The 143,456-nt window shown below is 45.4% G+C and overlaps 1 protein-coding gene and 1 pseudogene across 3 annotated transcripts; both read left to right on the top strand.

The window, feature by feature from the left end:
• The first annotated feature begins 39,888 nt into the window (after window positions 1-39,888).
• Window positions 39,889-47,319, top strand: LOC148120570 (EKC/KEOPS complex subunit Tp53rkb-like; annotated as a pseudogene).
• A 9,594-nt stretch (window positions 47,320-56,913) lies between these two features.
• On the top strand, window positions 56,914-138,462 carry Arfgef2 (ARF guanine nucleotide exchange factor 2). Of its 3 annotated transcripts, none has more exons than XM_048441110.3 (39): window positions 56,914-57,178; window positions 72,545-72,575; window positions 73,161-73,284; window positions 79,202-79,348; window positions 81,343-81,522; window positions 81,900-82,155; window positions 86,018-86,086; window positions 88,382-88,530; window positions 91,055-91,185; window positions 96,209-96,443; window positions 97,116-97,215; window positions 98,593-98,732; window positions 100,387-100,495; window positions 101,542-101,725; window positions 104,342-104,453; window positions 104,921-105,126; window positions 107,311-107,395; window positions 107,498-107,669; window positions 108,536-108,687; window positions 110,579-110,707; window positions 111,725-111,883; window positions 112,854-113,001; window positions 114,067-114,166; window positions 114,321-114,361; window positions 114,455-114,624; window positions 115,330-115,481; window positions 116,205-116,377; window positions 117,252-117,412; window positions 118,187-118,317; window positions 118,449-118,578; window positions 119,113-119,248; window positions 120,473-120,611; window positions 120,714-120,768; window positions 123,558-123,672; window positions 126,840-126,970; window positions 130,297-130,465; window positions 132,589-132,727; window positions 134,040-134,157; window positions 134,950-138,462. In XM_048441110.3, the coding sequence occupies exons 1-39, from the start codon at window positions 57,058-57,060 to the stop codon at window positions 135,124-135,126; spliced, it is 5,376 nt and encodes a 1,791-aa protein (XP_048297067.3). In that variant the 5' UTR covers window positions 56,914-57,057; the 3' UTR covers window positions 135,127-138,462. The 3 variants fall into 3 exon arrangements, with proteins under 3 accessions (XP_048297067.3, XP_048297066.3, XP_048297068.3); XM_048441109.3 differs by having other exon boundaries at window positions 88,379-88,530; XM_048441111.3 differs by lacking the exon at window positions 86,018-86,086 and having other exon boundaries at window positions 88,379-88,530.
• Window positions 138,463-143,456: the final 4,994 nt, after the last annotated feature.

Genomic DNA, 143,456 nt, shown 5'->3' with positions numbered 1-143,456 from the left:
AAAACATTACATCTATGCTAAGGGATCAGTGCAAAATCAGAATGAGAAAAAGCAGGTGAATGGTTGCCAGGCAATTTTTCAGCTGTGTTTTCTGAACTGATGGCGACTTGGTCCCTGAGTTCAAGGTTGCCCTGTTCATGACCATCACACATGGGGGGGGGGGGGGGCTAGGTGACTCCTTAAGTCCACAGAGCCAGAACCCTCACTAACAGCACATCCAGGTGCACCCAAGGCAAGAGCATGCCCAGGTGTGTGGGTGCAGTCCTCATAGGCGCCAAAGGTGGCCAGAACCAGAGATCTGAACTCTGCCCCTGTGTCATGCGAGGGATGGATGGAGTGGTGACCTCTCCCTGCGGTGGGGGCAGAGCAAAACGCAAGATTTCAGAATTGCTTGCTCTCTCTGCAACTGGTGTAACACGTGAGGCCCGAGGCGGGTGGCTTTTAGCAGCTCCCCACTTAGGGTTTAAAATAACTTCAGGTTCCAAAAAAAAAAGAAGAAGAAGAAAGGAAAAAGGAAAGTTAAGACGAAAGAAAAGGGAACTCCCACTGCCACCCACACAGTCCACCAAGAATGCAGGGCTCTGCTCTCTGCCCACCCCCGCCCACTGTAGCTCTCTCCAAATAATGATGGGAGAGACACTCTGAGAGTAAGGAAGAAGTGGTTCCCAGAGCGGAAGGACCCTGGAGATCTTCCTCTTTAAACTGTTCCCTTAAACAAGGCTCAGAGAGGGCAAGAAGCTAGTCCAATGCAACCCAGCCACTTAGGGGCAAAAGCAGTTCAGGAATGGTGGAGGCAAAAGAGTCGCAGACTTCAGCCTACTCCAGCTTCAAACCTGAACACACAGAAGATGGTTCGCAGAGACACACTAGGACCCCTGGGCTTAGTTAGTCTCTACCCATGGAACAGAGCCCAACTTTTTCATGCAAAGCTATGGCGCCTATGTGCACACCTGGTGTGCACACCTGAGTTACAGAGCTTCACACTGCTGCACAGAAAGCCACCACCTGGCTAGGGGCATGTGTGACTGTGTAAGCATCCTGGTAGGACTGAAGAGTCCCTTTATGCTACAGGACAAGTGCCTCCCGTGGGTTATGGAGACAATGGGCCCCAAGAAATTGGAACTCCCCCAAGTATCTCATGCAGGAGAAGGTGCCAGCTGGTGGGGGAGGGGCTGTCTCCTGGAAAGAGAATTCACAAGTCTGAAAACTTGCCAGACCACCTGGCAGGACAGACTAGAACCAACAGTGCTGTGTCCGTGGTGGGTGGAGCCAGATCTTGACCAGCGCAATGAACTCTGCAGATTCTTGCTCACTGCTTAAACCTGAACATCAACAGACCCCAAGGATGGACTTGTGGCAGGGGGGAAGGTCACCGGACTTCTTTATCTTTTCCGTTGTCCAGTGAGCCACACTGAATAAACCTCCTTTCCCTGCCTTTCACTCTAAGCTGTCTCTTTGACTGGTTTGTTGAGGGCGGGCAGTAGCCCTGACCCTGCAACTGTGGTGACCACAGTGTGTCCCTCTTCTCTTAGTCCAGCTCCCAGGAAAAAATATGGCAGGCAAAATAATCACGGCAACCAACAGTGGTTGTCAGGAGACAAGGGACATCAAGGAATGCTGGGAACTGGGGACACTAAGGCATATAGGAACTATGAGAAACTGTAGGACCTAAACCCTCCCACACAGCAGTGTAGAAGGCCGCAACCACACTCTCCACTATAGATGGTGCTGCACCGCCAGGTGAGCTAGAAAGCTCACACGTGTTGGTAACTTTCCACTACTCCCAAGGTATCACCTGGGACTGGGAGCAGTTGACCAATCCAAGAGTGACACGTCCGAAGCTAGGACTGTTTCCTATATAAGGGATGGCTTCCTTCATATCAGGGTCTCCGCCATGTGGCTTATGCTCTAGCTCCCAAGAGACATAAAGCTTTTCTGCAGAAGAATCCTGTGTCCCGCGTGGTTCTTGCAGGCGAGACGGTAGCGCGGGGCACAGCAGCCCCCAGCCAGCCCCGTCCCAGGGCCTGTTCCCCACACACCGAGGCTGTTACCTGGTGAGCTCCAATCACACAGCCTGACTGGCAGGCATTGCTGCCCATTCACTTAGTGCTGTTCCTCAGACAAGAGGGGTCTGGGGTGAAAACAGTTGTCTGCCTCGTTAGTAGCTGAACAGGATTCAAACCCAGGCCTTTCAAAAAATGCCTCCAGTTGTAGCAAGGCTGCCTGGACCACAGAGCTTATCCCTGAGCTTTTATTCATCAATCTCTTTAGTGTGACCAAAGCCTTCCAAAGATCTCACAGAAGCAGCTTGAGGTTGGAGAGGACACAGTTCATCACAGCCAAAAGGAAGCTGGCCAGGAAGTACTGAAGGGCCTGGAAACACACCTGGCTTTTGACCTCTAACTCCTACCGCTATGGCCACACATCTGCCTGTCAGGTCTCACCACCCCTCTCCCCAAACAGTCCTACTCAAAGGGACAAACAGGAACCATGGGGACATTCCAATTCAAATCATAATATGGCCCCCTACCCATTCTTTAGGATGTCAGAAAGAGTGTGTGTGTGTGTATACATGTGTGTGCATATGTGTGTGTGCACACACATGCAGGAGGACAGGGTAGTGTGTGTCTGGGGTGAAGGAGCATGTTCATTATGCCAGACTTTTGTTAGGTGCTCTGGGAGACCTGACTGGGAGGGAAAGACCCTCTTCTCACTCTGCCACTATAGTTTAGCCAAAGAAATCAGGAGCTCCCTTGAGGCTGTCAGAGGACAAAGCAGGCTGTGATGGTTAAAGTGCAGCCAGTGGCAGGAAGTGTCATTGTCTGTTCTTCTAAACTGGGGACCCAAGACAAGTTCAGGCATCACTGTGTCTCTGCACAGGCTCTGGGGAGCCACAGTCTTAGAAAGTGGGTGGATACGGGAAAGATGCCTAATGCCATGCTCACCAGAGACATGGGGAGAGTTAGTACACAATTGGGGTTTCATCTAGACTGAGGGGTCAAGGAGGGCCTTGTGATCAGGGGACAAAACCTGAGGCTGAGTGTGAAGTAGATGAGAAACGAGGAAATCTAGGTCAACAAAAAAGGGACAACCAATGAGAGACCTTTGGGGCTGGGATGGAGAACTGAGCATCCCAGGAAGGGACAGCGGAGAGCTGAGCATCCCAGGAAGGGACAGCGGAGAGCTGAGCATCCCAGGAAGGGACAGCGGAGAGCTGAGCATCCCAGGAAGGGACAGCGGAGAGCTGAGCATCCCAGGAAGGGACAGCGGAGAGCTGAGCATCCCAGGAAGGGACAGCGGAGAGCTGAGCATCCCAGGAAGGGACAGCGGAGAGCTGAGCATCCCAGGAAGGGACAGCGGAGAGCTGAGCATCCCAGGAAGGGACAGCGGAGAGCTGAGCATCCCAGGAAGGGACAGCGGAGAGCTGAGCATCCCAGGAAGGGACAGCGGAGAGCTGAGCATCCCAGGAAGGGACAGCGGAGAGCTGAGCATCCCAGGAAGGGACAGCAGAGAGCTGAGCATCCCAGGAACGGACAGCGGAGAGCTGAGCATCCCAGGAAGACAACGGAGAGCTGATCATCCCAGGAAGACAACGGAGAGCTGAGCATCCCAGGAAGACAACGGAGAGCTGAGCATCCCAGGAAGACAGCGGAGAGCTGAGCATCCCAGGACGATAGCGGAGAGCTGAGCATCCCAGGAAGGGACAGCGGAGAGCTGAGCATCCCAGGAAGGGACAGCGGAGAGCTGAGCATCCCAGGAAGACAACGGAGAGCTGATCATCCCAGTAAGACAACAGAGAGCTGAGCATCCCAGAAAGACAATGGAGAGCTGAGCATCCCAGGAAGACAACGGAGAGCTGAGCATCCCAGGAAGACAGTGGAGAGCTGAGCATCCCAGGAAGGGACAGCGGAGAGCTGAGCATCCCAGGATGGGACAGTGGAGAGCTGAGCATCCCAGGAAGGGACCAGGAGGAAGCCAGGCAGCAGGCCGGGGCTTGAACTTCAGAGTTGATAGAAAGTTGGTAAGAGGGCAAAGGCAGAATGCTGACCACAGCTAGTGGCCAGGGGCATGGCACATTTATGTGACCACAGGAAGGCAGTTTCATTCCAATACAGAAGGGTGACATCACTGGGTTTAGTTACAGTTGTACACCTGCAATCCCAGCGTTTGAGAGGTGGGTGCTAAAGGATTAGGAAATTGAAGTCACCCTGGGTTACACAGCATATTTGAGGCTAGCCTGAGCTATGTGAAACTCTAAAACACAAAAAGAAAAAGTGAAAGGCCACATCCCCAGACAGGACAGAAGCTGTCCTAGTGAGAGAGACTTGTGCTATGGAACATAATGGACCCCAAAGAATTAAAATTGTCCCTGGAACCCATGCCTGGGGAGGGGAGCTGACAGGCTCATGTCACCTAAAGAGGACAGGGCACTTGTCTCCCTCCCAGGAAGAGATTCCACACAGTTCTGACAGCTTAAACTACCTTGCAGTGATGAGAGGGACCAACCTTGGTTATGGAGCCTTCCACCTTCTGCTTAAACCTAAACTTGATGCCAAACCAGAAGACGGTCTTGGGGTGGGGCGAGTTCCTGGACCTCTTTATTTGCTGCTCTTCCAAACACGGCCTCACTAAACACAGCTGTTTCATTTGTTTTTTGTTTTGATTTTGATTTTTACTCATTTGTCTCTTTAAATGATGAGTTGAGCATGGTGGTTGAACCTAGCTTGTTGAATCTGCCAGGGCCCAAGATTGGAGAGCAACCAAGAGTCAGGGCAGTAATCCGCTCTGGGGCAGGACGAGGGCAGCCCCAGTGTCAGTCATATGAAGACTCTAGAGCCACTAAGTCTGCTCAGGTGTGCAACTGGGAATTCCAAGTCTGACAGCTGGGTATGCATGGGGATTCACTTCTGCCATTCCAGCTCCTGAAAGGTGTGAAGAATGGTGTGTGGGGACACATGCGGCGGCCCCTCCCTCCCACAGATGCCCTGCTGAGACACTAGGAGTCCCCAGCTAATTGATTTTCCTGAGCCAGGGCCTCTCACCTAGGAAGTGACTTACATCAAAGGGGTATTGGTGGCCACACATGTGACTCCCACCCCCTCCCCTGCCTCCTTCCTGGGAATCAGAGAGCCTGGCAACAGCTTGTGCTGTGACCATGTGACCAGCCCCCAAAGGTACTTCTGCCACAGTGTCTGATTCCGCTCTTCAGAGTCCTCCATGTCTCTGGTGCTGGGGACTTAAACGCTTCTCCTTGGAGCCCCCCCATGTTGTTGCCTCTCAGTCTGTGTGTCCAGGGCATTCTACTGCTAATGAACCCCTTACACCCCACCAATTCACCTGTAAGAAGAAAGAGACAGAGAGTCAGACAGACTCTGTCTCAACAGGCTGAGACTGCTTTATTGGAGTGGCGAGGGGCCCCAACCTTTCGGTAGAATGGCGGTTGAGACATTTAATGGGGCCTAGGGACATGTATGTATACATAGGGAGCTACCAGAACATTACAGCTACTTTTTTGCAATTTGCCTGGAAGCAGGATGAGTTGTTTTGATACCAGGGCGAGCATATTGTTTCTGTAGGTAAAACAGACCTGTAAGCCTGGGGGCCCAGCAATTCTTCATGTCTGGGAACTATTGCCCAGCTCAGCCTGACTCAATCCCAGCACATGTCAGTGTCCCTCTTGAATGCCCACCCAAAACCTTCCAGAAGGCTGAGGCAGGAAGATTGCTGAAAGCTCCAGGACTGGTGGTGGAGTCCGGTGCGAGAGCATTTGCTTTTCCAGAATCCTCCGCGGGATCTGTAATCATGCAGCCCGAGAGCCCCTAACCACATAGCAGAGTTCCATGTCAGGATGCAAGGCAGCAGAAGGAGGGGAGGGTGGGCATCACAGGCCACAGATAAACTAGAACTTTAAGGGTGATGAAGCCTGGGGCCCTGGAGGACAGGGGCACTGGGGAAGTGCTCCTCCTTCAGACAAGGAGCTGAGGAACAGCAAAGATGGCCGATGCCCTAGTCCTTCTGTGCCTTCTCACCTCAAGGGACTACAGTGAGTGATTTGGGACTCCTTTCTACACACACTCACGCACACACACACGTTTGGGGAGGAAGAACTGGCAGATGGAGGCGACAGATTCAGTAATCTTATCCCTTCCCCCGAGGAAGGACACCCCTAACTGGGCAAAACGTCCGCTGGTTGCTATAGAGACTAAGGTTGGAACCTGTGTCCTCAGGTGGGCAGGATGGCCTCTGGAGAACGTGAGTCAGACTGTGGGATCCATCCTGCAGAGGACAGACTGGAACTCAAGGCAGCTTGAGAGACGGTTGTGACTGCCAGGGGCTTCTCACTAAGCCAGCTTCCCCCAGGCACCCAGAGGAATAGGGTCTGCCTTGTTTTCTTCTTTCTCCCCTCCTGGCTGATTGTCAGTGGGGGTCTGCTCGGTGGGAGTGGTGGGTGAGCTGCAGCCTGGGAGGAAGCAGGTCTCCCACCAGACCTGAGTCTTTAACTTTTTGTTGGAAATTGTGTCCTCAGGCTAAGTGCTGAGCACTGCTTAGGGAGCACTCATTAAACGGCTCCACAGTGGACTAAGTACCCCTAGGAGGTCTAGAAAGGAAGGTACTGTCTTTTCTAGAAAGAATCTATATGAAAGGCATGCCCCCGCCCCGCCCCACCATCTCTGTGAGTTCAAGGCCAGCCTGGTCTCTACAGAGCGAGTTCCAGGACAGACTCCAAAGCTACAGAGAAACCTTGTATCAAAAAAACCAAAAAAAAAAAAAAAAAAAAAAGGACCTGTATTCTGCCCAGCAGTGCTGGTGCATGCCTTTAATCCCAGCACTAGGGAAGCAAAGGCAGGCAGATCTCTGTGAATTTGAGACCAGCTCAGTCTACAAAGTTACAAGACAACCAGAACTATTACACAAAGAAACACTGTCTCACAAAAATAAATGAAGGAAGAAAGAAAGAAAAGAAAAGAAACAAAAAACGAAAAAAAAATTGAAGAATCTACTCCAAAGCTGGAGCTTGCTCCTCTCCCACCCACAGAGCTCACAGATATGGACAGACGGTCCTGCTAGGCAGATTGCTGGGGAATCCTTGTCTCTGCTTTCTATTTCTGATACTGGAATTACAGGGAAGCCACCATGCCCATCGGTGTAATGGGTTTTGGGGTGTGAAGTCCAGTCCTCTGCTTGAGTGGCAAGTGATCTGCTAGGCCGTCTCCTCAGACCTTGTGCCTCGCAACAGTCTTGTGCAGTCTAGCCTGCCTCGCACCTGACCCTTTCTGAAGCGCACATCTAACCACTTCACTCTTCTGCTCTGCACCCTGACTCCCTCCCTGAGCCAAAGTCTTCCCTGAGGCTTTGAGGGTCCTACCCCAGTGGGTCCTGTCTGGCCAGGCCTCCCACAGTCTCCCCCTCATCACTCTCTTACAGCCTGGGGTTCTCCTAGATTCACAGCCTGGCATAGCCAGAGCCTTGAGTTGTTTCCTAATAAAATGGGAATATCTCAGTTCTTGTCTGCCCACATACCCCGCATTCCCAAGTTGTCTAACAACTGAGCAACACCTTCCTGTCCACCTTGTCTTCTGGGAAGTGTTAACCCACTTCAGATCTACAGGTAGACATGTGACCAAGCCTGGCCAATGAGAACACAGAGCAAGAAACATTCTGAATGGCTTGGCATTTGGTTCAAGGAAGGCCTGAGCTGTCACTGGGATTATTAGGAGAAAAAGATTATCTGGAGCCAGGGATATGGTTCAGTGGGTAGAGTGCCTGGGTTCAATCCACAGCACCACATAGAATGGACCTGGTACACACTTGTAATCTCAGCAGGGAGATGGTAAAGAAGTACAAGGTTGCTGGGCGGTAGAGGAGCAGGATTTTAATCCAGCACTCAGGAGGCAGAGGCAGGCAGATCTCTATGAGTTCGAGGCCACCCTGGTCTACAAGAGCTAGTTCCAGGACAGGCTCCAAAGCTGTCTCAAAAAATCTAAAAAAAGGAGAAGAAGAAGAGGAGGAGGAGGAGGAAGAAGAAGAAGAAGAAGAAGAAGAAGGAGAAGAAGAAGAGGAGGAGGAGGAAGAGGAGGAGGAGGAGGAGGAGGAGGAAGAAGAAGAAGAAGAAGAAGAAGAAGAAGAAGAAGAAGAAGAAGAAGAAGAAGAAGAAGAAGAAGAAGAAGAAGAAGAAAAGTTGTCCAAGGTCACCCTTGGCTATATATTGAGTTTGAGGCTAGCTTGGGCTACATGAGACCCTATCTCAAAATAATAACAATAAACAATAAATAAAAGACTCTAAGCTGGGAGTACTGAAGAGTAATGAAAGCCTTGAGCCACATTGGAAACACCTTGGGTGAAGCCAGAGCCAGGGATGAAGAAATGGAACCTTCACAACAGCTTTGAGGCCCTTGATTCAGCTGTGCCTGAATCCCACCGGACTTTTCTGTTGCCTGCCTATTATTTATGTGTGTGCATACATACACATGAGCACACACACACAGGACACAGTGCACATATTGGGGTCTGAAGACAACTTGTGGGAGTCAATCCTCTCCTTTCACCCTTTAGGTCCCAGGGATCACACTCAGGTCGTTGGGCTTGGTAGCAAACACCTTCACCTCCAAGGTTCTGGGTTCAGTCTTTTGAAACCAGAAGAACCCTGTCCAGGGCTTCCCAGCAAGGGTTACATTAGACCATGAACTGAGAAGTATTTAGTAGGAAGCACTCCCCCCAAATGGAAGTCATTATTATTAATATTTTATGATTTCATCTTTCACACGCAGATTCAAATCTGTTTCCACTTTTAAAATGTTTACTTATGGAAAAAAGAGAGTGGGACATTCATGTGACCGGGGTTGATGCTCACTTGATGACAGCGTGACCACGCAGGTTATTTAAATACTGAAGTGCTTCTGTGAAGGTTGATTCTGATGCTCAACTCAGCTCTGTTCTAACCCTGTCTGCCTCTCTGCTCTCCAAGATGTGCTCATCCAATGAGAAAATGACTAAAGGGTTTTACCACAGGGCCCCACAGAGTCTCCTGGACTCCCTATTCATGCGGCTTGTGTGTGTGTGTGTGTGTGTGTGTGTGTGTATGTACACCATCACATGTGCATGCAGACCTATGTGTTTAAAAGTGCACAATGCACATAGAAACCAGAGTTTGATCTCTTTCTCAGCTGCTCTCCACCTTATTTTTTGAGGCAGGATCTCTTACTGAACCTGGAGCTCCTGAGTCAGCTAGACTTCTTGTCTGTTGTGGAATACTAGTTTAACTAGGCAAAAAAAAATTGTTACATATTTATTAATATTCCATAATTTGTTGTAGAATATTATCTTAAGTTGTGTTACTTTTGTTTATGCCGTGGAACATTTGTTTAATGATGTAATGATGTATTGCTGCAGAGGCCCTAAAATGTGAGCCTATTGCCCCCTTGTCTGATGATCAGAGAGTTTGGAAGTTGCTCAAATGGTTGACAAGTGTAACTATACGTCTTGACACAGGATGTGATTACTTGGTTTTTTGACACTAAAATGGTTCATACAAGTCCGTCCTGACAGATGATCAGGATATGCAAACATACTTCTGTTCCTCCTTTTGTAATATGAGATTACCTGGGAATGTCTGCCTTCAGGATACTTGGTCTGGGGTGGCTTCACTGCCTAAACAACAGAATGCTAATGACTTGATGTCTCAAAGTGTTAAAGCAATTAACTGTTCAAGCTGTCCTAGAGGGCGATTTTCAGTATTCACTTAAACTCCCTCCCATACTATTCTTTATTTTCTGTTTTGTTAATTTTAAACTCGTCTTTGTATTTTTACTTATATTTCTGATTCCCACATTCCTACTTTGGCAAGAGGTGTTTTTGTTGAGGCTGGTCCCTGATATATTGCTTTTGTTTATGCTGCATTTGTTTAACTCTGCAAAGCTGTGATTCTTTGCCTGTCTAAAACACCTGATGGTCTAATAAAAAACCTGAATGACCAGGGAGGCAGAGGCAGGCAGATCTCTGTGAGTTCAAGGCTAGCCTGGTCTACAGAGTGAGTTCCAAGACAGCCAGAGACACACAGAGAAACCCTGTCTTGAAAAACAAACAAACTAAACAAAAGCTGAATGGCCAATAGAAAGAATAGGTGGAGCCAGCAGGCAGAGAGTATGAATAGAAGGACAACCTGGAGAAAGAGGAGCAAGAGAACAAGGAGAGGAGGACTTCGGGCTCCAGCCACCCAGCTACACAAGACCTGGAATAAGAGTGAAAGTAAGATATACAGAAGTAAGAGAAAGATAAAAGCCCAGAGACAAAAGGTAATTTAAGATAAGAAAAGCTGGCTAAAAACTAGTCAAGCTAGGGCCGGGTGTTCATAAGAAAGAATGAACCTCCATGTCATGATTTGAGACCTGGGTGACAGGCTCCTCCAAAAGACAAAAGACCAAGGAATCAAAGAGTAAAAAACACTAACAGCATTTGCTTATGCTGTGGAATATTACTTTAGCTGTGTCAAGGTGTGTTACATTTGTTTATGCTGTATTTGGAGTTAACAGTTTAAGAATGTGTGTCTAAATATGTAAAGATACTTTGGATTTGTTTCACCTTGCCTGCCTAAGGCCCCTGATTGGTTTAATAGAAAGCTGAACAGCCAATAGCTAGGCAGAGGATGGACAGGTGGGGCTGGAAGGCTGAGAGAATAAGTAGGAGGAGAAATCTTGGCTCAAGAAGAACAAGAGAAGGAGAGAGAACAGAACCAGGGAGACGCCCAGGGCTAGAAGTCAGGCAGCCGCCAGACAGACAGACACAGAGACAGCAAGAAAGCAAGAAAAAGTTAAAAACCCCAAGGCAAAACGTAGACAAAGAGAAACAGGTTAATTTAAGTTAAAAGAGCTAACCAGCTAGAAACAAGCTGATTTGTGGCTGAACAATCAAAACTAATCAGTCTCTGTGTCATGATTTGGGAGCTGGTTGGCGCCACAAAAGAAAAGGCCTGGTATACCTGCCCAGTGAGCTCCAGGGACCCCCCTGTCTCCACCTCTCAAGTATTGGAATTACAGGCTGATGTCACATTCTGCTCTTCTATATGGATTCTAGGGTAGAAACCCCAGTCCTTGTGCTGTGTGGCAAGGGTTTTGCTGACTGGTCTGTCTCCCTAGCCCCGGAGGAGTGTTCTGGGCTCTTGACTCCTCTGCCTGAGTGCATTTATATAGAAACCCTGGACTATCATCTCCTGCCTGACACAGACCCCTGTCATCTACTGTGTGACTCTCCTCAGCCCCTGCCTGCCACAGACCCCTGTCTACTGTGGGACTCTCTCTCCCTTGCTGACCTTTGAAGATACCAGGGGTGATGGTGTACAGTGGGGACAGAGCCACGTCCTCACCATGTCCAGCCCCAAGGCCCTCGTGTCTAAGTCATGATCACCGAGTCATTCAGAGTCGTGATCTGATACTCTGTTTTGCTGCCCACTGGCTGGCTGCCCTCGTCATGATGGGACATGTGGTCTGCCTTTGTTCAGCTTTCTGAATTTTAGAAACTCACTCTGTTGCAAATTGAATTCCCATGTGGTGCCCATCTTGGGGTAATAAGGGACGGATTTCCTCTCTCCTTCGAACTTTGGTTTTGTGCTTCCCAGGCAAAGTGACCCTCAGTCTGGAAGGGTTTTCTTCCGTCAGTCTTTGAAATGAGAAGCTAAGGGCTTGATTGTATAATGTAATTGTTCAATAAATTATTTATTTTAACTCTAAGTCTATAAAGGGCTTAAATGGGTTATAAAATATATATACAAGGAAAAATCGATGTGTGGGAGAAGTTAAAATGTGGAGGAGGAGAGCTGGGAGGTATTGTGTTGGGCGGAAGCTAAGAGAGTCCAGAAAGAATAGTAGCCACAACATCACAGATGTGTGTTTTCCTCTTGCATGTGTTAAATCTGGAGGGAAAAAGCCCAGCAGTGCCACAAAATCGAGGACCAAATCAAGTCCTTCTATACCCTGTTCCATTTTTCTCAGAAAGTGACATCCACTGTTACATCTTCCTCGTACACCAACAAGACTGCAGCTGCTCCAGCAATTGCAGCTACTTTTCAGGCAGCAAGGGGAAGAAAAAGAAAAACCCTTACCACCCATTTTTTTATTTTATTTGCTTCATTTTGTTTTTTGTTTTTAAGGAGCATCTTGAATGTGTCAGCCACAAACCTCAATGTATGTGTATACATATAATTGCTCAGAATTTGTCTTAATTGCAAAGGGGGGATAGATACTGAGATGGAGCCAGGGTCTCTAAGCAGGTTCACAAAACTGTCTACCCTAGGGACCTTTAAGGTGTCTGGCTGCCAGTGATCGAATGCTAACAAGAAAAGCAAATCCATTCTCATTTCCCCAAGGCAGGTGCTGGGAAGGAAACTGCCCCTGAGGTTGAGTGAGGAAGCCCTGGCACCAGTGGATGACATTCACTCAGCATGTCTGCAATTATGGGTGACGTTATACTGGGATTTCCTTCAAAAATTCAGCTCAAGGGAGTGGTGGGATTGTAGCTAAAAGCAGATGGGCAGTGGCGGCCGCTAGACTGAGTGAGGGAGACAGGGTCTGCCTGGCCCTTGCCTTCATTTTGCTGTATGTTTAATTTTTTTCTACAATAAAGAAGTTCAATTATGCAGTAATTTCTTTGCTTTTAAAATGTTCCTTTCCATAAACTTGCAGTTTCTGTTGTAATTATGCCCTCATATTTTAAGCCTTTTAAAAATCTGCTTTCCTTATTTATTGATGGATGTTTAACTTGTACCCTGAGATGCCACATACACCTTAAGTCCGCTCTTTCAAAGAGCATCGCCTGATGGTTTGCTGTTGCGTGACCATCCCCACATCCAATTTTAGAGCCTGTCCAAATGCCCTGTAGGCCCACCCCCTGCGGCTCTCTGTCCACTCCCACTTCCCCATCCATACTCATCTGGAACCTCTTTGTCTCTGTGTGTCTGTGTACATGTCTCTCTCTCCCTATGTCTCTCTGTCTCTTTGTGTGTCTGTCTGTTTCTCTCGTTGTCTCTCTCTCTCTCTCCCCCACCTCACTGAGCATTATTCTCTTGGTAGAGTTCTAGAAACCCTGCCTTTTGCTACAGCCTCATTCCTTCCTTAACCTAATGCCTTTAAGGTTCAATGCATTGCCTAGTAAGTCAGCTTCTTGCCTCTCACACGGTATCCATATTTTTACTGTTTTGCCACTAAGTGATGGATGTGTGGGTGGCTTTTAACTGGGGGCTATAGTATGTAAGACCACAAACCTCCATGGATGGGCAAGTGCCCATCCATGTGTACATGGATGCACATGTGTAGAGACAGAGATTAATGGTATGTGTATTCTTTTGAGATAGTCTCTCTATGATATAGCTCTGGCTGTCCTGGAACTCACTATGTAGACTGGGCTGGCCTTGAACTCACAGAGCTCCATCTGCCTCCTGAGAGCTGGGATTAAAAGTTAGTAAATGTCTGCTGTTGTTGTCACTGGTTTTGTTTTTTTGTTTGTTTGGTTGGTTTTGGTTTTGAATTTTTTGAGGCAGGGTTTCTCTGTGTAGCCCTGGCCATCATGGAATTCATTGTGTAGAACAAACTGACTTGAACTCACAAAGATCTGCCTGCCTCAGCCTCCAAAGTGCTGGGATTAAAGTCATGCACTACCACCAAACAGCCTAGTAACTGTTTTTTATACTGCACAGCTTCTCTGAACATTTGCTGTGTTTATAAATCCCATAGGTCTCTGAAGCCAGGCGGTAGTGGCGCATGCCTTTAATCCCAGCACTCAGGAGGCAGAGGCAGGTGGAGCTCTGTGAGTTCAAAGCCAGCCTAGTCTACAAAGTGAGTTCTAGGATAGGCTCCAAAGTCACACAAAGAAATCCTATCTGGGAAAAAACAAACAAACAAACAAACAAAAACAACAAAACAAAACAAAACAAAAAGAATGGATGAAAAAGAAAAAAGAGAAAGAAAGAAAGAAAGAAAGAAAGAAAGAAAGAAAGAAAGAAAGAAAGAAAGAAAGAAAGAAAGAAAGAACTCACTGGGTTTTTGTTTGTTGGTTATGAAGTCCCGTTAGATGCTGGCAGTTCCTATAAGCCAGCTGTGAAACCTTCTTATGCAAAAAGATTTCAAGTCGCCAGATGCAGAATGACCACATCATTTACCACCCAAAGTAGGAGGGATGAGCTCTGTGGGCGTTGCCATTGGTAACTGTGCTGGAGTAGCATTCATGAGGCCCAGCTGCCCCGATTGTGGACCTGGACCAAAGGCCTCTGCGTGTGTTCTCAGTCCAGCTGTGTTTTACTCTCAGGTCCGTTTTCACCAGTTGGTCTATCTCAGGCAAATCACTCGACTCTCCCTGTGCCTTTGTTACCTCATCTATAAAATGGAGACAGGGCAGGAGAGATGGCTCAGTAGCTTAAGAGCGCTCACTGCTCTCCCAGAGGACCTGGGTTCTGGTCCCAGCACCAACACAGGGCAGCTTGCAACTGCCTGTAAATGCAGCTCTAGGGGATCCAACGTCCTCTTTTGGCCTCCACAGGTACACGTACTCATGTGACACAAAGACAACACACATAAACAAAAATAAATACGATGGAGTTAACTATAATAATACTTCCTATTAGAATTTGAGTCTGGACCACACACAGAGACACACACAGAGAGACACAGAGGCTCGTGTGTTTGAATACCTAGTAACCAACTGGTGGCACTGTTTTGGGAGGTTGCAGGACCTTTTTGACAGCCTCTGGTCTAGCTCTCTCTGCTTCCAGATCCCCTAGCATGTAAAAACCACACACAGCATGGTCCTACAACGGTGAATGGCCAGTGGGGGTCAAAGTAAGCCTCTCCTTCTCCAGGCTGCTCAGGTCAGGTATTCATTCTGCCGCAGTGACAAGGGATGCTGGTGTGGCTCCCTTAGGGTTTCAGGAGAGTAAATGACCTGCAAGATGATGGGTGGGGGTGAGCAGCTCCATGGTGATGCTCTTGTCTAGTGTGCACAAGGCCTGGCGTTGGCTCCCTGAAAACGTAACGGAATCAAACCCAGACATCATAGTCAGGAACCTGTCTGTATTCATTTTCATCGTGACTGCCATAGCCCATCTGCACCCTGTGGATACAACCCTCGGAGGGGCATGGTGCGTCTCCTCACCCGTGCATGGTAAATATTTCTACAATAAATACTTGGTACTTAAGGAATGTGTGAGCAGAGAGAAAGCCATGAGTGTGGGAAGGCTTTTGCTTAGGAACGCAGGCTAAGGACACTGAATGCTGCTGAGACCATCGAGCTGCTGGAATGCTCTTCCCTGCTGGGGGGATACAGAGCCCTAAGCACACTGAAGAAGCCTGTTTGGAAGCCTCTTACAAAATGAAGCATACCTGCACCACCCCACTCAGCCAGCATCATACTCTTTGGTTTGATATTTGCTTCCAAAATGAAAGAGGCAAGTCCATACGATGACCTGGACTGCAGATCAATCTTTTTAGCAACTTCATTCTTCATTGCCCAAAACGTATACACAACCAAGATGTCCTTCCATAGATGAGTGGAAATAGATACCAGCATCCGCTCAGAGGGCTATTATTCAGCAGGAAGATAAGAAAAAGCAAAAGAGCCTGGTGGTGGTGGCGCATGCCTTTAATCCCAGCACTCAGGAGGCAAAGGCAAGCGAATCTCTGGGGGTTTGAAGCCAGCCTGGTCTACAAGAGTTAGTTCCAGGACAGGCTCCAAAGCTACAGAGAAACTCTGTCTTGAAAAACCAAGAAGAAGAAGGAGGAGAAGGAGGAGGAGGAGGAGGAGGAGGAGGAGGAGGAGGAGGAGGAGGAGGAGGAGGAGGAGAAGAAGAAGAAGAAGAAGAAGAAGAAGAAGAAGAAGAAGAAGAAGAAGAAGAAGAAGAAGAAGAAGAAGAAGAAGAAGAAGGCAAAAGCTATTGGCCCATGCACCCATGCAGAGACCTAGATGCCTGTTGCCAAGTGGAAGCCTTTTGCTGAAAAGCGGCAAGCTGTACAGCCCCAAGCATGTGACAGTCTGGAAACAGCATGGAGGCCGGTGAGATGGCTCAGGAGGTAAACAGCACTTGGCATGCAAGCCTGATGACCTGGCTCAGATCCCTGGAGCCTCTGTAAAAAGCCAGAGATGGTGGCACGCAGCTGTAATTCTAGTTTCCAGAGAGATGGGAGACAGATGGGAACTAGCTGAAGGGAGAGGGCCTGCTAGCCTGGAGCACCCTGCACAGTGGCAGAAGCAAGAAGGACCCTAACTCTCCAGAGAGCAGTCCTATGGCCCTCATGAACTCTTGGATTGATCTGCATACATCCACACACACATGCACACATAAATACATGCATGCAAACCCACACACTAATGCACACATGAGCCACAGTTTTCTGAAAATACCAAACGCTATGACAAATGGACAGATCAAGCCGGGGTGTGGTGGAGCAGGTGGATCTCTGAGTTTGAGGCCAACCCGGTCTACAGGGCAAGTTCCAGGACAGCCAGAGCTACACAGAGAAACCCTGTCTCAAAAAAACCAAAGCAAACAAAAGCAATAACAAAAAAAGAATAAACAAGCCGGGTGGTGGTGGTACATGCCTTTAGTACAACACTTGGGGAGCAGAGACAGGTGGATCTTTGAGTTCGAGGTCAGCCAGGTCTACAGAGTGAGTTCCAGGACAGCTAAGACTACACAAGGAAACCCTGCCTTGGGAAAAACACTCCCCCCACCAAAAAAAGAACAAACAGATCAGCAGTTGCCAGGGTTGAAGGAGAACCCTAGGGGTGTGGAGGGCTCTGAAGCAGAAAGATAAATGTGTGTGACCACTCACACTCCCAGTGGTGGCTTGGCATTAGGCATTTTCTGGAACCCGTCAAAGCCACTGCCCACTTGGGCAGCAGGCACACTAAAACTGGGACAATTCAGAGGAGATTCGCAAAGATGGTATGCACATCTAGAAAGCCGCTCACATCTTAAAACATTATTCATTTATTTATTTTATGTGTCTGGGTGTTTTGCCTTCATGCATGTCTGTGCGCCACATGCATTCAGTGCCTGAGGAGGCCAGAAGACAGCATTCGATGGCCTGGAACTGAAATTACAGAAGGTTGTGAGCCACCGTTTGGGTGCTGAGAGTTGAACCTGGGTCCTCTGGAAGAGCTGTCAGTGCTCTTAAAGACTAAGCCATCTCTCCACCCCTGGTTGCCCACATTTTAACAAAAGCATACAGCACACAGAGTGGACCTGCTCTTACACATGGACCTTCAGTGACACTGTGTCATTGTAGGAGCCTTGTGGTGTCATAGGGACCACTAAGGTTCAGGGTTCAGCAGTAGAGGGGCCATGCACGTGTGACTTTCTGCTCTGACTGCTCAATCTACAAGCCTAAAGGAAATTGGCTGCTGCCGGGAAGTGGTGGTGTACGCCTTTAATCCCAGCACGCGAAAGGCAGGGTCAGGAGGGAGCTCTGTGAGTTTGAGGCCAGCCTGGTCTATAGAGCGAGTTCCAGTACAGTCAGGACTGCTACGCAGAGAAACCCTGTCTCGAAAAATAGATAGAGAGAGAGAGATAGATAGGTAGGTAGGTGGGTAGGTAGATAGATAGATAGATAGATAGATAGATAGATAGATAGATAGATAGATAGGAAAGAAGGAAAGAGCATGTGGATGTTGGAAGAGATTCTGGAAGCCTCCAGCATCTGACCAGGTGCCTGGCAGTGTTTCTGCTTAGCTCTGCCTCCAGACACTGGTCGTCCTGAGACAGGGCCTCTCACTTCCTTCCGCTGTACCCAAGCCACTTGCTCAATCCAGTGAAAGAGAAGCCTGGTCCTGTGCAGGCTCAAGACCCGTCTTCTGTGAGTCAATGGCCTCCATCTGGTCACTGTTCAGCCAGATCTGACCCCCAGAAGCAATGGCTGTGTGACCCGCAGCCTGTTTCCCAGGAAGCACCAGAAGCTAGGCTCAGATGAGATGAATCCTCAGAGAGATAGACTTTGGGTCAGGATTGCCAAGGCAACCGGGTGCCGACCTACTGACTTTGCCCCAGGCTTTGCTGGGCTACACAGTGGAGAGTGGACATTTAGATATGTAAAGGCTAGAGATGAGAGCCACACCTTTTTTGTTTTGTTATGTTTGGTTTTTCGAGACAAGTTTTCTCTGTGTAACTTTGGAGCCTGTCCTGCAACTCGCTCTGTAGACCAGGCTGGCCTTGAACTCACAGAGATCCTCCTGCCTCTGCCTCCCCACGTGCTGGGATTAAATGCAGGTGCATGCCTGAAAAGCCTGGGTTCAATCCCTGACACCCCATAACACCAGGTCTGGTGGCGTACACCGGCAATCTCAACACGTGGGAGTAGAAGCTGGAGGATCAGGAGGTCAAGGCCAATCTTAGCTACTTAGTGATTTTTAGCCCAGGCTAGGCTTTATCAGATAATGTCTTTAAAAGCAGCTGGGGGGAGGGGCTTTATAAATAAGACGGGGGAAGTGGCTCAATGGCAGAGTACCAAGTTCCCTCCATAGCTGCTTCCCCAAAAATGTTTTATAAGTATGCCTCATATAGCAACTGCAGACATCTTTGGAGGGGGAGGATGGTGGGAAGCAGGGGTCGCACAAAGAGCCTGATGCATTCTGGGCAAATGTTCCACTCCTGGGTTGAGAGCCAATGTTGCAGCTTTGTATCATGAGAGACAAACTGCCGGATACTGCAGGAGGTGCAGGAGGGTGCCAGGCAGCACCAGAGGGGAGAAGCAGATGGCAGAGAGTTCATGAGATGCCTCAGCCTCGAAGGTTGTGAAATCCACACTGTGGAAGTTCACGTTGTCACGCGCTGGTGACAACCAGAAAACACGATCATAAGTTCCGGTAAGCTGACACCATCTTTTGGAGGGAAATTTTCGGTTTTATGAAATTAAAATTGCATCGCCCTCAGCTGTGCTATTTCCTCCCCCACCAACCCCTGTTTCTCTTTCTCTCTCTCTCTCCTTCTTTTTAAATTTTTTGAAGTTTACTTTATGCGTCTGGGTGTTTTGCCTGCATACAGGTCTTTGAGTGTCTGGTGCATGTGGCCGTCAGAAGAGGCTGTCAGATCCCTTGGGACTGAAGTTACGAACCGTTGTAAGCTGCCATGTGGGTGCTGGGAACCGAATCGTGGAAGAGCAGCCAGTGCTTTTAACTACCACTGAGCCCTTTCTCCAGTCTCATCTCTTTCTCTTTTAAAGGCAAAGTCTCAGTCAGGCATGGTAGACTACATTTTTAATCCTAGCACTCAAGGGGGTAGAGGCAGGTAGAACTCTGTAAGACCTGATCTGTGTATTGAGTTCCAGGTCAGCCAAGGCTACATGGTCAGAACCTGTCTCTCTCTCTCTCTCTCTCTCTCTCTCTCTCTCTCTCTCACACACACACACACACACACACACACACACAAAATCAAAACAAACAAACAAATAAACCTACCAAACAGACAAACAAACAGGGTCTAATATAGCTCAGATCGGTCTCAAATTTGCAGTGTAGCCCAGAACAGAGTCCTGGTGAGGCTGTTTCAGCTCCTGTCATCTCCGGTCACTCATGGAAACATGTGCTTATGCCCTGCTTATAGTGGCTTTGTAATAGCAAAAAGCCAAAGACAGATGAGCCATGGTATAGCCAGTCTATAAAGGACAGACAGACATGTGCTTTTGTGTTTTTTATGGTAGATCTACGCTACGAATTTGGAGCAGAGAGGGACAAGGCCAGTTGTCATGAATGTCACTGTGCTGGCATAGACAACAGGGAAAAGGACTGGCATTGAAGTTGGCTGTCCAGCAGCTCCAGGGTGTCTCCGCCTTAACTCTCCCAGACTCACTTTGGGTGCCACGGTGCCCCAGGCCAGGGGAAGAATGACCTTGGGTTTCAACCGGCTGAGGCCTTCCCATCATTATTGAGAACCTCACTCGGCACTGAGATCTTCTACACCCAGCCCTGCTCAGCCACTGACCCACTGGCCAGCTGGCCATCCCCTGGAACTGCCACCCACCCATCCCCTGCCAGGTAAGTGTTTGCTTTCTTCCTACGATGTGCAAGGGCAGTCTCCTGTTGCCACCACTCTGGGGCTGTGCGAGTGCTTTCCCAAGCTGCCCTTCCCCACAGGAGAAGGTGAGCATCATCCTCTGATGGCCAGGTCCTACATCCCAGCATCTATATCTCAGACAGCAAGGGCCCTCTCCAGCACTGCGCAATTTCCTCCTTGCAGGTAACGTCATCCCCTGGGGAAGTTCCTCTGACTCCTCCAGCGCCAACCAGGGCCCCTTTCATCAGGAATCCCTGTCTCCCTAGCAGTCCCAGGACCCACGCTGAGGGCTGTAGGATTTGAGTCTTCCTATTGTCCAGTGGCTGATAAAGGAGATGGGGTGGGTTGTTTTTTTGTTTTTGTTTTGTTTTTGTTTCCTCCACTTCTGCATCTTTCTGGAAATGTTTCCGGGGTGGGAAGTTTCCTGGTTAGGTGGGGTGACCTGCAGCCATCCTGCAGTGTGACACAGCCCTGGGTTTGAATCCCTAACTTCAGCTGTTCTCTGCTGCGTGCCTATGGGAGTTCATTCTCCTCTCTGAGCCCTGACCTGAATCCATCTCTGCAAACCCTCGCAGGGCTCTTGCACAGCTGATGGGATGACAGACACGCTCGCTCACAATTTCCTGCGGAGGGCCTGGCGTGATGAGGCCATTCTAGAAACAGAAAGAAAGACTTCCCAGAAGACATCAGTGGGAAATTGAAAGGGGCTTAAGGGGAAAAGGAAGTACCAAGTGTGGTCAGTGGCAGCTGTGACAGGGGAGAGGGACTGTCTCCAAGGAGGGTGGCTGCCTGCTGAGGACCAAGATGTTAACAGGAACAGCGGAGGCACTAGGCCTGGGAGGAATGTGGTCTGCACACCTTGGGGGGCTCACTCTCTTTAAGTTCCTTGATTTGGGGCTGGTATCTAAAGCATTCGCCACACCCTTATCACTGTGGATGCGTCAGACGTTAGACAAGTCCCCTTCTGAGGCTGTCCTGGATTGGAGCATTTGGCCACCACATCTCTAAGTTCCTGTAGATGCCAGCAGCGCCCTGCCCCCACTCGTGACAACCAAAAGTGGCTCTGGAGGGAGGATCTCCCACTAGTGAAAGCTTGGGCTCTCAATCTAATTAAGCCTCACTGTCAACATGGGACCATAATGACGGCAATGCGGCAGTGGATGGCAGCCGTGAGGACTGGCCTACTTCGGAGCACATTTCTCGAACATTAGCACTTGTGTGCTAATGGCTGTTTATGCTTCATGCATCAGCTGGTCCAGTCCCATAGCCCATCCTACATGTGCAACGCCAGCACCACCACTACCACACTTAACCTCGTGAGGAGGCTGTCTCCAGATCTGAGTTTGACCAGCAGCTCCCAAGGGCTTACAGGAGGCAGAGAGGAGCAGCGCCTGTGGGAGCTGCCTAGTTTTGAGGGTGCTTGGTCAGTGGTGGAGGGGAAGGAGAGGAAGGGGGAATGGGGATATTTGCCTCCTCTCCAGAGTGATGGTTCAGCAGTTAAGAGCACTGACTGCTCTTCCAGAGGTCCCAAGTTCAATTCCCAGCACCCACATGGTGGCTCACAGCCATCTACAGCTGTAGTCCTATGGGATCTGATACTCTCTTCTGATATGCAGGTGTATATGCAGATAAAACTTCCATATACATAAAATAAGTAAATTGCATTGTGGGTTGGGAGTACGGAAGAAATGATGCAGTTGTTAAAGTGGATTCAATTCCTATCACCCACATGGCAGCTCACAATACTCCAGTTCCGGGGGATCTGACACCTTCGCGTAGGCATACATGCAGGCAAAACACCAATAAACATAAAAATAAATCTTTAAAAAAATGCTTGCCTGTTCTTGCACACATGTGTACATGCATGTGTGTATGAGCCTTGTGCATCTGTGCATGTGCAGTATGAGGATTTGTGTGTGCATCTTTGTGTGGTGTGTGTTTGTATGTGTATATATATATATATATGTTGTAGAATATCAGATGTGTTGTAGAATATTAAAGATATGTTGCCTTTGTTTATGATGAGCAACACTTTTTTAATGATGCAAAGATGTGTTGCATTCTTTTATGTTGTATTTGTTTAACTGTGTGAAGCTGTGTTACTTTGCCTGCCTCAAACACCTGATTGGTCTAATAAAGAGCTGACCAGTCAATAGTTAAAGAGGAGAAAGGATAGGCAGGACTGCCAGACAGAGAGAATAAATAGGAAGAGAAATCTGGGGAAAGAAAGATGAAGGAACAAAAAAAAGGAGGAGGACATCAGGGGCCAGTCACACAGTCACACAGCAAGCCATGGAGTAAGAAGTAAAGAAAGGTACATAGAATAGAGGAAGATAGAAGCCAAGGGGCAAAAGGTAGATGGGCTAATTTAAGATAAGAAAAGCTGGCTAGAGGGGGCTGGAGAGATGGCTCAGAGGTTAAGAGCATTGCCTGCTCTTCAAAAGGTCCTGAGTTCAATTCCCAGCAACCACATGGTGGCTCACAACCATCTGTAATGGGGTCTGGTGCCCTCTTCTGGCCTGCAGCATACACACAGGCAGAATATTGTATACATAATAAATAAATAAATATTTAAAAAAAAAAAAAGAAAAGCTGGCTAGAAATAAGCCAGGCTACAACCGGACTCGGTGTAATTTATTTGGGACCTGGGTCGTGGGCCCCCGAAAGAGCCAAAGAATTATGAATTATATACATATACATACATACATACACACACACACACACACACACACACACACACACACACACATGAGCATTTGTGTGTGCGCATTATCTTTAGCAGCTGCTGTGTTACATCCCTGAGTCACATTCAGGATGCTTCCCATCCCTCAGGTTCCTTAAGGTTCCGGCTTTCATCACAGGACCTCAGGTTAGCTCTGCTGTGCAGCTTCTCCTGGTCCCGGACACCCCACCCTATCCTGCCCCACCCGAAGGCAGCCCTTTCCGCCCTCTGTGGCCATTCACTGGTTGGCATGCTGTTTGTTGCCTCGTTTCTGCCACCCATAGGCAACTCCCTGAATTACACTGTCTGTTGGAATACTCACAGGAGCTCTGCTTCTCTGATCGATCACCTGATCATTAATTAGAATTTGGCTCCCTAGGACATAACAAATCAGAATGATGAACTCTTGGCAACACCTGGAACAGTCGCCTAGCCATGGAAATGCATGTTTGGCCGCCAGGACTCTTGACTGCAAGCGACAGAAAACCTAACCCAATGATTTTAGAAGCAAAAAAGAATTCCTTGGGTTTTTATTGTTGTTTGTTTTATTTTTTTTATTGTTGTTGTTCTTTTTTGTTTTTATTTTTGAGACAGGGTTTCTTCCTGTAGCCCTGGCTGTCCTAGAACTTGCTCTGTCGACTAGATTGGTCTCAAACTCATAGAGATCCACCTGTCTCTGCCTCTGCCTCTCAAGTGCTGGAACTGAAGGTGTGCACCACTGTGCCCAGTCAGACGACCTGCATTTCGTTTACCCATTCATCTCATCTCATTGCGGACACGTGATCTTAGCATTGTTTCTCTCCTTGGAATAACTTTGTCATGAGCCTTCGTGTATAAGTTTCTGTCTTGTTTTCCATTTTCTTGACTAAATAGTCAGGAATAGAGTAATGTTGTTGTATAATATGGCAATCTAGTGTTTTCTGATGTCAGTTCTTCTTTGGGGTTTGAGCTAGGTATGAAGGAACAATGGTCTCTAGCCTTTTGGATGTCTCAAGGTCAGTAATAATTCTTAAAAACAAAATGCATGCCTGGAAGGTCAACTTAAAGATGCCCTACTTTTTATATGGACAAGTAAAGGCTTAGGGTAAAACTCCCAAAATAAACAGAAATATTTGTACTACCTGAGCATAGTTGTGCACACCTTTGATCCCAGAACTTGGAACACAGAGGCAAGTGGATCTCTGTTGAGTGTGAGGCTAGCCTGGTCTACAGTGTGAATTCCAAGACAGTCAGAACAACATAGTGAGACCCTGTCTCAAAAAAAAGAAAGAAAGAAAGAAAGAAAGAAAGAGAAATATTTACACTATTTACACTAGTACTTCACAATGAAAGACTATGTAAGAGCAGGGCATGTTGGTTCATGCCTATAATCCCAGCATTTGGGAGGCAGAGGCAGAAGGATTGGATGTTCAAGGCCAACTTTAAACACATAGCTCGATGACAGTCAGGACTACAAGAGATCTTAAACAATGAAAAAAGTAAACAAAAACAGAATCATTTTTTAGACAGTGTTGCCTGTACCTCAGGCTGCCCCCAAGCTTTCTATAGAACTGGGAATGACCTTGAACTTGACCCTCCTGCTTCCACTTCCCCAGTGCTGGAATCACAGGTCTGTGCCATCATTTTTGTTTGTTGGTTTGTTTTGTTTTGTTTCATGTGTTGTTGGGGAATCAAGCTCAGGTCCCTCTGCATGCTAGGCAAGAAATCCACCAGCTGAGCCACCTCTCCAGGCCCTTAAATAGAACGTTTTAAATAACATCAATATCACTGCCACCAATGGAAAATTAAAATATGAAACAGCATTTGGCGTTTATAAAAGTTTAGCCACATGCTCTGTTTTTCCCAACGTACTACGAAGTGGGAAAACCAACAAAGGAACATCCTCATGAACTAGAGTCTACTGAGAATGGGGGCGAGGTGGTTAACACCCCAGTTCTAAGGAATCTGAGATTTAGGAAACAGTTCTTGCCCTCAGCCCTTTTCGGGCTGACAGTATAAAAAGCCAGGGCAGCTGCTTTCATGAAGGCGTGAAGAGAGCAGGAGCCAGATGGCAGAGATGAACTCCACGCCCACAGTATGGAGGATAACTTAGACCAGAGAGGATCTGCAGTTCCTACAGGCTTGGTACTTTGGAGCGGGGTCTGTTGTGGATAATCTCTTCCATTCGGGGCTTTTGGTGCCCTCACCTCCGGTCCCAGGAGCTTCCATGACTTCAGCTCAGTCACCTGCAGAGCCGATGGAGAAGGGAATTGGACACACCGGCACAGCCGACACTCCCAGAGACACTCAAGTTCTCAAGTCCCCGTGATGAACATGCGGTGGGAGGAAGCTGAGGTTGACGCCATGGTGAGGGAATCAACCTCCGGCTTTCCAGGGACCTGAAAAATTGGGGAGAACAAATTATGCACGGGTGATGCACGGGTATCCTAGAGAAAATACCAGTTATCAGGATCACACCTTGTAGCGCCTCACCTAAGGCTGCCATGCAGGATCACTAAGTGTCAAGTCTCCTGTGCCCTTCAAGGAGACCTCAGGCACCAGGAGAGATTTTGTTCTGCGCACTAAACAGGTCAGTAGCAAACCTCTCCTCGTACGTGATGTGACGTCAGATTTTACTCTGGCTTTTGAGTTGGAGTCTAAGAGAAGAAAAGGAAGCCAGAACCATTAGCCCTTTAAAGAGTAAAACCAGGCGGGGAGCCGGCAGGAACTGCCGGGGCACTTCCGCCCTCTGGTGGACAAGATGGAAATGGCGTTGAGGTGGAGAAAATGGACTTAATGGGTTCCTTTCCAATTCTAGCCATGACAAAAGGTGAGGTGCTAGAAGAGGCATCGCTTCTGGAAGTGTTCATCCGCAAGCGTAACCTTGGGCCTGAGTCTCGCGTCACCTTTTCCGCACTCGATAAATGGCCCTACACTTACCTCGTTCTCTAAGAAACTCGGACCCCTGGGTGGGTGAGCAGGTGAGTGAATTGTTGAATCCATGAATGGGTGGTTGGGAGGGTGAGTGGATGGATGAATCCATGGATGGGTGGGTGGGTAAGTGGATAGATAAGCAGATGGGTGGATGGATGGATGAATGGATGGATGGATGGATGGATGGATGGATGGATGGATGGATGGACAGAGAGATACATACATAGCAGATAGGTAGATGGATGGTACATGGAGAACAGATCTATCTTGCCTTGGGGAAAATTCCCAAATCCTCTTTCCTGCTCCTAACTGGGGCCCGACCTAATGAAGCTTTTGCCACTCTGAGCCCTAGAAGGCCCCAGGGAAGCTGCATTTGAGGTTTTCCTTTAGCACATATTTTAAAAAGCATTGTTTCAACTGGTCAGTGCTGGTGTATGTCTTTAGTTCCAGCACTCAGAAGGAAGAGGCAGGTGGACCTCTGTGAGCTCTGTGAGTTCGAGGCTAGCCTGGTCTACAGAATGAGTTCCAGGACAGCCAAGGTACACAGAGAAACCATGTCACAAAAATCAATCAAACAAACAAAGCACTGTTTCGGGGACTGAAGAGATGGCTCAGCAGTTAAGAGCACTTGTTCTTGCCGAGGACCTGAGTTAGGTTCCTAGAACCCGAGCCACTCGGAACTCTAGTTGTAGGGGCTCCAATGCCCTCTTCTGACCTCTTTTTTTGAGGGGAGGGTTGAGACGGGGTTTCTTGGTGTAGCTTTGTCTGTCCTGGAAATCTCTTTGTAGACTAGGCTGGCCTTGAACTCATAGAGATCCACCTTCCTCTGCCTCCCTAGTGGAATGGGATTAAAGGGATGCACTAGCATTGCCCAATCTCTTCTGACATCTTTAGGACAAGGTGCATGGACATAAATGCAGGCAAAATGGGTAAACACATAAAATAAACTTAAAAGATTTTTTTTTGAGACAGAGTTTCTCTGTGTAACAGCCTTGACTCTCCTGGAACTCACTCTGTAGACCAGGCTGGCTTCAAACTCACAAAGATCCACCTGCTTCTGCCTCCCGAGTGCTGGAATTTAAAGCATGTGCCACCACCACCCTGCTTAAAAGAAGATACTTTCAAAATTCAGTTTCAAAATATGGGGAAAGCAGCTAAGCAATGACACAGGGACAGAGCCCAAGGAGGTGGGCAGGCTGTCCAGCACGGTAGAAGAACAAGAAGAGTCTGTGTGTGTTGGGGAGGGAGCAGACAGCCTGCTGGAAAGTCAGGCATGTGTCCAGTGGAGACATTAGAGACGTTACTCAGAGGAAAGCAGGGGCCAGGGAGAACCTGGAAACAGCTCTACTATTGATCAATTGCAAGGAAAAGAAAACAAAATAAAAGGTGCTGGACTCCCCTGTGAAAGCTGAGATGTGCTCCTCAGAATCAGCCTAGCTCTCCAGATGGCCAGAGACCTGGGTGATCGCACTGTTGGCTCTGATGGCAGCAATTTGTGTTTTGATGACAGGACTCATGGGTGCAGTGTGGCTGTATGACAGAGGGTCCTGTGTTCAGTGCCAGCTGTATTTTGATTCAGCAAATAGGTTTTACAGTGACTACAGATCCATCACTGTATGGGCATGGTATGACCAACTTTTGTGGTTGTGACCAACTTACTGAAAGGTCTTAAGGGAGGAAAGATTTATTTTGGCCCATTGTTTCAGGGGATATAGCTCACCATGGTGGGGAAGCACCCAAGTCAGGTTGGCAGGGGAGCAGCATGGTGGGGGTGGGTCAGTTTGTTGTGGCAGAAGCTCCTCATATCCAGAGGGAGCAGAGTTTGGCCAAACTGCACTGACTTCCATTAGCTAGGTCACAGTCCTAGGAACAGCACCACCAACTGGGAACCAAGTGTTAGAACCCATGAGCCTGTGGGGGACATTTCATATTCAAACTGGAACACATACCAGTATTAACAAACCATACTTGTCATTTAGCTGAAATTCTCACGTCATTCAGGACAGACACATAAAGCGAGGGGAGAAGAAGAGACTGGAGAAATGGCTCAGTAGTTAAGAGTGTGTACTGCTCTTCTAGAAGACCTAAGTTCAATTCCCCCACACCCTTGTTAGGCATCTGAGAGTCACCTGTAACTCCAGCTTCATGGGGATCTGATACTTCTGACAACCACATGTGCTTGACTAATATGTACATACCCACATACATGCATACAAGTAGTTGCAGATGGATTTTTCTTTGAGTCACCAGCTCAAGAAAAAATAGGCACAGAGACTTACTGTTAATTATGAAAGCTTGACCTAAAGCTTAGGTCTGTCCCACTAGCTCTTATAACTTAAATTAACCCATATCTTTTAATCTACATTCTTTATGTACCTTGGTTATCTTTGCTCTGTACTCCCCATCCTGTGTCCTCTCCATCTGACTGATGACCTCGCGTTTCTTTCTCTCTGTCCCCAGAAGTCCCACCTAACCTTTTCCTGTCTAGTTACTGGCCATTCAGCTCTTTATTAAACCAATCACAGTAACATATCTTCACACAGTGTAAAGAAATATTCTGTAACATTTCCCCCTTTTTGTCTAAATAAAAAGGAAAGGTTTAAACTATAACATAATAAAACTATAAATAATAAGAATAATCATCAGGTAAGAATTACATTTGCAATGTCCAATCCATTTGAATTTGACAAATTCGGAGAAAATACTCTATTATCTATCCTCTCTCGATAAGTCCGAAGTTTTGTACATAATTTACTTTCAATTATCTTTAACACCATCAAAAACCTGAAAAGGATATAATATTACAGAAGTAAACAGGAAGTGTAGAACAAGCAACTTTCAAAACGATGAGAAATGATAGAAACAACTGGATGTCTGAACAGCCACCCAAGGCTCCTCTATAAGGCTGGGGCGTCCATCTTTGGCTACAGGCCTAGAATATCTGATAAACTTTTACATGAAGCAAGAATTTTGAAGGAAATTCCCACTTGTTTTGGCAAAGTTCAGCAGTGACCTTCTTTTGTAAACTGCTGGTCCAGTTTGAATAACAAACATAGTGTCAGCAGTTGAGGCAAGGACAGTTTCTTGCCCAAATGGCTGGGTTTTGTCACAAAGAAAGTAGATTCCCTATGGAAATTCTTTGATGCCCATCATCCTTTTTTGCAGTAAATTGACGCCACCAGCATATTTGTCATGAAAAATCTTATGATATTAAAACATTTTAGATGCCGTATTCTGTAGATCTTTGACACATTTGAAAATCACCTATCTATCTAAAATATATCTCAGTATTACTTTGAAAATATACCTAGTATGACTATACGTTTGATTGTTGTAAATGACTATTAACCTGTATTTCTTTATATCCTAAATAGTTTTTAAAGACTAAAACTTTATATTACATTTTTAAATGAGCTGCATAGGTATACTACCTTAAACAAGAGTAGAAGCATATACACAGTATAACACAAAGTAACCTTAAATTTGTATCAATATACAAAAATCCATACCAATGAAAGTATTTGAGACTAGTGGTTGTTCGAAAGTAGACTCAACAATCCACCCTTTTATCTCATCATTTCTATATTATATCCCCCTTTTATCCTTCAGAAAGAGATTCCTGAATCTAATCTCCTTCATTGAACTTTTTTCCTAACCATGTAATAACAGCTTGTAACCAACCCCCCTAAACAATGACAAACATCCATAACCCACTGAATGACCAAAAATCACCCCCCCTCTTGGGAATGTGGGTGTCATGTTCTCTAGACTGCTTCCTGTTGTCTGGGGCAATAGCATCTTTAAAGGACCCTGAGAAAATTGGGGGTAATTGTCAAGTCCTGGGAGAGCTAGTTGTATCATGTGTTGTCCAGTCTCTGTGTAATGGGGGAATGCAAGGCTTATCTGAAATCCTCTGAGAGTAGTCTGTGAGGCTGGACCATCTCAGCTAGCATCTTTGAAGCTGTTCTGGATGCAGAATTTTGAGGAAACTGCAGCAGAGGCATTCTGAGAGGCTGGTTCACCTGGGTTACTTGTCTTTGTTGGTGTCTGGTCCTTTTGTTCTGAAAATACACAAACTTTTAAAGGCAACAAATTTATCTGCATTAACATAAGTATGGAATATGTAGTGTGCACAAATCAGTTAAAGATGATTTTTTTTGTTTTATGTCTGAGCAGATAAAAAGCATCTGTTAATTTTATAAGTTTGGACTATATAAGCAAACTGTAATATAAAGCTCTACTTGTACCATATGAAAGGACAGTATGTAATAATAACTCATGAGGACTCTGCAACGAACAAGATTTATCATGGCTCATCCAGTATCAGAGCTGTTCCCATGTTGAGGGATCAACTTACATGTCACCTGTCTTGTGGTCTTTCTTGGCTTTCCCCCTCATCTCTGCAACCAAGATTCTTAGGAGGTCTCCTCCCCTGGTCAAATCTGGTCTCAATTAACTTTAAAAGAATCCATCACTTTTCATTTCCCGTGGAAACGAAAGCAAAACCTCTCCCACAATGCAACACACCATCTGACTTCCACTTTGAAGCCAAGACATCCCTAAAGTATATAGACTGCTTTAATTCAGTAGTCCCTTCCACAATCCAAAATCTCTCAGAGGCTGTCATTCTCTGTTTATTGACATTTTAAAAATTCAAAGTTAGCAAAACACCATCCCAGGATCCAGCTGCCCTGTGTATTTCTCATCTTTTTCTTTCTTTTTGAGTGATTTCTACTTTTTATCTACTCCGTGTCAGGCATGTTATCTTGTTATTCACAGCACACGACCCAACCATCGTGCAACAAGGCGCCCCTCCCACCCAGATACTGAAACAACACAGAACAATCAGCTCCCGCACTGCAGGCTGCCTGGTGCCCAGGCCTTGAGGGAAGTTGCTGCAATGCCTCTGCAGCTTGTGCCCCATTCTGTCACATGACAGTGAGTCACTGAAGCGGTTTAGCCTGTGCTGATGAAAGGGGAGGCTCTGGGTTCTTCCTTCTTGCCTTTCCCACATGCGTGACGTTCTTCTTCCTTCAGAAGGTTGGCCCTTCTCTACATGTTTTCTTTTTTATTGATTTTTATTGAGCTCTACATTTTTCTCTGCTCTTCTCCCTTCCTCCCCTGCCCCCTCTGTAGCTTTGGAGCCTGTCCTGGAACTAGTTCTTGTAGACCAGGCTGGTCTCAAACTCACAGAGACCCATCTGCCTCTGCCTCCTGAGTGCTGGGATTAAAGGCTTGTGCCACCACCGCCCAGCAATATGATGTTTTCTAGCTCCATCCATTTGCCTGCAAATGTCAAGATGTCCATCCCTTTCCTAAGAAACTCTGTAGAAACCCTGTATGTAACCTGTTCCGTTTGCTGCTGTTTCTCTCTCGACCAGAAACAGCCACCATCCTGGTTTTTTCCCTCCCAGTAAATCTCTTGTGTGAGGTTTGTTGTGCAGTGGGACTTTGTGGTGTTCCTTGGCTCCTGGCTGCCAGGATGCCTTTCCATCCGAGCTGAATGCTTACAGAGATGGCTAAATGGTTAAGAGCACTTGTTGGTCTTGCAGGGGTTCAGGACTTGATTCCCAGCACCCATGGGTTGGCTCACAATGGCCCATAGCTACTGTTCCAGGGGATTTACACTGTTTTTTAACCTCTACTGGCACCAGGCACACATGATGTGCACAGTTATAAATTTACCAAAACACTCATACACATAAAATACATCTTAAAAAATTTTTTTAAAGACAAACAGGTCTCTCTGTATGTCCTTGGCTGTCCTGGAACTCGCTCTGTAGACCAGATTGCCCTCGAACTTTACAGGAACTCCTGCCTCTGCCTCCCAAGTGCTGAGATTAAAGGCGTGTGACATCACGACCTGGGTCAAAATACAATTTTTAAAGACATTTATTTGGCCAGGCTGTAGTGGTGCATGCCTTAAATCTCAGCAGAAGGGAGGGAGGCAGAAAAAGGTGGATCTCTGTGAGTTCCAAGCCAGCCTGGTCTACAGAGTGAGTTCCAGGACAGGTTCTAAAGCTACACAGAGAAACCCTGTCCTGAAAAAAAAATTTTATTTGTGTGAAAAAGCAAATTCACCTAAAGAGTTGTCTCTAAGCAATCAGTTTGGATCTAAGTGACAGACAAGTATTCCAGAAGGACTGGTAGAGGTAAAAGTAAGACAATATGTATTTCAGAACTCTTCCCTCCATCAAGGACAAGAACAAGTGTCTACTGAACCGATCAGAGTGTAGAAAGGTTTATACTCACTACTCACACCCCATTTTTTTCCATGCTGTTCACAAAATCTCAGCTATAGGCAGGTGGCACCTTTGAGTTTAATTTGCATAATTTCACCCTGAACCAGAAAGAGCAAGGTGAGCTAGATAGCTTCCACGTGCTGAGTGTTTGTGCATGTGTATATTTGTGTGTGTGTGTGTGTGTTTACATGGATACTTATGTGTGTTGGCCCTTGTATTTTGTGTGTTCGTATGTATTTCTGTGTGTGTCCTTGGGAGTGTCTATGTTTGTGTTTATGAGTATATAAATGGTTTGTGTGTTTGTGTGTATTAGTATGTTGTTTAGATGTACTTTTGTGTGGTTTTCTCTCTGTATTTTGAGTTTGTGTGCTCTTTGCTTCTATGTGTTGTGTGTTTGTGAATATTTTGTGGTGTCTTTATGTTTGTGTGTGTTTTCCTGTATTTTTGTGTCTGTGAGATGTTATGAATGTTTTTGTTTATGTTTTTGTATGTTTGTTTACCTATCATTATGTTACTTTATGCCTATGTTGATATCTATGTAATTCTGTGTTTTTGTGTGTTCTTGTATTTTATGTTGCTTGTGTTTGTGTATTTGTGTACAGTTTTATTTTTTGTGTGTAGTCTTGTACATTGTGTTTATGCATGTGTTTATGAGTGTCTTTGTAAGATTTATATTTGTGTGTGTTGTATGGTTCTGTGTAATTGTATATTTTTTGAGTTTAGATGTATTTCTGTATATTTGTATGTATTTATGTGTCTATGTACCTGATTTGTGTGTTTGTGTATGTTTTGTGCATTTTTTTAAATTAAAAGATTTGTTGGGGCTGGAGAGATGGCTCAGCAGTTAAGAGCACTGACTGCTCTTCCAAAGGACCTGGGTTCAATTCCCAGCACCCACATGGCAGCTTACAACCATCTGTAATGCCAAGATCTAACACCCTAACACAGACATACATGCAGACAAAACACCAATGCACATTCGTTAAATAAATCTTAAAAAAATGATTAGAGCTGAACTTGTTCAACTTAATATTCATTCAGAAGAAGGTGATAAGCAAGGTCATTAGACCTTTACCTAAGCAGCCAGTCCCTCCTTCCAGCTGCTTGAATGCAATTAGGCTCTAACTGCACAAAACCTGAAGATTTGTCTAGAGAAACTAGGATATACAGGCTGAAATCTAAGAATAAAGATGGGGTTCATCTATGCTACAACGGAAAAACTGTTATATGTACTGGGTAAGGGCCCAGATATTGTCTAACACTCCCTTAGGAATTAACCACTTTTTTATAAATGGTAAACTTATTTGTTACTGTTATGTCTCATGTTAGTTCATGTTTTTCGAGACTGGATTTCTCTGTGTAGCCTTGGCTGTCCTGGAACTTGCTCTGTAGACAAGGCTAGCCTCAAACTCTGCCTGCATCTGCCTCCCCAGTGATGGAATTAAAGGGACCATCTGCCTCCCAAGTGTTGGATTAAAGGCTGGAATTAGTGCCACCACTGCCCAGCAAGATAGTTTTTTTTTTCTCTTTTGGTTTTTCAAGACAGAGTTTCTCTGTAGCTTTGGAGACTGTCCTGGAACTCACTTTGTAGACCAGGCTGGCCTTGAGCTCCCAGAGATCCACCTGTTTCTGCATCCTGAATGCTGGGATTAAAGGTGTGCATCACCACTACCTGGCAGACAGATTTTTATATAATGATTTTTGTTCTGAAATTTTTAAATAAAAAAACAACATATGTATAATAATATGTAATGATAAATAAGGTTTATAAATTCCTAACATCTACTCTGATTAACAATAACTCACTTAAAAATATATATCTAGCCAGGTGGTGGTAGCTCAGACCTTTAATCCCAGCACTTGGGAGGCAGAGGCAGGCAGATCTCTGTGAGTTCGAGGCCAGCCTGGTCTACAAGAACTAGTTCCTGAACAGGCTTCAAAAACTACAGAGAAACCCTGTCTCAAAAACAAAACAAAACAAAAGAAAAACCCAAAAAATCGATCTATCTATCTATCTCGATATATGTTTAGCCTCTTTGTCTTTTCTAACTTTATTAAGCTTTAACTATTTGGATAAACTAAGTCATAGAAGACCTAACTTCATTAAGCTTTAACTATTTGGATAAACTAAGTCATAGAAGAAACTAGCCAGGCTGTAATGGTATACACCTTTAATCCCAGAACTTGGGAGGCACAGGCAGGTGAATCTCTGAGTTTGAGGCCGGCCTGGTCTACAGAGTGAGTTTCAGAACAGTCAGGGTTACACGAAAAAACCCTGTCTCAAAAAAACTTAATAAAAGAAAGAAAGAAAGAAAGTGTAATATTCTGTAATGGTGTACTATACAGGAATCAAAAAATGAAATAAGGATTTCAATTTCTCTATGGGTGATATTCATTGTTTAATAAAATTCCCAGTCTCTCTATGGGCTATATTTATAATTTAAAGTTTCATTTTGATACTAAGAGAGCTTCAATTCAGAAATTATAATTTTTAACACTAAAATGTAACAGGAATAGACTGTAAAATTCTAATTTTATTAAAGTTGCTAGTTTCTTATAACCTATTAAGGATAATTAGAACATACAAGCTAATCTTATACATGATCAAATTCTTTAATGTGCTCAAACTATGCTTGTAATAATGTTAAGTACAAATGTAATTCGTTTTCAGGGACAAGCTTTGCTTAGCTTTCTGCATATGTTTTCAAGGTTAAGCTTAAGACAAAAACTAAAAGCAAATAAAGTTTGTTTAGTTCAGATATATTTAATAAATAACAGTCCTCAAACTTGTCAGAGATCTGCTTAAAATGTTTAATGGAAAAGCTTACTATGACCGGGTGGTCATACACCTTTAATCCTAGCACTTGGGAGGCAGAGGTAAGCAGATCTATGTGAGTTCAAGGCCAGCCTGGTCTACAAAATGAGTGCCAGGACAGGCTTCAAAACTACACAGAGAAACCCTGTTTCAAAAAAAGCAAAAAGAAAAAAGGAAAAGAAAAAAAAAGGAAAGAACGAAAGAAAAAAAGCTTACTATGACAGAGAGACCCCAGATCTAGTGGTGATCCCAGGGTCTCCAAAGAAGATGATGGGACACACCCACTCCACCTGTGTTACATGGTATTGCTAACCCCTGGGGAAAACTGTTGCAAACGCCTCGCATACCACCAGGAGTCAGTCCAAACAGTGGACAGCAGAACATCAGAGAGCTGATTGCCCCACTTTGTCTAGCCAAAGTAAGACCAGTCCCCCAAGCTCCTCCTCCACAGGAACGCCTCTCAGATCAGCTAGGCCTGGAGGCTGAAGACTGAAGCTGCCCTGGGACCTCTGCTCCCGACGAAGCCATCAACACCACAGGAGCCTGGTGGGGTGACGGGCGAGATAATGGGCAAATCTCTGCCATTTTAACTGACATATAGGCTACTGGAATTATACTTCCTGCTCAGATTTTTTTCTTCTCAGATCTCTGAGGATGTTGGCTTTACTAGTTTAGAGACAGCAAGTACCCAATCGCCTTGTCAGTCCGTTTCATTTGTAAAAGTCAGCTCTTGCTTTTTCTAGGGGCTACTAGGTCTCCTGCTGAAAAAGACTCAGTTTACTCGCTGACAGACTTCACACTAAAAGAAATCTGTGTTTTCTAAATGTTATGAGGATCTAGGAAAACTATTTAGGATGCAAGTTTTAAAGGTCTAAGAATATAAAAGCTTACATATGCTATCTGGGTCTAAGAAAATAATTTAAGGTATATAAAGGTTTGAGGATATAAAAGCTTAAGTAAGTTGTGAGGGTCTGAGAAAATGACTTAAAGTATATAAATACAATTTTAAAAGGCATAAAAATTATTTATGTTATGATGTAAAGAAATGGGAAATGTTTCAGATTTCTTTCCCCCTTCTATGCTGTTGTTATAATAAGATTCAAAAGTTCAGGGTTTTTAATATTGATCAATGGAGTTATGACAAGCTGGCAGAGCTCCTATTACTTACTAGTTAGTAACCAGTTCAAGATTTTAAATTTCCTTTGGATGTCTTTGAAGTATCGACTTAAAGGTGCTTCTCATCAGACTAAAACATCTCTGTCCAATCTATACATATCTGGCTCTCTGGACAGAGGAAAAAATGTTCATGCTTTTTAACCCAAATTCATAGCTTTTGCTATGACTCAGACGTGTGAGTCTACTCCAGCTGTCTTACAGACACCTGTAACCTGCCTTTTCTACAAGGTAGATTTTAGCACAGATTACAAACAGTGGTAAAACTTTTATCTCTTCTTGTAAAAAAAAAATTCATGTAAAATTCATGTAAGCTCAAGGAATCGAGGGAGTCATAAGACTTGGATCCCTCTCATAGGTCAAGTGGACTCCAGATTAGTACATCCTAAATTCATTCCCCCCCCTGCCCCCGTCTACCCCTGAGGATGGGGTTTCTCTCTCTCCCCTTATCGCGGGACTCCTCTTCTCCCCGAACTACCAGGATAATAGGCCTAAAACTTCCAAATGTAAGATTTTCCTTTAAGTTCCTAAACTTTAACTTCTCTTCCTTGTTTATATATTTGTCCCAGCAGATTTCCATCAACTAAAGAGTGCAGACTGCTCCAACATACCAGCCTCAGGTCCTTTAGAACTAGCAAGTTTTAAAAACTAGCAAGTCCTGGACTCGAGGCCAATGTAAACCAGATGCTTCTCACAAAATTTCATACCAGCTTGAGCCCCAGTTTTGGACCAGCATTCCAGACTGCTCCAAAACTACCTATACTTCACTAGCTTCATATGGCCCAACAAAACCTGGACAGCAAACTAGATGCACCCTGCCCACTCCAGGACTTTGCGCAGCATTCCAGCCTTCCTGGGCCTGACAACACTGTCCTAGCTCATCGGAGTAGCAGTTACAGAAGAGACTACATATCACCCCTTATCTTAAACAAAAGGCTGGAAAGTTAGTTTCAAAGGAAAGCAGTTTCCCTCTACCAAAGGAACCTTTTTCCTATTACTGTCAAAAGAAAACAAAGGGATGCCTATGGTACCTATTAGCATACCAAAGTTCATGCTGGCTTCCAGGCACCTTCAGCATTACAAACACCTGTTAAAATCAGAGAGTTACAAAAAGGGTCCCTCAAGATGGGAGCTGATATCTGATTGCATGGCTTAATTAGAATATCAACCTTTACCCCTACATAAATGTGAATCAATAATTTAATTCATACGATCTAGGGCCAGTGGGGGAATTTATGGCTACAGAAGCTCCGTTTTATGCTAGCCATAAATGGTACCCACCAGCCATTTGTCTCTGACTCTGGTGTCTGGAAGAAAAGTTTCAGTAACTTTGACTCAGTGAGGCCACCCAAAACAATAGCCATGACTTGTGATATGACTAACTGCTTTTTTCGCTTCTGTGATCTGCTTGCATAAATACCCAAAGATTGTTTTGAATTGCCTTAACATCTTCACTTGGCAGAATGAAACAGTTTTTGCTTGCTTGCCTAGATATCAAGGCCTTCAAGTGGTTTTCCCCTTTAAGAGTCCTTCCCATACCTCTTAGGTAGTCTTAGTTATGCTTTTTATTGCTGTGAAGAGACACCATGACCATGGCAATTCTTTTTTTAAAAAAAAGCATTTAATTAGGGTGGCTTGCTTACAGTTTATGAGGCTTAGTCCATTACATCATGTGGGGAGCATGGCAGCGTGCTGGCAGCTGTGGCGCTAGAAGAGTCTGACATCTTGACTCAGGCAACAGGAAGTTGACTGACTGTCACACTGAGTGAAGCTTGAGAAAAGAGACCTCAAAGCTCCCTGCCCCCCCAGTGACACACTTCTCTAAAGAGACCACACCCACTCCAACAAGACCACACCCACCCCAAGAAAGACCACACCCACTCCAACAAGACCACACCTTTTACTAGCGCCACTCCCTTTGGGCCATTTTCTTTCAAACTGCCACACTCTTCCTTCACAGCAATCTCAACTTTGGCTCAAGATTGTTGGTCCTGTTAGCAACTAATCAATAAATCTTTTAACTATAATTGGGTTGAGTCTATAGTCTTTTCCCAGGGCTCACAAACGCTGTAACACTTCCTACTGCTGTCTGGGGGACCAGCCTCCAGCAGCACGGGGCTTTGATGGGAATCCACAGAGTCAACGAGGCTAAATTTTTCTATCTGAGAGGGGAAAAGAACACTCACACACTCTCTTGATATTTTCCTTCTTTATTCTTATTCTTCTTTATCCTCTCTCTATTCTTTCTCATCTCATGTTGCTTTACAGCTTTTATACCCCAACAGAATCTCCCAAGCAGTACAAGAGTCAAAACAGTTGCATTCCATTTTTCAAGTGAATGATTATAGATGAAAACATGCTTTTCCTCTCCCTCACATGCTTAAATGCTTTATGAATCGTAGGTGAAAAACAAATTATCCCAAGAACCCACATACATTCATACCCAAGCAACTTGTTACAGAATAACCATGCGGCAAGCAAGGTGTTCTTGTCAGGTCTCTTACTGGCAGGCTGCGTTTTGCAGTTACAAAGAAAGGGCCAATTACTTTATTACTTATCCTGAAAGGTAATCTTATAAAGAGTCTTAAAGAAATCACAAACCCAAACTTTTATATATGAAAAAGAATCAGTCAGCTCTACTTTAAATCTTTAGGGTGCATATCCATTCATTAATAGTTTTTACATCAGGAAATTGAGGACAGTGTTATGCCTAAATCTGCAAAGTTCCTGCAAAAGACAACAAGGAAACCAAGTCCCATGTGTAAAAGCAAAGAGCCTTTATTTTAATCAAGTTTGCAAACTTGGGCTCTCCACATGTCCAACTTATTGGAATAACCAGAGATTCCCCAAGTAGTAAGGGTGGGGGTGAGAGGTCTCTGAGGTTTAGGACCCCTGATTGACTGACATTTGTCTAGGGATGTCCTACTGAGGTGCGCTGGCAGGTGAGTCTATTTGACAGCAGGTGGAATGTTAGGCATTTTTTTTCGAATGGTCTACTCTTGGGTGATGGTCGAATATCTCAGCTTGTGGTTCTTTCCTGCTACCAGGTATTGCTTCAGGGTAAGCTACTAAGACTCGGGCCTCTTATCAAATTTATCGAGGGCCAGAGTTCTACTCTGACAGGTGATAATGATTGGAAATAAAGAACTTCTTTTGGGTGACCTGTCCATACTTAGCTTACCATGGCTGGTTCCCACAGACAGAAATGGGTATAAGGAATTAATCATCACCTTTGAGCATCAACCAAACCTAGCAAGGAGAGTACATCAGCCAGTAATAATTGGGCTGCTTTGTTCTTGTTCCCTGACCTTAAAGAGTCCCGCATTCAACTGTGTGCCTTTCTGGAACTTCAGATTGTCTTCTTGGGTTTTTCACCTCAAAGTTATTTAGCAAATAACTAGTCTAACTTTGCTGTTTTCACAGCTTTGTTTCAGCTGTGATGCACTCTGGGACCTGGTTAAAAGAATGTAAACTAGCTGGGCTACTGGGACTCAATTGTTAGTCATTAACTTGAGCGACAATCCGGACTCCTTAGGTGAGACTCATGGACCTTGGCTGTAAAACATATCCTTGTATTTATTTTTATTCCTCAAAACTCTGCATAGGTTATCATTATTATTATCAAATTCGACAGTACAGCTTAGGTAGGGGTCATCTTCTTGACAATCCACAGGTAAAAATGCCCAGTAGAATGGGATGTTTCCTAGAGATAAACACACTACAGGCAGTGGAGGTCTCCCCACATGCGCTTTCACCATGCTAGACATCAGAGAAAGAGAGCCACAGCAAACATGTAAAGGCACAGCAGAAGCAAAAGACGTTCCTTTTGGGGTCTGTAGTTCTGTGGACTTGTCTAAACGAGATTGGCCCATCAGAGGATTTCCTTTTGCTTGGTTGACACCTGGAACTTCCATTGCAACTCGGGGCACCTCTGGCATGGCCCACAGGCAACTTCCCTCGCTTTTGTGAGGTTGGGGGCTCTCTCTTTCATCTGTCAATGGCGCTGGTCCACCTGTCTGTCATCCTGGAGATGACATGCTCTAAATTGCAAGTAACAGACAGGTAAAGTGATGGAAGAAAAGTAGGAATGCCTTGGTTCACTTGTGTTTGAAACCTGCTTCAGGCACAGCTGTATCCAGTCCCAAGGGGCATTGTCAGCACACAGTAATCCTCCCTGCCTGTTCTCAGGCCGGTCTCTGGGGTAACCCAGACTCATATTCCCATAGCTTACTTTCCTAATAAGAAAGAATTTCTCCAGTCCAGGTGTGGTGGTGCAGACCTTTAATTTCAGCACAAGGGATGTAGCAACAGGCAACCGGCTAATCTCTGTGAGTTCAAGGCCATCCTGGTCTAAGTAGAGAGCCACAGGACAGCCAGAGCTACCTAGAGACCCTATTTCAAAAAAAGCAACAAACAGTAATAATAAAAATAAATAAAGAATTTCTCTTTCCAGAGAGATCTAACCAGAGCATCAGGATTGAGACTCCCTAATCACATCTGGGAAGTGTGTGTATCTATGAACCAACAGTGTGGAGCAGGTAAAGGTGTGCTGATAAGTAGACCTGATTCACACCAGAGTGGAATGTTTCCTTTATCCATTTATTCTTAGATTAAGTGATTAACTGAGCCTGAATCTACTGAGTTCCTCCTGTATGCTAAGAAGGCTTCCAGGCACTAGAAACCCCTCCCCCCAAAAAAGGTAAAGAAACATGGTCCCCAGAGCATCCTGAAAGGGACAGCACTGTTAGCACCTTGGCCTGATGTGGTATTCCCCTCTGTATGCTGTGAATACCACTGGTTAATAAAAAAGCTGATTTGGGCCTGTGATAGGGTAGAGCAGAGCTAGGTGGGGAAAACTAAATGCTGGGAGAAAGAAGGGTGGAGTGGGAGAGAAGCCATGTAGCCCGGCTGGAGACAGATGCTGGAACTTTACCTGGTAAGCCACAGCCTCGTGATGATACACAAATTAGTGGAGATGGGTTCATGTAAGATGGAGGAGTTAGCCAGAAATATGCTTAAGCTGTTGGCCAAACAGTATTGCAAATAATACAGTTTCTGTGTGGATATTTTGGGTCTGAACTGTCGAGCAGCCAGAACGACCAAGCAGCCTTCCTGACAACATTGGTCTCTCCCCCAAGGAGATTCAACCCACAGTGCTGATCTCCAGAACTATGAGAAGTGTTCAGGGACTTCGATGGCCACCATTGAAAACTGAGGAAGGAGGGTCACTCTCTACTGAGGGGTGCAGATAGCAGGTACCGGTTCCTCAGGTGACTCCTGTTGGAGAGAGCTGGCACAGAAGAGGGAGGATTTGAGCAGCATCTGGATAGACGTTCGAATGGCCTTACATGAGCCCCCATGTGACTGTGTCTAGCATAATTTCCCCTGGCTTTTAAGTGTGTCGTTTGGTTGTTGCTGTAGTGGTAAATAATACAAGATGCCCTGCCATGTACATCACTGTACCAGCAGTACTGGGCACTTTGGCTCAGCTCTCAGTGCACTAAGTTCAGTGCTGAGACATCCTGCCCTCTCAGCAGAGATTAGGAGGCAGTAGTCTCTAAGAGATGCAGGAGCTCCCTGCAGGGCCTCATGGGCTGCATTAAGGTGTAGGTACTTTATCCTCAGCACAGTGACGAGCCATTGAACATTTGATTCGGGTTTAAAGAGCTAAACCCAGTCTGACTTAGCAAGCCTGGCTCTGGTCAGCGCCTTTGCACGGTAGATTTCTAAGGCAAAGGGTCAGATGGTTTTGGTCACCACAGCAATGACCGTGTGGACACAAACAGTTATGATAATGAAGCTACAAACTTGAGCACTGGGGAAATAAAGGGAACCGGTTCGGGATGAGCTTTGCTGGAAAACATTCTCCACACAAAGGGTCTGATGTGTGAAAAGGGTCCCTTCATAGTATGAACGAAACCCAGGGACCACAGAGCCAGGATGCTGGTGCCATAGCAACCCTGGTTCAAATGGCTTCTCTTCTGTATATTCAACAGGACCCCAAGGAGCGTAGGGCAGAGGCAGGGTGGGGAGAGGCCATGTGAAGAGGGCCCCTGTCCACTGGCATTGCATAATCACTCTCTTCTTTTATCTGATAAACCCTGGCCCCAGCAGAACCAGGCATCCTCATTTTGAAGATGAGGAAACCGAACACAGAGGGATGGTGCTGGCTGCTGTCACGCTGATGCCAGACACTGGTGGCATCTGGGTAGAGAGCTCTGCCTAGTCCCTTCCTCTCTGCAAGCATTGCAGTTTGGACAGTGATGTATCCTGGCAGTCGGGAGGCAAGGAATGCCACAAAGTCACTGTAAGCATAGCAGTTTACAGCTCTGCTCCAGGCAAAGGTTTCCCCCGCTGTAACAGCTCTGCCCAGCAGGGGAGGGTTTCCCAGTGACGCTACTATGGCTCTGGCTCTGCTCAGGTCCAGTGAAGTGTTACAGCGCTGTTCTGCTTAAAGGAAAGTTTCCGCAGCTACAGTGTTACAGCTCTGCTTAGGTTCCCCTGAGTGTAACAACTCTGCTCAGTTAGGTAACTGTTACCATTCTACTTGGCTCTGCGCTGGCTCAGGCTCCAAAGAAAGTTGTTACAGCTGGGCTTCTCTCGGAAGAAAATGTCATACCACACAACAAACCTCACGCAAGAAATTTTGGGGGAAGGAAGAATTCAGGAGGGTGGCTGCCTCTGGGATGAGACTACAGAAAACTGGATTTCTGGGAAGGGGGCGGGTACAGAGTTTTCCAGGGTGGCTTAGGGTTGGCGGATTTTTGTGCACAGGGGCTCAGGGATTGGTGGGATTACATGGTCAGGGATTGGTGGGGTTTTGTACTCAGGAACATCTAGGATTAGTGGGATTTCAATCCCTGTTCTGTTCCCAAGTCAGGGTCAGGCTGTTTTTCCTTGGCCCTGTTCATTCCCACCTGACTTAAAGAGCATGTTTCCATAGACTGAAGGGAGAAGATCATGAGTTCGATGTTAACCTGGGTTACACAGTGAGACCCTGCTCAAAAAAGAAGAAAAAAGAAAATGAAGGGAGAAGGGTAAGGAGAGAGAAAGGAGAGAAGGGTAGAGTAGTGGAGGGAAGGGAGACCCTAAAATGTCTCCAACTTAGAGCAGGCTCCCAAAGTCTGAGCATCACCAACCAGCTTCTGGGGAAAGCCGAAAGTGAGACGCTGTTGACCGAAAGTTGCCGAGCGGTCACGGAGATAGAAGAGCTTCTGGAAGGACCAATTCGCGTGTCTGGAAAACCAGAGCTCCGGAAGGTCGGGCAGGGCAGAAGAGAGCTAGGGCGGTGTCGTGCGGCGCGGAAGCAAGGATTTCCGAAGAGAGCGCTAGCCGCGCTGCGGGGGTCGGAACTAATCGGAGGCGGAGGCCGAGGCGCTGGGCCGCGCGAGGCGCGAGAGCGCAGCTGGCTCTTCCTGAGCTGCCTGGAGCTGGTGCAGCAGAGCGCCGAGGCGCACGGCTTCCGCGGCGGTGGTGAAGCGTCGCTTCCTTAAGAGCTACCGGCGCCCGGCGCTGGAGGCGCGGCTCGGCGGGCGGAGGACGGTGCAGAAGGCGCAAGGCGCGGGCGCTGCTCCGCTGCCGCCGCGCGGACGAGGCAGACGGGACTGGAGTGGACGGGGCTCCGAGGCCCAGAGATGGGGTGAACGGGACGGGACGGGATGGGGTGTCCGCACGGGACACCTTTCCGTTTGGTTTGTTGCTTGGCAGCTATCTCTAACGTGTCGTTCAGCGCACGGAGCCTCAATTTCCCCGTTTCAGCTTGCTGTAGTCCTCTCTCCATTTGGTAGGGTTTTTGTTTTTGTTTTTTGTTTAGTTGTTGTTGTTGCTGCTGTTGTTTGTCTCTGTAGCTTTGGGACCTGTAGTTTTAAGCACTGATGTTGACTGGAAGATGGTAGAGCACACCTTTTATCCTAACACTCTTAAGGCAGAGGCAGGAGGATCTCTGTGAGTTCGAGGCCTGGCCTACAGAGCGAGTTCCAGGACACACTCCAAAGCTACACAGAGAAACCCCGGTCTTGAAAAATAAACAAACAAAAAGTACCGAGTGCCCTGACAGGCGCGTATCTGGAGCCAGGCTTGCCGGACTCAGATTCTACCAGTGCTGCTTCCCGTGTGGCCCTTTAAAAGTAAGTTGTCTTGCCTCAGTTTCCTCAGCTGTAATGTGAAATCATAGTCGAGGTCGCATCTCGGGATGTACATCACGTTTGTATGTTGCCATGGCATTCAATAAACGTCAGGCTTCATTAAATAATTTCTTTTTTGCTTGTTGTGCCTTTTTTGGACCTCACTACCTCGCCTGGTCTCAAACCATAAATATCTGCCTGCATCTGCTTCCCAAGTGCTGGGATTAAAGGCGCAAGCCACTACTCCTGGATGTTTATTTTTTTCTTAAAACATCTTTTGGTTCCCCCACAAGAAAGCTTTGTCCTCCAGAGAAACTAGGCACAAAGAGGGAAAATGTCCAAAATTCCGCAGACAACCAAGTGCCCTGGCTTTGTATCTGGGATCTGGGCCTTTCTCTTTTACACTCCTTCGGTTTTCTCCTTAGTGGTTGATGGGTGCCAGGAGCCTTGGGAAGCTCAGCAGTGAACAGGCCAGCACTTTCCTGTCCTAGTAGACGCAATGGAGCTGTAAAGTAGTGCCCATATTTTCCTTTTCACCTTCTTTTGTAAGTTTTATCAGACAGAAGTGGTGGCTACCCTGACCCCCATTGACAGGTCTCCAGTTTCTAGGAAAGGGCCCTGGACGAGGTTGGCCGTCAGGAGAGACTCCTGGAGTTAATTGGAGCTATTGTCACCACATTACAGTATCAGAGACCGAGATATAGAGAAGCTAATGGAACCTTGAGGTTTCACCACTAATAAGGAGGGAACTGGGATTTGAACCTGCCTATCCTGGGAAAAAGATGGGTCTGTAAGATGACCTGCTGCTTAGCCTCCTGCTAGTCAGGTCGCCGCTCAGACTGGAGGATGCTTTCCCTTCTGGATTCTGTTTCCTTTGTTTTTTAAGGGAGTAGCAATGAATTCCAGTTCTAAGGTGACTTGAGAAAGGGGAGCAAGCTTTGACACTTGCAGACGCACCCTGGGCTGGACCATAGTCCTGCAGAGCTAGAGCAGGGCTTAGGCAAGCTTCTGGTTAAGTTCTATAATTCCCACAGCATTCCTGAGCCCTCTCCAGAGTAAGAAGATTTAGACTGAAAAACTGGCCCCACCTGGGCAGGTGACGCCTCCTTCATACAGACACTCGCACTAGCACCTGTGTCTCCACTGCAGGGATCGCTGCCCCGGTTGTCTTCTTTGTGGACTATGCTTCTAACTGCTTGTATATGGAAGAAATCGAAGACTCGGTGACTGTTCGAGGTTATATCCAGTCCACTATGGAGACCGAAAAAGACCCCAGTGCCTCCTGGGCTTGGCCAGGAGAATCGGGCAGGTTCTGGCTAGAATGCTTGACGAAGACCTCATTCACGGGGACCTCACCACCTCCAACATGCTCCTGAAGCGGCCCCTGGGGCAGCTGAACATCGTGCTCATTGACTTCGGGCTGAGTTTTGTTTCGGGGCTGCCGGAAGATAAAGGCGTCGACCTCTATGTCCTGGAGAAGGCCTTCCTCAGCACCCACCCCCACACCGAGACTGTGTTTGAAACCTTTCTGAAGAGCTATGGTACTTCATCCAAAAAGTCCGGTCCAGTGCTGAAGAAGTTAGATGAAGTGCGCCTGAGAGGGAGAAAGCGGTCCATGGTCGGGTAGCAGAGTTGCTATAGTGACTGTCCCCCCCTGAGAATACTGTGGGTCGGCTGGGCCTAGGCAGTGGGGTCGTTGATAAGTGGCTTGCGATTGTGCTGTGCCACCATCACCTGCGGTTCACTGTTCTCAGGAGCTTAATGTGCACAAGGCCTGGTCTAGGCGGAACTGGATGTTGATATCTTCTTTGTGTTCTAACAAAGCTTGCCTGAAGATCAGAGGACAGAGCTAGCCACAAGTTAACCATAGAGGTCTGGAGATCTGTACAGACAGGAAGTGATATGGCTGGGCAGAGAGAGAGAGCGGAATATAAGGTGGGAGATAGGAGCTCAGCCCCTTTTTTGGTTGAGGATTTTGTAGAGGTAAGGACTCTAGTGGCTGACTGCTCAGCTTTCGCCCTCTAATGTTTGACTCTGGGTTTTTATTATTAAGACCAGTTAGAACTCATGCTATATGTAGTGCCCAACGTTAGGGCATGAATTCATGCAAAGGCTGCTTGCCTATGGCTTTGCAGCTACTGGCACACACCGGAACTACACACAGGGGCTCCCGCCCGAGTCACTGCCTCCTCGCCGGCTATGCTTTTCTCTCAATTTTCCCTAAGCCTCTGAGCGAGTTTGGAATTTTTTTGTTGCAGCCTCTCTGCAGCAAACTCCACAGGTCCCAAGTGCCAGAGGCACGTGGGCTTCAAATGTTGCAGGCAGACTTACTACCCCTTTGTACTGGCTGGCTCTGGCTTCAGCAGCTCCGGTGGCAGGATCCCACCACTCTTCAGATGTGTTTCTCAGACAACCAGCTCCCTCTCCCCTGTGGGTTGTGAGCTCCCTCATACCCCTTCCTTGGACTGATGTCGGCACACTAGGTAGCTGCTCAGGCTTCTGCTGTTATTGCGACCACTACATGCTTTCAGCTCACGGCTACACGCTGGCAGTTGCACTGTCCACAGCCAGGCTGTGCACCGCCTGTGTGCTCCAGTTAGATGTGCTGCACAGTCTTAGGCTCCACTGCCATCACCATCAGATTTGGTGAGCCAGTTGTCTTAAAGGGAGGAATTAGTTAAAAGAGAGATTTTTTTCCCCATATTAAAAAAAATGGGAAACACTATTACAACAGAGAGAGTTAAGTCTGTATGATTACACAATGCATGGTTTAAATTTGGAACAATCAAATGAAGGGATAATCAACCTGGATTGACATAATGTTAATTATCATTTTGATCATTGTTATTGTTGGTGGGGATTGGGCTAAGTTCGGTTGAAGCAGCGGTGTAGCGGCTGCAGCAGCTCCTGGTGTACATGTCCTCTCATTTGACAGAGTAGCTCATTTTCTTAAGAAATCGGTCTCCCTACTCTACACTGTGTGCAGGGGCAGCTCCGGCAGCGCTGGAGAGGTCCTACCAAGACAGACAAAAACCACATCGTGACACCTCTGGCTTCTGCAGTGTCTGAAATAGCTACATTTGAACATGTCCTCGGTGCAGATGGCATGCACAAATACAGCCCAGCTGAGATGGTTGATGGGATGAGCCAGTGACAGGTGGAAAAATGGGTGATGAGAACAGATGCTCTCTGACTTTGAAGAAAATCTGCAAGCCCTATCGCAGTGATGTTTCTGCTTTGAACCTGCTCTCGACTCTGGTGGGCATGGAGGGGTATGTTTGCACATTAAAATATGGTTTTGGTGAGATGTCTCAGCCATAAAGAGCATGTGCTGCCCTTAGAGAACCTGAGTTCTCAGCTCCCACATTGGGTAGCTCACAACCTCCTGTGTCCCCCAACTTCAGGGGATCCAGCACCCTTGGGCCCCTGGCACATTCACGCATGTGTACATGCCCATTACAGACACGCATCTGGTTGTCCTGAAACTCACTCTGTGGTCCAGGCTGGCCTCGAACTTAGAGATCCACCTCTTTTCTACCTCCTGTATGCTGGTATTAAGGTGTGCACCTACCACTGCTTGCCTTAAAATAGTTCCAATATTTTAATATCATTTTATAATTTTAAAACAAAAATGCAACCTTGTCTCAAAAAAAAAAAAACAAAACAATAAAGAAACTGATTCATGGTGTGGGGAAAGGTGGTAAGCAATGGGGCAGGAACAGTCATCCAAGCCCGAGGAGACAGGCTGTCCAGCGTGGCGGGAGAACAAGGAGAGCCTGTGTATGCCAGGGAGGGAGCAGACAGGCTGCTGAAAAATCAGGCATGTGCCCAGACACCAGACCTCAGGACTGGCGTCCTTGCCATGTGGGGACATTACTCAGGAAAGGGAGACCGGGGAGAAATCCACTACTGCTAGAGGAAGAAAATAGAATAAAAAAGTGCCAGATTCTGTCTTGTGTGAACGCTGAGATACTCTTCTTCAGAATCAACCTAACTTTCCAAAATGCCAGAGACCTAGCCAGGTTCAGGGCATTTCTCATTCAAATCATAACCTATGTTAAAATGTACTTGTTTATCTGGAACTCATGTTTGCATACTTAACCACCTCAGGAGAAGAGAGGGACAAAATCTGAATTACTTCCCTTATTGCTTTAACTATCTGACAAAGAGAGTAAGGTAGGAAGGGTTCTATCGAGATTCTTTGGGGTCCAGCCCCAAGATTCTCTTCAGGGTTCGGATTAGCCGCTACAGCAAACAAAGGGAACTTTTTTCTTAGGGTATCTGGGGGCAAACTAAGATCCAGGCCCTAGTACAATCCCTGAGCAGGAAAAACCAACCAGTCCCTGAATAGGGAAGTAGTAACTTCTAGCCTAGAGGCATGCCTGACCATTTCTGGACCTCAGCCCAGAGAAGTAGTTACCTCTAGTATAGAGGCGGTACCTCTCCCTGAACCATGACATCATGGAACTCCTCCCTAAAATGGGATGAGCCAATCAGCAGGTATCATCCCATAGGGGACAGCTAATCCCAAACCTGTAAACTTGGAATTCCCCAAGCTTTAAAACCCCTTCCTCACACCACTTGGGGTCTCTCCTGCTCTGCTCCTGCTACCTATTGCTGCTACTCCAGGACAGGAAGGTTTGAGCTAACTCACTATAAAGACTCTGCTTTTGCAACAGATTTGGTCTCATGGGGGTATCTCTGTGTTCCAGACTTTGGGCATAACATAATGAATGAGCTCTGTCATGTTGTGCTTTTCCAAATCAGTCTCTTTATTGTTCTGCCTGCCTCTATTCTAATTCTCCTGTCCCACTTCTAGTTTCTCCTTGCTTCTTCTCCTCTAGCCTAATAATTCTTTCTCCATGTGGGCCTTGAAGTAATGAAAAAGTTTACAAGCTGGGCGGGTGGCACATGCCTTGAATTCTAGCACACGGGAGGCAGAGGCAGGCGGATCACTGTGAGTTCAAAACCAGCCTGGTCTACAAGAGCTAGTTCCAGGACAGGCTCCAAAGCCATAGAGAAACCCTGTCTCGAAAAAAAAAATTATTTATTATGTATACAATGTTCTGCATTCATGTATACATGCATGCCAGAAGAGAGCACCAGATCTCGTTATAGATGGTTATGAACCACCATATTTTTGCTGGGAATTGAACTCAGGTGCTCTGGAAGAGCAGTCAGTGCTTTTAACCTCTGAACCATCTCTCCAGTCCAAGGTTTATTTATTATGTGTGCAGTGTTCTGCCTATATGTTTGTCTGCAGGCCAGAGGAGGCACCAGATCTCATTATGGATGGTTGTGAACCACCTTGTGGTTGCTGGGAATTGAACTCAGGACCTCTGGAAGAGCAGCCAGTGCTCTTAATCTCTGAACTATTTCTCTAGCCCCCATAACTGCAAAGTTTTAAACTTCTGATCGATTTACAAAAAGCCTTTAGCCTAGTTTGAACTTTTTCTGAGGTAAAATGAGCTGATTGTGTGCAGTTAGTCTGAGCAAAAGGAATAAAATAAGTTTTTAAGTGTCTATAGTCCTCGTGGGACAAATAGATCTAGTTATGAAGCATGCCCCCGTATAGATTCTATATATCAAAATCATGCAGTTTAATGAAAAGTCATCTTTCTGACCACCATAAGATGAGAGGTCATCATGAGATTATGTACACACATCACATGAGATTCCACACTACAGTGCAGGTATTGGGGAGATACCAAGTGTTTTAGCAAAAGTGAGCAGCAGTTTCCATAGTCAGTGGTCCTGCAGGCCTTTCCTGGAGAGGACTCACCTCCATCAGAGAGTCACTCCTCTAGGGGGTTGATATCTGAATTATCAATTGCCATATTCTGTATATTTCCACAGCCTCCGACAGGGTTCACTGTGGTTCAGAGGTTGAGAGAATGCAGTTTATGGTGGGAAGGCACAGTAGCGACCTCAAGTGAAGGCTTTTGTAGATGGAAGCCGAGAGATGGGGTCAGGCGTTCAGCTTGCTTTCTCCTTCGGCAGCCACATGGCGTCTCCCTGACTCTGCCTACTTTCTCTCTCTCCATCTCTGTTTGGATTTTCTGCCTGGCTGTGTACTCCGTTAAGCCATTGGCTGAAAGTATCTTCTTTATTAACCAATGGCAATGAAGCATATTCACAACACACAGAGGGGAATCCCACATCACTCGTAGGTGATTCCAACGCCAATCAAATTGGCAATGAACACTGACTGGCAGGGACAGAGAACAAGGGAGACAAACAGCAACGTGATCACAGATAGCATGCAGTAGGAAAAGGCAGACTGGAGAAGAGCCAGTGATTACTGACCTGGACTGGGAGAGAGGGAGGAAAATGCTGGGAAGGAAGCAGTCTATCCAGGGCTGAATCAAGGGGAGCAGCCAGAACCTCCCCTAGACCCCCAGGAATGAAGGGGAGCAGCCACAGTCTCCCCTAGTCCCCCAGGGATGAAGGGGAGCAGCCACAGTCTTCCCTAGTCCCCCAGGGATGAAGGGGAGCAGTCGCAGTCTCCCCTAGTCCCCCATGGCTGAATCAAGGGGAGCAGCTGCAGTCTCCACTAGTCCCCCAGAGCTGCATCAAGGGGAACAGCCACAGTCTCCCCTAGTTTCCCAGGGCTGAAGGGGAACAGCCGCAGTCTCCCCTAGTCCCCCAGGGCTGAAGGGGAGCAGCCAGTCTCCCCTAGTCCACCAATAGCAAAGAGGTCATTGCCTCCACCCAATAAAGTCCCACCCGGCACTAGAGGAAGGAGAGTGTTCAGTTAAGACTGCTGCTGGCGGGCCAGTGAGATGACTCCAGCAGATGAAGATGCCTGCTGCCAAGCCTGATGGCCCAAATCACCAGGGCAGCCAGGGCTGTTCCACAGAGAAACTCTTGTCTTGAAAAACCAAACCAGACCAGACCAAACCAAAACAAAACAAAAAAACCTCCTCACTTCTGGTTCCATCCACTCTGGGAATTCACCCTCCTAAGAGAAGTGCCCACAGTGCCGCAAATTTCCAGTCCACAGGAACTATAAGGTGATAAATGCCTCATTTTTTGTTCTTTTCTATTTACAGTTTTTTTTAAGGCAGTGTGTTGCTATGTAGCCCAGGCTGGCCTCAAACTTGCCTGTTCTCCTGCCTCAGCTCTCCAGAGTGCCAGAATCATAGGTGTGAACTACCATGTCTGGTTTTGTTTAGGTTATTCTTTTTAGTTGTTTATTTTAGGACAGAATCTCTCTATGTGGCCCTGTCTGTCCTGAAACTCACTATGCCGATCAGGCTGACCTCAAATGCTCAGAGATCTGCCTGCCTCTGCCTCCTGGGTGCTAGGATTAAAGGCATACATCACCATACCCAGTTATTATTACTATTAGTTTTTAATCTGACCAAGTTGCCCAAGCTAGCCTTGAAATCACTCTCCTTCTGTTTGGCGTCTGAGCAGGTGGCATCACAGATGTGTACCTGGCTCTGATGCATAATTTTAAACCATTAGTTATTCAGATCACTTGATGTATAGCAATAAATAGTATACAGCAGCTAGATACTGCCTTTTCAAATTAAGCTCATTGCAAGTAAGAAAGTGGTCAGGATAATGTGGGAGCAGGTGATGAAAGAGGGGCTTCAGACAGGATAGGAAAGGCCTCTTGTTTGTGATAGGAAGGGGCCAATGGCATGCTTACAGTCTCAGTAGGTAGTATACATCTCATTTCATAACCAAAGGCCTGCAGGAACGATTTTGAAAAGAAACTCATAGATAATAGCAGCTTCCTACACTCATAGTTTTAATAAATGATAATGACCTTAAAAGATAAGCCAAAAGAAAGCAGTGTATAATTTACTAATTTTATTTCAATAGATAAACAGGCACAATTAAAGTAGAAGACAGGATGGAGCTGCCACCCACAGACAGCATCTGCCAGCCCCACCCACTACAGCAGCAGCTATGGAACCACCAGTACGGCACCAGTCACTAGCAGGAACGATGGTGCTCAGGTTGTCAGTTGATGGTTAGTTACTCAAGTCTCTGACAAGAGGTAACTTAAGGGAGGAAGGGTTGGTTCAGCCTCCAATGTGAGTCCATCATTTCATACTGGTAGTCTGCAAGCAGAAAGCAGACAGGAAGAGAGGCCGGTCTATAAAACCTTAAGCTCCAGTTGGTGGTGGTCACACACATCTTTAATCCCAGCACTCAAGAGGCAGAGGCAGGCGGATCTCTGTGAGTTCGAGGCCAGCCTGGTCTACAGAGTGAGTTCCAGGACAGACAGGGGTGTTACACCCCTACTTCCTTCAGCAAGGCTCCACCTTAAAGATGGCTCAACCTTCTGAAAGGAATGGCCCCCACTTGAAACACATGATCATTGTGCTTTCAAACACAACAAGATGGCAAGCCCTGTGTGGTGAGATTCCAGACAAAACGTCATGGCCCCTTGACTTACAATGAGAGTTGTATTTCTGGAGCGCTTTACAGTATTCAAATTACAGCTGGGAGTAATGGGACATACCTGGAATCCCAGCACCTGAGGAGCGGAGGCAGGAGAATCAAGAGTTCAAATCATCCTCAGCTACATATTGAGTTCAAGGCTAATCTGGGTTACATGTGACCCTGTCTCTAGAAGGGGGGATGGACCCAAGCTATGCAAAACATACTGTGTGCTTTTATGCAAAGTAGACTCCATTCCTAGGTCCTGTCCCTGTTAATACTCCTCAGCTCCAGGATTGCCCAGCCACATGGCACATGCAATCCTTGTTTTATGGGCTGACCCAGATCTGGATGGTATAATTCCAGCAAAATGCCGGCTGTGGCCCAGGCCTGCAGCCCCAGCTACTCAAAAAGCTGAGACAGGACATCACAACTTCAGGCCCACCTAGAGTTCAAGGCCTATGTAACTTGATGAGAACCTGTCTCAAAATAAAATATGAAACGAAGACTGAGGGATATATCACCAGCCAAGCGCATACATGGGTTCAATCCCCATTACCCCAACCCCAAATTTCAAAACATCTTCAGGGACCTTGGCCTTTATTGAGAAGCACTGATCGAATGACGCAGGAGTGCAGAAGCCAATCTCTCTCTCTCTCTCTCTCTCTCTCTCTCTCTCTTTCTCTCTCTCTTTCTCTCTCTTGGTTTTTGGGACAAGGCTTCTCTTTGTAGCCCTGGCTGTCCTGGAGCGCATTCTGTAGACCAGGCTGGCCTCAAACTCAAGAGAGCTGAATGCCTGCCTCCTCCTTCCTTCTGAGTGCTAGGATTAAAGGGATGCATCACCATCACCTAGCTAAAGGCCAAACTCTTAAAGGGACACGAAGGAGCCTAGAGCAGTCTACCATCCCCGAGAAGGAGGAAAAGATGGGAGATGAGGTTTGAGAGCTTAGGGAGCCTGTGCCAGCTTGTCACCATAGAACGGTATTGATAGTCAGCTCCACAGCTAACAGGGAGCCATGTCTGGGTTTTAAGTAGAGGGGTGGCATGATCTTCATAGTGGATAGCAGATCATATAGTGTATAAATGGGAGGAAGGAGACCAAGGCATGAGACAGGCAGAGTTCCTTTACTATCACTCAAGCCTAGGGAAACCAGAGGTCCCAGACACCTGCCTGACAAAGGGAAGTGCAGATTTCTATTGATTTCCTTGAGGGGAGTGGGGTTAAAGTTTGGCAATTGTCCATTCATTATTCATGCTATTTTGGGGCTGGGGATGTGGCTCAACTGATAGAGTACTTGCCTAGCATGCATGAAACTCTGGACTTGAGCTCCAAAACTATGTAGACAAGGCACAATAGCATATGCCTGGAATCCCAGCAGTGGAGAGGAAAAGGCAAGAGGATCAGAAGTTCAAGGCCAACCTGAGCTATGTGAGACCCTGTCTCAGGGATAAAGGAGAGATGTTCTTGTCCACACACATCTTGGCTTTGTGTTTGGTGGGCACAGTGCGCTCAGGAAGTGTTGTGTTGCTCTGGTAGCTGCCCTCTTCCAGCTTTGGTTGAGTCTGGGCTTTATATATAACAAGGCTGAAAGACTAAGGGTGTTTGGTTTGTCAAGGGTGAAACACAAGAAACACATATTGGCTCCAGTGGACATGAGGTCAAGTCCGCCCTGGATTGTTGTCTTGGATAAAACATTTTCCAACCTATCAAGTGAATAGAATCTGACTCAGTGGTTGAATTAGTTAACAGGGCCAGATATGGTCTGAAGTTGGAGCTACCCAGAGTTTTGTTCCATCTCAGATGCCCATCGGGTCCTGCAGCTCTAGTAAGGAGTCACCACTGTAGCAAAAGTGGCCTTTGGGTGTCTGTAACCAGGCAACCGTTACGTTACCATAAGGTACACAGCAGTGTCATCTGCCAGGAAGCTAAGGGGAGGCTCATAATGCATCGCTCCAAAATTAATGACTTTTAGGTCAACCAACAGATGACTTTTGCCTTTAGAGCTTGTCTGTGTGCTCTCTGGGCTGATCTGGGGGCTTCGAAGGGCATTGAATGGAACAAGGCTCCCCCTTGGCAACAGTCCTCCCTTGTCTTTGCTTGTTTGCCTGTGACCCTCCCTGGTGTGTAGGGCCTGTCACTCTCCCTGGTGTCTTGTCAAGGCTGTTGAAAGCATCCTCTCAACAACCAGCAGTTAAGGACGTTGAGCTTGCTTGCCTTTGGTTCCCTCGCACTGAGCCCTAAATGTCTCAGTCTGACCTCCCTGCAGGATATGCAGCTCAAAATGTAACTTTTCCACCTGGTGCTGTAATTTGAGAATTTCACACATTCATGCATTTGTTCATTCATTCATTCATTCATTCAAGACATAAGCATCAAGAGATTCCAGTGGTTGATGCCGTGTAACAAGCACCCCCAAGCTATAGTGACTTAAGTGTTTGTTGTTTCCCTCCAGTACATGGGCTTTCTAAGCAACTCTGCTGGTCTCACTAGAGTGTCTCATGCTGCTGTATTCTCCTGCTGAATACAGGTTGGCTGAGGGCTGGCTAAAGCTGGGAAAACTGGGTTCTCTCTATGTGCTCTTTGTTCTGGGACTCTTCTGAGAATCATGCAACACCCTGCAAGGAAGGTACGGGCCAGGCCTCCCTGTGCCCAGCCTCACACCCTGCCACTCTGTGGGTCAGGACAGTCATGAGGGGAGCCCAGGCTCAGGGGCGTGGAGAAACAGACTTCTTCCTGTTGACAGGAGCTTCGAAGTCACATTGGAATCAGTGAACTCTCCAGTCTTGAAATGTTCCACCTGGCTCTAGACCACATCCAGGGACCCAGGCCAACAAAATGGCAAACACGAAAGGTCTGCAAATGCCGTTAGGAACACCAGTTAGGGAGACACAGGTGACAAATGAGCTGAGCATTTGAACGTGTGTCATTCCCAAAATGACCACGAGGAATAACGTTTGCTTGTGAGCCGAAGCATCAAGGCTGCCCTATGGGGAGGCAGGCAGGGGCATCAGTACTGCCAAGATGTTAGTACTGCTGAGCCACAATGTGGAAACTGCCCTGGGGTCAGTGTCTCTCTTCCACTCGGGTATAGACCATGCCACACTGGCCCTCTGAGTCAGTTTCTTCTCCTGTCAAGTGCTCCAAAGGTCCCTATCTTGCCCTCCATACTGTGAGAACTTGAGGCTGATGAAAACTGATCAGGAAAAAAGGGGGAGAGTCCTTCTCAGCAGCATCACCAAAGACTGCCACTTAGAAAGCAGACGTTCAGGTGTGGGGCTACTCCTACAATCCCAGTTGGGGGGGGGACGACAATATTGAGTTCAAGGTCAAGGTCAGCCTGGGAGGCTTGTATCAAAAACAAAAAACAAACAAACAAAAAAAACAAGGCAGCAAGCAAGCAAATTCCATAACCAAGGTGGTGCTGTACAGCCAGACAGAAGGATTACTGCAAATTCAAGGCCAGCTTGGTCTACACGAGTTTCAGGCTAGCCAAAACTACAAAGTAAGACCCTGTGTAAAAACAAAAACAAAACAATCAGACAAACAAACAAAAACCAAGCTGAAGCCTCCAAATTACCTAACCAGGAACTGTCTCCCCTGTGGCAACAGGACTGGTTTGGCTTGTTGACAGGGACGCAAATCCTGAAGGGCTGGGGCACTAAGAATAAACCTTCTGACCTTCCCTTCACCTCACTGCCCCTCTTCTCGTGCCCTTTCTTTCCCTCCTCTCTGCCAGCACGTTCTTTCCAGATTTCCTCACCTGTTCCCCTTCCTCCACTCCAGTGCCATCTTTCTCCACTTTCTCTCTGCCTACTTTTCTGTTCCCCTCCACTCTGCCCAGTCCCCTCTCTTCCTGCCTCCTCTCATACCCACCCTCACCTCCTGGCTTCATCCTCAGCCCCTGTTTTCACTTCCCTGAGCCTCCCCTTTCCGCTCAGGCTTTCTCTGCCCTTCCTGTATCCCCCTCCTCATCATGTTCCTATCCTCCATCGCCTGGCTACTCCTTTCTCTTCACTGTCCCTACTCTCTGACACCTCATTCCTTTCTCTCCCTTTGACCTCTCTTGCTTATTATCACTCTCAATAATTCTTTTTTACAACTTTTTACTTTTTCCCTCTTTCTCTTTTCTCAGTTCATCTGTCTCATGCTCTTTGTCCCCTCTCTTCCCTCCTCTCCCCTTCAGGGCTGCCCACTTCGTCAGCCTTTCGCCTGTGACTACCACGCCCCCCTACCTGACCCAACCCACTTAGACCAGCCCTGCATCCCAAGGTCAACCCACCCAGCCTGTGTAGGCCCCGCCCAACCACAAGACCACGCCCACATATGCCCCTCCCCCACAACCCCCTTCCCACCCACCACGCCCCAACAGGGCCCTGCCCTCATCTTGGCCCCGCCCCCGGGCTGGCCCCCGCCCTTGGGGTCACAGGGTCGACCGACGCACCGCAGACGTAGCGACACCGCCCGTCACGTGGTCACGTGACGCGCCTCAACATGGCGGCGCTGTGGGGCCGGGCCGTCTCTTCCTGACAGGGCGGCGCGCACGGACGCGGCCGGTGCCGGCCCGGACGCCTGGTCCATCAGCCTCGCTGTCCTGCTCGCTCGCGCCGCCGGCTCGCGGGGCTGCAAGCCCCCGCCGGCCGGGGCCATGCAGGAAAGCCAGACCAAGAGCATGTTCGTGTCCCGGGCCCTGGAGAAGATCCTAGCCGACAAGGAGGTGAAGCGGCCCCAGCACTCCCAGCTGCGTAGGGCCTGCCAGGTGGCGCTCGGTGAGTGAGCCGCCCCGGCCTGGCCCGCGCCGGCCTCCCCACGCCGGCCGTTACCCTCCGGGCCTGCTGGCCTCCGCTTCCCCCAACCCGAATCCCACCCTCCTGGCTTCTTCCGCCTCCTGTCCTCAGGGGAGCTGGTGTCGGGGCTGCTGAGACTGGCCCAAGGTCACCCAACAACTTGGTGACAGCCGGAGCTGGTTCTCCAGCCTCCTTGCCTAGGGCCTTGCCACGACTTCTTGTCTCGTTTCCTGGTTCCTTCGTTCAACCATCTCCAAGTCCTCAGAAGCAGTCGCCTTTGCTCTTAAGTTTTTCCTTTACCTGGGCTGTTCTGGTTGGGGTTCTCCCACGTGAGCGAGCAGAGCAGGTGAGAGAGCTGCCCAGTTGGTGCTGAGGAACCCCAGAGGCATGATTTGAAAATGTCCCACTGGAGAACACCCGGACTCTGAGCTCTTCACCTCGCAGGCGTGCAGGGTGATCAATATTCTAGGCACTGGACAGTGTGCAAGACATCGCCTCATTTTAGGGCGGGTTCCTAAAATAAAGGTTCTGCCCAGCAAAGATACTTGTCTGATTTGTTCAGTGCGCTGTCCTGTGCACCTATGATAGTATTTGGCATATAGTAGTTTCTCAGTAAATATTTGCTTGTTGAATGGATCCATGGATTATGGAAAGAGAGACGTCTCTAGCATCTAACTAGGTAAAAGCTTGGTAGTTGACACCAGCATCAGTCTTAGTTATTTATCAAGTGCTAGTGTACCAGACACTGAGGACATGGCCATGATGGGGAAATGGAGTCCTTGCTGACTCCTGTGGCTCTTACATTCTGGTAGCGCAGACAGAACAATACTAACAGATACTGCCGTGAGATGAAAGAGCCGAAAGTGAACCAGAGGACCCGAGATCTGCTTTAGATTGGATGTGACGTTTGAGCCCACTTCTAAAAAAGCAAGACATTGTCTACCATGTGGAGTTTCGAGAGGAAAAGTTGTGGGTGGAACAGAACATTTGACCAGATCTGTCTTCCTGCTAATTCACCACCCTAATGCCTGTGCAATTCCATGTTAGGATCTTTGCTGCTGCTGTTGTTGTTTTCAGAGACAGGGTTTCTGCGTGTAACAGCTTTGACTGTCCTGGAACTCACTCTGTAGACCAGGGTGACCCCAATCTCACAAGTGCTGGGATTAAAGGCATGTGCCTGGCCCTCTGTGGGGATCTTTTTAAAGGGACTGTTTTCCTAACACATTGAGCAAATAGAAAGGCAGCTTTTCTGTTACAGTCAAATTTCTCCATTTGGTGCAAATAGAGAGTTCACTTAAGACCTCAGAATGGACATGGGATCTTTGTACTTCCCTGTGGAAGGTCTAGGCCTTGTGGGAAGCATTCGTGAGTCCTGTTGTTGTTGGAAGGAGGTGTTTGCTGCCTGTGTAATCCAGAAGCAGCTAATCTTGTGGAATTCGGGCTCTGTGGAAGGCAGTTACTGAGACCTAAAGCTTTAAAGCTTTTCTGTTTCGAAAAGCAGGGCTGAGAGTTGGGTTTGGTTTTGTCGGGACTGTAGGGGAAGCATTAGAAAAGCAGCCTGTGAGTTATAATGGCAGAAGCCTCAGGGTGAAACTTGCCTGGACTCCATTCTTCCCATAGTTTTAATTTCCTGTTTAGAAATTTTAACATCAAATATCACACTGCTAGGATCTACTTATAAAATTGTCCTGTGGGCCATAGCATTGGTGTATTATTAGATATTCTTGGATCATGTTTTTGTTTAGAAGTTCAGATTTTTGTAAGTCAGGATGTAGAAATGTACATTTGAATTATTCTACATGTGTGTCCACATGTGAACATGCATATATGCATGCACATTATATACACATATGTGTGTAAGAAATGGCTCAACAGGAAGTAATTGACTCCAGGTTATGTGAAACTGGAGGGAAGGCTCCTTGTTACCAATGATTAGGGAATTCACACAGGACTCCTTTAAGGGAACCATCCTTTAAGAGAGTAGCCGTGTGAATAGTTAGTGAAAAGACTTGCTTTTATTTCTGAGCAGTAAAAACATCGCAGTGTATATGGTGTTCCTTCACTCTATCTCAAGACCTTGTCTTGGGTCTAAGTAATTCCATTTAAGAAGAGAAATGTGTGGGGCTGGAAGACAGCTCAGTGGATAAAGTGCAGCATGAGTGTGAAGACCAGAGTTCAGCTCCCCAAAACCCCCGTGTATATAAGACAAGCAGGTGTGGTGACTGCCTATAGCACAAGCACTTGGGAGGTAGAGCTAGGGAGTTCTTGGGGCAAGCTGGTTAGCTAACGAGCTGAATTGGTAAGCTCTGGGTCAGTGGGAGACACTGCCTGGGGAACCAGAGAGCAATCAAAAAAGAAATCCAGCATCAACTTTGGGCCTCCATGCTCAAGGGTGAGAGTATGCACTCCCACATGTGGCCATGCATACTCTGAATGTGTACCACATGTATATATATTAAAAAAGAGGAATAAATAAAGAAAAATGACTGAAGTGTGGAAGTCGGTAAAAAGTATAATGCATTTTGTTTGTTTATTTTTGTTTTTCAAGACAGGGTTTTTCTGTAGCTTTGGAGCTTGTCCTGGAACTCACTCTGCAGACCAGGCTGGCCTCGAACTCACAGAGATTCGCCTACCTCTGCCTCTGCCTCCCGAGTGCTGGGATTAAAGGCCACTTCCCAGCTTGCTTGCTTGCTTGCTTCCTTCCTTCCTTCCTTTCTTTCATATTTATTTTATTTATTATGTATACAATAGTCTGTCTGTGTGTATGTCTTCAGGCCAGAGGAGGGCACCAGACCTCATTACAGATGGTTGTGAGCCACCATGTGGTTGCTGGGAAGTGAACTCAGGACCTTTGGAAGAGCAGGCGGTGCTCTTAACCTCTGAACCATCTCTCCAGCCCCATATTTATTTATTTTTAAAGCAGGATTTTTTTCTCTTGCTTTGCTTTTTTTTTTTAAACTTTAAAAAGAAGCTTTTATTTATTTTGTAGCATGTGCATTACAGGAAACAAAACCCAAGAAGCCAAGAACAGTCACCCAGTCACATGCAGCTCAGCTTGCTGTGCCCCTCTGGATGCCGCAAGTGTACATACATTAGGCAATTGAGGTTACACAGTATGCATCATGCTTGCCCCCACGATGTGATTATTCACCATCTAAAACCCCACGCTACATGAGTATGTTGATAACCAAGAATACACCACGCCATCTCAATCTGTCAGACAATTGCTTTGCTTTTTTTAAGTGATTTATTTTTATTTTATATGCATTGGTGTTCTGCTGGTATCTATGTCCGTGTGAAGGTGTCAAATCCCTTAAAACTGGAGTTACAGAACAAGACAGATGTGAGCCACCATGTGGCTACTGGGAATTGAACCTCCAGTCCTCAAGAACAGCAAGTGCTCTTAATCACTGAACTATCTCTCCAACCCCAAAAAAGTACAATATGTTTTAAAGATAGTGTGTAGATTGTCATTAATTTTGGTAAGAACTGTAAGTGACCAACGAAAACTGAAGTGTTTGGATGATAAAGAGTCCTCACCAGAAACTGTTTCTGTGACAGGTTCCTGCCAGTTACAGTGGGATGAGGAGGATGGGAGGCAGTGTTAGGGTTTCAGGGCTGTATCTCATATCTGTGAAAAGCTCTGAGCCTTCTGGGATTCAAGATCATCTGGGTTCAAATCAGCTGCCTTTACTTGCTGTGTTTGTTCTTAATCTTCCACATTTGTCAGGGTTACCGGTAAGGTGAAGTTAGCTGGATGCTCAGCAGATGCATGCTGCCGCAGAATCTAAGCACGCTGATGTGGTTCTTTTAGCCTTGGTTATGTCTTTCAGGAGTCACTTATTGATCTGCTTGGTTTGTAGATAAAATAAATGAATGTAATTATGGGACCAGAGAGCTGACTTTAGCAGTTAAGGAGTGTTAGGAGTGCTGACTGCCTTTGCAGACCTGGGTTCTATTCCCATTACTCACATGGTGGCTCACAACCAACTATGGGTGCCAAGAGATTTAACACCCTCTTCTTGCCTCTGTGGGCACACATATGGTATACCTATCTACATGTAGACAAACACTCATCCAAATAAAATAAAAATAAATAAATCTTTTCTAAAAAATGTGATTACATGATGGATAGGCAATGCTTGTTACAGCGTTAACTTGCTAAGTGCAGTGAAGACAGGAGTTGTATCTTGTAAAAGCAGGGATGATCAGGGTGAAACAAGATTGGAGTGACCTAATGAGTCATCTCTAAATATCAAACACATAGATAGATGGTGATCCAAATCGGGGGTGGTGTCCTTCTAACTCTGTCAGAAGAAAACAAGAGCCTGTGAGAGTATTCTTCTCCTGAGGACATTGTTGCTTTTGTCTCTTTAATGGTGCCTGGATTGCCTTAATAAGCTCCAACCTTTCAGCTCTCAATTGGAGAATTTAATGCCATTCTTAAAGCCTTCCTTTTATAATTGTCTTACTTAGGGCCTCTTTCTTAATGATGTCTCTATATTTCCGTTCTTAAATTGTATGACGTTTGGAAAGTTGACCAAAAGGAATAAAAAATCTTAAGTGTTTTTAAATTGAATATGGAAAGATTTATCTACTGTTTAACTGGATCATCCTAACGATCCCCCCTTCTCTGTGTGTGTGAGAAATAGAGTATTTAATAATTTAGTATGCAGAAAGTACTATGAAAGGGTCAGAGTGTTCTGTAAATGCTGTCATGCTCAGTCATCATGAAAATCTAAGAACAAATGTGTATCTATTTTTCATATAAAACTGACTCTGTAGTTACGTGTCTTTGAAAACAGTCTTACACTGGTGACGTTTCAGTGAAGAGATTGTTTTCTGTAGCTGAATTCTGAGATACATTTGAAAGCTTATGATCAAAATGATCTCTTACTTTTTTTTTTTTTGAGACAGGGTCTCTCTCTGTGTAGCTCTGGCTGTCCTGGAATCGACTCATTAGACCAGGCTGGCCTCAAACTCACAGAGATCCTTCTACCTTTGCCTTCTGAGTGCTGGGATTAAAGGCATATGCTACAAAAGATCTTTTCTCTCTGTAGCATTTTACTGTCTTTGTTGTGCTGGTAGGTGGTTTCATATGAGCATCATTGAGCTAGCTTTTTCCGATTCGTGATGTCTGTCTGCATCAGCCACATTGAGCTCTGTCCTACAGAATGATGACTGTTTAGGGTACCTGTGCAGTGGGAAACAAAAGAGAGTGGTTTGCCCACAGCTACACAGTGGGTGGACAAAGGAAGCTGCAACTCCCATTTATCTAACCTGTGGAGGATGAAGTCCAGTCTCAGGCATGCTGCTTTCTCTGTTTGATACCAGAGTTTAGAGCCTTGTGGGTCACGGGTGGCCATCCATTGAGCTCTTTGAGTGGCACACTGCAGGTGAAAGGCAGACTGGTGTGGGAGGAGGTGTGGGAGGAGATGGGGACATAGTAAGCACAAGCAGGACTTTCTCCAGGGTTAGCTGTACTGTGAAGAGGACGAAGGAGAGGTGGTGTGTGGGTAGGTGTGTTGGTTTGTTAGTTGAGCTTGTTTAAATGTCATTCAAAAGAAACAGTTACCAGATATATTTATAAGCTCTAGCTGTGTAGGAATAGTCAGCATTTAGGCCTAGAGATGTGCTCAGTGCAGTGGTTGTCTAGCATGTGCAAAGTCCTATTCACAGCACAAAAATCCTCTTGTCATTGTTAGGAAGAACCTTAAGTGTGAAATTTGAAAAATGTTAAAAATACTGCGACTTGCTTAATATGGCACATACCTGTAATTCCAGCATTCTGGAAACTGAGGTAGGAATATCATGAGTTGGAAGCCATGCTTTCCTATCTATTGAGATTCTGTCTCAGAAATGACAACATTTGATGCATTGGTGTGTACACCTCTAATCCCAAAACTTGAGAGCCAGAACAGAAGGTTGCTGTAGTTTGAGGCCATCTTGATTTACAGAGTGAGTTCTGTACTCGCCAAAGTTCTATGACAAACTTTTATCTCAAAATCCACAAATAGAATAACTAATTGAAACTGTTTAGAATAAAGCCTTCAATTTTAGTAAATTCTGGTGTTTGAATTAAGAATTTTGTCTACAAGTGATATACTACATTAAAAACTGAACTGGAAGCTGGGAGGTGATAGTGCAAGCCTTTAATCCCAGCCCTTGGGAGGCAGAGGCAAGTGGATCTTTGAGTTAGAGATCAGTTTGTCTACAGAGCAAGTTCCAGGACAACCAAGGCTCTACAGAGAAACCTTGTCTTGAAAAACCAAACACCAAAACAAAACCTGAACTGGCAAGGCTCATGACCTCTACAGATTGCTATTTAAAACAAACAACTGAACAAATAAAAAGACCAAGATATGTAGTGTATGTCCTTAATCCCACCACTAAGGAGTCAGAGGCAGACTGTAAGTTTGAGGCCAGTGTGGTCTACAGAGCAAGCTCCAGGACAGCCAGGGCTACACAGAGAAACCCTGTCTTGAAAAACAAACAAACAAACAGCTAAGAAAAGAAAAAAGAAAGAAAAGAAGAAACCAAAACATAGGAGACTGAATCGATGGCTCATTGGTTAAAGCCACAAACTGAAACTAAACTGTAAGAGGACCTGGGTTTGACCTACATGGGTGGTTCAGTTCCAGGGAATCTGATGTGCTCTCAGTACCTTGCACATACATTGTGTGCAGACATTCAGGCAACACACCCATACATACAAAATAATAAAATAACTTAAAAATATAAACTTCCGTTTTTAAAAATAGATTTATTTTATTTTTATTGTGTGTGCACATGTATGTGTATAAGTGCCCATGAAAGTTAGACGATGATGCTAGATCCCCTGGAAGAAGAGTTATAGGTGCCTATAATGGGTGGATGCTAGGAACAAAACTCAGATCTCTACAGAAACAGAATGTGCTCTTAACTGCTGAGCCATCTCTCCAGCTTCCTGCAGATTACTCTTTGTTGAAAAGTTTTGTAGTATTCAGGAGGGAGCTCACCTTAGAGCAACAGCAGCTGAACATTATGTTGTGTTGGTAATTAAAATGCATGTCAAGATCGGTGGGAAAGGCTGACCCTTTGCTTATACAAGTAAGCTAATCTAGTTTCTTGGTGCCTTGTTTCTGAGATGAGAATATCTACTGACCCGACTGAAGTGAGCTAGCACGGCTAGTGCCATGAAGAAGAGGCACAAACAGGAGCAGGTGGTGACCTTCTGTTTCTCAGGCCTGTGTGGCCAACGAGGAGGACGTGGGTTCTCACCCTTCTCTGCCTCATGAGTTGGTCTGTAGAGCTCAGGACTCTGACTGGCTGAGCGAATGAATCCAGACCTGTACTCTGTACTTGTAAATCTTGGGAGAGTTAAAGCAGTGCCAGGGCGATTACAGAGAAGAACAGACCTGTGAGAGCGTGTGCTTCATCACAGGATGCAGAGTCTTGAGTAGCTCGGGCGGGTTTTCTTATCATGGCTCTCTGCAGGCGCAAGTGACCCACCAGGAGACTGCTTGGCGGGTTTCTTTCCAATGAGGTTAGCTTAGAAAATAGTTTTACATTTGCTGATTCACTCTTGTACTCTTTCTGCCAGGCTAGTCTTGGTTAGCATGCATTCTAGGTTTTATGGTTTATGGGGATAACAAGTCTTCTGTGATGGGATGTAAAGGATTTCCACTGCTGGGCAGTGGTGGTGCACACCTTTAATCTCAGCACTCAGGAGGCAGTGGCAGGCAGATCTCTGTGAGTTCAAGGCTAGCCTGATCTACAGAGTGAGTTCCAGGACAGGCTTCAAAGCTACATAGAGAAACCCTGTCTACAAACAAACAAACAAAAAAGGCTTTGTCCCTCAGTGCTAGGGAGCTGTCTATGCATATCTGTGCTGTGTATTTTGTTTTTGTCTGTTGTCCAGACAGTCTGACTTTCGTTTAGAGGGATGTCTTGTGATCATAATGCCAGAGGAGTAAAATAAACAAGGGGAATAAAATAAACTGTGTTCTGATGCAGCCAGAGTCACACCCTCTGGGCCATGCCAGCAAGAAGCCTGCCCTTTAAGAGCACTGGGCACTGACCTGAGTGGCGGCCCGAAGGAGGAGCGAGATCTGAATGATGAATGCAGACACAGAGGTTGGGTGGGAGGTACTTCAGTAGAGGGACCAGCCTGAGAAAAGGCTTTGTGATAGAGCAGCATGTGACTGAGGCACAGTATACTTGGGAGTAAGGTAGGAGAGGCTGGTCAGAGACCCATAGGATCGTGATCAAAAGCGGTGGGGTGACATGGAAGAGCCTGAAACGGGAAATGTGCTGGCACAGTCAGGCTTGTGTTTTGAAAAGTCTCTTTGACCAGTGTTCACATACTACAGAGAGGCTAAAGGGATTGCTTGGGATCGAGTAAGAGATAGTTAGCATCATGTTGGTGAGTGGTTGGGTGGCTTGGGCTGATGACAGCGCAAACAGAGCTAAGTGAAGGATTGTTGGCCTGCCTGAAAAGGAGAGCTAAGGTAATCTGATGACGAGTTGGCTAAGGGCTTAAGAACTGGAGTTGTTCAGCCAGCTCCACATTGCTGACTCAGTGATCTGAACTATCAGATGGAAAGAGGAAGACCATATGGGGAGGAAGAGAGGGGTAGATTCATCTGAGCTGGAACCCAAATCTGCCTTTGGACTTTCATTAGTCAGTGTTTCATTGTTGTGGCAAATGTCTTAGAGAAACAGGTTAAAGGAGGAAAATTTTGGGTTATGATTTCAGAGGCTTCAGACTGTTTGTGGCTAGTTTCATTGTTTTGGGTCTGAGGTGAGGCAGAGCATCAGGGTAGAAGGATGTGGTGGGTTAAGAGCTGGCCAGGAAGGTGAGAGAAACAGGCACCAGGAAGAAGCCAGCCTTCAGAGGCACATCTCTGAGTGATCCACTCCCTCTACTGGCCTCCAGCCAGGCCCACTCTTGATGGATGAGCTCACCAGTGAATTAACCTATTGTGCAGTTAGCACCCTCACGAGCTAATCACCTCTCAGTGATTGGCTCTACCATCTGGGGACCACGTCTTTAAAACTTGGCCCTTTGGGGGCTGGAAAGATGGCTCAGCAGTTAAGAGTATTACCTGCTCTTCCAAAGGTCCTGAGTTCAATTCCCAGCAATCACAGGTGGCTCACAACCATCTGTAATGAGGTCTGGTGCCCTCTTCTGGCCTTCAGGCATACATGCAGACAGAATATTGTATACATAATAAATAAATAAATATTTTTTTTAAAAAAAAACTTGATCCTTTGGAGTACATGCTATATACAAACCATATCTAGCATCATCCTGTTTGACACCTGAAATAGGAAGTGACTGCATAGATAAGCCTGAGATCCCTAAGAGGCCTGGTCTAGAGACTGGAATTCAGTCAGATTCCAGTCTGTGGGTGGGGGCCTGGTGTGAGGACCTCCAGCTCTTCCTGCCTGGGCAGAGGGAGCTAGAGCAGAAACCGGTGAAAAGCGCGGGGCAGATGCAGAGAAAAATTCTGGGTGCTGAGGGAGGCCAGTCAGATGGAGAGTGGAAGCATGCCTATCAGGTTAGGGACATGTGGTCACCGGTGGCCTCTTGAACTGTTTGGGTGGGGTGCTGCAGGTGAAATCCTTGTGGTCAGAAGTAAGTGTGGGAGATGAGGAAACAGAGTGAGAACAGGCTTTGTTTGGGCTGCTGTCAGGGGGAGGGTGGCCCATGGAAGGCTTAATTCTTTTCTTTGGTTTTAAAGCAATCTTGCTGTGTAGTGGTGGTGGGCCTGGTACTTGTGATGGTTCTTTCTCAGGCCCGTGAATGCTGGGATTAAAGGCATATGCCACCACCACCACCCGACTTAGTTTTCTTTCTTTAAGGTAGAAGATGCTTGGAATTTTTTTCTTTTTATTTATTTATTTTAGAATAATCTTTTCTCATTTTACATACCAATCCCAGTTTCCACTCCCTCCCCTCCTCCCACTCCCACCACCTTCCACCCACCCCACTCCACATCCACTCCTCAGAGAGGGTAAGGCTTCCCATGGGGAGTCAACAAAGTCTGGCACATCACTTTGAGGCAGGACCAAGACCCTCCCCCCAAGTATCTAGGCTGAACAAGGTATCCCTCCATAGAGAATGGGCTCCAAAAAGCCAGTTCATGCACTAGGGATAAATTCTGGTCCCATTAGACACTTGGAATTTTCTAAATGTCATTGAAAAGGGATCTACAAAGGGAGAGGTTAAATAATACAGGAAAGGAAAAGAATGATTTGCACAGGTGTTGAGCCCACACAGAGGGCCTGCTTCTGTACATTCTCGTGGGCATTGTGGACAGGCTTGTCATAGGGTTTCTCCCCTGCTGAGAAAGCGGGTGTAAAGGAGCTGACACATAGTGTGTCAAGGGTGCCCTGTACTCTGAAGAAAGATGAGAAGAGGAAACCAGAGTGAAACGTAAAGAGTTAGGGAGCTGCGGAGCAGGTTGCTACTAGGTGGCAGTTGTTAATGATGCTGCAAGGCCTTTTAGAGTGGTAACATGTGATCCTAGGACTGAAAGGAGAGTCGTGGGATATGGTTGGGGTGGAGGATGGTATCCAGAGTTGTGGTGAATGGGGAGGCCAGAGAAGTCAAATCATAGAGGCTTGGCAGCCATAAGGATTCTGAGCTTACTTTATGCTATGGGAGAGAGCTGAGCAAATGAAGGCCATTGGCTCCACTCTGTGAGGCACTTATCATATTTTGTTTACTTTCTTGCTGCAGCAGGCAGCTTCTGGAAGGAAGAGTTTGTTTCGGGTCACAGTTTGATGTCCAGTGCATTGATTGTTTCCAAAGCTCGAGGCCCTGGTCACATGTCCACAACCAGGAGGCAGAGAGCAGTGGTTGCTGATGCTCAGCTTTCTCTCTGTCTCTCATTTCTCCACCAGGACTCCAGTCTGTAGAATGGTACTGCCCACAGTTAGGTGGATCCTCCTGCCTCAGCCAGCCTAATGTAGGCAGTCTCTCAAGTATGCCCAGAGGCTTGTCTACTGTGTGATTCTCGGTCCTGTCAAGTTGACAGTATTAACTGTCACACACTCTAAGACAGTTCTTCTGATTGCTGTGTAGAGAAGAGCTATATGGTGGGAGACAGGGAAGGGAAAAACCAGAAGCAGAATAGTTAGGCAATTAAGTGTGGCGGTGATGGGACCTTGTGGTGAGAAGCGGTCAGAGTGACTAGTCCTGAGAACATGAAGTCCCCAAGGAAGCAGGTAGGCATGAGTGCTTCACCCCCACACAAGGGGATCAGAGGGTGGGCACAGGCAGGTCCCTTTGTAGGCTTGCTAACAGGAAGTTGAGGGAGTCTCCTTGTGATAGCTTCTAACTTCTCTGTGAAGGAGAGGCTGCTACCCCAGCTGTGAGGGAAGGCTGTCATGATGGCAGTTAGTGAGAGAGACTAAGGAGAGCAAAGTATGGTGTGGAAACAGGATGGGAGGGACAGGCTGACAGGGTTCAGGCTCTCTCTGAGGCTGGTGATGGCAACATCATAGACCAGCATGTTTTTGGATGTCTGCTTAAGTGGAGACAGGTCACCAGAGGATGGGATTGTGCCAGAAATTGAAACTAGAGGTCAGACATCATGGCTGCAGAGTGCCTCATTCCGACAGCAGTCCTGCGGAAGGGCTCCACCTGGAAAATGTAGGAAGAGGAAAACTGAAGGATCAGTCATAGGAAGGGCTGGCAGGCCAGAGTACAGTCCTCTGGGAGCATGTGGATAGGTGGGCTAGCTGAAAGGAGAGGAGGGCATGTACAGAGGCTAGCAAGAAGCTGCAAGTGTACCAGTTCCTCACGGGGCCAAGATTCAGAGTGTCAGCCATTGTAGGTGGATTTGGGGTGGAGGAACAGGTGGTTGAGAGAGACTTGAAGGGGGACAGGACTGATTAGGATAGCAGGGATATGTGACTGTCCTGTTAGAAGAGATGCTCTGGGCTCTGAGGGCATTGACCGATGGTGGACTTGTTGGGCAGGGTTGGATGTGAGGATTGTGATGGTCATTGTGGGAAGGAGAGTGTGAGCCTGCTGCCAGGTTGCTAGTGAATGAGGGTGTTGTTTCTGTAGGTAATGGCAACACCCAGAAATGATCTCTGGGGAGTTCTGTGGCTTTCTAGCTGCAGCTGCCCTAGCCCAGCCCTTTCTCCCTCTTTGCAACCTGCTCATTTACTGCTGCTGGTAAATACTGCTCTCCCCGTCATCATATTTTTAAATGGGTGGGGTGTGGGTGCCCTGGATTAGGTGGCCTGCTAAGAGGTCCCCACTGAAAGGACTGTGGACTTCATATATGTCACACTGGCTGATGAATGGATCTTGTTTGCCACCCTGGATTGCAGAGTACACAGCATTGTTGCTAGTACTGCCAGCAGCTGCCCCAAGTATTCTCTTTCAGGGCACAATAGAGTGTGCATTCCTACCGGCTTTTGATTTAAGATAAGAGCTAAAGTGACACTGGCCACGTGCTGTGTGCCTGCTCTACCCCTGTCACATTGTGGCAAGACTTCTTTCCTGAGGTTGCTCATACAGTTAGCTCCACCCAAGACATCTTGCAGTCTCTGGGGTCTGGGGCTGCTTCTTGTCATTCAAAATTTTTGCAATAGGAAGTCAAGATTCAGGAGGTTTGATGACTCACCTGATACCACTCAGCTGACAGGTTTGACCATGTCTGACTTGGAACCTGGCTGTGTTTGAATCTTACACTCACAGACTGTCATTGTGGTTCTACCCCACACTTGCCCTTGTTCCTTATTCTCCCTCTTTTTAGTGAGAAAACAGTTGTGTTCTCTAAATATACCCAGAGCTCATCTCAGCCAGAACCACGGTATGGTATATCCAAGGCCTGTCTGAGTCAGAACCATAGTATATCCAGGGCCCACCTCTCAACTGGAATCATGGCATATCCGAGGCCCATTAAACAGCTAGAACCATGGTATATCCAGGGCCCAACAGTTAGCTAGAACCATGGACACCAGAACCATTTCTTGGACATGTCCAGCCTGTGAAAAAGGCTCTGGCAGCCTATTTGCTGCTGCTTCTCTGCCTGGATGATTTGCACATGGGCCCAGCACTCTAACTGGCCTGTGCAATTATCTCTTGGCTAACCTTGGCTTCTGTCCTGCCTTCCTCCTTACACTCATGGCCAGTCTAAGCTGCCCCATGGTAGGCAGGCTCGGGAGCTTCCTGCTTCTACGAAGGTATTGCACTGTCTATCTGTGCCATGTTGTGCCCTTGTGCTGAGTGGACAGGATTTCAGGGTGCTTTTTTTTTTTTTTTTTCTTTAACAGAAGTCGTTTAGGAAGTGCAACAATTCCTAATTCTTAACACTTAAGGGTCAGTTAAAAGTCTGTGATTGTGGGATTTGTATCTGAGATTTGCTTTTTGGTTTGTTTGTTTGGGGGACATGATCTCTGTACCTAACCCTGGCTGTTCTGGAAGTCTCTGTGTAGACCAGGCTGGCTTCAGATTCACAGAGATCCACTTAACCTCTGCTCCTGAATGCTGAATTAAAGGCGTGCACCACCATGCCCAGCCATTGGAGATTTCTTGAACTCCCTGGTAGCATTTGCTCAAGGGAGAGGCCTCATGTTTCCCCAGGCGACTGTTGCAGCATATATGCCCGTGGTAGGGTGCTTGCTGTCCATGGAAGGCCGGAGACTTCCCTAGCCCTTTAGGAAAACCAGAGTATACTTTTCCCCTGGTCCTGATGGGAAAGGTGACTGGGAGATTCCATACCTGAGTTGTAAACCAGCTCCCAGCTGGAAGAGCTGCCAGAGTGGGAAAAGCACCTGTGGTTTTCATTTGTGGTTTGTGTTAGTGAAAACAAAACTATGTTTATGTTTTGTTTATAGTTTACAGATTAATTCTCAATGCATGCTTTGAGGGCTGGAGACATATGAGCTTATGAACATGGGCTCTCTAGACTAATTTCCTGGATTCATCCCTCCTCTACCTGAACCTTCTCTGGCTTTTGTTTGCTAATCTAAGATTTATACAGAGTCTTGCCATGTATCCTGGCCTGCTTTGCTTGTTGCTCTTAGCTGAGCCACACTGGACTTGAGCAGAGGACCTGGGTTTGATTCCCAGCACCTACATGGTGGCTCCCAGCAGTCTGTAACTCCAGTTGCAGGTGATTTTTTTTTGCCCTCTTCTGGCCTCTTTGGACATCAAGCATGCATGCGCCCAGATATACATGCAGGCAAACACCCATACACATGAAAGAAGTAGAAAAAAATATGAAAAAAAAAACTGGAACTTGGGCCAGCACGATGACCCATCAAGTGAAGCTGCTTGCTGCTAAACCTGGTGATCTAAGTTCAATACCTGGGACCCACTTGGTAGAAGTAGTGAACCGACAACCAATAGTTGTTCTCTGATTTTCACATACACACTATTGCCCTTCCCCCAATTTACTGAATAAATAAAACATCACTGTTTAGATAACTCCACTATTAGATAACTCCACTAATTAGATAACTTCCGATATCTTGTTTCAGTATTCTCTTACCCTGTTTCCAGTCTTCTGTGTATGGTTTTTTGCATAGTTAGATGTTTTGTGTTAACTATTTTACCATACACCTGCTATGCAGAGAAGATAGAATGTAGACCACAGAGCCATGACCTGGGTTCAAATTCTGACTCCCCCAGTTTAGTTTTTGGATTTTTTTTTAAGATAGGGTGTGTGTGTATGTGTGTGTGTGTGTGTGTGTGTAGCCTTGGCTGTCCTGGAACTCACTCTGTAGACCAGGCTGGCCTTAAACTCACAGAGATCCGCCTGCCTCTGCCTCCCAGTGCTGGGATTAAAGGCATGTGCCACCACCGCCTTGGCAGTTACCCCCAGTTCTTAATGTGGGGAAATTCTCTGTTCTCACTATGTCTGAGTTTCCTCATTGAAATCTTTCATTCTCATTGGAGGGAGTTTGCTCAGGACCGCTTGGTATTCAGGACTGTGAGGGAGCATGCTAGTACCTGCTAGTAGCACTCCATAGGCCATGGCAGGAGGATTCTGAATTCCCAGTTAACATTGGCTGCATAGAAAGACCTTATCACAAACCACACTCAGGAGATGGGAAGTGCTGCTGTTATCTAGTGAGTAGAGGCATGCACAGGATGGCTTCAGGATGTCAGTAGTGCCCACCCACAGGGTCCTGTGGGTATTAAGTGAACTCATGCCTAGCACAGTAACTCCCATGGGCTGGCAGTTGCTGCTGTGATAAGTCCTTGCTTCACTTTATAGTATATTTGAATGTTGCATAGTCTCATAAGTACTCTTTCCAGTGGTTTCCAGATGCCTGTAGCAAATCTTCCTTTTCTGTAAGTGTTACATGCTCCTAATATGCTTTTTCTTCTTCCACCAGATGAAATTAAAGCAGAAATAGAAAAGCAGAGGTAAGCAGCAGTGCTTCCTCCTTTTGGGAGTACTTCAGATGACGGCCATGGGAACTCCTTTCTACGCATGTTTACTCTTATATTTAAAGGGACAGCACACCCCTGTTAGCACAGTGCTCGCACGGGTGGAACTCCTGGTCTGGGCTTGTGTACTTGGAGGGAGGTTAAAGAAGGTCAAGTTGCCTTTAACCTTATCTTGAGAAGGAGGCAGAAGCCTTGTCCTGTGTGTAGAGGGGAAACTTGCACTGGTACCTGCCCCTTATCTCGATGGTGGGAGTCAGCCAGTCATAGTTTAGAAACCTGGCTCTGGCATGGCTGCAGCAGCGTCAGTCCATGATGCCAGTGAGTCCATTATAAGTCAGAGCTCTTGCTTTCTGCACATGACATTCTGGAGTTTTCTTTCTCAAGTTACATGTAGTCAGCTCGTAGCCACCCCAAGATGGAGCTTGCAGTACTTTGAGCTGAGTGCTTACAAGCAGAGTGGGAAATAGAGTAAAGTGGAGAGAAGCGAGCTTTTTTTTTTTTCCTTTTCTTTCTTTTTTTTTATTTTTTCATTTTTCCTTTCCACCTTTTCTTCTTTTCCAGGCTTGGTGCTGCAGCTCCGCCAAAGGCAAACTTCATTGAAGCCGACAAGTATTTCCTTCCATTCGAGCTGGCCTGCCAGTCCAAGTCCCCCCGGGTGGTCAGCACATCCCTGGATTGCTTGCAGGTACCACATGTAAACTTGGTGCAAGGGGCCCTTCAGAGCCACGGGCTCTTCTTACCCATAGCCATGCTGCTCTGGCACTGAGGATGCCCTTGGAGGTGGTGGTGCAAAAGCGTTCAAATCTTCCTTTGCGAAGATCTCATGTTGGTGGGAAGGGGTGGTTCTGTGTTCCTTAGTTACATTACACATTTCCTCAGAAGTGTAGTATTTGTAGGTCGATTGTGTTTGATATACATGGGCATATGATGTGCTCCCAGCCTCATTGTTGATGGAATTAATGTGCAGAATCAGTATGTGTAGAAACAGGTACAGTCACACCTGATTATTTGTGGTAGTTCCGATCTACAGTTTCTATGAACTAGCCCGCCCTGAGAAATGAAGGCTTGGGTTTCCCAGGTCTCCAATTTGGGCCAGCTGATGAGTCTGTAACTTCATTTAAGGACACCTCTTAATATGTACCATTGGCTCATTAACATTGACTTCACAGCCAGCAGCATTGATAGCACTCTTGAACCAAGTCTAACACCTACAATTCTAAGGCAGCCCCAGCCTTCTTGCTCCTTAATGCTAGGAAGCGCGTTCTCACACACTAGGGGGGCATTTTCAAGAGCATAAAGAACAAGCCTGTGAAAGCCCTGCTGTAAAAACATCACAGAAAAGACAGTGAATACCTGAAAGAAAGCAGTGTCACCTTGTCCCCTGCTATGATTCAGGGTTGTCACTGTCCTCCAAGTGACCACAGAAGTCCCACGCTTCTGATTTGGGGGCTTTCAGATACGTTGAGTGAGGAGTCAGTGAGTGTATTTGAAAGCAGCAGTCTGAAAATGAGGACTGAGCGCAGTTAGAGTTCCATGGTGTCCTCAGATGATCCCTAACTGCTGAGGACATAGAAATGCAGAAGTGGGGAGCCTGTCTGACAATGTCATAAGAGATGGGACAGCTCAGATGCCTTAGTTCCTAAGCCGTACTTTCTGATTTTTGTTTTTCTAGATTACCTCAGGTTCCTGACCACCTCTTAGCTTAGTGGGCAGTCCTGCCAGTGCAGAAGTATTGCTTGTATCCTGGAGCAGGGAGCTGTGAACAGATGCTGTTCGGATTGTCTAGAGAGTGTGTTTAAAAGGCCGTGAAGCCTCATGTAGACCCACATTTCTTTTTTTTTTTTTTTTTGTAGACCCACATTTCTTGAGAAAGAATGTTGTCATTGATTAGTTCTGTCTGCCAAGGCAAAGAACTGCAAAGTGGCGGGGCATACCATGTTTTTGGCATCCTCAATCTAGTATTCGCTTGATTAATCTCTTTTCTTTAATATGCATACACTTTAGAATTGATGACAGGGTTGGTTTTTTTCCCACGAAAACTGTTCTTCCAAATGAAAAACTATTTCTTTCATTCCAGATAATTCTGTACAGATTGTCCTATGTGAAGGATCTAATGAGCCAAGAATTCTTAAATAGCAGGCTCAGTCCCACTTCTATCCTAAGATATTTGATGTTGTGAATGTTTCCCAAGGAAATCTGACATAGTTTAATTTTAGTTGTTCCTCCCCATGACAAGGTTTAGTTTGGAAACTGGTCCTGATGGCTAACACATCGATGTCCTGAGACATCGATAGCTCATACCCTTCACAGGACTTTCTCTCGCCCCAACCCACCCTTGGCCCAGGTACCTCATTTCGATCACCTGTTTAAGCTTCGCAAGAACCTTCTGAGGTGTCCATTTTCATTCTTGTTTAGAGTCAAGGAATCTGAGGCTTAGCTAAAAAAGTGGCTAGTCCAGCTAGAAGATCACCTGCCCTCTAAGTAACAGGGTTGGTGGGTATGTAGGACTTTATAACCCACATTTAAGATCTTATCTGAAAGCAGGCTCTGGTCTGTTGTCTGCTTTTGTGGATAGTTTTGTTGGAGCACAGTTGTTTCAGTTTGGGCTGTGATAACTGAGCCCTACAGAACTCCAGCTCTCTCATAGTTCCAGAGGGTGAGCAGTCCAAGTTAAAGGCCCTGGCTGATTTGGTGAGGGTTTTGGCTCAACTTGTAGACCGCCATATTCTCACTGTGCCTTAGTGTGTTAGAGTACCAGCTAGCCCTCTGGTCTTTTCTTCTAAAGCACAGAAGCCATTGTGAGGGCCCCACAATGGTCACTGGGTTCTGGGACTAAAACATATGGATCTGGAAAACTGGAGAGATGGCTCAGTAGTTAAGAGCACTGACTGCTCTTCGAGGGGACCTAGGTTTAATTCCCAGCACCCACATGTCAGATCACAACTGTCTCTAAACTCCAGCTCTAGGGAACCAGAAATCCATGGCAAAATACTAATGCACATTTAAAAGAAAGAATATGGATCTGGGGGACATAGCTTCCAGTCATAGCAACAGAGAGATGCATGTTTATTTGCTAATCTGAGGCTGCCATCCCACCATTGAGCTTCAGTGAGTAGCTGCAGTGGAGACCTCCTGACCTGTATGCTCAGTTCCTGGTCTTCTATGGATAGATGGCTTACTTTGCTCTTTTTGTTTGTTTGTTTGTTTTTCAAGAAAGGATTTTCTTTGTAGCCCTGGCTGTCCTGGAGCTCGCTCTGTAGACCAGGCTGGCCTCAAACTCACCTGCCTCTGCCTCCTGAGTGCTGGGACTAAAGTCGTGTACTACCACACCTATCAGCCTTGCTTAACTGTCACCCTGTGACGTGGCTTTCCAATGATGACATTAGTGTCTTCCTGGAACTCTGTGTGTCCATGATTTCAAACACCTTCAGTTCTCAGGGAGTCTTGAGGCTTAAGGTGTATAGTTCTCCTTTTGAATGGACTTCTTCAACGTTTAGTAGGTTTACTGGGGTCTCTTTGATTAGTATACAGGTGTACTATCCTTTTATGATTTTAGGAAGTGGATGGGCACCCTGGAAGACTGAATGGCAAGGGAGCTCACCCTCTGCTGCCTTGTCAAGCCTGCTTGACTGGAATTTCCTGGCAGTTGAGGAAACTCATGTCCTGGAAACCAAAGGCCAGAATCTAGGGATGAAGTCCAATTTTGAGAGAAGTGAAGCCAACTGAAGTTACCTACACTGTGCCTTATTATTCATTTATCTTGGAGAGGTGACAAGGACAAAGGTGCTGTAGGGTTTGCTTTGTGATAAGCACAGTTGGCACAGTTCTCTCCTGCTGGGAGAAGCCTAGAGACTTCTCTGCTGCAGCTTCTGCAATCCTAGGAGTCCTGTGCTCCTTTCCACACTACCCCAGTGCAGGACCTGTCTTGCCTAAGCCAATGTTTTTCTGGTTGTATATTAATATTTTTGTAATATAGTTTAGTATATTTTAACTTAAAATTTTAACTTACTAAATTTTGTTCGCTGTAGAACTTTTAAAAGGTCAAGATAAAAATTAAATGCAAGTTGTGTAGAGGCAGACAGGTGGAGTTCTGTGAGATGGAGGCCAGGTAGGACTACACAGTGAGACCTTTTCTCAAAAGCAGTAAGAGCAGCGGAGCAGAGAGATGTCTGGGTGATTAAGAGCACTGACTACTCTTCTAGAGGCCCCGGGTTCAATTCCAGCACCTATGTGGTGGCTAAAACCATCTGTAACTCCAGTTCCAGGGGATCTGATGCCCTCTTCTTCACAGGTACCAGGCATGTACATGGTGCACAGACATATGTGTAGGCAAAACACCCACACACATAAAAAATAATAGTAATTTTTTTTTTCAAGACAGGATGTCTTTGTTCAGCCCTGACTGTCCTGAAACTCACTGTTTCTGCCTGTCTCTGCCTCCTGTGTGCTGGGATAAAAGGCGTGTGACACCACTGCCTGGCCAATAAATAATTTTTTAAAAATTAGATACAAAATTAGTGCTAGGGATATGACTCAGCTAGTAGAGTGCTTGTCTAACTTGCATGAGATTCTGGATTCAGTCTCCAGCACAATAGAATGGACAAGGTATTACAAACCTGTAATCCCATGACTCAGGATATAGAGACTGAAGGATTAAAAGTTGAGGATCTGGTGTAGATAAGTCTCTGTTTCAAAAGAAAAAAAAAAGTAGAATGTTGTTTTCTTTAAATCCCAGTGAAGCCTGTAGGAAATCATTGGCCTAGGTTGTCCTATTTATATCACAGATGTTGTGTTTTAGCTCTTTTTGTTGGTTGGCTTTATGTGTTCGTGGTGGGTTGTGCACATGTATGTGGGTACATGTAGAAGCAGGAGATGATCCTTGGGTTGTTCTTTAGGAGCTGTCTACTTTGAGGCAGGGTCTCTCAGTGGCAGCTGGGGCTCAGTAATAAGGTAGGTTGTCAGGCCAGCAAGCCTCCGGGATCTGCCTGTCTCCACTTCCTGACACTGAAATTACAAGGCCATGTCAATCACTCACTACACTTGGCTTTTTGCTAGGGATCAAATTTAGATCTTCATGCTTATGTGGCAAGCACTTCATAACTGAACTGTTTCCCCGGCCCTTAATTAAAGTTAATTATTTAATGTTATTAATTTTGAGATAGGATCTCATTATCTATTCCTGGTTAGCATGGAACTTACTATATACTCCAGAGATCTGCCTGCCTCTGCCTTTCAGTTGCTGGAATTCAAAATGTGTGACCATCACACCTGGCCCTGTTTTTGGTTTTGATACAAGCTCTTGCTTGCTATGTAGCCTAGGCTGGCGTCAAATTCATAATCTTTCTGCCTCAACTTCCCAAGTGCTTGGGAACCTGTGTAACCATGTTCAACTGGAAGCCTGTTTTCTCTTGTTTTGGTGCTCAGCATGGAACCCAGGTGTGATTCTGAAGCAGCAAGCTGCCCTCTGGTCCAGGCACTCTTTTCCAACCTTGTTATTTTGGGAGTTGTGACTCATCCACCCACATCCTAGTGCTCTGACAACTTCAACCCTAGTGTCAAGAGGGAGAAGCACTTGTCCACCTGAAGCCAGCCCCACCCTCTCAGGAGCCTGCCCAGTGCAGCAGGTCAGGGTGGGGGTGAACAGTTCTTGCGTGTCTTCCATTCTACCCACTTCCTTCTAGGCGCCAGAATTAGGCTTGAACAGTAGAGGGGGCAGACATTCTGTTCCTTCTGTAATCCCATTGTATACTGTGTTTCTGCTTTAAGCCTCTCTCTCTCTCTCTCTCTCTCTCTCTCTCTCTCTCTCTCTCTCTCCTTTTCTCCCTTTCTCTCCCTCTCTCTCTGAGACAGGATTTCTCTGTGTATCCTTGGCTGTCCTGAAACTCACTCTGTAGACCAGGCTGGCTTTGAACTCAGAGATCCACCTGCCTCAAAGGTGTGCACCACCACTGCCTGGTTCAAGCCACTCTTAATCTTTTTATGCTTATTGAATGAAGGTGCTTTGTAGCTAGTGGTGAAGAAAGCCACTCAGAAATGTTGCAGGCTTCTGCAGGGTGGCCATCTTCCTAATACTATGGTGGTGGCTCTGTGGGCAACCTCAGGAACACGTGCAAAGGCAGGAAGCACATCTACATCTGGAACAGCAGCACATTCACATCCTTACCAGCTCCCAGAAGCACAGTGTGCCTTAGAAGTCTGGGCCTTATGGTGGCTGACCTTTAGAATAACCTAGACAGCTGAGAAAAGAATAGATTCTGAGCTTCAGTTCAAGTAGGTCTGGGTTGAGGTCCAGGAGACTGCGATTTTACAGGCTCCTCTACATGAGTCTGAATCTCAGCCAGGTATAGAGCTCACTCTGACTTTTGTCTCATGGATCTCTCTCTTTTGCCATGGTCCAGGTCGAGTATAAGGTGCTACAGGCAGGTAGCCTCTGAAAGGCAGCTCATCCCCTGGGAGATAGCTAGAAGTTGCACTCAGAACAACTGTGTTTGCCTGGCTCCCGGGAGCAGCTGCTGCCATATGAACCATCATTCAAGACCATCATCCCTCCTGTCTTGTTTAGCTAGGCAGAAACTTGTAACCTTTGTTTTTTCTTTGTGTAGAAACTCATCGCATATGGACACATCACTGGCAACGCCCCTGACAGTGGAGCTCCCGGGAAGCGGCTGATCGACAGGATTGTTGAAACCATTTGCAATTGTTTTCAGGGCCCTCAGACGGATGAAGGGGTTCAGCTACAAATAATTAAGGTATTTCTGTTTGCAGGGTCTAGGTTTGGGAATGTGGGGTTTTAATTTACCATGTGTTGGTTGGGTGATGTTGAGCTGGAACAGAAGATTTGAAGAGTTACATAGAGCTCCTGTTAGCATCGTGACTTACGAGCATATCTTAATTCCAGAGGAGTAGAACCAGGTATGTCCCTAGTAAACAGTCCCACCCACAATGCTCTAATCACCTGAGAACTTAGTTGCTTGAGATTCTCTGGAGATTCTGGGTTCTAGCCAACCATTGCTCTGTAAGTCTTCATTGGTATTCTTTTTTGTTTGTTTGTTTTGTATTGTTATTTTTTAATTTTTTTATTTTAAATTTTTATTTAAAATACTACTTAGATTTTAGTCCATAGTAAAACAAGAAAAATAAATTAAAAGCATATATGTTATAAAAGGATTAAAATAACATCAAAACATGTAAAATGCTGAGGAATAAATTTAACATGAAAGGCTTCAAACTGAACATTATATAATGGCACTGAGAAATGTAAAGAATTATCCACATAAGTGATGACATTCACTTTATTCAGGCACAGACTACTCAGTTTAGTTAAGATCTCCAAACTGAGCTGGGCGGTGGTGGTGTACGCCTGTAATCCCAGCACTCAGGGAGCCAGAGGCAGGCAGATCTCTGCGAGTTTGAGGCCAGCCTGGTCTACAGAGTAAGTTCCAGGACAGCCAGAGATACACAGAGAAACTCTGTCTTGGAAAACAAAAGCAAAAACAAAACAAAACAAAAAAGATCTCCAAACTGATCTTCAAGTTCCAAGACTAGTTAAAATTCCAATAAATATTCTTTAGGTGGTTAACAGACTTATTCTAAATTTTGCATTGACACGGAAGCAATGTAGAGTAGCCACTATTGTGTGATGTTTTACTCATTTGGCTCTTTCGTCTCTTTTGAGGGGCCCACCACCCAGCTCCCAAATAAATCACACACGGAGGCTTATTCTTGGTTATGAGTGTCTGGTCTTAACTTGGCTTGTTTCTTGCCATCTTTTCTTAATTTAAATTACCCTGATTACCTTTTGCTTCTGGTCTTTTTTTCCTTTTCTTACTTCTATATATCTTACTTTCATTTTTTTTTTCCATTGGTATTCTTAACGCCAGAACCTGCTCCTGTCTTCTTCCCAGCTCTTCTTCCCTGTTCCATGGTTACTGTCAGGAAGGGCTTGGCATGAACTGGTACCACCAGTGTGTCAGGGAATGAGAGGGATGGATAAAGGTCTCCTTCCAGATCTTAGTTCCTGAGCATCTCAGCTGTGTGGGAGTGAACTTGTCTTAAATCTTTTTGAACCCGATAGGAAACTGGGAGCCTCGGTACATTGGTACTCATGATTCCTGTGGATGAAGTCAGGGAGTGTGTTTTATGAGGGAACAGTCTAGTTTTCATTTTGTTGGTTTTTTTTTAAAGCAATATTAGCATTTAGAATTTTCAGGTTTTTGGGTTTGTTTTTTTTTAATTTTGGTTTTTCAAGACAGGGTTTCTTTGTGTAACCCTGGCCATCCTGGAACTCACTCTGTAGACCAGGCTGGCCTCAAACTAAGAGATTCTCTTGCCTCTGCCTCCTGAATGCTCACATTAAAGGTGTGAGCCACCATTGCCAAGCACTTAAATTTTTTTTTGTAAACTAGCCACTAGAACACCTATTTCAACACAGCTTAATTACTTCAAATGATGTGAATTTTAGGGAATTAGCAATTGGTTTTTAAACTCCGAACAATAAGAAACTGGCTCTGGGTATTAATCATCCAGATGATTTTGAAGGACCATCTGAGAGTTTAGAGAAATCAGGCTGAGTGTGTTGGTACAAATATGTGATCTTAGCACTTGGGGAACAGAGGCAGGAGGGTTGCTGAAAGTTTGAGGCCAGCCTGTATATAACAAGTTTCAGGACACCTCAACTATTCTAGAAAGGTTTGGCCAGGGGGATTATGGGCATTCTAGAAGGTGACCATTTCTGCTGTCTCAGGCTCTTCTGACTGCTGTGACGTCCCCACACATTGAAATCCATGAGGGCACTATCCTGCAAACAGTGAGGACATGCTACAATATCTATCTGGCCAGCAAAAACCTCATCAATCAAACCACCGCCAAGGCCACACTTACCCAAATGCTGAATGTCATCTTTACCCGCATGGAAAACCAAGTGGTGAGTGACAGCTGGGCTGGCCAAATATCCTGCTGATAGCAACTCATGCATGTGCAGGGCCACTGGCCCTAGAAGTTTATCCCTTCCTGAGACTTACGATTTTAAAACCAGAGGGCAGCTCGAGCATGGATTTTTATAGTTTGGTCATCACATTCTAAGTCTACTTTAGACTTAACTTCCTGAGTTGGGGATATAGCTGAGTGGTGGAGCCCTTGCCTATTATATGCAAGGCCCTAGGTTTAACTCCAGTGCCCAGGAAAACAGTACTTAAGTTTTATTAGCTTGTTGAAAGTTTTGAAACAATAGGCTGTGTAATTTTTGTTTCTTACAATGATGCTAGAACCATTTAGATGGAATCCTTCTCTATTGTGCTTTAGTTACAGGAAGTCAGAGAATTGGAGAAACCAATACAGTCTAAACCTCAGTCCCCTGTGATCCAGGCCACAGCAGGATCTCCCAAATTCAGCCGATTGAAACAGAGCCAGGCCCAGAGCAAACCAACGACTCCTGAAAAAACAGAATTGCCCAACGGTGATCATGTGAGAAATGGCTTAGGAAAAGTGAGCTCAGAAAATGGAGAGGCTAACCGAGAAAGAGGTTCATCATTCTCTGGTTCCACTGAGCCTTCCAGGGGTGAGTGGGCATCCTCCTGGGGTTTGGGACACACTGGGAAGTGTGGTCTACCGGTTAAGGAAACCCCTGGGTGTAGCTTGTCTATTCTGGGCTTTTTCTTGACCTCCCCTTTTCTGTTGACTACTTGGGGCACAGCCATTGAGGCCTGATGGACGTTCTGGAATGGAACTGCCTGCTGCTGTTCCTGTCAGCCTTAGCACAGTAGGTGCAATTTGGGGCCCTTCGTCTCCACAGGGAATCAACTAGGTGATTGATTATTAGTACTTGGCAGTCTGGTGCCATGCATAGCCCCTATGAGGAGCTAGGACACCAGATGGGCAGGTAGGTTGATGGCATGGAGACAGCTTTGTTGTCTTCTAGTCATCCAGCAAAATTCACTTGATTTTTTTGTTTGCTTTAGTTTTTTTTTTTTTTTTGATTTGTGTGTTTGTGTGCACTTGTGTATGAGCATGGATGAGCATGTGCCCCAGAGCACCTGTAGAGGTGAGGCTCCTACTGGTGGGAGTCGGGCTTGGCAGGAGGTCATCTTACTGGCCCTTTGTTTCCATTTTTAAACATAATATGCCAAGATATGGTTATAATCAGATAGTAAATGATTTATTAAGCAAAAAATGAGGGTGATGACCTGGAATATCTGCATCTCTTCTTGAGCCAGTGGCTGAACCAGATTCAAAAGCCGTCAGCTTTCAAAACCTTGTCTTCCAGGATGATTCTAATTCTTTACTCACGGCGTTTGCTCTACATAGTGTATCTGATCTGTCTTTTCAGCTGATGTCATCTCTGCTTCAGTCACATGACTGATGATGCCACTGCCACCACCCAGCTTCTTTTTTAAATTATAAAGAAAAAAGGAGTTTTATTTTGACTCAGTCCTGGACCAAGGTCAAGGATGAAGTCTGGTCTTATGGTGTTGGCTTTCTTACTGTCTGTCATGGTGATAAAGAGCATCATTGTGTGGCATTCTTCTGTATGTTAGCTTCATTCTCCTCATAGTGAATCAGGCTACGCTGTCCAAGTCAGTGCTGTACAGGTGGTGAACCGTATTGTTTTGCCAGTGATGATGGTGGTGGTACCTCTGCCTGTTCGTACAGATGAGCTTTCCCCAACTATTCCCTGTCTGCATGTTGCTGACTGGGTGGGTGTGGAGCCCTTGGATACAGAGCCAACTGTTGTGTTAGGACAGGAGCAGTGTCTGCAGTGGAGGAGTGGTATGGGCGACCCTGCTGCCATCTAAATGGAAAGTCTGCAATAAGGAAAGGGACGTCCATATTGATGTGGAACTTCTGCTGTTCTTTTTGGAAATGAGAAATAGTGAAGGCTTTAGCGAATTGAAAGTGCTTTCTTTTTGGTTAATTAGAAATTTTCATTATGGATTTAGTCTCTGGGGCCAGAGAGGTGACAGGAATGAGCAGTCCTCCTTAGGAGGGGCATGAATGCCTTCTCCCAGCACACTCACTTGGAGTTTACAGGTGAGGGGTGGAAGCTTGGGAGCTTGAGGGACTTAAATCTCCACACTGGGAAGCAGGCCAAGCACACCATCTCTAGAGCCTTCACCTTAGGCCCCTATTGAATCTACTTTTGTGCGAAACAGTTCTCTCTAGTCTTTTATTAAAAGAACCATTTTCTTCTACTTCTCTTTCTACTACCACTGCCTCCTCCTCTACCTCCTCCTCTTCCTCCTTTTTTGGACAGAGTATTACTTTTTAGGTCTGGCTGTCCTGGCACTTACTGTGTAGTAGACCAGGCTGGCCTGGAACCTATGGAGCTCCATCTGCTTCTACCCCTCCACAAGTGCTGGAATTAAAGGGGTTCTTTAATTTGTGATCTTTCTGCTTTAAATGTCCCTGTAGTTAGTGCTGCAGCCTTAACACCCCCGCTTCCTTCCAGGCCTGACTTCAGAGATGTTTTTACTGTTGTTTGTTTTGAGACAGGGTCTCTCTCTCTTTTCTTCCTGAGACTAGGTCTCACTATGTAGCCTTGGCTGTTTGGAACTCAATATATAAACCAAGCTGGCCTCAAACTCACAGAGATCCACCTGCCTCTGCCTGCCGAGTGCTAGAATTATAGGCGTGTGCCCACCACCGCCCACCCAGCTTTGGCATCAGGTTTTTTAATAGATGCCAGATGTGTTACTTATTGAACAGTCTTTTGGTTAACAATTATTAGTCACTGATTCAATGGTTTTATGAGCAATTGGCAAGGAAATGACACACACCTACTTCTATCACATATCACTTTATAGCCTCTGGTCACACTGAGCCACCCAAGCCTCTGATGATATGACTACATGTCTCCTTGGACGTTGACTGTGAACAAGGTACTGTGCAGCAGATAGTACAGCTTAGAAATGATCAGCATAATTTTATGAAGTCCTAGCATCAGTGTGCTGGAACTAAACAGGAACCTAGAAATACCTAGTCATTGGATGGTGGTGCCGCAAACCTTTAATCCCAGCACTCAGGAGGCAGAGACAGGTGGATTTCTGTGAGTTTGAGGTCAGCCTGGTCTATGGAGCAAGTTTCAGGACATACTCTAAAGCTATACAGAGAAATCCTGTCTTGAAAAGCAAACAAAAGAAAGAGAGAAAGACAGAATGAACAAAAATAAGTATCTAGTCATGGGCTAGAGTGGAGCTCCATGGTAGAGTATTTGTCCATTATGTGAGGCCCTGGTTCAGTCCCCCATACCAGAAGGTGGAAAAGCCAGTTCTGGAATATCTAACCTTAATATTTATATGGGTGGTAAGTGAGCAATTTGTATTTTAATAGTTACACACTTTAGCATGTATTGCTACAATATAATTAGCACTTGCTATGTTGATATTTGTTCACTGTTTAAGGTAAATTGAATGTCATTGCATTGTGATGATGTAAGTGGAGCGTAAATGGGGTAAAATCATGAAGGATGGTGTGAAAACTCAACCAGAGGCTTAGGTAACTGTAATCCATTCTAAATCATGGTTTTGAGATAGAGAAATGAATTTAGAAGATTTTTGGTTGTGACTGGGTCATTTCTTAGTTTTCGTTCAGGTTCTTTGCTCCAAAAGAGGGATATGATGTCAGTAATCTCATGTGAGTGGTTTTGATTATGGGTGTTCAGTGACAGTTGAAGATGAACATGCTTAGCACTGTTCCCCAGAACCTCAAAGACCAAGCTCAGGTCTGGCAGAAGCGGTGGTGGACTGAGAGTCCTCACTGAGGCAAGCACTTTCACACTCTTTGTTGTTGCTCATTCAAGATGATGCCTTTGCTTAATGTGGTATTTTCTAACCTGTGATATCATTTCCATATTCTAGTCAGAGCTTGTTCATTTTGTTTGCTCCATAAATACCTCTCTGGAACTAATTTTTTAAAACATAAACAATTAATAGTTAGAGATGTTGGACCCTTTCCAGTTAAACATTTGCCGTTTAGCAGAATAATTTCATCTGAAATTCAGTCAATCCTCAAGTGTCAGGTTAGGAAGCTCGTGCTGAGTTCTAGGCAGGCTTGACTCAGGGAATCCAACATGGCACTCGCCAGAGCTCCTTGGTCAGGAGCTTGGTGCAGCCACAGAGAAGCCAAATCAACTCTGGTTCTCACTGGGGCTGGGATGGCCTGGGCTGAGCAGCTGGGTCATAAGTAGGAGCAGAGGACTGGACAGGGTTTCAGTGCTCTGGAGAGTGAGCCTTGAAATCCAAGCGGATCCTTCCCTTGGGTTCTGCATCTGAGGGGGTCCTCTCTGCTGGCAGATGGCAGTGGAGGGAACGCATTTGTACCTCTGCGCTTTAAAGCAGGACTCTAGAAGGCCATTGCCATAATCTCCTCCTTCCTTTCTTTCCTTGGAAACACCCTGTCTGTGTTCGTGTTTGTGGTGTGTGTAGGCACTGATGATGGAGCCCAGGAGGTGGTGAAGGACATCTTAGAGGATGTGGTCACATCTGCTGTGAAAGGTGAGTGGACAGCCCTGCCTTTCCTCATGCCTCTTTGTGCATGGAGCCCCTCAGGCAGCATCTGGTTCTCCTCAGTGAATTCTTGGAGCTCTTGGAAACCGAGTTGCTGCTGCCTCCCAGCCTGCACTTGACACACATCTGTGATCTGGTCACAGTGATTGGTTCTGTTCTGTTGAGGTAAAGGAGTATTAGATGCTCTACCAGGAGACACAGGGGTCCACTCCATATGTCTTCTGCAGAACTCCTAAGATGTCAAGACCGGACATTATGATGTCTAGTCCACACAGCAGTAGGTGTTAGGCACACAGGAAGGGGTGCTCATTGGGAGCCTCCAGTGCTGCCTCTCATGGTGCGCTCAGTGCTGGTCAGCTTATGGAGCTAGCCTTGATGCTGTTTCCTTTGTCTTTACTCCAAACTTGGTCAGTGGCTGCATGTGTAACACTGTTCCAGTGCCATTAATTGGACAAGAAATCTTAAAAAAAATGGTAGCAGTTTGCAATCAAGAGTTTTTTTTTTAAATGAAAGAGAGAATAGAACACAAACAATTATGTAGTTGGATACATGAGGCATGGAAATGTTCATTCTTTTTCATACAGTGTTGCGGGTTTTTTATGTGTATGTGTTCAGACTGGGGCATGGTTTACATTCAATTCTTTTTTTTTAATTTATTTAATTTTAAGCACATTGGTGTGATGGTGTTAGATTCCTGATCCAAACTGAGTTACAGACAGTTGTGAGCTGCCATGTGGGTGCTGGGAGTGTTTGAACCTGGGTCCTCTGGAAAGGCAGCCAGTGCTCTCCAGCTCCTACATTCAATTCTGTCTGAGTGTTGTGGCCCATGCCTATACTCCACACTTGGGAGACTGAGGCAGGAGAACCCATAGTGAGTTCCAAGCTGGACTTTAAGTCCAGGGCCTTACACATGCCACACTGCCACTGAATTACATCCCGGCCTGATGTCATAGTTTGAAAGCCATATATCTCTGAGCCTTCTGTTTGTTAACTAGGGTGCAGCCAAGCTCTTCCAGGGAGCCCAGAACCTATTTAGCCCTGTAGCAAGGCCCTTAAAGAGCCACAGTAGCTCCTGCCATCCATCACACAGTGTCAACAGTGTCACACCTCAGCCTATTGTGTAGTAGCACTGGGTCAATTACATGTCGAGTAAATATATGTTTTATAAAACTATTACTGGCCATTGAGATCACTTGTCAGAGAAAGGTGTATCTGCCACCAATCCTGAGGACTTGCATTCGGTCCCTGAGACCCTCATGGTGGAAGGAGCGCTCTGACTCCCACAACTTGTCTTCTGGCCCCCACACACAATAAATAGATATAATTTTAAGATATTTTCTATTTAGAAAAACATTTTTTAAATTTTTGCTTATTTATTATGTATACAATATTTTGTCTACGTGTATGCCTTCAGACCAGAGAGGGCACCAGATCTCATTACAGATGGTTGTGAGCCACCATGTGGTTGCTGGGAATTGAACTCAGGACCTTCAGAAGAACAGGCAATGCTCTTAACCACTGAGCCATCTCTCCAGCCTCCTAGAAAAACATTTTGAAGCCGAATGTGGTGGCGTACACCTTTAATCCCAGCTCTCAGGAAACAGAGGCGGGTGGATCTCTGAGTTTGAGGCCAGCTTGGTGTACAGAGTTCCAGGACAGCCAGGACTGTTACACAGAGAAACCCTGTCTTCAAAAAACACAAAACAAAACAAAAAACATTTTGAAGACTGCTTGAGTTCTTCAGTGTCATGTGCATATATGAGGAGCTATGTAATAGATTCCATCCACAGTCATTGTTTTGCTCAGGATTAGATATGTTTTCTTTAGTTGAATGATAACATTTATGTAATTTCTGTTTTTTACATGATTTCCAGGAAGCTCAGGTCTGTTTTTCCTTGTGACTAAGTTTTTGTTTGTTTGTTTTTTGTTTTTTTAAACTGTGTCTTAATTCTTATGTTACTAACCTTAACCCTTTAAATAAAATCTTGGTTTTCATGTTTTGCTACTCCTGTCTTTTTCAGAAGTGGATGGGTGGGCAGAACTGCTGTACCTCACAGCTTTGCAGGTGCTGTGAGTGAACCCCTGTGGGGAGTTAGGCACCGCTGTGGCCCTAGCTGTGAGGTTGTGGGTGAAAATCAGGCAGGAAGCCTAAGCAGCACGGTATTGTAGGGATTAGGAAGAGGGGGCATGCAGCACTGAGTCAGCGAGCAATTGCTGTCTGGTTCATGCAGCCTTTTGGGGTACACTCACTGGGCAATGACTTTGTACTTATGTCTTAAGAAGCAGCAGAAAAGCATGGTCTGATGGAGCCTGACCGAGTCCTGGGTACCCTAGAATGCCAGGAATACGCTGTTCACCCAGGAGTTGATGAAAACTCACAGACCAATGGCATAGCCGACGACAGGCAGTCACTGTCCTCAGCAGATAATCTGGTATGTCATTGTGCATCTCATATTCCACATCCCATACAGACACCCGTTCATTTGCACGCTTTAGAAGTTACAGAATTAGATCTCTGTCAGAGAAATGGCTATGCAAAAGGACCCTGCAGGTGTTTGTCACACAGACCTGGTCTCATACTCTGTGAAGCACAGTTGCCTTTGCTAATGTTGGTTATATGCACTATCACTATTGAACTTTTTTCTTTGCGACCAGGTCTCACTATATAGCTAGGCTAGCCTCACACTCACGGAGATCTGTCTGCTTCTGCCTCTTTTATGAATATATATGCCTAATCCTGTGTGTGTGTGTGTGTGTGTGTGTGTGTGTGTGTGTGCGCGCGAGAGAGAGAGAGAGAGAAAGAGAGAGAGAGAGAGAGAGAGAGAGAGAGAGAGAGAGGAGAGGCAAATGCATATGTGTACATGTGCTTGCCAATGCTTATGTGAAGGCCAGAGATCAAAGCTCTGTTGTTCTCCACCTTACTTTTTTGAAAGAAAGTCTCTGAGTCTGGAACTCAGTGATTGGCTAGACTAGCTGGTTAACAAGTCCAGGATCTGCCTGTTTACACCTCCCACCACCTGAGTTACAGATACCTGCTGCCATACCTGACTCTCAATGTGAGTGCTGGGAATCTGAACTCAGGTTCTCATACTTGTGTGCCATTTCCTCAGCCCTTCATTCTTTTAAGGGTAAATTTCTCTAAGCAGTGTCACTGAGTTGGTAGTTCTGGGCTGAGGAATTATCCCAGAGGCAGAGTGCTTGTCTAGCATGAACTAGGCTCTGGTTCAGAGTGAAATATAACTGAATTTAATTTCTGAAAAAGTGCATATATACATAACACACAGAGCAAGAGAGGAAATGTTTTAAATGAACATGCTGACACATGCCTGACAGGCCAGCATTTTGGAGGCTGAAGCAGTACCAAGTTCGAGGCCACCCTGGGAGGTAGGGGTGTGTGTGTTTGTGTGTGTGTGTGTGTAGATTGTTATCAACAAATGAATGATTTGAAAGCTTTATGCCTTTGGTCAACTGGGAAGGTACCACTCAGATCCTACCCTTCCTTCTATAGTCTATTGAAAGCTATTTTCTCTTCCAGCATTAAAACTGAGTGACAGCATTCATTTGAATTCTTATATTCTGACAAGAGAACAATCCCACCCTAATAACATTATTTAAGTTTAGTTTTTCTTTTTCTTTCTTTCTTTTTTTTTTGTTTTTTTTTTTGTTTTGTTTTGTTTTGTTTTTTCAAGACAGTTTCTTTGTAACAGCCCTGACTGTCCTGGAACTCACTTTGTAGACCAGGCTGGCCTCAAACTCATAGAGATTTGCCCACCTCTGCCTATACTGGCCTTAAAGGCATGTGATCCCACACCCTGCTGCATTTATTTTATTTTATTTAAGATTTAGTTATTTATTATGTCCACAGTGTTCTGCCTTAATGTATATCTGCACGCCAGAAGAGGATACTAGATCTCATTGTAGATGGTTGTGAGCTACCCTGTGGTTGCTGGGAATTGGACTCCAAGCCTCTGGAACTGCAACCAGTGCTCTTAACCTCTGAGACATCTCTCCAGCCCTCTATTTGGCTTTCTTAGTGATTACTCACTCATCTTTTTTGCCCAGTTTTCATTTTAGAGGAGGGTTTCTACATTTCTGTAATCAATTCTAAGAATTTCTGTGTGTAAAGGCTGTTGATCTTTGTTATATGTTGTATATATTTACTTTATTTGCTTAAATATAATTTTTAAAATCTATTTTTATGTGTACTGAGTGTTTTTCCCTACATGAATATCTGAACACCATGTGCATGCCTGGTGCCTGGGGAGGGCCGAAGAGGGCATCTAATTCCCTAGGATTAGAGTTACACATGATTTGAACTTCCATTTTGGTTCTGGGAATCAAACTGTGGTTCTCTGGAAATGTATCAAGTTCTCCTAACTAATGAGCCACCTCTATATATACCCTAAATGTATTTATTTACTTACTTATTTTTTGAGGCAGGGTCTGATATCCCTGGCTGGTGTGGAACTTACTGTATAGATCAGGCTAGCCTCAGAGTCACAGAGATCTGCCAGCCTCCATTTCTGAATACTGTGATTAAAAGTGTGCATTACCACACCTGGCTAGATGTAATATTTTTAAGTCGATTTTGAAGTACATGTCATTTTTCCCCAATCATTCTGCTTTAGAGTTCTTACAAATATCTTCTTTGTTTTTGTTTTCTTCTCTTTCCCCCCACACCGGGGTTTCTTTATATAGCTCTAGCTATCCTGGAACTTGCTCTATAGACCAGGCTGGCCTCCAACTCATAGAGATCAGCCTGTCTCTGCCTCTTGAATGCTAGGATTAATGACGTGCACCACCACTACAAGGTCTACAGTTTCTCTGGTGACACAACTGGAGCATCTATTTTGTGTCTTCTCCCTCCACCCCAGTCCCAATTGAATACATACAGGAATTTAGGTTTCCATGACATAATTATTTTCTTTCTGAATTTCCCTTTGTTTCTAACTTTAGGAACCAGATGTTCAAGGACATCAAGTGGCTGCTAGGTTCTCTCACATTCTGCAGAAGGATGCCTTCCTGGTGTTTCGTTCCCTGTGCAAGCTGTCCATGAAACCTCTTGGGGAAGGACCCCCAGATCCAAAGTAAGCTCACAGCAGCTCTGGTCATCTACTACCCTATGACTCGGGAGTTTGTGTTTTGTGTTTTGTCTTCCCCTGTTTCCCACAGTGTTGGTGTGTGATGGTTTCACATTTCTCCAGACTCAAGCAGTCCCTACACCTCCCCGTCCCCCCCGCCATGTCTCCACTATCCAGAATCTTGCCCAGATTTGTTCTTGCTTTGCATGTCTTGTACTGACTAAGGGCTTAATTTCCTTGTGAGGCTGTGAAAGGACAAGATGCCTACAAACTCCATTCCTGGCCCTGACTGGAAACCTCAGCTTCATGAACAAAGATTTAAGCCCCAGAGCCCAGTGTCTAAGCCTAGTGTCTTCCCAGTGAAGTGGCTGGCCAACAGTGCCTGTACTGCGGAGAGAAGAAAATCAGCTTTATTTAAAGGCAGAAAACTGATTCTAGTTCTTATGTCCTTCACTGCAGGGCAACTCCAGGGCTTCCCAAGTGATGAACTGCGGTGAAAAACAGTGAAGTGAAGTAGATGTTGTTCTAAGTACAGGGCGGTGTACTTCCCAGGCTCTGCTCTTGATATCCCGACTGCTCATCATTATAACCCTCAGTCTTTCTGTCGAGCATCATAACAACCATTAGGAAAAGGGCTAATGAATGGTTTCCATTTTTTCAAACTTTATTATGATTGTATTTGTGTGTGATGTGTGTTTTGGTGTGCACAGAAATCATCATACAACTTTGTGGAGTCAGTTCTCTCCTTCACCTTTACCTGGGTCCCAGGGACCAAACTCAGGTCTTCAGGCAGCAAGTGCCAATACCTGCTGAGCCACTTTCTCCTCTGACTCACCAACTTTCTACAGCTGCCCTTCTGAGACAGCTTCTCTTTATGTTACTTAGTCTGACCTGATTCGTCTCAGTATCCTCTTGCCCCAACTTCCCGAGTGATCGGATTACAGGAATTTACTACCCAGCTAGAAAATATTATTTTCTCTTTATTGTTGTTTTAGCTTTGTTTTACTTTGTACATGTTAATGTTTTGACTGTATGCATGTATGTACACCATGTGGGTGCCTCTTGTATCCTCTGGAACTGGGGTCATTGATGTTGTGAGTCACCATGTGGGTGCTGGGGACTGAACCTGGATCCTCTGCAAGAGCAGCAAGTGTTCTTCACTTGTGAGCCATCTTTCCATTCCTGAAGATTCATTTATTTTATGTTATGTGTACAATTATTTGGCCTACATGTATGTATGTGTACCAGGTAGTGCCTGGTGACCTTGGAGATGAGAAGAGTTCCAGATTCCCCAAAACTGGAGGGGAATTGTAGGTGCTGGGAAGTGAACCTGAACCTTCAAGCAACAAGTGCTCTTAGCCACTGAGCCATCTCTCCACCTGTAACATGAGGGGGCCGACTTGTCGGGGTTTCCGTCCTGCCCAGTACCCCCCAGCCGGCAAACCCCAAAGAAAATCACATACGGGACCCCATAAGATTATAAACTGACTGGCCCATTAGGTCAGGCTTCTTGTTAACTCTTATAACATATATTACCCCATTATCCTTATCTATGTTAGCCACATGGGCTCAGTACCTTTCTCAGTGTGACAGTTTACATGTTGCCTCTTCGATGGTCTGCACAGGAATGTCAGAGGAACTTTCTTGCTTCCCAGAATTCTCCTGTTCTCATTGCATCACCTCTACTTCCTGTCTGGTTTTCCTGCCTATACTTCCTGCCTGGCCAATCAGCGTTTTATTAAAATATGATTTACAGAATACAGACAATTCTCCCACATCATTTCCCTCTTTTTTTTTTAAACAAAGGAAAATACCCATAGTCCATTTGTTGGGAATGTGGGCGTAGTATTTCAGGCTACTTCCTGCTGGTTGGGGGCGCTGATAATCAAATGGGGGCCTAAAGAAAATTTAGAGTTATAATCAAGTCCTGACTGGAGTATCCTGTGAGTCTTGATCATCTCAGGCAGCAGTCTTGAATCTGTTCTGGATGTGGAACTATGTCATCTGGGCCCTCTATTCCTGTCGGAGATTTTTCAGGTGGCCTCCCTTGGTCAAAGGTGATTTTTCTTAACTCTGAATAAATCCAGAGCCTCTCATTTTCTGTGGAAACAAAAGCAAAATCTCTTCTCCAAAGTAACATACCTTTTGACTTCAAATTTGAAGCCAAGGTATTTGCCTTGCATTTGCCAAAATGCCTATCTTGGGTTAGTTCAGCAGCATTTATAAACAAAAGTCTTATAGCAACTGTTGCTCCTTCCTCAGCATTCAAACAATTCAAAGAGAGCATAATAACACACAGTATCAAGATTCTCTGTGTGTTTTCCATCTTTATGCGGCTTTATTTCAACCTCTATTTCTTTTATTTTTACTTTTAACTTTTGGCTTTTTGAGACAGGTTCTCTGTATATATCTTTGTCCTGGAATAACTCTGTAGACCAGGCTGTCCTTGAACTCACAGAGATCCCTCCGCCTCTGCCTCCCAGGCATTGGGATTAATGGTGTGTCCCACCACACTTTGAGGTCACAGAGGTCAATCTACCTCTGCCCCTTGAAGTCACAGAGGTCAATATGCCTCTGCCTCCCAGGCATTGGGATTAAAGGTGTGTACCACCACACCCTATTTCTCCCTTTCTTTCTTTTTTATTTTTAATGACTTTAACCTTTAGCCTGCATATATTTTTAACACAGTGTAAACCAGTTAGAGGTTTTCTTTCTCTTTGAATCTCTCTTTACTGTATATCTCTCTTTTTCTGACTACATAAGCCTTTAATTTACTAAGCAATATGGAGAGCCGTGGCTTTGACGGCTAGATCCAGCTCATTTTTTAACTTTTCAGCCTCATGGCTGAGATACCAGCCAGAGCTGTGTTCAGTGCCACAACTGTATGGCGTTTCAAGGTCCTTGCTAGCAAGCAAGCTGTATCATTCTGCTCAGAGACCACACTCAATCGCACTGCCTGCCTGCAAGAGTCAGAGTTTGTCCTGGCAGGACAGCCCAGAAAGCCGGCATTTTGAAACAGCACAGCTTTTTTCCTGCTACGACTGAAAACCGGAAAAGCATGCGTTCAGCTTTTCACCAACAGCATTTAAGTGTTTCGTGGCAGGACCTCTTAATGAGCTGTAAGGTTTTGCAGCTAAGGCTGAGTCAAGAAGCCTCTCTTAGATGAGAGTATTTGCTTGCTTCTAGCAAGCAGAGCAGAACCGAAAAATTGCTGCTACCAAGAAAACATACTTTACTCTCTTCTTTCCCAAACTTTCTCAGGCTTTCTGTGGATTCATTTATCCACGTCTGGGCGCCATATGTAACATGAGGGGGCCGACTTGTCGGGGTTTCCGTCCTGCCCAGTACCCCCCAGCCGGCAAACCCCAAAGAAAATCACATACGGGACCCCATAAGATTATAAACTGATTGGTCCATTAGGTCAGGCTTCTTGTTAACTCTTATAACATATATTACCCCATTATCCTTATCTATGTTAGCCACATGGGCTCAGTACCTTTCTCAGTGTGACAGTTTACATGTTGCCTCTTCGATGGTCTGCACAGGAATGTCAGAGGAACTTTCTTGCTTCCCAGAATTCTCCTGTTCTCATTGCATCACCTCTACTTCCTGTCTGGTTTTCCTGCCTATACTTCCTGCCTGGCCAATCAGCGTTTTATTAAAATATGATTTACAGAATACAGACAATTCTCCCACATCATCCACCTGCTCTTTTTTTAATTGTTGTTGTTTGTTTGTTTGTTTGTATTTTGAGACAGGGTCTCAAAATTAGCCTGGAATTTACTATGTAGACCAGGCTGGACTGATAACTCACAGAGATTCAACTGCCTCTGCTATCCAAGTACTGGGATTAAAGAAGTACACCACAGTACCTAGTGAATTTTCTTAACGACCCTGCCTTGGGCTAGTGGTAGGAGGAATCTGTGAGGCTGGTGGATAAAGAGCCCTGGATTGGACACTCTTCTAATTGCTATGACAAAATTCCCGACAGAAGACAAAGTGTTTGTTTTGGCTCACAGTTTGAGGGTTCAGTTCATTATGGTGGGGAAGGCATGGTGGCAGGAGCTTTAGGCAGCTGTTCACTTTGCATCCACTGTCAGGAAGTAGAGAATGATGGATTCTGGTGCTTGGCTCCTCCTTCCTTTCTATGCAGTCTTGTACCCTTGCCCATGGCATAGCACCATATTACAGGTTGGTCTTGCCCTTAATTAACTTAATCTAACCCCCCCCATAGTCACACTCAGAGGCTTATCTCCTAGATGATTCTAGATCCTGTGAGGGCAACAGTGTTGTCACAGCCCTGTCTTCATGCAGATGGAGAGTGAAGAGTATGGGGCTGAATCTGCAGCAGAATACTGGATCCAGCCTAGAGCTGGCTCTCCAGACTCAACTCTCACCTTGTTCTGCCTGTTAAACACTTTGTGTTGGAAACAGACAAAAAGGAGTTGTTCTTGTTCTCTGAGGGGCCCATCTTATCCTCTCAGCCTTCATCCTGTTGGCATGTAGATGTTATTCCTATTTTTTAAAGACTTGTTTATTATGTTTTCAATATTCTGTATGCATATATGCCTACAGAAAGGATACCAGATCTCATTACAGATGGTTGTGAGCCACCATATGGTTGCTGGGAATTGAACTCAGGACCTCTGGAAAAGTAGCCAGTGCTCTTAACCTCTGAACCGTCTTTCCAGCCTCTGCTGTTTCTGATTCTTAAATCTTGGCCTCAGGAGTTTCTGCATGGCTGAGCATGGTGTGCATCCCTGTAGTACCGAACCTTGGGAGGCAGGGGCAGGAAGATCAGAAGTTAAAGGTCATCCTTGGTCACATAGTAGCTGGTAAAAGATCAAAGGCTTTTCAAGTAACATGCTGTTTTGGTCTGTGCCCAATATTTGGCAGGCAGAGGCAGGATCACAAGTTCCAGGTCTGCTATACACAGTGAGACCCTGTCTCAAAACAAAACTAAAAGCATCCTCCTGTCTAACATTCCACCTACTAGCAACACCATCACTGTCTTTTGTTGCCTTTGCAGGTCCCACGAACTGCGTTCCAAGGTGGTTTCCCTGCAACTGCTGCTCTCTGTGCTGCAGAATGCTGGCCCAGTCTTCAGGAGCCATGAAATGTTTGTCACTGCCATTAAGCAGTACCTGTGTGTGGCCCTGTCCAAGAATGGCGTGTCCTCGGTGCCTGATGTCTTTGAGCTCTCACTTGCTATTTTTCTTACTCTTCTCTCAAACTTCAAGATGCACTTGAAAATGCAGATAGAGGTACATACATACTTCAGTTAGTGTTTTTATTTGGGGACATTAATGCCAGATGAGAAGCCTGCTTGTGAGTCAGGCATGACACAAGCCTGTAATCCTAGCACTAGAAGCCGAGCAATAAGGAGGTCAAGGACAGTCTAAGCTATGTAGTTCACTTGGGACCAGCCTGGGCTACATGAGATCCTGTCTCCAGAAAAAGCAAGCAAGTAAGCTGCTGTTGGCCTAGCCACCATAGTAAGATACCCCTTTTACTAGCTAGCCCTCCTAGTGGAACCTCTGAGTGAGTGGGAAAGATCTTGTCAGAAAAGTTCTGCTCACCAGTGGTTTAAGGTCTTGGTCTATATTCTCAGCTCAGACCCTACCCCATCCCCAGCCCAATGTCTGTCTGGGCTCAAATTGTTTGAAATAATTTGAATTAGTTGTCAGATTGATACAGTATATTTCACAAATACAAATTTCTGGGTTTTCTCACATTACAACACATGCGGACCCTGTACTAGCTCCTCAGCTCTGGGTAGAGGCCCTGCTAGGTCCACCATCTAGGTTGGACCCCCACTTTGCGCCTGCCCAGGCTGCTCTGCATAGTGTTAAGAACTGCCTGGCCCAAAGGTGTTGGCATCTTGAGCCCTAAGTGGAGACTGCTCATTGCTCCTTCCTTGTCTTCATGTCACACAGGTCTTTTTCAAAGAGATTTTCCTAAACATTTTAGAAACATCCACAAGTTCTTTTGAGCACCGCTGGATGGTCATTCAGACCCTGACGAGGATTTGTGCAGGTACGTTCACCCGGGACACTCAGAACAGCTTCTGAAGCTTTTGCCTACCAAGATCATCAGTTCCTCTTTGTAGTGTTTTAGTGAATGATTGAGAAAGTCCTTCCATTACAGAGTTCATTTGGAGGGCTGAAGTGATAGCTCAGCTGTTTAGAGCCCTTCCTTCTCTTATAGAGCACTCAAGTTTGCTTCCCAGCACCCACATCAGGTAGCTCACAACTGCCTGTAACCAGGGGATCTGACATCCCCTTGCCTCTTTAGGCACTACATCCATATGCAGAAACTTTCAAACCAACATATACACATTGTTTTCTCTTTTGAGATTGAGTCTTACTTATGTAGCTCAAGCTGGTCTCAAACTCTTGAGATCCCCCTGCCTCTGCCTTCTTAGTGCTGGGGTTTAAAGTCTGTACTACCATACCCAACTTACACATAATTTTTTTTTTTTGAAACAGGGTTTCTCTGTAGCCTTGGAACCTGTCCTGGAACTAGCTCTTGGAGACCAGGCTAGCTTCGAACTCACAGAGATCCACCTGCCTCTGCCTCCCAAGTGCTGGGATTAAAGTGTTCTCCACTACCACCCAGCTTACACATACTTTTTTAAAAAATGAATAAAAAAATATTTTTTGGGATGGGAGTTTCCATACAGAGACAGGGTTGCTCTGTGTAGCCCTGGTTGTCCTAGAACTCACTCTGTAGATCAGTCTGGGCTCAAATTCAGAGATCCCCCTGCCCCTGCCTGCCAAGTGCTGGGGTTAAAGGTGTAAAGGTGTACACAAGTACTGCCAGCAAAATATATGCCTTTTAATCTCTTTTTAAAAAGGTTCGTTCATACTGACTGAGAAAGGCCCACCTCGCCTGTCTTGTAGAAGAACTGGCTCAGGGGACCTTTGATATTAGCACCAGGTTTTGTAAATCCTAGAAATTTAGTAATCATGGCAGATTGGTTTTGGTGCTGCTGTCCTCTGGGCCTGAGGTGAATTTAAATGAATCTTCTGACATCCCAGGACTTTGCAGACAGAGAAACACTGCCTCTGAGTAGACTCCTCAGTCCTTTGGCCTTTTTGACCCCTGCTGCAAGGTGAAATGGAGTGCCTGAGTGGACAGAGGTGGGCAGGCCTCAGAACAGTAGACTACCCCACCCCATGCTTCTGGCGCATATTTCTTGCTTAAGATGTGGCCACCTTGGGCAAAGGCTAACAGAGTCTATTTTTAGCAAAGAAAGTATGTCTGGGCTTAGTGGTAGAGTTCTTGTCTAGTATTCATAAAGCCATGGGTTCCGTACCCATACTGACAACAATAAAAAAGAAAGAGAAAGAAAGAAAATGTAATCGTTTGTCTTTGATCCAGATTTCTAATATATGTGTGTTATTTTCCAAGATGCCCAATGTGTTGTGGATATTTATGTCAACTATGACTGTGACTTAAATGCTGCTAACATTTTCGAGCGTCTAGTAAATGATTTATCCAAAATCGCTCAGGGAAGAAGTGGACATGAGCTGGGGATGACGCCTCTACAGGTAAAAATACCAAGGTACATGCTGTCTTTAAAGTTTACTCATTGAAATAGACATCATAGAGTGCCGCCATACAGTTGTCACTGGGTTTGGCCTACATTAAGGGACAAAAGACAGACACACAGCTTCTGCTGTCATGAAAGGACAGTAAAAAGGTGAGTTGTCAGTTGATATGCTGCGGAGAGTGCCTGTGTTAAGGCTCCATTAGAGAGTACCCTGGGGGAAAAGCAGTTTTCAGTCCCTGAGTGGCATGTACAGAATCTTGGCATCTGGGCTTTTTCCTTGAGGAAGGCCCGAGCTGTCCTTAGGGCTTTTTCTTTCCCTTTTTTCTTTTCTTTTCTTTACTTTTCTTTTCTTTTCTTTTCTTTTCTTTTCTTTTTTTTGAGATCTCTATAACTTGTGTTCATTTTTTAAATGTAAGAAATTCTAACTATGTAGCAGGTATGGTGGCACAGTCCTGTAATTCCAGCACTCAGGATGCTGAGGCAGGAGGGTCACAATTTCCTAGCAGGTCTGGCATATATATTGAGACTCTATCTCAAAAAAACAAAAACTCTATTTAAGTAAAATTAGTATTCTTATTTATCTGTAGTTTACCTTAAAATAAAATACAGTTGTCAGTATATGTTCTATGTCATATGTCATATGTCAGTAGGGTATATGTTCTATCCAGAATTATTTATGTGCTAAGTAATTGAATTTTTTTAGATCACAGGTTAAGACTGTATTTAAAATATTATCAGGTTTTGTTTTTCTTGCTAGTATTTTATTCCACAAGCAATGAATAGAGTAATCCGTCCATCCTTCCTTCCTTCCTTCTTTCCTTCCTTCCTTCCTGCCTGCCTGCCTAGTCCTTTGAGACAGGGTCTCTCTGAAGCTGAAGCTCTTATTTTCTTTGCTAGGCAGGAAGCCTGCGTCTCCAGCAAGCCTCATGTCTTGCCCCTAACAAAGCCAGGGTTTCAGGCATGAGCAGTCACCGAGCTTAATGGCTGCTGAGGTCCAAACTCTGGTCCTCATGATTGCATGGCAATCTTAACTACTGAGTTATCTCTCCAGCCCTAAACTTTCTTTAGAAAATTCAACTAATGGGGCTGGTAAGAGAGTTCAGTTGGTAAAGTGTTTGCCTGGGAAACGTGAAGACAGAGTTTGATCCCCAGAACTCATGCACAGAGCTGGTCATGATGGCACACATTATAACCCCAGTGCACTGTGGAGGCAGAGACAGGCGGATTCCTGGAATTTGCTAATCATTTAGTCTAGCCTAGTTAGTGAACTCCAGGCTAATGAGAGACCCAAAGGCAGGTGAATGGCATTTCTGAGAATGATATTCTAGTTGTCCTCTGGCATTCACAGGTGTGTACATATGCACATATTCATGCATGCACATAGAGACAATTTTAAAAAGCTACAATAGCCCTTTGCACTTAGGAAGTCACACAGGTCATACTTGAATGCTTACCGCGATGGCACTATTAGAGATGACTAGGGCTTTTGAAATACCATTAGCACATGTCAGCTGGTAATAGTTCCCTGGGTTTGTCTGTAGTAGTACTGATTGTTAGTGATTCCCTGGCAGCCTCACAGGACTGCCCAGGAGCCCCAGATTGCTCACTGTAAAGTGTGGTAAGGCTCTGTACTCTTCACTTTGGGCCTCTAGGAGCTCAGTCTGAGGAAGAAAGGCCTGGAGTGTCTCGTGTCCATTTTGAAGTGCATGGTGGAATGGAGCAAGGATCTGTACGTGAACCCCAACCACCAGGCCACCCTGGGTAAGTGAGCAATGTGTGCGACTCCTCCTTTCAGATGCAGCTCACCACGGTGGGGACATGTCATTCTAGGATTGTGGTAGACAGTTGTCGTGTTTCCTAAATTCCTGCAGTTACTGTAAAGCTCGTTCTTTTTAATACATGTGGGGTGTTCGTTCACTTTTCCTGTAGCTATGCTAAGATACTCTGACAATTGCACATAAGAAAGAAAAGGCTTTGCTTCTTGTGGTGCTAGAGGCTGAGCATAGAGCCTCATGTATGCTAATAAGGGGATTTACCACTGAGCTGCTCAGCCAAAAGGATTGATTTTATTTCACTCATTTAAGGGTTTGCTTTTGTTTTCTATGTGTGGGTGCCATGTGTGTGTGGGTGCCTAAGGAGGTCACATTTCCTGAACTGGAGTGAGTTATTTGATGTGAGACTCCAACCTGGACCCTCTGGAAGAGCAGGAAGTGCTCCTAACTACTGAGCATCTCTGCAGCCCTACTTTAAAACAATTATTTATATATCTGTGTCTGTGAATGAGTTTGTGCACACAAGTACGAGTACCCAAGAAGGCCAGAAGAGGGTGTCAGATCTCTGGAGCTGGAGTTTCATGAAGACATTGCAGGCTTCTTCTTCTGTGCCATGACCTGGCCCTACCTGGGCCTCCATTCTTGACCTCATTCCTGCCACCACCCTGAGTCAAGCCGGGTTCCAGAGAATTTCACTGAGTCTTCTTGTTCTCTTCTAATTGTCCATGCTTGCGTGGACACCATACTCCTGAATTATATAGAGTGATGGAAGTTTGGATTTTGGTAAGGCAAGTCCTTACGTTTATTATTAAGTGTTTGCATTTTCTTTGCTTGTGAATTTTAGAAGTAGTTTGAGTTCTATGTTAAATTTCTGTGTGATACTGAGGAAAGTATTTAAGTGATAGGCTTGGCATCTTTGCCCCTTAGAATGCAAACTTGTGATAGATCTGAGGAAGGGGCACCAAAGCTGGAGCTTGCTCAGCCACATCTGTTCTATCTGCTTAGTTGGTTTTATTTGTTTTTATGTCACTGCAGGTCAGGAGAGGCTCCCAGATCAGGAAATGGGAGACGGAAAAGGCCTTGACATGGCAAGACGGTGCAGTGTGACATCAGTGGAGTCCACAGTGTCCTCAGGGACTCAGACAACCATTCAGGATGACCCAGAGCAGTTTGAGGTCATCAAACAACAGAAGGAAATCATTGAGCATGGCATCGAGCTGTGAGTGTGGCTGCTGGGCTGTGCCATCTCTCAGGGCTTTTGACAAAGCTACATTTTCTCTAGGACCTGTAGGTTGAAGTTTCTTTCCCACCAGCAACTCCCAAATAAACACACTGATCCTTAATATTGCTTATAAATGCTCAGCCAGTAGCTCAGGCTTATTAACTAGCTCTTATATTTTTAAGTTAATCGATAGTCCTTATTAATGCTCTGCCATGTGGCAGTACCTTTTCTTGGTGCGTCATGCCCATTTTATTCTCTCTGCATCTGGCTGGCAACTATTCTGACTCCACCTTTTTCCTTCCCATCATCCTTAGTTTGGTTGCCCCACCTATACTTCCTGCCTGGGTACTGGCCAGTCAGTGTTTTATTATACCAATTTAAGTGATAAATTGTGTTCAAGGGGATTATTCCACAGCAAGGAACTGGAGGCTGGCTCTTGCAGGGGAAATACCTGTGGCGAGGACCCTGCCTGGCTTCTAGGCGTAAAGAGAGCATAGGGCTGTGAAAGGAGGAGACTCGCTTTGTACAGAGGAGCTTTGTGCAACTCAGGAGGCCTTTTTTTTTTGCCTTTTCTGACAACAACAACAACAACAACAACAAAAAAAAACACTTTAGAAAACATCCATGCATAGTGACTGAGGCCTGTAATCCTAGTCTTTTTGAGAGGCTGAGGCAGGAGGATAGCCTTGAGTTGAGATTGGGCTACATTATAAACTGAGAAAACAAAACCACCAAAGACTAAATGGACTGGAGAGATGACTCTTTGATTAAGAGCACTAGCTGTTCTTCCAGATGACCTAGGTTCAGTATTCAACACTTATTTGACAGCTCACAGCCTTCTGTTAACTCATCCCAGAAGGTTTAATGCCCTCTTCTGGCCTCTGAGAAACACGACCATGCACGTGGCTTATAGACATACATGCAGGCAAAACGCTCATATTCATAAAATAACAATAAATTCAATCTCAAAAAAAATTTAAAAATACAACAAAAAGCGTCTGGAAGAAGCCACTGTCTATTCCCTAAGCAGAAAACTCAGTGTTCACTGTGTTTGCTTTAGCTGTGTGTAGGTTTTTCTGAACCATTTGTAATTTGTAGCCATCACCATACTTGAACACACATGTTTGAAACTTAAGGACATTCTACACATCATGGTAACCCATCCTTGTGATAATTGCTCAGTCTTTGTTTCTTCCTAGTCTTCTGTGCACTTTAACACATTGTCTTCTATGCTATTTACTTTGAATAATGAGCTCCCTTTAACAGTTGAAGTGGAGCACTCAGGCTTTGAATGGAAGTGCTGAGTTCTGTGTTTTCCTGCCTCACCATCCCTGGGGTGCTTTGTTTTCCCCATGTCAACTAAAATAACAGTTTTTATGGAGTTCACTGCAGAGAGAACAGTGGTGTGATAGTTGAAAATGTAAGCCTCACCCCTCCTCTGCTTCCCTGCCTGTCCTCCTCTTCTGACAGCACACTGGCACACATGGCCTGTTGTTAGTCCCCTGGTCACCATGGTGAAGAGCTCCTTCTGTTCTCTTAGTGCTCTTTGTCGTCCTAATCCCTCAGACATGAACACTATTTCCTCCTTCCAGAGGCATGCTGATTAAAGAAGTCCAATTTTCCCTGTCCTTATCTATTTGTGTCTTCATGGCTCTTGCTTATTTGTGTTTGTCCCTCTCCCTTGCAAGACTTGGCAAAATGAACTCATCCATTAGTTAGTTTTGTCTCTCCTTATTAGAAAGCATAAAGTAACTATCTAGTACCTACTTTGCAAAGGATGGGAGGGCCAAAGTGATAGTTTGAGACTGTTGTGATGAGTCTTCTGGGCATCTTGAACCCATCTGTGATATCAGATGACAATGGCAGCATCAGCCATCACACATATATACTAGAACACCCCCTTATCTGAGTCAGAAGTCCCCATGCTTGCTGCTGTCTCACCAGTGGCTTGAACTTTGTGTTACTACTGTCCTGTCTACCAGATGGCTGTGTGCCCAGATCTGTGCCCAGGGTTCTATTACTGTTAAAGATGGGGAGAGTGACTTGGTTGACAGGCAGCAAAGTCTATAATTAGAGGGTCAAAAACTAAGAGCTGCTAAGGTGTGGTGGTTCACTGTGGTCTCAGTACCCAGGAGTCTTAGACAGGAGGGTTTCTATGGGTTCAAGGCCAGGTTGGATCATATAGTGAGGACCTTGTCTCAAAAAACAAAATATAAAACCAAGTATAGTGAGACACACCTTTAATCCCAGCACTCCAAAGACAGAGACGGATTCCTGTGAATTTGAAGCCAGCCTGGACCGCAAAGTGAGATCCTGTCTTTAAAAAAAAAAAAACAAAAAACAAAACTAAACCAAAAGCAGAACAGCACTGGTGCGATAGCTCAGTGGGTGAGGGTGCTTGCCGTCAAACTTGATCATAAAAGGTTCAGAACCAAGTCCATATTTGATCACATGTGCACACATGTAAATATGTAATTAATAAATAAATTGAAAAAACTTGTTGGTAAAACTTGGGGAAACTGTCAGACAGTTGCTGTATCCCTGCTAACTTTCTCTCTGCCCCAGAGTTTTAAGTCAGCCACCTGTGTCCTGTCCCCTCTCCTTGTGATACAGCTTCAACAAGAAGCCCAAGCGGGGAATCCAGTTTCTCCAAGAGCAAGGCATGCTGGGGACAGATGTAGAGGACATTGCCCAGTTTCTGCACCAGGAGGAGCGGCTAGATTCTGTAAGTCAGGGCTAGGTACAGCATGTGGCCCTATGGGTTGATGTTGTGTCTCACTGGTTTGTACCTCCAGCTTGACTGGCCCTGAGTGAACTGCTTTGTACCCTGGTTCCTGCAGTCTTGCTCTCTTCTGGCACTGTACAGCATTCTCTGATGAGAATGAATGCTACTTTGACCCACAGTTCCTTATTTGGGGGACAGGGTCTGAGTCCAAAGTGGTCCTTGACTGCTGGAAGTTATTCTTTGGCTGGGTATGTCTCTTGCCCTCCATATGTAAGCCTCATGTTTCTCCTTCTCTTCCTCTCTCTGACAACCTGTCGTGCATACGGAAGCAGGGGTGATCTTTCCTTGCTTTCCAGCAGTCAGCTGCTGTGGGCTCTTTAGCGCCTTTTTATTTCAGCCGCCACCACCACTGCAGCCATCACACACATTTGACAGTTTCTAGATGTGAATACATCTATGTATTTCAGACCCAGGTTGGCGAATTTCTGGGTGATAGCACGAGGTTCAACAAGGAGGTGATGTATGCCTATGTGGACCAACTGGACTTCTGTGAAAAAGAGTTTGTCTCAGCCTTGAGGACATTCCTGGAAGGCTTCCGCCTGCCTGGGGAAGCGCAGAAGATTGACCGGTTAATGGAGAAGTTTGCCGCTCGATATATAGAATGTAACCAAGGGTGAGTGAGCGCTATGGCAACTACTTCCTCCTTTTTGCACTTTGAGGTTTTGCCTTTGGGGTTTGGGTTTAATTATTGCAGCTCTGCTAAGCAGTATCCCCCAGAAGACTTTGCAACAACATTATTTATGTTTCTGTGCTGCAGACAAGGCGGTTAAGTAACTTGCCTGAGATCTTGTAGCTAACTGAGTGTGCTGACGCTGAAGAGGTAAAGGCAAAGGAAGTGAGAGGTGGGGGAGAGCCTAAGCTACCTTGTCTTAAAACAAACAAAAACAAGGACTAGGGGTGGTTCAATACCAGCATTGAAGGGAGCAGGTTACAAAGCTAAGGTAAAGTCTTCTCTTTCATTTGTGAATGACACCTCTTCTCTAACAACAGCTAGCATGGTGCGGAACGCAGAGGGTTTTTTTGATTACATACTGATAAATAAACTATAGAAGTGGCTGTGTAACATTATAAAACCTTCCAACAAGTACTTGATTTTATCTTGGGTGTTTTAAATTTTCTTTTGTTCATTATTGTACATGTGTGCGCATGATAATGTCTGTGGAAGGGCATGAGTGCCATGACTTGGGTGTGGAGGCTAAAGGACAACTTTGGAACCAGTTCACGTCTTCTGCCTTAGTGTGATTTCTGAGAATTGAACTCAGTTCATCAACACAAGTACCTTTACCTGCTGAACCATCTCACCAGCCCTAATTGTAGTTGCTTAATAGTCAGTCGCTGTTTTTATAGGAACTAGAGAAACTTTGATCCTAGCTGGGGTAGAGGCAGAAAGAGAGCTGGAATGTAAGTGTCATATAGCAAAATCAAGGACTAACTAGGGAAGGCAGCGAACCAGCTGGGAGGAGGCAAGCTGTATGGGGAAACATGTATGTATGGAGAAGCTTGGTGAGACCCATTGCTTTGTGTCCTGACCCAAAACTTAGAAAGGGGTAAGTGTCATTAAGCCTGCTATTTGTTCGCTGTGCTGAATCAGTGGCAGGCCTGTGTTACGGATGGGAAACTGAGGCTATCTGAAAGATTGAGAATCCAGTCCAAAATTAGTCAGCTAATAACTAGCCAAGCCAAGATGTCTGAATTTGTCTGAATTTGTCTGAGGCCTCGTGGGTCTCACATGCAGTGTGAGTGAGTGCACTGTGAGCAGACTGCGGGGACTCTCAGGGAAATGTTTTGATGACGCTTTTGTCCCAGGTCAATTCCATTTTCATATTAATCAGTCCCAATCCTTCCAGTGTGTGGCCAAGAGCAGCCTCTGGTCATCTGACCCCAACCAGACATGACAACTTGATGTGAAGATGCAATGGTTTGTAGCTAACTTTAAGTGTGCCCTCCATGGGCCTGGAGACCTTGCTCTAGTCAGTTGATCAAACCCTATCGGCTCTCCTTTTGCTGTACATCCTGGGATTTCTCTTTCCTAGTAGGGTAGTGTGTATAGATTAGTTTCTCCATCTTCAGTTCGCATGTAATGTGGCTCAGTGTCTACATAGTTTTGTCTTTCTTTCCTTGCCTAACACAAAAATGTCAGACTACAGGATATATGCTTTAAAATAATATAAATATTTTGCTTTGCATTTCTGCTATTAAGTGCCACAATGGGTAATGGAATCAGTAAATAATAACTGAGAAAGAATTTATGTGATGCTCTTGTGCATCACATAATGCTCTCCAGTGGAGGCCCAAGAAGCTCCTAGCATCCAAAGTATACAGAGTCGTTCATTCCAGCACGATCCCTAGCAGGCTTGGTACCTGCAGGCATCTCCTGGCACCCTGCGCTTGTTTGCCTGCACTCTTGCCCACAGTGCTCCTTGAGACTTTTTTTTTTTTAATTACTTTAGCTGGGCGGTGGTGGCGCACACCTTTAATTCCAGCACTTGGGAGGCAGAGGCAGGTGGATCTTTGTGAGTTTGAATCCAGCCTGGTCTACAAGAGCTAGTTCCAGAACAGGCCCCAAAGCTACAGAGAAGCCCTGTCTTGAAAAACTAAAAAAAGAAAAAAATTACTTGAAGCTGTTTAGCTCCCTTTGTACGCTGGACTTTTAACTCCTCTGTGGTGATAATTCCTGTTCAGAAGACTCTTCCCTGGTGCAGTAGGCCTGCTTTTGGTGGCCAGGTCCCCACTACTGCCATTCTTCCTGCCTGTCATCACTGTGGCCGTGCTTAATATCTGGGTTCTTTTCTTCCAGGCAAACACTGTTTGCTAGTGCTGACACTGCTTATGTCCTGGCGTATTCCATTATTATGCTAACTACGGATTTGCACAGCCCTCAGGTAAAATGCCTTGTGATTCATATATGATAGCCACAGACATGACTGAATTTGTTTGGGTATTTCAGTGTTTTAAAAATGGTTTTCTTTTTTTTTAAATTTCAGGTAAAGAATAAAATGACAAAAGAGCAATATATTAAAATGAACCGGGGTATCAATGATAGTAAAGACCTACCAGAGGAGTATCTGTCCAGCATCTACGAAGAAATAGAAGGCAAGAAGATTGCAATGAAAGAGACAAAAGAGCACACAATTGCAACCAAATCCACCAAGCAGAGTAAGGCTTGCCTTCTGCAGACTTGCCCATCAGCACTAACTTTTCTGTCATTAAAGTATAATTGCACTATTTTCCCCATCCCTTTCCTCCTTCATCCCCTCCTAGGACTCCCCTGTCCCATTCCCTTTCAGATTCATGACCTCTTTTCTGTCATTATTACTGTTACATATGCACATCCATACAAACATACAGATACATAAATACAATCTGCTGAGGCCGTTTAGTGTTGCTTGTAAGTCTATGATTTCAGTGCTAACCTCTCAACCTGGGGAAACTAGTTCTCCCCAGAGCAGTCCTTAGTTGCTTGTAAGTCTTTGTCTCGGCGTGGGCTCAGCTCTGCCTTTTGAGTACATCAGAAAGTATAATTAAGTACACTGCTGGTGATAAATTTAATTTGCATATCTAGACACCTGAATAGTAATGTGATTATATTAATTATGATTATGTGGTTCTTTATTCTTCCTACATTTGTAATTAGGAACAAGAAAGAATTTAAAATGCATATTCTAAGAGCTAAATTGTCCTCCCCAAAGTGCTCCACAAAGCTTGAACTCATGATGATTTTGTCAGCTGTGGCAGGAACTCTTAATTCTCTCTGTGGTGCCGTCAGTCTCTGTGTTTGAAAAGCTCAGGTACAGTGCCTAGAGCACAGGACCTAGAGCCTAACTACTCTGGCCAAGCTGCAGCTCTGTTAGTTCTGAGCCCAGACACCTAACTAGTCAGCCTCATCATCCCCATCTGTAAAGTGGAAGTATTTGTAACAGGCTTACAAACTTATTGAGAGATTTGTAAGTTAATCATTAAGACTTTTGAGGCAGTTCCTGGCACATGGCAAGCACTCTGTATGTGCTCTTACTTCTTTGCAGACGTAGCTAGTGAAAAGCAGCGGCGACTACTGTACAATATGGAAATGGAACAGATGGCTAAAACGGCCAAAGCTCTAATGGAGGCCGTGAGCCATGCCAAAGCTCCATTTACCAGTGCCACACACTTGGACCATGTCCGGCCAATGTTCAAAGTGAGTATCCTAGGAAACTGGCATGTTGCCAGGCCTAATTCTGCAGTTGGTCTGCTCTAAATTAGCTGGCAAGACCATAATGGGAGAGAATGGAGAGGAAAACTGGGTGCTTCAACAGGGAGTCCCTTCTGCAAATGCCAGCACAGTCATGGCCTCTGCTCTCTACCATCTGGGTTTTGAATCCTGGCTTTGCTACTTTGTAGCCATGTGGCTGGCCTTGGTCAGGTCCGGCACTCTCCATCTTTTAACTGTTTGGATGGTTTGATGGGATTGAGCAAATTAATAATTGTTCAGGCACATGACACTATGAAAGGACTGTTTGGGGTTTTTTGTTTTGTTTTGTTTTGAGACAGAGTTTCTTTGTGTAACCTTGACTGTCCTTACAGAACTAGCTGTGTAGACCAAGCTGGCCTGGAGCTCACAGAGATCGCCTGTCTCTGTCTCCGGAATGCTGGGATTAAAGGCATGCACCAGCACCACCCAGCAGGACCATTTCGTTTTTAAGATTACCTTTATTGTGTGCAGTACACCATAGAGTTTAGGGAGGTGAGAGGAGTGAGTGCTTTTCTTTTACTATGTGGGTTCCAGGGGTTGAATTCAGGCCGTCAGGTTCAAGGCGAGTGTGAGTGCCAGTACTCACTAAGCCCGCTCCCCAGCCATAAAAGGCCAGTTTTCATGTGAGCTCACCCTATTGGCTTCAGGGTTATCAGGTAAGAACAGGTGGAAGAAAAGAGATAGCAGTTGGTCTCTACTTTCAACTATTTAGAAAAGACACACACACAAATAGTGTAATTTTTAAAATGCATTTGCCCCAGCCTGTTTTGAGGTCAGAGCACAGCTTGCTGGCATCAGTCTGTTTCCACTATGTGAGTCCTTGGGTTGAGCTTGTGTCTTCTGCTGAGCAGAAGCTTCTTTACCCACTGAGCTTACCTTGCAACATCTTTTTTTTTCTTAGCTGTTTTCATTTCAATGGGTTTGTTTTTTTTTTTTTTTTCACTATGTAGCCTTGACTGGCCTGGAGGTTGTTAAGTAGAACAGTAGACCAGGCTGGCCTCTGACTGCAGAGATCCACTAAATCTTATCAGGTGTGAAGGCATGTACACCTAGTCCAGCTCACTTATGTGCCTTGTTGTACACACCAACTTCTGATCGCTAATGTCTGTGGAGAGAACTGATTCTGGGGAAATAGAGAGATGGCTCAGCAGTTAAGTGCACTGACTGCTCTTGCAGATGACCAGGGTTCCGCCCCTAGAACCATCTAGAACTCCAGTTTCATGGGAATCTGACACTGTTTATTAAATAGTACATTCATTTATAGTGATCATAGTTCATAAGCAGTTTTTATATTGCGAATGGAATAGATTGAAGTCAAAGTTACAGTGAACATGATGTCTTGGCTATTCCTCTAACTGAGACAATAGACACTAAGTCATTGGTTCTCAACCTGTGGGTCTTACTGATCTTTTTGCAGGGCTCACATATCAGAGATCCTGCCTATCAGATATTTACAATTTATAACAGTAGCAAAAGTGTAGTTATGAAGTAAAAACAAAAATAATTTTATGGGGGGGGGCTGGAGAGATGGCTCAGAGGTTAAGAGCACTGACCGCTCTTCCAGAGGTCCTGAGTTCAATTCCCAGCAACCACATGGTGGCTCACAACCATCTATAATGAGATCTGGTGCCCTCTTCTGGCAGGCAGGCAAGACATGGAAGAATGTTGTATACATAATAAATAAATAAATCTTTAAAAAAATAATAATTTTATGGTTTGGGAGTCACTACAACTTGAGGAACTGTGTTAACAGCGTTAGAAAGGTTGGGAACCACTATTCTAAGTGCTCTTGCCATGCTGAAATTCTGGATGTTATTGAAACTTGCTTCTTTGGCAGCTGGTGTGGACGCCGCTGCTGGCAGCCTATAGCATTGGCCTGCAGAACTGTGATGACACAGAGGTGGCCTCCCTGTGTTTGGAAGGCATCAGGTGTGCAGTCCGCATCGCCTGCATCTTTGGAATGCAGGTGGGTAGAAGTGAATGGGATTCCAGAGATAACCATGGTGTGGTTTTGCAGATTGTAAAAGCTTTGAAACTACCAGGCATTTCCAGTTTATTGTTTTGGCAAACCACTTACTTAATCCCACTGAGAAACAACTGTGGCTTGGGGGGATACTGTAGGTCCAGATCAAAACTAACTACTCATCTAGCAATGACAGAGCAGTCTCTTTGTCCATGTGCCGCACTTACATGCCCTGGTGCTTAAGTGTCTGGTTGAGGGCATCGCTCCCTAGTAAAGTGCGTGGTGTGATCAGCTGCCTGGAAGCTCTCAGTATTATTCCAACATTACCTTTTTATAACCCATTTTTACTATGATTTCCCTGTCTCCTACCCTGCTCTGAGGCAGCAGATGGTTGAATACAACATTGATATAAACCTTGTTTGAATCCTGAAACATTGAACAAATCAGTGCAGTCTCGAGCTGTTGTGCAGTCACAAGGTTGGTATCTGTTCCACACCTTGCTTCTAGATCAGTGAAAAGGTGCCCATTAGTTTGTTCTGACAGCTTCAGTCTTCTGTCCCCATCCATCTTTCTGGGGATTTTTCTTTTGTATCAAGACCTGAGGTTCTGAAGCTGGAAGCCAGAGTTTCAAAGCCCACTCTGGTACTTCTCTAGCCAGGTGATGTTGCCCCTCCAAACTCAGAGGCACTGTTTAGCTCCTCATTTATATCCACCTTACAGAATTGCTATAAATAATAGCATTTATTTGACAGTCTTGGCATCCAGCAGAGAGATTAGAACACAGGACAGATAGTGTGTAATTTGTCATTGCAAAGAGCTAGTTCTCACCTGTGCTTGTGCACAGAGAGCCTCAGGTGGTCCAGTGGTGGAAGCATGCTAGCATGGGATGGCTGGTGGGCTGGTGAGCCAAAAGCCTGCTGTGTACATTTGGAAACAGCAGAAAAGCTCAATGTGGCAGCCTGCTATGTGAGTGACTATAATAAGGGTGGAGTCACAGTGCTCTCTGGGCTTCTCTTTCAGCTGGAACGAGATGCCTATGTTCAGGCCCTCGCTCGCTTCTCCCTGCTGACAGCCAGCTCCAGCATCACAGAAATGAAGCAGAAAAACATTGACACCATAAAGACGCTTATCACCGTGGCGCACACTGACGGCAACTACCTTGGCAACTCTTGGCATGAGGTATGCATCTCCGCCCTTTCTTGGGATGGCTCAGCCTCTTATTTATTTCTTTTCCTCTTCTGCTTAGTTCTGTTGTTGGTTAAGTTAATCCTTCCTTTACCTCATCAGTCTGAAAGTTACCCATGAGTACAGAGTTTATGCCCTCTTGACACTGATGGCAGATAACAAACAAATCAGCAGACGCATGACATAATGACAGACAGCAATGAGTGCAACTTGGGCTGGTGTTGGGGGTGGGATCAGGAGAGTTTTAAGAAAATTTTCTCGGTAGGGGCACATATCTGATCACAGCTGAAGGAATGGACTGGGAGAAGTAACATTCAAAACATGAAAAACAGAAATGCAAAGACCTCGGGGCAAGACAGATGGCAAGATGAAGGAACAGTGTGGAAGCCAGGGAGGCTCTGTGCAGTGTCCGAGGAAGAAAGTAGACAAGCTGGGGAGCAGAAGCTAGGTCCAACCACACGGGTTGAGTTTCATGGGAAATAGCGCCCTGCTTCAATCAAGATTTACACATACACATGTATTTTCGACTGTGTGTGTAACCCTGCTGTACCAATACTTCTGTTTATTGTTTGCTTTTTGTTTGTTGAAACAGGGTTTCCCTCTGTGGCCCTAGCTGTCCTGGAACTAGCTTTGTAGACCAGGTTGGTCTTGAATTCGCAGAGATCCGCCTGCCTCTGCCTCCTGAGTGCAGGGATTAAAGGCGTGCACCACCACCACTGGCTGTTTGCTTTTTAATAGTTAGAAAACAATGGTGTCTAGTAGTGTGCTTTTAAAACCACAATCATAGTTGTGTAGACAGGACTCTTACTACTGCCTAGCCAACAATTCTGACCTTAGGGAAGCCATCCGAATGGCCTATGTTTTATTCTTAGTGTGAAAACTGTGTGTCACACGGAGACTGACTGAAGACTTAGGTGTCCTCTCTTTGGCTGTAAAGGCTTCACTTCTCACCCCTTCTTCTTAGATCTTGAAATGCATCAGCCAGCTGGAGCTCGCTCAGCTGATAGGAACTGGGGTGAAGACTCGCTATCTGTCTGGCTCCGGGCGGGAAAGAGAAGGGAGCCTGAAGGGCCACACATTGGCAGGAGAAGAATTCCTGGGTCTTGGCCTCGGTAAGACACCAGGCCCAGCTGGCCAGCACAGATTCACAGGCTAACAGTGATGATGCCCTCCTTGTCACATCAGGATTGCCCTGTGTCCGCCCTCTTCCTGTGTAGCTCCAGCCATGTGTGTGACTCCATGGGCATGCTGCTTCAGCTGCCTTGGTGTGATCGAGCTGAGTAAAGCATCTGGTTCTCCAGCTTGAGTAGGGTGCTTTCCCGTTCCTCCTGCAGTAGGGTCTTCACTGTTGTCTGTCTCTACTTGGGAGAGGCTAGATCCTGACTACACTTCATCCATGTTCTTAGAGTAAATGGTTGTTCCCATCTCTGCTGTGGATTGAAGGACTCTAGTCAGCTCTGTAATGATTATAATAGTCAATACGTCAAGCAAATGTGCCAGGCCACATTCTGAGCATCCAGTTTATGTATTTTAGCTTATTTGGTCCTCATAATGATCCAATGGTACGGGAGCTGCTAGAACTGAGAAAACTAAAGCACAGTGGTAGGAAGGTAGCCTAGGCTGCTGGATCCAAGTACAGTGGAGTGGCACAGTGCAGCCAGTACAGTTCAAGTTCTGGGGCCCGGATAGTGACAGCAGCTGTTCCTTGTTTGCTCTGGAGGATGACTGCAGTGAAATCCTGCACAGCCCCTAGTGTCCCGCAGAAGATCTGTTGTGTGTTCTTAGAGCTCTTGGCTGTTCCCTTGCTTATATTCCTAAGTATTGGGAGTCAGTCTACAAGCAAGAGAGCCATAGCAAGGATGTGTTTTAAACCCCAAATGTAAGCTTTTTACTCCGTCAGCAGTGGAGCCGTTGTTCTTAGTATGTTTAACTTGCATTCCTGTTCTCATGTATGTCCTTTGTATTTGCCTGAGGCAAAGGGTATTTCCTGTTGTTTATGTGCTTTGCTTTTTTGAGGCAGTTTCCCGTGACCTGTGCTGGCCTCTAACTTACTTGTAGCAGAGGCTGGCCTTGAACTTGTGATCCTTAAGCCTCTCCTACTTAGTGTACCCTGCCATGCTCAGCTTAATCACTGGACTGTGTTAGGAGTCCTGCTAATTTTATGCATTGTGTTTTAGGTAATTTGGTGAGTGGTGGTGTTGATAAAAGACAGATGGCCAGCTTCCAGGAGTCTGTTGGTGAAACCAGCTCCCAGAGTGTGGTTGTTGCAGTGGACAGGTAATGCTTTTGTTCTCCATGGACACCGTGCAGGACACCACCTGCACCTGGCGTCATTTATTAGCTTCTGGGTGAGGTGAATCCAATCTGTTGAACTGTTATATTTTCTCTCTTCCTTATCTGAGTACTTGAGAAATTTCAATTTTTCCCCTAGAATTTTTACTGGCTCTACCAGACTGGATGGAAATGCAATAGGTATGTGTCTTACTCTTGTGAGAACTGTATGTGCCTCCTGTTGTGATGGTGTAAATGTCTCTCACTGGGCTTCCCATGTGTTGCTGTCTCCAGTTGACTTTGTCCGCTGGCTGTGTGCTGTGTCCATGGATGAGCTGGCCTCCCCACACCATCCCCGGATGTTCAGCCTGCAGAAGATCGTGGAGATATCTTACTACAACATGAGCCGAATCCGGCTGCAGTGGTCTCGGATATGGCATGTCATTGGAGAGCACTTCAACAAGGTAACTGCTCACTTCTAAAGAGCACTTAGCAGCAACTGACAGAAAGCAGGCACTGCATTCCAGAAGGAAGGAATGGGAAGAGTTGGCTCCATTTGGGGGATTTGCCTTCAATTCATTCTGTTCAGAGAACTGGGATATGACTTGGTCTCCAAAGTCCTGCTATGCAAGAATGATCATTCCCCTGAGTTTGATCCCTAGAACCCACATAAAAGCTGGACTAGGCAGTGCACATTTTATCCCCAGGTAGTGGCAGAGACCAGCTTGTAGAGCTCATTGGCCAGCTGTCCTAGCCAATTGGTAGGCTCAGGATTGATAAGCAACCTTGTCTGAGACAATAAGGGGAAAACAATAGAAGACACCTAATGTCAACATCTCACCTTCACACACATTGCACACGACCCTACACACATGTATACATATACCACATACATACCAAAAATAAATAAATACTTGAAAAGAAAGAAAAAACAACCACATGCCGGAATGCAGTGAACACCTGTAATCCCAGCCCAGGAAAGAAGCTGGAGGCTCGCTGGTCTTTCACTGTGACACTTGACATTTGACAGGCCTCAGCCAAGAAATAGCATTCTTTGTCTTTGTAGATGTGCCTCCCAGAGAGTGGGCAGGTAGACTGCCTGCCTTTGATGTAGACCCTACATCCACAACGCTTCCACTGAACCTGCTTTTCACTCCCTGTTCTGCTAGGTTGGCTGTAACCCCAATGAAGATGTGGCCATATTTGCTGTTGATTCACTGAGGCAACTCTCCATGAAGTTTCTGGAAAAAGGAGAATTAGCCAACTTCAGATTTCAGAAGGATTTTCTGAGACCTTTTGAGCATATAATGAAGAAAAATAGGTAATGCACTTTACTGTAAAGACCCTTGTCACCTTTCCTGTTGCTGTCTGAAAGTCTCTCCCACCGCCAATCACATGATGGATTCTTTCTCTTCTTGGTAGTAGGTTAAACAACTGTGTAAAAACCCCTTTAATCAACACATAGTCCAAGGACTTGGAATTAGCTTACCCCCTGCTTAGAATGTCTGCAGTCCTATTGCATTCCCCAGCACCACCATATACACACACTGATATATGTACATGTGCATCTGTGTGTATATGTATAAATATATATGCATACACATCTCCAGCAAGTTTGAAAAGTCTGTGTGGCAAAAAAAATATCAGGAATTCTGTTGCTGTACGTTGCATCTTTACTTTGTGGACTTTCTCTCTGCCTTCTCTGAATGGCTGCCATGTGAACACAGGCCTTTGCAGCCTGTTCATTGTCAATGAACAAGAAGTCAGAGAAATAGGCAGTTCCAACTCTGGTTCCACAGCCCAAATCCTTATAAATCCAGACTTGTCCATTCCTTATTTCTGCTGGACACCAAGTAGCACTTTTTCTTTGACCTTATGGTTCTGTGATTGGAGGATGGTCAGTCACTCTAATTCCACAGTGGTATAAGAGAAGCTGAGCCTAATCGAATATACGTTACTATGTGCTTTAAAACATGGCTTTCTAATGTGCTGCCTGAAAGGGCAGAATGTGTCTTATCTTCCCACCCTCCCACCTCTTGCCCAGGTCCCCGACCATCCGGGACATGGTGATCCGCTGCATTGCCCAGATGGTGAGCTCCCAAGCCGCCAACATCCGCTCAGGCTGGAAGAACATCTTTGCTGTGTTCCACCAGGCAGCCTCTGACCACGATGGGAACATTGTGGAACTGGCCTTCCAAACCACTGGCCACATCGTCTGTAAGTGTCTCAGTTCCCTCCCCTCTAACATCCCTCTTGAAGTCTAGCAGGTAACCCCTTCTTAACTGTTCATCTTACTGTTATGGGAGCTTCCTTGCTCTAGTTCTGCTGTGTTGGAATAAACATGCTGGGCAGGGTTAGAAGCATGTGTTCATCTTCACAACAACCCAGTGAAGGAGATACAGCCAATTCTCAACCTTGCAAGTCCCATGTCTGAAGGTACAGGCTTACTACATACAGTGAAGACATAACTCCTTGCCCCTTTCTCACTGCTTTGGTGATCTTTTGCCAAGACATGGGTATAGGGGCCAACAGAAAACCCAAGCTGCCTAAGACACACTCTGAACTGAGGTAGAGCAACGTGGCGCTCTCCTCACGGCAAGCAGGGGTTCTCTCTGCAGTCTGCCAAGTGCAGTTTTCACCTGTTTGTGCTTTCTGCAGTTTGGAAATGACCTAGAGCATGGTGTTGAGCTCCAGCTATATACTGATGTGTCTTGTTCCAAAAGACAAGTTTGCTATAGGCAGAAGTTGCAGTGCTGTTGGTTGTTGGTTCAGTGTTGATACCTTAACAGTACTTGTTACACAAGGCGTCAAGAACACAGCTGAAACAAGGCTCATGATCACTGGTTGATGAGAACGTGACAGGCTCACAGAAAGCTCCTACGTGCCATGGGAGCAGATTCGTGTTTGTGTTCATGGGCATTGTAAACAGAACTACAATGAGTAATCTTTGTTTTTTCCACTTTGTCAAAGAAGAAATTGGGACACAGAAGAAGTAGAACAGTTGTGAAAAGGCTTCCCCAGAGGCCCTGATTCATGAAGATAGTTGGCTCTGACCTCCATTTCCAAACCCTGCTGCCTTATGTCTCCCCAGCAACCATCTTCCAGCACCACTTCCCTGCAGCCATCGACTCCTTCCAGGATGCTGTGAAGTGCTTGTCGGAGTTTGCCTGCAATGCTGCTTTCCCTGACACCAGCATGGAGGCCATTCGGCTCATCCGCTTCTGTGGGAAATATGTCTCAGAGAGGCCTCGGGTATGTCTCCCATCCTTGCTTCTGTGAGAAGAACCAGCCCTTCCCATCAGTGTGTTAGAAAAGTGTGTCCAAGACATGGCATAGTGGTGCACACCTTTAATCCAGCACTCAGGAGGCAGAGGCAGGCTAATCTCTTAAGTTCAAAGCCATCCTGGTCTACAGAGCCTGCAAGAAGACCCTGGCTACCTGACCTTGGCAGCTTGTCAGTAAATGGGCACATAGCAAGCACTCAGTAACTAGTAGCCACTGCTGTTGAGTATTATGTCTTGCAGTAATGTTCTGGACACAAGGTATTCTGGGTACTTGGTTAGAAGCCTTTGATCTTTAGCACAGTTCTTTTTTATTTCTCTCTTTATAAAGATTTATTTACTATGTCTACAGTGTTCTGCTTGCACTCCAGAAGAGGGCACCAAATCTCATTACAGATGAGCTACCATGTGGTTGCTGGGAATTGAACTCAGGACTTTTGGAAGAGCAACCAGTGCTCTTAACCTCTGAACCATCTCTCCAGCCTTCTAGCACAGTTCTTAATATTACATTCTCTGCCCCAGTGCTCTTGTGAGCTTCCTCACTCGGGTTCATAGGTTCATAGGGGAATAACACCTCAAGTGGGCAGGTTGATATCTTTCTCAGTCTCTTTGGGACTTCCCCTTTAATGCTGCTGAACAGAGAATTTGGGAAAAAGAGGTTGTCTGGAGTTCAGTCCATGTGTGGTTACCTTTCTGATCCCTACTGCTTGTTTAGGCTGCATCTGAGAAATGATTTTCATTGCAGGTACTGCAAGAATATACAAGCGATGACATGAATGTGGCTCCTGGTGACAGAGTCTGGGTCAGAGGCTGGTTTCCCATCCTGTTTGAGCTCTCCTGCATCATTAACAGATGCAAGTTAGATGTGCGCACCAGGTAATGGTATCCTCAGGGCAGCTGGATCTTGACATCATTAAAATAAGTCAGCTTCTTGTCCCTGACTTCATTCCCTCCCCCGTCTTGGTTTTGATGGTTTCCCCACCGGCTCTCCTTTGCTTTTCCTCCAGAGGACTCACCGTCATGTTTGAGATCATGAAGAGCTATGGCCACACCTTTGCAAAACACTGGTGGCAGGACCTGTTCAGAATCGTATTTCGGATTTTTGACAACATGAAACTCCCTGAGCAACAATCAGAGGTGGGTGGAGCTAGGGCATTGCCTACAAGTGGATGTGATAGGGTCCAAAGCGTGGCTGACCTTCCTAGGGTTGCGTTGCCAAATAACGGGGGTTTGAAAACACTGAACTACTTAAGGCGTTTTGTCAAGTAGACAGATGGATGTTCCTCCTGGACCAGCGTCAGCTAGTCCTAAGGAAAGGAGTAACTCGTGGTTTGCCCACTTGGCCCTGGACTCTGCCTGCCTGCTCTGCAGGCTCCTGGCTGCTCACCTTTGTTGTTTTGTCCTATCACCTGGTCCCTAAGAACTCACAGTGACATAATAGCCGGGGACAACATGGACACGACAAGCCCTTCTCCAGTCATACTGTTGTAAGTATGACTGTCATGGTGTTGAACATTTGCTCACACGCCTGTCTGTTTCTGTGGTTCTGAGTCAGTGGTGCAGAAGGTGTTGAGATGTTGGTACTTACCACTAAATGATGTCCTAGCTACAGGAATTGTCATCTCTCTACAGAGGTTGGTTTCAAAAATTCATCTTTTTTTTTTTCCCCAGAAATCAGAGTGGATGACAACCACCTGCAATCATGCACTATATGCTATTTGTGACGTCTTCACCCAGTTCTACGAGGCTTTGAATGAAGTGCTTCTCTCCGATGTGTTTGCACAGCTGCAGTGGTGCGTTAAACAAGGTATCCATTAAGTTGGGGGAGGGAGTAACATTCCCTTATGGAGCCTAATGAAAAATTAATTTCTTTCTGTGAAAGTATAGATGTAATGCCAAGGGATACTGTGTACAATTTAATCCACTAGTTCCTTCCCAGGTTGTTTTATACAGCACGGTTTAAAGATGGATTTCACTGTTTTTGTTCTAAAAGATGAGATGCACTTTTGTGCTTTCAAATTTCATATGATTGTAATGTTTGGTAGTACAATATTTTTTTTAAAAAAAAAAACACTGCTTGGCCCATTATCCCTAGCTTCTTTTTTATTATTATTATTAGTAATTTAAAAAATTTCCACTTCCTCCACTCCTCCCAATACCCTCCCTCTCCTCCTCCCTCTCCAGTTCTAAGAGCAGTCCCAGACCACAGTACAATATTTTTAAAAGTATTTTTGGAGTCAAAATCAATAGCTTCATCAGTGGACATTGTAGACATCCTTCGTTTGAGTAGTTATGTGTTCATGTTGGTCTGTATCAGATAAAGATCATGGATTAATAAGACTTGGATCCTATTTTGGCTAGGGCAAACTTAATTAAATTCAGTTAAGATTTTTGAAAAGTGACTCCATTTTAAGGTAGGCAGCAAACAGATATATTATTTTGATGGCAAAAATTGGAATGTTGTTAGTGATTAAATCAAAAACACTATTTTTCTACATATTCTGCTATTTCCTGTATGTGAGCCAATTAACTAAAGCAGTAAAACTCTCATCTTCCTCCACCCCTACCAGCAAAACTGACTGGATCACTGTGTTTCTTTAAAAATACATTTTTTTACATTTTTAAAATTTTATGTGCATGAGTATTCTACCTGCATGTATGTCTGTGTACCAAGTGTGTGCTAAATGTCCATGAAGGCCATGAGAGGAATCCCTTGGGTAGAAATTACAGTAGTTGTGGACTATCATGTGGATGCTGGGAATTTAACCCAGATTCTCTGGAAGAGCAGCCAGTGTTCTTAACTACTGAGCTATCTCTCCAGCCCCAATTTGGACCTCTTAATGGCATACTTCAGCTATAATATGTGATTCTTTATAGCCTGGTTTCACTAAAACCTACAGACCTCCAGCTCCAATCTTTACCTCCCAGTATCAGATAAAGACCATGGATCAATCAATGGAACCTGGATTCCATTTGGTTGGTGTCAGGACAGCAGTTAAAGTTTAATGGCAGATGCTATTGGATTTTGCAGATAATGAGCAGTTGGCGCGATCAGGTACTAATTGCTTAGAGAACCTAGTGATATCCAATGGAGAGAAGTTCAGCCCTGCTGTTTGGGACGAAACCTGCAATTGCATGTTGGATATTTTCAAAACCACCATTCCACATGTGTAAGTGCTAAGGCAGTTACCGTGTTCGTGTGTCCAGGGGGCGTCGCCGGGCTCCCGGGTGCAACTTATGCTGATCTTTGCCTTGTCTCCTGTTCTCTTAAGTTTGCTCACATGGAGACCTGCAGGAATGGAGGAAGAGTCAGCAGATAAACATTTGGTAGGTTCCTTTATTCTCTTCTCATATCTTAATAAGATTAGTCAGCCTAGGCTAACAAGGTGGCTCAGTGGGTAAAGGCACTTGCTACCAAGCCTAATGGCCTGCGTTCAGTGCCCTAGACTCACATGGTAGAGGCAGAGAACTGACTCCTACAGGTAGTCCTCTGACCCCATAGGTGCACCATGGCACACCCTCCCTTCCTAGCCCACCCCAGCACTTAAAATAAGCAAATAAAATGTAATTTAAAACATCAGTCAATACACAGAGAAACCCTGTCTTGGGGGAAAAAAAAACAACACATCAAATGATCAGCCTATATGCTCTGTAGTTCACAAGGTTCACAAGATCTACTGTTAACATGCCTGCTTGGTGTGATAGTGCACACCTTTGATCCCTGTGCTCAAGACAGAAGCAGGCAGATCTCTGTGAGTTCCAGACTAGCCAGGGGATACATAGTGAGCCCCTCTGCCTCGTCTCCCCAAGAACTAAGTACACCTTTATCATTTCCTACGAAGTACAGAAAAGTACTTTTTTTTAAGTAGGTCTCCTTCTGCAGTAAAAACCCATGTGCATTTCTTGTCCTTTGTGTCTGCACATGCCATGGGCTCACACTCTATGCAGATAAATGAGCGCAGAGCCTTGTGAGCATGTCTCTGTGTCTTTTTAAGACGGTCTTCTCAGGAGCTGCGCAGTACTGCAAGTTTGTTTTCTCTGGGGCCAGCTTTCTGTTGAAATCCTCAAACAGCTCCTTGCTTATTGTTTTCCTGAATTAACAGTGTCCTGCTCACCAAAGAAGTGATCATCGTATTTTTTGTTTTATTTTTTTGGTGATGTTGTTTTTTTGAGCCAGGGTCTCCCTGTGTAGACTAGCTGTCCTGGAACTCGCTCTGTAGACCAGCCTGGCTTCAAACTCACAGAGATCCGCCTGCCTCTGCCTCCTGAGTGCTGGGATAAAAGGTATATGCCACCACACAGGTACTTTTTTGTATGAAGTCACATAAATTTTAATTTTAAAAAACTGTGATACATGTATATCTGTGTGTATGAGTATAGATTTGTGCATGTGAGTATAGTTAGTGCCCATGGAGTCCAGAAAAGGGATTCGGATCCCCTGGAACTGGAGTTACAGGTGGCTGTGAAGCTGCCTAACTTGGGTACTGGGGATCAATCTCTGTTCCTCTGAAAGAACAGTCAGTGCTCTTAACCGAAAAATTCTAATTTAAATCTCTTTTAAAATTCTTTGTTTTGTGCTGGGCATTTGTGGTGTACACCTTTAATACCAGCACGCAGGAGGCAGAGGCAGGTGGATCTCTGTGAGTTCCCAATACAGAACAAGTTCCAGGACAGCTAGGGCTACACAGAGAAACCCTGTCTTGAAAAACAAAAACAGACAAAAACAATTTTTGTTTTAGTACTTCAGAAAGGCGTATGATTCATTTACATTCCCAAATAACACTAAGAACATTAGATTTTAAAAGGATTTTCTAACATGAGGTCCTGCTAGTTGGGGGTTTCTGTCCTTCCCGTTTTCCACAGTTGTTTAGCCCCAAAGAAAATCACACAGAGGTTTCCATAAGTTATAAGCTGATTGGCCCATTAGCTCAGGCTACTTATTAGCTTTTGTAGCTTATATTAACCCTTTTTTTTTAAAATCTATTTTTGCCATGTAGCTCGGTACCTTATTTAGCTGGCTGATCACATCATGTTTCCTCAGCAGTCTGTGCAGGACTGGGCGGAATCAGCTTCCTCCTTCCCAGAATTTTCCTGTTTTCATTGCATGAATTCTACTTCCTGTCTGATTTTCCCGCCTATACTTCCTGCCTGGCCAATCAGTGTTTATTTAAAACATGATTGACAGGATACAGACAGTTCTCCCGCACCATGATTTGGGCCTTAAACATGAAGATAGATGAAGTCAAAGTTTATTCAATTTTTATTTTCAGATTTTTTTAGACTTATTTATTTATTATGTATACAGTGTTCTGCCTGCATGTGTCCCTGCAGGCCAGAAGTGAGCACCAGATCTCACTACAGATGGTTGTGAGCTACCATGTAGTTGCTGGGAGTTGAACTCAGGACCTCTGGAAGAGCAGCAAGTGCTCTTAACCACTGTGCCATCTCTCCAGCCCTAGATTTTTTTAATTGTGTGTGTTTCTGTCCCCACCTGTATCTAAAGGACTACCTGGAGAAGTACTTTTCAGTTCATAATGTGGATTCCAAGGATTGAACAGTAGATATAGTGGCCAGTGCTTTTACATGCTGAGCCATCTCACTGGCCCACGAGTTTATTCAGTTTAAAGTAAAGCATGGTGTTTAAATATTTTCTGGGTTTGCTGGGTATAGTAGTGCTCAGATGTGGATGGATCTCTGTAAGTTCAAACCCAGCCTGGTCCATATAGTGAGCTCAAGAACAACCAGGGCTATATAGGGGGACCTTGTCTCTAAAAACCTAAAGTAACTTTTACTTGGGTAACAAGGTTCAGCAGCAAGCACTTTTACCTGCTGTGCCATTTTGTTTGTTCATCATTTTAGTTCTGTCTTTAAATATTCATTTTAATATCAGAAGCTACAACATTGCTAGTTTATTTTTGAACTTGACCTAATTAAAAAACTGTCATACTCGTCATTATAATGTGTAGAGAAATGTCTTGAGTTTAAATAGGAGACTGTGAAATTTTAACTAATTTAACATGAGCCATTGGTGTGAAAAGTTGGTTAAAAAGTCACATCTGTGCTGGACACCAAAGAGAAGCAAACATTGTCTTTTTGTTTTTTCTGATTTACATTAGGATTTGGACCTGGACCGTCAGTCTTTAAGCAGCATAGACAGAAATGCCTCCGAGAGAGGACAGAGCCAGTTCTCCAACCCCACTGATGACAGCTGGAAGGGTGCACCATATGCAAGTAAGACTCTTTCGTTCTGGGTGTGTTGCCATGACTCACATGTTTGGAAAGCACAGAAGTGCCAAACAGAACACTGCTCTTCCTGTTCTTCCTCTTTCCCATGCCACAATGTTGACAGGCTCACTTCAGCCTCTCTCAAGTCATTTTATCCATATACTTGCAAATACATGCATGTATATATTCACATATGTACCTACACACACATGTCCTCCTCTCCTTTTTATACCAGTTATAGGATAGTATGTGATAGTCTGTTTTCACTTAATGCATCATTCACTATCAATACATAGTTTTCACATTCCTTCCTACTGTTATCTGTACCCCAGTATACAGATGCATCTTTGTTTAAATGAATCTTAATAATGAACAGTTATTGTTTAATTATTGCTTCATTTGTGACTATCACCCTTGTGTACTGTTCTGCATGACATATTTTAACACACGTCATTAGAAAATTCCTAGAAATTAACTAGTAGTGGGGTTAGAGGGTAAGAAGAGCATTTGATATTTTGATGGATGCTTCCAGACTGCCATCTGTTAAGGGTGCTCCTGTTTGCATGATCTTTGGAAATACCTCAATAAAATTATATGTCTCTAGAGTGATTTCTGTTTAATTATGATTGACCGGAGCCTTTTCCCATGTCTGTGAGAACCTGTTCTCTGTGTCCGTCATGCTCACCTGGAGCTGTAGGCACTCTGCAAACCAATTCCAGTTACTTCAAAGAAAAAAACACCTGGAATGTGGCATTGAGCATGCCTTTAATTCTAGCAGTGAATTTCTGGGTTTGACGTTCCTATCCTGATCTGTATAGATAGTTCCATGCCATCCAGGGCTGCACTGTATGACCCTGTTTATGTGTAGTAGACAGGGCCAGACAGTTTTGACACTTCACAGTGTTCCAGTTCTGTCTGAAGTGGTGTCCCCCGTCATTTGTCTTCCGAGCAGTCTCACCCCATTCTGCGCATGCCAGGCTATGAAGTAAAACACTGACTTCACTTCTGAAGCACCACAGTAGGATAAGACAATGTGTGATCCCTGTTACCTTTTAAAGGAATAAAAGTCACCTTGAAATCCACAGAGAAGGCCCCTGAGACTGAGGTCCTGTCCTTTGGTGACTGCTCAGAGCCAGAGGATTAAAGGTTCCTGATTTGTCATCACCTCTAAATCAGGTCATTAGTTGGATGGGGTTAGGTATTAATTTCTCTCAGTAGGAGACCCACTCAGGCAGCAAGATGTCTGCATTTGGAGAGGTATCTGGGACCGGAGTCCCTGCTGTGCCTGCAGGCAGCAGTTAATTCTTCTCCTGCTTTCCCAACTCAGCCTCCCTTCTGAGCCCAAAATGTCTGCACAATTTCTTTGTTTTGTTTTGTTTTGTGAACCACAATCTAACTTTAGTTCTGCTGGTCTGAAACTTACAGTCTTCCCAACTCCTGATTCAGCCTCCAGGATATGGCTACCATACCTGGCTGAATAGTTTGGTTTTTTATTACTGTCAGCTACAACTTCTTTGTATTTTTTGTTTGAGACAAGTTCTCTGCATATAGTCTTGCCTGTCCTGGAGGTTGCTATTAGGTCAGAGCTTGCTACTTAGAACTCTGCCTCCAAGTGTGGAATTAAAGGTGTGCCACCATGCCCAGCTAATGTCACTGTGTTTTTGTTTTGTTTCTGTTTTTTGAGTCAGAGTTTCTCTGTGTAGCCTTGGCTTTTCTGGAACTTGCTTTGACCAGCTGGCCTTGAACTCAAGGAGATCCGCCTGCCTCTGCTGCCTGAGCACTGGGGATCATAGGCGTGTGCCACCACACCTAGATGACTTTGTATTTTTTAAAATTAAAGTTTGATTAGGGAGCTGGAAAGATAAGGTGGCTCAGCAGTTAAGAGCACTGCCTGCTCTTATAGGGACCTAAATTTGGGTCGAGTTCTACTTGGAGGTTCATAACCTTCTATAACTTCAGCTCCAGGGGATTTGATGCCCTCTTCTGGCCTCCTTGGGTACCAGGAATGCACATACAACACAAGTGTCTGTGCGGGGAAAACAGTCATATACATAAAAAAATCCTCCCCCCAAAAAACTATTTTAGGTGTTTCTGGAGATTGAACCCATGGCTTTACATGCTAGGGAAACATTCTCCCCCTGAACTGAATCTTCATTCCCTCGAAAGTTGGAATGTTCTACAGAGAGGGTTGTTACACGGTTGTAGACTTTTACACCCACGTTTAAAAAGACAACTGCTTTCCATCTTCCTATCACTGTAGCTGTACTGGACTTTCCAACATTCTAGTTCTCTCATACGCTGAGAGAGAGAGTTTCATTTTATCTAGTGGACCACGAATTGGACAGCACTTTTGAGATGCTCAAGCCCTCGAGCTGGAGACACAGGGTGCATGGAGTCAGCCTCTTGTGACTGGACTGCATTGTAGAACAGGTAGCAGTCAGAATAAAGAACTGTGACCAGGCAAAGGTTCACCATTCCACAGTGTAAAAGATCACCTCCTCATACCCCACCCCAGGGGTAGGGATCAAATCTAGAACCTCATGGGTACAAGTGCCCTAAAGAGCATGTCGAAGATGTAGAGAAGTAGGAGATGCAGAAAGCTGCACTACTTCCAAGACGGAAGAAAAGGGGCCAAGAAACTAAGAACTTAGAAGAGCTCTCTGGACCCTTATAAACTGAGCTATGCCTGCTTGCAGAAGCTAGCTGGTGTCAGCACCCTGCCTGCCTGCCATGAGGGCGCAGTCCACAGTTGCGATGTAGGAGTGCTGTGGCTGACGGTGAAACTTGCTGGAAGACACAGGTTCGGCTGTCGATTCTCTCACCTTCAGATCTTTGTTCAATTTTTCTTACTTTCCTTTTAAATTTTCCTGAATTTTCCTCCTTTTCTGCTTTCCTTTCTTTTCCTTCTGTTGTTTCATAACCACTTTTTGGGGGAGACATTTGGCAATTTGCTTAAGCTTGCAACACAGCCCTGGTGGTTCACCTCTCTCTGCCCTGTCATGCCACCGAACACCACTCTTAGGTCCTACCTATTGTTTTGGATACTGTGGGGGTTGGGGGAGCAGGGTTTTCATTCATTGCCATGCCACAGCACCAAGTGTTCTTGGCACACAGGAAGAGCTCAGTGAAGAGTACTGAGTCATTGTCAGGATTAATGTTTGTTATCTTTGTAGATCAGAAGCTGTTGGCCAGCCTCCTCATCAAGTGTGTGGTTCAGCTGGAGTTGATACAGACCATTGACAACATTGTGTTTTACCCTGCGACCAGCAAAAAGGAGGATGCAGAGCACATGGTTGCTGCCCAGGTAACCACCCCAGGGCCTGGGCTGGGGCGCTCTTGTCCATGGGAGGCTGTGAGTAGCAGCAGCATGTTGGAGCCAACACAGGTGGGCAGTCCCAATCCCATCATGCTCATCTCTGTCCACCCTTAGAAACATTGTGCTGGTCACTGGCAGTTGAGCACAATGAAACAACATACACCACAGAGATGGGAGAACACTGAAAGGCAAAGGTCTTTATTCCCCCGAGAGCTGGCTTACCAGCAGAGCACTTCCCAGGTACCACCCTCCCTTGGTGCTAGGGAAAGGTTATTTATCTCAGGGAAACTCCCTATCCTTGCTATACAGCTTTATCATCAATAACTGAGAAGGCTGTGTGGTGGCACACGTGTGAGATCCCAGCTTTCAGTAGGCTAAGCCCAGAGAGTTGTCATGAGTTCAAGGCCTGCCTGGGCTACTAAGTAAGTTTGCAGCTAGCTTGAGCTACATAAGACCTTGTCTCAGAAATCAAAAGCAAGATCAGAAACAAAAGCAAGCCATGGGATTACAAAGAAAACTACAACAAAAATGTGAGAGGGACAATATGTATATAAAAACCCCTGAAGCCAGTAAGATGGCTCAGTGAATGAAGCATTTGCCACTGATCCTGACAACCTGAGTTGGACCAACAAAGTAAAAGGAGGGAAGCGACTCCCTCTGACCTCCATACACATGCTGTGGCACCCATGCACACAAAATAAACGTAGCATCCCCAGCTTTTCTTTAGGAAGCACATCTTTGTATTGTATGTGAGGCTCTCTGTGTGTAAAGGATTCTAGAAGCAGAACTAGTGTCCAGCATCCAGGCAATAACCTTATGCTGCATTGGAGACTTTGCTGGTTTGAGGCTAGCATGCTGTGAGTGAGGGGCTGCAGTCAGCCAGCAACCTGTAACCCGGCAGAGCCTCAGCCCTGTCACCACCTAAGTAGATCAGTACTGCTGAATTTAACACAGCTGCTTGTTCTGTCCTTTTCATTTTTTTTTTAAGCTAAGCAATCCAATCCTTTGTTTTTACAAAGGCGTTCAGACATTGTCACTTGAGAATGTTTTCCTGTGAAAGCAGTCCCCATCATCCCTCTTTCTGACCCTGCGAGTTACATATTGGCTTTCTGTCTCTGGATTTGCCTGTTGAGAGCATCTCATATAAAGAGTACAGAGTGCGAACTTTGGAGTGTGATCCTTTAATTTAGCAGGGAGTTTTGAGTTCATTTGTATTACACAGCACAGCAGTATCTATTGACATATGGCCACATAACATTCTGCTGTGGCCATTCCACAGCACAGTTGCTCCTCTGGCCATTATGACTAATACTGGGTGTGGCAGTGCTTGCCTGTAATCCCAGTGCTGCAGAAGCTAAAACAGGCCACTACACAGCAGTACTCTTACTCACTAAAAAAGAAAAATGTCCCACCTCTGCCCCTCAGATGGTGTCCTTAACAGTAATAGAGTCTACCGTCTAATTTGGTGGACACTTCACCATTTTATAATTACTGCTTTACTGTTAAACTCTAAGTTATGTGTGTATAATACATGCTCATTCCTTATCAGTTATGACTGAAAACTCCTCTCCCTTTCTATGTGTGTTTTTAGTTTTTGGTTTTGGTTTTAATTTTTTTCAAGACAGAGTTTCTCTGTGTAGCCTTGACTGTCCTAGAAAACTCCCTCTGTAGACCAGGCTGGCCTCAAACTCAAAGATCCACCTGCCTCTACCTCCCAAATGCTCGATTCAAGGAGTGTGCCACCACCACCTGGCTTGTTTGTTTTTTTTGAGACAGGCTCTCATGTCTGCCAAGACTGGCATTGAACTTGCTTCCTAACCCACGCTGGGCTGTGTTCCGTCTCCTGCCTTTACATCCCCAGTGCTAGGGTTACAGGTGCACCCCACCATACTTAGTTATAGAACCATATTTTAAGAGTTTTTTTTTTAATTTTATGTGTATGGGTGTTTTGTCTGCGTATGTATCTGTGCATAAAGTGCCTGCTGCCCAGGAAGGCCAAGAGAGGTCATTACATCTCCTGGAACTGGAGTTACAGTCAGTTGTGAGCCAACATGTGAATTACAGCCAGTGTTCTTTAACTGCTGAGCCCCCTCTCTAGCTGTTTTAAGATGTTTATATAAGTGACCAGAGGTGGTGGTGCACACCTCTAATCATAGTGCTCTAGAGGCAGAGACAGGAGAAGCTCTGTGAATTCAAGGATGGCCTGGTCTACAGAGTGAGTTTCAGGATGGCCAGGGCGACATAAAAGAGACCCTGTCTCAAAAGAAAGAGTGCTCTACATGAGGTTTCCTTAGATCTTCAAACATGTCTTAGTTCTTATGTACTGTGGAAGGTGGGAATCCAGTTTTTGTTTCTGGTGTGTGATGGTCTTGCGCTGTCAGCACGGATGCAGTCTTTCCTTTCCTGGCATTTGTCTCAGAAGTCACTAGTACAAGGCCTATTTCTGTGTCTCCATGCTGCTTAATTCATCGCCATCTACCTATGTGCCAGCAGAACGCTAACCTGATTACCGTAGCTTTTTAGTGTTTTAGAAGCTGGGAATATCAGCCCTCCAATCTTGTGTTTTCAAGATATCTCTACCAATCCAAATCTTGTATGGAGTTTAGCATCTGCTTTTTCAATTATGGTCTCACTGTACAGCTCAGACTGGCTTGGAACTCACTGGGTAGCTCAGGCTAGTCCTGATCATCCTGTCTCAGCTGGGATAGCAGGTAGGTGTGTGTCAGCACATATGGCATCAGCTGGAGTTTTGACAACTGCTCCAGAGTTTTAGATCAACTTAGGACATTTTATGGTCTTTCCTCTTCAGCCTCTTACAGGGAGGATGGCCAATTCCTAGAAATTTCCAGAAATATAAAAGTCTCTTGAGCGTGTGTCAGGTTTCAGGCTGCACATTGACTAACAGTTTGGAGCACTGCACACATGTTTAGCCGGTCTTAAGGTCATCACTGGGCTTGAGTGGTCATCTGACTGAGCGCCAATAGTCATGGGCTTAGCTCTGCTCTCCCTGTCTTTGTTAGCTTGGGACTCTGGCCATCTGACACTTTGATCACATTTGAAAAGAGAAAGCACAATGCTGTAGTGAGGTACTGAAGCACACCCCCTGCTTATGCAGCAGACAGTACGGACAACTTGGAAACACGGGCCCCAAGCCCGCCACCACACAGCCACTCAGGATACAGCCAGGACAGACTCTTGAGTGGAAGCACTCCAAGAGTGATTCTCAGAGACTTGGACTGTCTTGTCTGTCTGCCATAACAATGCCTCAGTACCCGCTAAACTCTTCACTCAGCCGTCTTGTCTCTCCCCTCCAGCAAGACACACTGGATGCAGATATCCACATCGAGACGGAGAATCAGGGCATGTACAAGTTCATGTCTTCCCAGCACCTCTTCAAGCTGTTGGACTGCCTGCAGGAGTCCCATTCGTTCTCCAAGGCCTTTAATTCCAACTATGAGCAGCGAACTGTTCTTTGGAGAGCAGGTGGGGCACATAGACAGGCTTGTGACAAGCCATACCAGCAACCATCCTAAAATGCTAAAGTCTTTGGAGAGAGTTCTCATGTTAATATTGTTTTAATTTATTGTTTGTTTTTATGTGTATGAGCGTTTTACCTGCATGTATGTTGGTGTACCACATGCCTGATGTCCAAGGAGGTCAGAAGAGGGTACTACATCTTCTCGGAATAGAGTTGCAGTCAGCTGTGAGCCTCCATGTGGGTGCTGGGTACTGAAGCTGGGTCCTCTAGAAGAGCAGCCAGTGCTCTTGACCACTGAACCATCTTGCCAGCCTATATGATATTTATATATTTTTTTCCAGGGGTAGAGAGTGTAGGAGTCTTACAATTCTGAACTTTACCAAAACATACTACAGACTTTTGTTACGATCCCTTAACCTTCTCCCCAGATACTTTGTTCTGTCGAAGCAAAATTGTTTGCTATGAGCTCAGGCTACCCTAGAACCTGCTAGTAGCTCAGTCCAACCTGAAACACATGGTAGGTAGTCCCCATCTCAGCCTCCTGATTGGTAAGGTTGCAGCTGTGGCCACTACGTCTAACTCTGAGGGTTTTTTGTTGTCGTTGTTTAGTTTGTTTTGCGTGGGTTTTTTGGTTTGGTTTGGGTTTGGGTTTGGTTTGGGTTTTGGTACAGGTCTACTCTATGTAGACCTGGTTATCCTGGAACTCACTCTGTAGAACCTCAAAGATCCATCTGCCTCTACCATGAGTGCTGGGATTAAAGGCATGCGCTACCTTGCCCATCTTAAATGACTGTTGTCCATGCCCATTGCCTGTGGGAAGGTTTTGTCCAGAGTAATTGGCACATCTCTGGCTGATATTTTATATATATTAATATTTTATATACTAATGTTTAGTTAATTCTAATTATTAATGTAATTATTAATTTTACATTAATATTTTATCTATTATAAATGTATAAAAGATATTTTCATACTTTAAAAAAAAACTGTTCTTATATGTGCTTTGTAGGCAAAAAACTTCCATCATCTGTTGGAGAAAAGGCCATTAATTTATTTTCCCGGCTGCGGGGCAGCTCAGACCCGAAATAACCACAAAGATACTGTATTAACTAAATCATTGCTTGGCCTATTATCTGTAGCTTCTTCTTGGCTAACTCTTACATATAAATTTAACCCATCTCCATTAATCTGTGTATCGCCATGTGACAGTGGCTTAACCAGTAACGTTCTGACAGTTCTGGTGTCTGTCTCTGGTAGGGCTACATAGCTTCTCTCTGACCCCACTTCCTTTCTCCAGCATTCAGTTTAGTTTTCCCCACCTACATTCCTTATCAGGGCAAACTAGTTTCTTTATTAACCAATGGTATTCACAGCATACAGAGAGGAATCCCACATCGATCTTTTTTTTTCTTTTCTTTTCTTTTTTGGTGATATGGGCTTTCTCTATATAGGCTTGGCTATCTTAGAACTTGAGCTCACAAAAATTCACCTGTCTCTGCCTCCCAAGTGCTGGGATTAAAGGAAATTCTTTCTTAAAATTTAAAAACTATTGTGTGTGCATGACATGAAGGTGTGTACATACCATAACATATGTGTTGTGGCTGTCAGAAGACAGCTTTGTGGAGTCAACTCAGGTCTTTAGGCTTACACAGTAAGTGCCTTTTCTCACTGGGTCCTCTTGCCAGCCTGAACACTAGAATTCTTTTTTTCTTTTTTGGTTTTTTTGAGACACAGTTTCTCTGTAGCTTTGGAGCCTGTCCTAGAACTAGCTCTTATAGACCAAGCTGGCCTCAAAATCACAGAGGTCCGCCTGCCTCTGCCTCGTGAGTGCTGGGATTAAAGGTTTGTGTCACCACCGCCCAGCATGAGTGCTAGAATTCTTAAGAGCTGTTGGGTCTGAGATGAAACTGACATCTTTATCACACTAAATGGAAGAAGCACTGCATCTGCACAGGTCACCCTGGAGAGTCGTGACCGCCACCATCTGCACAGGTCACCCTGGAAAGTCATGACCACCACCATCTGCCTCACAGTTTCTTGGCGTAACTAGAGGACTACCTCCCATAGCATCTCAGTACTGTCCAGGCTGGTAATCTGCACTGTTGACCTGATTGCCTTTTCTCTCTAGGTTTCAAGGGCAAGTCCAAACCCAATCTTCTCAAACAAGAAACCAGCAGCCTGGCCTGTTGTTTGAGGATCTTGTTTAGAATGTATGTCGACGAGGACCGCAGGGATTCTTGGGGTGAAATACAGCAGCGACTTTTAACGTAAGATTGTTTTCCCGTTAATTTTACATAATAATTCTGTGAATTAAAAAGAATGGGAAAGGGCCAGAACGATAGGTCAGGGGTTAAGAGTTGTGGGTATTTTACTCTTTTGACTTTTTTTGAGGGTCCTGCCACCCAAATAAATGACACACGGAGGCTCATTCTTAGCTATAAACTTGCGACCTTAGCTCGGCTTGTTTCTTGCCAGCTTTTCTTATCTTAAATTATTCTGACTTTCTTTGGCCTCTGGGCTTTTCTCTTTCTCTATTTCTGTAGACCTTCCTTTACTACTTTCTCTGTGGCTTTGCTGTGCAGCTGGGTGGCAGGCCCCTGATGTCCTCCTCTCCTTGTTGTCTTGTTCCCTCTCCTCCCAGATTTCTCCTTCTGTTCTTGGCATCCATGCTGTGCAGGGTTGGGGGGATTGCCGGAATTGAGACACAGGCTTCTTTTCAGGTGGAAGAACAGCAACCTTTATTTTTCCCTGAGCTAAAGCCATTTATACCTCTACTGCTTCTGTGGAAAACCACCGGCCAGAAAGAACACAAACATTGTTCTGTCCAAAGGAAGGGTGGGGAAGAACCATTGTAGCTCCTTTAATCAAATAATTCTTTCAGTCAAGACTTAGTGCTAGGGATGGTGGCATACACCTGTAATCCCAACATTTAGGAATTCAAGGTCATCCTTGGTCAGTCTGAAGCAACCTGGGCTACATGAGATCCTATTTCAAAAGATCAAACAAAAGTCTATTATAGTATTCTCACTGTAAGACAGCTGGAAAGGGTATAAAATTATTACCATAAGATAGGAGAAAGGAATTCCATTGTTTTAAAGGACACATGAGAATATTTTATAGCTGATTTCTCCTCCTTCATCTTTTTTTTTAGGGGGGGGGAGTTTATGTCCCTGTATACCACCGAAAATTGACTAGTTTGAACTCATAATTATCCCGCCTTATTTTTTCCATACCCTTGTCATTAAATCAAGTCTAAAGCATAGGCTCCTAGCATCTCTTGTCAGGGCTGCCGCACAACATTTAAGTCTGAAGCAATTTCACGTGGTTATGAGTGAGGAGGGAGACAGTTAATATATACAGTGAAGAAGTCCTCAGTGTTTCACGTGCTGCAGATTGACCGAGCTTCACATTGGCCATTGCCAGAGCCATGCTTTCATGTGACAGAAAAAATGAGGACCTGATGGTTTGCCCAGGCTGGCACAGCCAGTGTAGGTATTCAGTAGGGCACTGAAGGAATCTGACTCTTCACTGGACGTGAAATGCCAACTACTGTCTTGAATGCCTGTCTCTTCATTCCAGGGTTTGCAGTGAAGCACTTGCCTATTTCACTACTGTGAACTCTGAAAGCCATCGGGAAGCATGGACAAATCTCCTGCTGTTACTCCTAACCAAAACCCTCAAAATTAACGATGAAAAGGTACAGTGAATGCTAATGTCTCCTGCAGACTCTGGTCGGGGTAGGTGCTTTTCCTCTAGTTAAGATGACTGTGCAAACAGTTCATTAGGAAAGTGGATGTCTTCTGATGACAGGGCCTTTCCCAGGAACCCCAGCTGAGAAGGGATGAATTGTGAACCATGTTTGTGGCTGTTGGGGACAACAAGACTATTATAGCTAAACCTGTTCATTAAAATGGACAGGTTCGTTAAGGGTGTTTTGTGATAGGGCCTCATATAGCCCAGACTAGCCTAGTACTCTCTGTGAGCTGAAGATCACCCGATCTTTCTGCCTCTACTTCTGCAGCAGTATAAGATTTATTTACCATCTGGCCTCAGGAGGCAGAGGCAGGCGGATCTCTGTGAGTTTAAGGAAGCCTGATCTACAGAGTGAGTTCCGGGGGAGGGGGATTTATTTACTTATTGATTTGTGTGGTGTTAGAGATTGAACTCAAGGCCCCATGCATGCTAGGCAAGCACTCTACCAACTAATCACACCCAGATCTCGTTTTCATGAGTATGCTATGACTGCCCGGCCAAGAGAGGTCTTGCTATGTAGCCCAGACTGACCCAGAACCTGTAGTCTTCCGGTTTAGGCATATGCCATGTCATCCAGCTAAAACAAGTTTTAGCTGCAGCAAGTTTTAATAAGAAAAAGCTGCAGCAGTATTATTGAATATTGTTGTTTAGACTGAGATAAATACCTTTAGAAAACTGGTGCAAAACCAAAGAAATGTTCCGTGTCTAACTTGGCTTTCTGCTTTCCCACTGCAAGTTCAAAGCACACGCTTCTGTATACTACCCCTACTTGTGTGAAATCATGCAGTTTGACCTGATCCCTGAGCTCCGAGCAGTTCTTCGGAAGTTCTTCCTGCGGATAGGCCTGGTGTATAAGATATGGATTCCAGAGGAGCCATCACAAGTGCCCGCAGCACTGTCATCGACGTGGTAGCACTGGCTCCCAAGGTCACTGCTATAGTTCTGCAGAGTATCTGTCATGACATCCTGGCTGGCAAACACCCTGTTGGGGTTCAGACCTGGATAGCGGTGACCTGTGCACTGACCTCCTCAGAGTCCCCAGCAGAGGCTCACGGTGTCTCATTAACCCATTGCATACCAGTAACACAGTGATGGAGAGTCAGTTCTCCATCCATCATTCCGTTTCGCTGACAAAACTGTCACATCTGTCGTTGTGAAAACCACCGTTTCCTCAAAGAGTTCCAAGACTGGCGATAAATGTTTTGTTGGAGGAAGTCGTTCTCCTTGGATGTAATGAACATCGCTGTATAGATTCGTGTTTATTGGAGAGTGTGTTAATAAAATTCCTTGTAAAGGCTAACTGCCGCCTAAATATGCTGGGTGTTTTGTTGTTTGAATGTATTAGAGAAGTTTGAATGTTTGTGTCAGTTTTGGGTCAGCCTATTTAGATTAAGAAAGGTAGGGAAAAGAAGGTTATTTCTTATGTTTTGTTATTGTCTGAGTGATTTCTAAAGTATTTTACAAAGTTATATTATTGAAAATTTGATTAAAGGCAGAGCTTAGTAGATGTAAAGAGCTTGCAAGGTTTAAAGAAAATGTAGTGCCTCATGGCTCCCTGTTTTAGTAAGGTGGGGAGACAAAGTCTGTAGGGAAAAAAGAATTTAATGAAGGTGTTAGCCTTCCTTAAAGTATTTGTGGGTTAGTGTTCCGTTAAATTTTCTAGATAAATTTTCCAGAATGCATTGCACATCTCTCTGAAATCTCTAATATGAAATAGTAGTGAAAATGAAACACCTGACCCAGTTTGTTTATCCTTGAGTAAACCTTTATAGTTTTTCCTCAGCAGAGTGTCTGACGGTTAGTGTGGCTGCTTTGCCGTCCCTGTTAGAGGGACCATCAAAGGAGGGGACAGTAACTTAGTGTAAAAAGGGCCACTCCGGTGCCCCCTCCACCCTGCCGTGAGTGGATCTAGAGCTACTGTGGGGCCAGCACAGCTGGACTCTGACAGCGGCCGGGGTGGCACCTAGAGCTTCTGTTAACTAGAGCCAGGAGCTGGCGTCTTTGGCAAGATTAGATTCTGGGGTCCTTACACTGGTAATGGTGTCATGCCCAGAACCACATAGAGAGAATTCTGAGCGCTCCCAACACCCACAGCAGCAAAGCTAGAGGAAGCTTAAACGATCTGGAGCCCGTGAAAAAGACAACACCCGATTCCTTGTCTGCCCTCCCCCACTGTTCACCTGGGGCAGCACTGAGTGCTAAGCTGTGTTGTGAAATGCAGGGGAAACATCCAGACTTCTGTCTGCATCAAGTCCTACAAATTGGGGTTGTATTATGTCAACTCTGGTGCCTTAGAAGTTAGTCATCCCTTGGGAGTGCGTCTGTGGAATTGGACCCTTTTTTTCTTTCTAGAGAGGGATTCCTGGTGCTTTTGCTGTTTTTTTCTGTTGTTTTTGACAGCCTCGCCACATGCTCAGTTTGGCCAGCAGAACTTGTGTTTATGCTTTTATTTCCCAAAAAGTATTTTAATTTCTCTACCAAAGAAAAAAAAAGTAGCAGGTTGAGATCATTACTTACACATCAGCTGAGAGGGCCATGACCTCGCAGGACGGGATTGTGGGAGAATGTTGGTGTAAGTGCAAGTGTGAGCACATGTGACTGACGTGTCGAGTCTGTTACATCTTTTACTGCACCGCAAACCTGCACCTGAGGTGTCCTCCCTGGTGTTGCCACTCAGCATGACCTCAGCTCTCAGTGGTCCCTGCAGTATTTGTACCACACATGTAATCAGGGAACATGCATGTATGTTCAGTGGGTGCATCCTGCCTAAGCTGTGTCCCTGGCTGGTGGCTCCCCTCCCCTGTCATGTGACATTCCACCCATCTACACCAGCCCTTCGCCCCCAGTGTTCCCTGCCTCCTCTGTAATTTTTGCCCCTTACAGGGTGAGGAGTGTGTCAGTGTGTTTTCTTACTGACTTTTTTGGGCTTGAATTTCTTTATCATTTTGTTGTGTAAAAAGATTGATTTTTCTGAATGATGCATTTGAATTGTACAGCAATAGATCTTTTAAAAGCAGTGTAAAACCATTCAGGGTAACTTTCCTTGTCAGTGGACAGTGGTGTCCCTGACCTCCAGAAACAAGCCATTCGGTAAATTCTTTGTGATGAACAAATCTAGTCTTTCTCATGGCAAATGTAGCTTCAGCCCACTGGGTATCAGTGCAGAGTGGGAACAGCTGTGTACCCTCACAGCCGACAGATGCTGCCTGGCTGCAGCAGAGGAGGAAGGGCGGAGCAGCTTATCTTCCAAGGCCTTATTTCTTTATCAGAATGCTTTAAGTGTTGGTCTCTGAAGAAGTTTCTGTTCCCAAGCTGCAGTTCCAAGCAGTTCTGTTAAGAAAATCACCAGCTTTGGCATCTGAGCAACAAACAGAGTGGGGATGTGATGTCTGGTGTGCGCCCTAGAGTCAAGCACACCTTCCCTCATGCTGTAAAACTAAAGCAGACTTTAGAAAAGCTGTATAGTGATAGCTGGAAACACAACACTTTCCTCCAACAGGTGACTTTTGTGAAAAAAAATGAGAAAAACTATAAAGACACCACCTTCAAAAAAAAGTTTTGTTGTTGTTCTTTTATGATTATGGCTATATATTTAGTTGTCTTTCTACTTCTAAAAGAACATGCTGGCACATGCAGGTGTGGACTCCCCACTCAGGTGTTTGTTGCTACAGTGCTAGTGGATACTGGTGGCAGTAGGCACTGGATCCTCCTGAACCCTGTTTCACTGTTTGTGGGAGGGTAGACACAGCTAAAGCTCACATGAAGTTGGAGTTGTCTACTAGCAGCTTTGTGGTTTGGGAAGCTTAAAAAAACAAAACAAAACAAAAAACCAAAGCTGAGCATCGTAAAGAATGACTCCATCTGAAAATCCTTGCTCTCAGAAAATGACACTCATCAAATTTGTGAGTTTTCTCAGTGTTCTAATTTTTTAAAAAATTTTATCTTGCATATTTGCATCAAACATTTCTTTATGTGCAAAATGTATGTTTTTCCTCTTTCAAAATGCCTAAAAGTTAGTTACTAGCTACTTTGATTTCATCTATACACAATGATTAAGTGCATTTAATATTGATAATTTAATGAAAAGCATTCCTTGCCCAATGGATGTAAACATTTTTGAAAGAATAAAGCAGAATTATATAATATGAAATGCTATGTAAAGTTTTCTATGTAAAAATATTATGTATAATACTGTTAAATACCCCATGCTTTGATCAGGTGGAAAATCAATAAAGTTTTAAAAAGTAAAGCTGATCCTAATGTCATACTTTAAATTCTGCCAAGCCATATAGGTTGGACTGGGTTGAGTTTGTTGCCAGGGCAGATACAAACTTGTCATTCCCAGTTGGTGGTGGGACCTGGCTCCAGGCAGAGGAGATGGCTGGTGAGCTGAGCCTGACCCCTGGGGCCCACATAAAGGTGGAGACAGAGACCACTCCATAGAGGTTCCTCTGGTCTCCACACTTGGCGCTCCACACACCCACACATTAATAAAAATGAAAGCAGAGGGCAAGAAGTCTGCGTAACAGCAGTCCTGGCTGAGGCTTGGTCTCACCAGTCACTGACCCATCACTGTCTCGGGTCTGCTCACTGGCAGGGTAGTCAAGTGTGTGGTGGGGTGCCCTCTGGCTTGCCCAGGCTTTATGCCTTCTCCTTTCCTAGCATGAGATCCCCTGGAGGATTCTAATTTCTTGGGGTCCATTGTTTGGGTGGCCTGATCATCACAGTGTATCATCCTCAGGCTTCTTGCACAGCCTTTGTGAGTCCCAGAGTGCGACAGCCACACCGTCTCAACACGCCCCCTTTCCTAGCTCTAGTTCCTTCTGCCCTCTCTTCCATGATGGCCCTTGAATGTTGAAGGGAGACGATGATAATCCTGATGACCCCTTTGAGTGTATGATGGTGAGGGGTGAGCCCCAGAGTCAGGCAAGACAGGTGCGGTCCCTGAACACTATGTTCCCAATCTTTTCTCTCTCTCTCTCTCCCCTTTTGGGAAAGGATTTCTTATATCCCAAATTAGCCTTTGAACTTGCTATGTAGCAAAGGAAGATCTTGAACTTCTGATTCCCTGCCCCCACATACTCATAATGCTGTCATTATGAGGGGTGCACTGCACTTATCTTTATGCAGCTGTGGGGATCAAATCCAAGATTTCATGCGTATTGGCCAAACACTTTATTAATGAACTATAACAACAACAGCTTCAAAGGTAGAATTCTCAGGCTCCACCAGGCTGCACACCGACACATGGCAGCGTGGGAGGACTGGCCCATGACCGGCATCATTTCCTCAATCTTCAGTCAGTACTGCAAAGCTGTGTGTGAGACCCTCTACGAATGTGTGTGTGTGTCTGTCCCTCCTAGCACACACCCTCTAGAAGTGGCTGAGCAAGAGGTCTGTCTCCACAGATCCGTGTGACTTCGGGAGGACCTCAAAGGACCACTGTCTGGATGAGCTAACCTATTTGGCCTGTAGACAGACTACCTGTGAGGAGGGAGAAGGTAGAACAGGGCCGGAATGAAGCCTTCCAAGGGGGGCGCTGGTCTCAGGAAGCACCACCAGTGAGAACGAGGATTTGGCAATGATGGTGTTGGGAAAGGTTTCGTGAAAAATATGGGTAGGTCTGAGGTAGTATATGTAGCTCAACAGTAGAGTACATGTTTAACATGCATTGAATCCTGTGTTTAATCTCTAACACTACAAAAAACAAGAATAACTCAGCCTGGTGGTGCATACTTGCAATCTCAGCTACTCCATTTATTTGGTTGGCTGGTTGTGTAACTCGGACTGGCCTTGAACTCATGGCAGTTCCTCTACCTCTGTCTTTCAAATGCTGGAACTACAGGAACACAGCCCAGACCTGGTTTTATGGAGCATTGGGAATGAAACTCAGGAGTTAGTGTATGCTAGGCAAGCAAATGAACTACATCTGCAGTAGCTATAAACTTACTTCAAGGTTGGGCAGTGGTGGTTGCACGTGCCTTTAATCCCAGCACTCTGAGTTCAAAGTCAGCCTGGTCTACAGAGTGAGGTCCAGGAGAGGCTCCAAAGCTACAGAGAAACCCTGTTTCAAAAAACCAAATAATAATAATAGTAATAATTTTAAAAACCCCAAAACAAAAAAAAACTTATTTCAAAAAAAAAATTTTTGCTTTTGTTTTCTATTGTTGTTCTGGGTTTTCTAGACAGGGTTTCTCTGTGTATCCCAGGCTGACCTGAAACTCAGAGATCCCCTTGCCTCTGCCTCCTGATGCTTGTTAAAGGCCTGCAGTTCCATGCCCAGCATCAAAAAAAAATCTTTAATTACACTTTTTATGTGCATGCAAATGTATACCTTGTGTGTGCATGCCAATGAGTATGCTATGGCACACGTGGAGGTGACAGGACAGCTTCCAAGAATAAGTTCCATCCTTTGATCGTGTGGATCCTGGAGATTAGACTCTGGTTGTCAGGCTTGGTGGCAAGTGCCATTAGCACAGAGCCATGTAAGAAGCCCCAATTTTTTATTTTTTAAATGAGGGAACAGAAAAGTCAAGCTTAGAAATGGGAGTTTCTGTCCTACAGTCACACAGTCATTCACTCCCAAATAAACACACAGAGGCTTATATTAATTATAACTGTTTGACCTATTAGCTCAGGCTTATTATTAACCCAGAATTCTTAGCTATGTTTAGCCACATGACTTGGTACCTTTTCTTACTAAGGCATTCTTATCTTGCTTCCTCTGCATCTGGCTGGTGACTGACTCTGCCTTTCCTCTTCCCAGAATTCTTAGTCTGGTTGCCCCATCTATACTTCCTGTCTAGCTACTGGCCAATCAGCATTTTATTAAACTAACAGAAGTGACAAATCTTTACAGTGTGCAAGAGCATTATCCCACAGCACTCATGCTTCTGGTAGCCCCAGCACTTGGTAGATGGAGCAGGAAGATGAGGTGTTCAAGGTCAGACAGTCTACATAGGCCAATCATGAGAACTGACCTCAAAAGCCCAAAATAAGCCAGGCATGGTGGCCTAGGCCTGCAATCCCAGTAGTTAGGAGCTTGAGACCGGAGACCTAAAGCTAGTTTAAGACCGGTCCGGGCTACAGAGTGAGTCACTGTCTCAAAATCAAAACCAAAACCAACCTAAGTAGAAGCAGAGAATACAGACATCACATCATTTTTTTCTATCCAGCTCACATCCTGAGCTGGATGGTGGGGTGTTTCTGCCACATTGACTGTACTCAGTAAGAACTAAAGGCCCCTCTTTATTGTTAAAAAATTTATTCTTATTTGATGCAACGCTAATGGGTGTTTCGCCTGAATGTATTTGTGTATCACATGAGTGCAGTGCCTGTGGAGACCAGAAGAGGGCGTTGGACCCATGGAACTAGAGTTACAGTCAGTTGTCAGGCACTGAGTGGTGCTGGGATCTGAACTCATCTTCTTCAAAAGCAGCAACAACTCTTAACTGCTAAGCTCTCTCTCTCTAGTCCTCTGCCTCTATTTAAAACAAACAAAACCCCAATGGATGCTTCTTGATTTTAGTGATGGCCACTCTTTCATCGTAGTTGGGCTTTAAATGTGTGATAGAGCCAAAAGAAGGCTTGTTCTCTGCAAGCACAAGCAGATATACCCATGCCCTTCTGAATCCAGATAAAGTAATGATGATCTTCCCATGGAGTACAGTAGGAAATGCATCTTGAAATTTGCAGACAAATGGATGGAGCTAGAAAACATCATATTGCTGGGTGGTGGTGGCGCAAGCTTTTGATCCCAGCACATGGGAGGCAGAGGCAGGCGGATCTCTGTGAGTTTGAGGCCAGCCTGGTCTACAAGAGCTAGTTCCAGGACAGTCACCAAAACTACACAGGGAAACCCTGTCTTGAAATCCACCCCCCCCCAAAAAAAAAGAAAAAGAAATAAAGAAAACATAGCATACTTACTGGCCGCTACCCCTTGCTAACACACTCTAGAATCCATAGCCTAGAGCAGCTGTTCTCAACCTGGGGCTTGAATGACCCTCTCACAGGGGTTGCCTAAGACCATCAAAAAACACAGATATTTACCTTACAATTTATGGCAGTAGCAAAATCAGTTATGAAGTAGTAACAAAAATAATTTTATGTTTGGGGGTCACAACATAAGGAAGGTTGAGAATCACGGGTCTAGATACTTATTGCCTTGTTGAGACATTTCAACTGGCGTGGCAGTCTCTTACTTCAGAACCTTGAACTTATATTTCTGACAAAATCCAGGGCCTTGCTTAGGCCAGGCAATGCTCTATCACTGAGTTATAGCTCCAGGCCTTAGGAAAGGCCCTCAAAGATGAAAGACAGCAACTCAATTAACTTTCTACTTCCCAGGGCTAGAAGAAAATAGTTTGGGAGAAGTGGGTTAGTATGATTAAGATAATTGTTTATGGGCTGGTGGTGTAGCTCAGTGGCAGAGGGCTTGCTAGCAGGAATGAGGCATCAAGTTCCAGTGGCGATCATCTGTATTAATGCCACAACAGTAAATGTGTTGTGTTTGTACATGGCATTTCACCTATTTCTGTGTGAATACCCAACGCACGGGGCCAGAGAGGGGGCTCCGCAGTTAAAAGCACTGACTGCTCTTCCAGAGAACCCAGGTTCCGTTCCTAGCTTCCACATGGTGGTTCATAACCATCCTTAACCTCCAGGTCCAGGGGAACAAATGCCTACTTCTGCCCTCCTCGGGCACTGTATGCATGGTGCACAAAAAATAAAAAGAAGTAAATCTTTAAAAAAATATATACAACACATCTTTATTGAACAGCTAGGTTGGGCTAGGTATTGGGGTCACAATTATAAACAACAGTAGTAAGCCCTGATCACTTTCATAAGCGTTCTTGGGCTGGGGTGATAATTAATTGCAGTGACCTATAAATGCCAGACAGAGAGCATAATGAGGCCTGGTTCTGAGGGTAAAGGTGCTTGCTGCCAAGACTGAGGACCTGAGTTCAATCCCTGTAGCCTACAAGTTGGAGAAAACTGACTCTCACTACTTGTACTCTGACCTTCACACATGCACCAAGCACCCACGTACCCCTCCCCCTACATAAATAAACAAATCTTTAAAAACATTTTAACTCAGAACGAAATAATGAAATCAAGCCTGCTAGATAAGACACAGAACGTCCAGCTGGGTGGTAGTGGTGCACACCTTTAATCCCAGTGCTTGGGAGGCAAAGGCAGGTGAATCTCTGTGAGTTTGAGATCAGCCTGGTTTACAGAGTGAGT

This window comes from Myodes glareolus, chromosome 10 (assembly GCF_982192425.1).
Source record: "Myodes glareolus chromosome 10, mMyoGla1.1, whole genome shotgun sequence".
Classification (NCBI taxonomy): domain Eukaryota; kingdom Metazoa; phylum Chordata; class Mammalia; order Rodentia; family Cricetidae; genus Myodes; species Myodes glareolus.
The sequence above is the reverse complement of the archived record's forward strand: the minus strand, read 5'-3'. Positions and strand labels throughout refer to the sequence as shown.

Coding starts and splice junctions, on each gene's coding strand:
- Arfgef2 (XM_048441109.3), top strand. CDS start 57,058: ATGCAGGAAAGCCAGACCAAGAGCATGTTCGTGTCCCGGGCCCTGGAG. Junction 91,186..96,208: donor GAAGGACCCCCAGATCCAAA/GTAAGCTCACAG, acceptor TTGCCTTTGCAG/GTCCCACGAACTGCGTTCCA. Junction 130,466..132,588: donor AACTGTTCTTTGGAGAGCAG/GTGGGGCACATA, acceptor TTTTCTCTCTAG/GTTTCAAGGGCAAGTCCAAA.